General features: G+C 34.9%; 6 protein-coding genes across 8 annotated transcripts in view; 2 read left to right on the top strand and 4 right to left on the bottom strand.

Annotated features, from left to right (window-relative positions):
- Nucleotides 1-792: 792 nt before the first annotated feature.
- On the bottom strand, nt 793-17,074 carry LOC144433146 (DDB1- and CUL4-associated factor 6-like). The gene is made up of 17 exons (XM_078121456.1): nt 16,929-17,074; nt 14,739-14,800; nt 13,707-13,877; nt 12,745-12,849; nt 11,847-11,960; nt 11,332-11,467; nt 10,715-10,937; nt 9,593-9,672; nt 8,256-9,218; nt 6,481-7,589; nt 5,080-5,318; nt 4,783-4,914; nt 4,059-4,263; nt 3,231-3,387; nt 2,473-2,558; nt 1,667-1,772; nt 793-1,289 (listed from the first exon to the last, which is right to left on the bottom strand). Exons 1-17 carry the CDS (start codon nt 17,008-17,010, stop codon nt 1,228-1,230), a joined length of 4,032 nt encoding a protein of 1,343 aa, XP_077977582.1. The 5' UTR covers nt 17,011-17,074; the 3' UTR covers nt 793-1,227.
- A 446-nt stretch (nt 17,075-17,520) lies between these two features.
- On the top strand, nt 17,521-25,047 carry LOC144432623 (mitochondrial pyruvate carrier 2-like). The gene is made up of 5 exons (XM_078120885.1): nt 17,521-17,681; nt 19,961-20,001; nt 20,674-20,758; nt 21,704-21,815; nt 23,360-25,047. Exons 1-5 carry the CDS (start codon nt 17,591-17,593, stop codon nt 23,454-23,456), a joined length of 426 nt encoding a protein of 141 aa, XP_077977011.1. The 5' UTR covers nt 17,521-17,590; the 3' UTR covers nt 23,457-25,047.
- Nucleotides 25,048-26,277: 1,230 nt separating this feature from the next.
- On the bottom strand, nt 26,278-26,870 carry LOC144432822 (histone H2B-like). The gene has a single exon (XM_078121109.1). It carries the CDS (start codon nt 26,800-26,802, stop codon nt 26,425-26,427), a length of 378 nt encoding a protein of 125 aa, XP_077977235.1. The 5' UTR covers nt 26,803-26,870; the 3' UTR covers nt 26,278-26,424.
- Nucleotides 26,871-28,496: 1,626 nt separating this feature from the next.
- On the bottom strand, nt 28,497-38,348 carry LOC144454026 (ornithine transcarbamylase, mitochondrial-like). Its single transcript, XM_078145431.1, has 8 exons — nt 38,050-38,348; nt 37,201-37,412; nt 36,570-36,657; nt 34,172-34,325; nt 32,757-32,879; nt 31,989-32,192; nt 31,232-31,369; nt 28,497-30,932 (listed from the first exon to the last, which is right to left on the bottom strand). Exons 1-8 carry the CDS (start codon nt 38,166-38,168, stop codon nt 30,873-30,875), a joined length of 1,098 nt encoding a protein of 365 aa, XP_078001557.1. The 5' UTR covers nt 38,169-38,348; the 3' UTR covers nt 28,497-30,872.
- A 261-nt stretch (nt 38,349-38,609) lies between these two features.
- LOC144454024 (X-linked retinitis pigmentosa GTPase regulator-like) lies at nt 38,610-86,677 on the top strand. Of its 2 annotated transcripts, none has more exons than XM_078145430.1 (17): nt 38,610-38,670; nt 41,737-41,862; nt 44,674-44,766; nt 54,938-55,156; nt 55,591-55,740; nt 56,481-56,639; nt 57,451-57,609; nt 58,385-58,509; nt 58,927-59,184; nt 60,062-60,239; nt 60,621-60,664; nt 65,796-65,846; nt 77,400-77,477; nt 78,261-78,414; nt 81,815-82,294; nt 82,759-82,940; nt 85,712-86,677. In XM_078145430.1, exons 1-17 carry the CDS (start codon nt 38,640-38,642, stop codon nt 85,799-85,801), a joined length of 2,577 nt encoding a protein of 858 aa, XP_078001556.1. In that variant the 5' UTR covers nt 38,610-38,639; the 3' UTR covers nt 85,802-86,677. The 2 variants fall into 2 exon arrangements, with proteins under 2 accessions (XP_078001556.1, XP_078001555.1); XM_078145429.1 differs by having other exon boundaries at nt 85,694-86,677.
- A 2,385-nt stretch (nt 86,678-89,062) lies between these two features.
- The window catches only part of LOC144432802 (L-rhamnose-binding lectin CSL3-like), a 23,496-nt gene continuing 6,828 nt past the window's right edge, over nt 89,063-105,730 (bottom strand). Inside the window, exons 1-8 of one of the 2 annotated variants that reach the window (XM_078121082.1) lie at nt 100,213-100,264; nt 94,889-94,978; nt 94,268-94,546; nt 93,044-93,061; nt 91,826-92,095; nt 90,523-90,540; nt 89,465-89,738; nt 89,063-89,194 (exon numbers count right to left, since the gene is read on the bottom strand). In XM_078121082.1, the coding sequence (XP_077977208.1) occupies nt 89,191-89,194; nt 89,465-89,738; nt 90,523-90,540; nt 91,826-92,095; nt 93,044-93,061; nt 94,268-94,546; nt 94,889-94,978; nt 100,213-100,252 (993 nt within the window). In that variant the 5' untranslated portion in view covers nt 100,253-100,264 and the 3' untranslated portion in view covers nt 89,063-89,190. Of the gene's footprint in view, nt 89,195-89,464; nt 89,739-90,522; nt 90,541-91,825; nt 92,096-93,043; nt 93,062-94,267; nt 94,547-94,888; nt 94,979-100,212; nt 100,265-105,730 lie in introns of those variants that run through there. The other variant, XM_078121081.1, reaches the window with a different exon arrangement.

Below are 105,730 nucleotides of genomic sequence, written 5' to 3'. Positions count from 1 at the left end.
TAGTTTATAACGTCGTTGCCAATCTCAAATATTACCAAAAATGCATTTCGAATTTTGTGTAAAATTGATCTGCACAGGTCTTACATACATTCCATCAAATGTAAATTAAGATATGAACTTCACTTGAAAATTTAGAGTTTCATCTTTATTCTTTACTGTTTTAGAGTTGTTTCCTGGTGAGTCATGGAAATGGTGTGGATTTATTTATCCGTAATCAAGGAAAGCAAAATGCCAGAAATCACAACCACTCACATGTTTTCTAGGAGTGGGGAGGATGCACATATACTAGAATACTATTGTGAACTTTAAGTCTGCCCAGGGGGGATCATATTATTTGAAAGAACAGGTATTATTTACTTGCCCTCTGCTTCAGTTAGGATTCATGAATTCATGTGAATAATGCTATAGAGTAAGTTTGTAAAATCATATTATTTGAAATAAACCAGCATCTATTGCTTTAGACTGTCCAAAATTGTGGCACAGTAGCTTGAATTACCTGGGATTACACTCAATATCCCATTCTTAGCAGTGCACTTTATCATGATGTATTTGTCCTAATTAAAAACGGAAGTCATTAAATTTCATTTACTATTTCCCCAGAATCATGGTGGTGGTTGTGGGGTGGGGGGGGGGGTGGGGGGGGGGCAGTAAGCAGTAGAGAGAGCCCCTAATGATGAAAGTCTGGGTATCCAAGACTACTACTTCAGGGAATTCATTCCAGGAGAATCGGCACACATACCAGAATAGTATGAGAAATTCCAATATTTCTATAGCTACTTGGGATTAATTCTTCCAGTAAAACTCTAACCATCAACTCCATTTATGATTTAACTTTCTACTCCTGTCATATGTGCAGGACTTTAAAGATGATGCAAGAACAATTCATTCTATAAACTAACACACAAATTGAGTAGTTTTAGCTTTTCTTCATTTTTTAAAAGTCATAAAGATAAAATCCTGTAAAGCATCTAAATTCATAGTACCCTGGTCACTCCTAATTTTCTGTATATTTTGTACCATTCCTATTGTTCCCTGTCACACAGAGAGCACCATTATTGTTACATGGGGGATAGTAGCGTCTAAGTATACATGGATACTGAAAAGGGCAAGTTGAACGACTGATGGGTAGGCAAGAGACCAGCGGTACATTTTACTTTCAATCTCTGAAGTTGTGAACCCAATGATACAGTCTTGGAGATGACGCACTCAAAGATCTTGTTTGCCTTTTCAGGGGACTTCACTTTCACTGTCGCTGCTACTAGATGAGTTGTCTCGTGATCTCCTCCTCTCTGGAAAAAAAAGAAGAGAAACAAAAGAGAGAATAATACATTTATTAGCTAAATGTAATAAAAAAATACAGGATTTTTTAAACGTAAGTGTTTACATTTAGTCTTTCTGAAGTATACAGCAATAACAAATACCTTTTGATTTACACATTTCAAGTGAAATTTGGAAAGTTTAATTTTTGCTAATGATATGTGGAAGGGATTACTGTGTCACATGCTAACAGGTACCGTCTATATTATATGAATTCGGTTCCAATTAACAGCAGGAACAAAACCTGAATGTGTAGATTACAACTACTACAACTACTACAACTACTCTTGATAATTGATGTTCATATCTTCACAGACACTATGTTTTGATGAAAAAAAAACGTTCATACCTGCTCGGAGGTGGTTAAGAGATGCCAGCATTCTTAGCATAAATGATGGCGGTACTGTGATTGTATCCCTGGTTTCATCCAACATTAGTTCATTTATACGCATCACCTGAAATCAACAAGGAATTCGGAAGTCAATAATCATAGTATCAGTGTTGATAGTCAATAAATTCTCAAAAACTCTGAATTTTAATTTTTCTTCCTTCAATCAAATTCCTAGGCATCCAAATGCTTTCAACAAAATCAGTATTTTGTAATATGATGGAATGTATAGTAAAAAGTACTATCACATGAAAATTGTTTCTACAAGACGCTCACCCCTCCCCCTTCCCACCCTTTCCAGATAACTTGCTATGTTGAACATGAAGTACATGGACGTAGGGTTGTCGGTGGCTGATCAGTCACCTCACATACTTCTTACAACTGCAGTCTGGGTTCAAACCCACCCAGTGCTGACTCGATCTATAAGAAGCTTTCCCCAGATACTCTGGTTTCCTCCTGCTTTAACACTACAACACTTTCAACTGCACAAAAGATGATAAAATGTCTACAGAGCTTTCTAACTTTTTACATTGATCTACTATTGTTCCTGTTCAGTGCCATAGAACATTACGTCGTATGGCGCTATACAAATTCTTTGGATTGATTAATTAATTATATCAATTTACAAATTTAATTTGGATCAATAAGGTATACTTTTGTTATGGCAGTAGCATGTTATCTCTATTAATTGGACAACTTAACAATAGGTTTATTTTTCAAACTTCCCACACCTCTTGGCCAAAATATTAATTTAAAATTATGCTTACTTCTTCAGCATTGTCTGGATATTCTGGTTGTTGTCTGAGTGGTGACCATAGTTTGATATCATAATCTATACCACTAGTTGCAAGAACTGTAAAACAATGCTGATGTATTAACATATACAGTAACTTTCTTCTGGGAATTTTTTTTTAATAAATGCTTGTTTTATACCAGTCTGTAAGGATTATTGTAACAGGGCGCCCTCAAACTATTGGCCAACACTTAGGAGGAGGTCAATAAGGGTAGAGTGACAATGTACTTTACAGTCTTAGTTTTATCCTTGCATATTCTCAATTTGAACTCAAAGTTATAACTCATCAAGTCAATGCATAAAAGTGATAAAACATATACTTGTGACTACTAGCTAGAGTTGGACTGACATTGGTTTTGATTACAAACCCTGTAACTTTGTTGTCAGAATTACCATGTGACTGGGACAATGGAAATGGCAAAACGAAATCTTTACCAGATGTAAACTGAATGACTTCCGTAAGGGCAAACCTTTAGGTTCTTGTTCCTTCACGCCTTGTTGAAATTAGTTACAACATCAATAAATAAAACGTGGCTTCGGAACTCCGGCAAACACATTGTACATATCCGCTTCAGGAAAAGTTGAGTTTGGCATATTTTCAACGAGTCCTAACTTTCACTAGAGTCCACCATTTCAGATATTGCAATAAATAACCTTCCTTATACGGAAGGTAAAAATGCTCAAATTAGTTAATTACTAATATCCAAATGAGAAGTTGGCATGGTAACTTACTGGGATCAAATGGATGTGGTTGTACACAATTGACAACATGTTTGTCACCCTCTAATAACATGACTAACTTGGCAGTATACCGATCCCAGATAAAGATATGACCACAGTCTGAACCACTCAAAACAAAATTATTTCCCCAAAAGTTAGCTTCCTTGATCTGTGAAAAGCAAAATATTGAATACAGAGATAAGTTTAATTACAATGTAACTGACGACTTATTTTCTTGAAAGTTTCAATATTTCCTAAATTCTTTAGAAGAAATTTAAACTGAATTTTTTGGACTACAAATTTATTTGCAAAAGTGTCAAGAAAATATTTATTTTTTTGTTATACTGTTTCAAAGGAAATGAATGCCTCCAGTAACTTGTTTTTTTGAAATATTAGGAGATGTTGAAATCACAACATTTTATTGCTGAATCACATCACTGGATTGTGTTGTAGTAAATGGCTTCCATGGCAACAATAGTATTGACAAGAGGCAGCAATATGCTCATCACTGTACTGTGTTGAATGTTTGGGGTAAACTGGTCCCATAGTAACACTTATATTGCCCACAGGTTATAATATATACACATCACTAACTGTGTTTAGCGTATTGAGTAAACTGGTCCCATAGTAACATTCATATTGTCCACAGGTTACAATATACATTGTATGCACATCACAGTACTGTGTTTAATGTACGGAGTAAACTGGTCCCATACTAACACATATATTGCCCACATATTGCAATATAAACAAATCACTAGACATGCATGCTAGATTTTAAAATTTAGTTACAATCTTTACTTAAGGGTGTGTAATAAATTTATGATGTAAGCTACAAACCATAGTTCTAGAGTTCCTATGTCCTCTAAATATTCTCTTTATAGATGGCTGGTGTACATTCTTCATTTCTTGTTCTTCCTTCTCTTTCTGTTCCTTCTTGATTCGGAACAATTCCCTGATCCTTGATTCTGCCGAGTCAGCTGCCGGAGAGTGTAATCTCTCTTCATCAGTTGGTCTACGTTCATTTGCCTCAGTAGTACCAGATCTACAGTACAGACAATTGACATTTTATAAGAAATGCCTAGCTCTGTGTTAACACAGGGCCAGTGTTAAAATGGCACAAACTTTAGGACAAGAAGTTTAGGACGAAAAAAAAAAGAATTGTTTCTGGTCAGGACATTTTGTCTAAAGAGGTGCGATGACACAAATTTTTCTTTTTCAATTCTCAACAAACCTGTCACTAAATCTACTATACATGACAGGTACTATTCTTTTTATTTACTACTTTAGAGTAAGTTTGTATGTGGGGCAGATGTCGTTTGCTTGTTCATGATTGGCTCTGCAGTTGTCTTCACTGAAGTAAGGCAGGTTATTTTTGTGTTTTCCCCAGATCTGCAGACTGCATGGGCTGGACAAACACACAAAAAAACCGACGTGGGGGTATTTAAGTGAAGTGCGCGCTGACCAGAAACAATTCTTTTGTTTTTGGCCTTATACTGGTGTTAACTTTTTATATAGGTGAAAATACGGTACATGACCTTGAGATTCTTCTTTCCCTACATACCTGTTCTCTTGTTGCCTTTCTCTCTGTCTCTGTCTAGATCTTGGTGGTGCCAGAATAAGTTCATCACTGTCATCACTATCAGTGTCATTCTGATAGCTACTAGCTGCAACATCCATTACTATGGTAGGACTCCTAACAAGACATAAACAAAATCATTACATAATTATGTACCAGAGATTACTTGCACCGGTACGCAAGCATATTAGTAACCAGCAAATACCCTAGATTTATAGAGTATGCTACCCGTCACTTAAATCAATGATAACTGTAAAATAGAATCTTAATATTTAACTTTACCTGGGTTCCTGTATATCGGCTGATTCAGTCCTTGTTCTTTGATCTGCCAATATCTCAGCTCTGGTTAGTTGTGGCTGAGTGGTGGTAGTCCTACTGGTGGTGGTGGTTGTTGTTGCTGTGGTAGTCTTAGTGGTGGTACTTGGTTCCGTACTACTCTCTGTAGTGGATGTACTTGGTCCACTAAAACTAATCCGTCTACCTTTCTCAGGTGATGATGTATGTTGTCCTGTTTTTCTCTCCTGAATAAAGGAAAGTTGTCATATTTTTTTTTAACATCTCACACATGTATTGTAACAAATGACATTAATTTTATCTACATTTTATCTCACTTTGAAAACAAACAAACAATGTTCTGTGTTAGAATCTTCATTGTTTCATTTGACAGTGATTTTGATTTGTTCACAGTAAGATGAAATGTATCATTTATATTCTTGTGTGCTGTCAATGTCTGTACTTGGTTTTTCTGTGATGTGTTACTAAAGGCGCTGGGTGAGATGTAATAAACCCCATGCTGCCTATTTGAAACTCTATAGTCACTCTAGTTTGGTAGTAATTGAAACTGTATAGTCACTCTGGTTTGGTAGTAATTGAAACTCTATAGTCACTCTAGTTTGGTAGTAATTGAAACTCTATAGTCACTCTAGTTTGGTAGTAATTGAAACTATATAGTCACTCTGGTTTGGTAGTAATTGAAACTCTACAGTCACTCTAGTTTGGTAGTAATTGAAACTCTAGACATTCTAGTTTGGTAGTAATTGAAACTCTATAGTCACTCTAGTTTGGTAGTAATTGAAACTATATAGTCACTCTGGTTTGGTAGTAATTGAAACTCTACAGTCACTCTAGTTTGGTAGTAATTGAAACTCTATAGACATTCTAGTTTGGTAGTAATTGAAACTCTATAGTCACTCTAGTTTGGTAGTAATTGAAACTCTATAGTCACTGGTTTGGTAGTAATTGAAACTCTATAGTCACTCTGGTTGGTAGTAATTGAAACTCTATAGTCACTCTGGTTTGGTAGTAACTGAAACTCTAGTCACTCTGGTTTGGTAGTAACTGAAACTCTAGTCACTCTGGTTTGGTAGTAATTGAAACTCTATAGAGACTCTCGTTTGGTAGTACATGTAATTGAAACTCTATAGTCACTCTAGTTTGGTAGTAATTATTGATCACTATCTCACAAGTAAATGTCTCTTTCATCTGATTTCAATGGATAGAATATAAAACATTAATCAACTGTCTCCATATCTAATATTTCATTTTGAATGAATTTGAATAGATTTGCATATTGAGGTAGTCTGTAAGGTATGCCAGGTGAGGGCGCCCTCACACATCTGCCAAACCTGATTGAGGCCATTTACTCTAAACTTGCTCCCTCACAACAGTCTCTTGCACACTTACCATAGGATGAGAATCTTCAATTCTGTCTCTCAATGCAAATATCTCTCTTGATTCATCAGAGTGTAAATGTTTGTCCTCCTTCTCATCTTGCTTGTCTTCTTGTGTTGGTTTGGATGATGTAGCTTGCACACTATCACTATCAGCAGTCGTCGTGTCCACTTTAGTTTTTGACTGTTTGCTTTGTGTACTTACAGTTTCTCCTACATCCATGGACGAGTCACAGAGTTGTCTTTCTTTCTCAGCTGATTTTGTCTCAACTTGTTCTGAATCCGTATGTTCACTTTTACTTTTTAAATTCTCACTGTCAGTTCCCCTCTCTGTTGTTGTTTTCTTTGTGTACCAACCCCTACCATGTTTAGAATCAGATGAGGAATCACTCCCGACATCTGAATCTGAATCTGAATCTGAACCTGAACCCAAACCCCTGTCCTTTCGTTCACTTGTCGTTTCGTCCTCCTTTTGCTGATCGTTTTCATCTTTTGAACGTTGCTTTGGCAACCTTTGGGCTGAGGCCCTAGATTTCTGGTTCTCACTGTCACTAGAATCAGAACTAGAGGGATCATCATCATCATTGCCAGCAACACGTGGTGTTTTACTAGTACGTTTGCCAGACTGTTGCCTGGTCTTTCTAGGTTCTGTTTCAGTTGGTGGGTCATCCGACAAACTGTCTGAACTTTTATCCATACGCTTACGCTTCTTTTTAATTGTCGCAAGCTGAACATCGAGAGAGCTACCGCCAGGCTGTATTGACAACATTCTTAGTTCTATGTCATTTGTCGGCCTGTTTAAAAAAGTCAGTTCATCTTCGTCACTTTTACTTTTCTCCTGTTCTGTAGTCGTAGCAGTAGCAGCACTAGCTTCAGATTGAGATGCACTTGGTTGATTCACACCTGATGGGCCTGGTTTGGGTTCACTTTCTTGCGGTGTGGAGGCTGGCAAGGAAGTTGGTGTTGTAGCCTCCTCTTTCTTTTTAGTTGGTTTAGGTTGGTTAGGGAAAGCAAATTTAATTGTACTGTTTTCCATTCCCTCTGTTGTATAGTGTAGACTTATCACTGCCTGTGTAAGTGCTTTCTCTGACTTGCGAATACCTGGAATATCACTGCTGGAATCTGAAATAATTTGAATAAAACAAATGGATTCTTGATTCTTCCATTTCATTTCATTTAATGGGGTCTTTAGGATGTGGGTATTTTTACTTCTGGAATGACAGCTGTCTATCAAAACAATGCTACCTTGTAATCTTTTATGGCTCCAGTGATATGATAACACTAATTGGTGATATGGGATTTACATATAGCCCTTTAAGGATGGTAAGTAGGTGAATACCAACCAGTGTGCCCTCTAAGCCATTTGGTGTTCCCCTATCTCTTACTGTACATGTATGGTGACTCACAGGAAATGCCGGTTTCTATCATTTTCACTCACAACAACAAAATTTGGCTATCATTAGAGGGCTCACTGATACCAACTGAATTCCCAAAGTATTTTTTACCAGGTTTCAAACTAAATGTTCCCCAACTTAAGTGGTACATATTATGGAAATCTATGCAAGTTAACCAGATTTCCTCCTCTGTTACCGAGTCCCCAAACAAAATCATGGTATACGTTATGGAACCCTATTTAACATGTAACCAGATTTACCTCCTCTGTTATTGGGCTCACCCAACCAAAACAGCAGTATCATCGTGATATACATTATGAATGAACTGACCTTACATACAGCCTTTCCACATCACACAATGTATAGCACTACTGGTAACAAGACTGAACCTTACCATCATTAGTATTAATGGCACTACCAGCAGCACCTCCTGTACTTTGCTCCTCTCTACTCTCATCTGCATCAACTTGTCTGTCACTATCCATTGTATTTCCTTCCACTGTCTTACTTTGACTGGATTCTCCACTCTCAGTTGCTTGCTTTGTATCTTTAGCTGCTATCGTCTCCTTACTTGAGGCTTTCTTTTCAAGTGCTGCCGTATCGTCATCAGACGAAGACGACTCACATTCTTTAATCTCAATCTCACATTCCACTGTCCTGATTGGCACTGCTGCGAGGGGTCTCTCATCTTCTTCTTCTTCTTCACTTTCACTGGATTCAATGCTTATTATATCTCTTGAAATTTCCGTCACAGCACCTCTGTCCTCTCTCGGTCTATCTTGTGATGTTGTTGCGCTTTCTTCTGATTCCGTAGGCAGTGAAGTGTCTGATTTTGCTGATTTTTCTTCTGTTTTAGGTGCTGACACAGTTTTTGATTCCAATTCTGACATTTCTGTTGGTTTTGTGGGTGGCAATATCTTTGGTTTGTCTTTTTTAGGTGATGATGCAATCTCACCTGTTTCAGGGGAGGCTAGCACTACTGACTCCTCTTTTTGAGGAGCATCTTGAATTGAGTCTGTAGAAGTTGAAGGTTGTGGTTCTGATTCACTTTCTTTTGCAGCGCTTGTAGTCCCGCTTGCACCCGCAGAATCAGTTTTTGACTCCACACTGGCCTTGTTAGATTCATCAGTGGTTTCAGCAGAAGCAGCTGCTGCTTCTCCTTCTCTGTTTTCAGTTTCTGCTGCTGGTTGTGATGGACTTACAGCAGCACTGGCTTCATCTTCTCCTTCCTGGCTGTTTTGTGGCCGTCTTTCACCTGCTCTCCGACTGGCATGTGATGACGATGGATCTTCTAGCCATCTTGTAAACATGTCTGACATTCTCTGCATCAATGATACATGTGGTGGTCGCTCACCCTCTGTAACGAAATAGAAATGGTATCATCAGAAACTGACACTGACACTCCCACAATTTTTCATAAATTTAATGAAAATCTTTCTTTAATAGGGTCACAATCAAGAGAGAAGGGGAGAAGTCCTGTTTATTAATAACAGGGTTTGAGAGTGGACACAATATGATTTAAAAAAATTTCCCCTTTAAAAAATACATGTAACCTTTACTGGAAATGGTTCAATCTCTCTAATCATGTGCATTACCTGTTAACTTATTATTGATGGTACTGTGCACACTGAACCAGGGATTGAAACCAGGCCTGTAACTACCTGTACTTGAATGTGATAAATAACATTCAAATCTTTTCACTACCTGTAAGTTTTTAAATTTAAAACTCACCTTCTTGTCTTTCACTCTGTGGTCTAGCTTTAGGACCTGTATCCGACCAATCACCACGGAGACGCAATCTCTTAACAGGATGAATGGGTGGCTATAGAAGACAAATGATACCCAGTAATGAATGCACTGTTAACAGCTAAACAAACATGTAACTCGCAAAAAAACATTTGCTTGAATGAATTGAGCTGAGGAAAGACATAAGACAATGACAAAATTAGGTAAAAAACAATGATACAACTGACAGTGATACAAAAAGAACAGTGATGAGTGCCTGTGATGCAGGTTCAGATGAAACTTTTAGCAGTATCAGACACTAACAGTCGTACTCGTTGATTATAACATAACAAGTAGTATTCTATCAATTAACTGAGTTATGGCATCCTGGTCCATGTGGCGTGTATGCTTTGACAAGTTATCAACAGTAATTACATTGTAAGTCTTTGTATGAAGAATGACATATTCCAGTTTATCATGAGCAAGCAAATGCATCAGTGTTTTTTCACAGGCTGTATGTAATGGGGGGTTGAGAGGTATGTGCCTACTGTGAATCTCATGTATGTGCATGAAGCCCCATAGACATACACATGTATTAGCATCTACTATGGTGTTACATATAGAGGATATTAGACCTAATGCAAGCCAAGTTGAACATGTTCGAACAGAAAACATGGGAATTTATACCCTAGTCATTCTATGTTACAAAATTCACACATCTACATTATTGGTTGTGAACGTGAATGAGTCAGAATATGATGAATCTGAATATCGAAAATTGTCATTATTTTTCTCCAAATGTCATAAATTATGCTTTCAAGGCTATAATTATATGTAATCCTCAGTATTCTTCATTCAGCCAGAAAGTACTTGTGACCAAAGAGTTGTCAATACTCTTCTTTTGACTTGTAGTGACAAGGCCCCTTAGGTTACTGGTATTTTCCTTGGCTGAACAAAGAAAAATATTGGAGAATAGAGATCTTAGTGTACCAGACAACACTTACTGGCGCCTCTTCCGTTCTTGTTCGGCTACCACTGCTGGTAGAAGCAGATACAGATGCTGCTTGTGGTTTTGACTCTGTACTTCCTTTTTTAGACTTGGAAGATTTGGGAATAGCACCTGGTGAAGGTTCTGCTTCTGATTTCTGAGCTGGTGCAGTGGAAGTATTCAATTCTTTTGTTCCTCTGTCCTTGGTGTTGAATAAATAGATGTAGTCTGAAGAGTAACTGACGGCCACCTCTTCCCCATCAGGTGAATAGCTTAGTGATGTCGGTCTGCAGTATTTCCTGACAAGCTGAGGAGGACAGAACCTGGCAAACATTCCTTGAATACCCCTACCAGTATAGTGACCTGTTTGACAAGGACATTGAGGTGGGCAGTGGTCACCATTTTGACAAAATACAAAAGACCATGAGCTAAGAGATCGACTGTTTACAGAAGAGACTGAAGTGTGGCGAAACAATGAATTAACTAACACCTTATGTGTAAGCATAGACCCTCCACCCACATGGTGTAATCTGTGAAAATCAGCTGATAACAGCTACAAACATTGGGAATAAAATACACTCAACATTTATACTATCATCTTTATTGAACATAAAATTAATCTAAAACATGTTAAAATCTTCAGATATATGCCTCCTGCCCCCTGTGACCAAACATGATATTTTGTCTAATAGCAATGTTCATCATGTGGTGAATACCCTGTAAGGCTTTATCAAATATGTATGGAATGAAAACCTACCAGTTGCTCTAGTACCCAACATCCTCCTATCAAAGAGTCTGACAGAGCTGTCGGAACAGCCTACAGCTAATTGATATGGGATTATAGGATTAACGGCTAGTGATGTCACAGCACGACGACAGTTGATCAAAATATCCTGTTACCATGGAGACACGAAATCCCATGATCAGTACATTTCCTAGAACTTACAAGTTTCATCACACAACATACAATAAAATTATAATTACAGGTTTTTCTTTTTTTTCAATCTGTAAATGAGGAGCAAGTTAGAAGCAGTGAATTTATTTTATGGAAACATGGGAATTATAGGAGATTTCCTATTGTTTTGAACATGAAACTTGAATACATGAAACTTGTGTTATAACCTTTGTAAATCATTTGAATGTTGTGTTAATATCCCAAAGTAGTCACACACATGCATACTTGATACACCAGTAGAAAAACACAAAAACCTCTTAATCCATATTTTTAGTTACTGGTTAAACTAGTAGACATGACTATAATGCTATTTTTACCTCTCTACAGTCTTCACTGATACATCTTGTTTTCATTCTCAGATCAAACCATCTCACTGTGCCATCTTCACCGCAGGATAAGAAGGTATAGGAGTCATTGGGTACTGTCATTATCTGTGGAAATCATACAATTATAAATATACCCTATAGTGCTGGCAACAACACACAACCTTCACATATTTTGAACATGTGTAAAGCTTTTGTCAAGAATTCTTACACAAGAACGTCTAATTTTAACAGGTATTTGGTCTGTTAATTATAATATGGCGTACCATCCTATCAGAAACCTGATTTTGGCTGAAAAGCACTGCTTACATGTATCTTACAATCTAACAGCAAGGCATTGAGCCACATTATGGTCAAACATTTTGCAGCCATTTTTTTAAAGTAACTGTACCAATACATTGTATGTGATCAATGCTTATGGAATCATGATGGGCGAATAGTTAGCATAGCCAGCTTGGAAACTGCAGGTTGTAGGTTTGAACCCCATCAGTGCCAATTTTTCTTGAATGACTAAAGTCTTTGTCAAGACTTGAACCATGATTGTGCCTCAGTCAACCCAGCTGAGTGGTATGTAAGGATACCTAAAACATTAAACTGAGAGTCTCAGTTTGCAAAAAATAGTCTCTGGGAACAGTCTCAGAAGACAAAAAACGCCAGTTTGGCAAAAAATCACCATCTGAGACCAGTCTCAGTTTGCCAGTCTCAGATGGCCCCAAAAAAATCAACTTGAGAATGAACGACATATAAAAAAACAATCATGTTTTGCAAAGTACAATGAGTATATCAAAATTGAAAATAAAGTTACCATAAGATGAGATGACAACAAAATATACATTCCGAATTCATTGGAGTCTACAAATAAATCAAGATCATCCACAATACTGCTACTTACTTCATATGTACAGCCATAATGACAGTTAAACATTCTTGTACCATACAAGTCTTCTCTTTCCACTTCATTGTAAGATATCCGTCCATCTCCTGAACATGACACCGTCTACAACATTAATCAAATAAGATGATAACGTTTACAGTTTAGTGGGTTGCAATCAAATTTTCTTAGTAAGCACTATTGAACTAATTAAAGAACACAAAGTTCTTAAAATGGTCATTAGCTACAAACTTGCAAAATGTTTTCAGATTTAGAATAGCCAAACAAATATATTTATAAATATTTGTACATCAATTATTCAATACATGACATTATAAGTTATGAGCACAATAAATATAGCTAAAAATTATGTAGGCCCATGAGATATAACATTTTTGACACAAAGATAGACATATTTCAACTCTAGACTACCAATAACAGAGACACAACAAATGCAGCAGGATCCTTCCTTTGCCCAATCACATTGAACACTGGCTTCTAATGAAAACATTACACATGGACTTGATGATTTTAATGACTACAGTTGTTTATTTTCTAACTGATAATCAACATTTCAACTTGACTGTTTATACATCCCCATGTGTGGCACCTATGTAATTGATTCTTTTGCATTACAAGTTGTCTAAGGGTGTGTAATAAATGTCATGTTGCATGAGTGAAACACCAGGCCTACATCATTTTAGCCATAAATGCATAGATAGGTATATGCACATTTGTGCAATCTAGTTTACACATACGTATGTATACACATACACATGCATGCACACACATGCACACACATGCATACACACACGCACGCTCGCACGCACGCACGCACGCACACACACACGCACACACACACACACACAGTTTCATGACAAAAATTAAGATTTCAAATGAGATATCATGTCTCAATTGACTTGGGCTAAAAGTTAGCTTAGTAAAGAGTAAAGATAAACCAACATCACATTAAGTAACTGTACCTGCTTGTCTTTTGAGTTAGGGATGAATCTTGCACTGAAAATATTGGCATTATGACCTGAAGCTACAGTAGCAATGAGTTTACTGGTGTGTGGATTAGTAATACAGAGTTTCCTGTCATCTGAACCTGATAGCAAGGTTTGTCCACTGTCACTCCAACTTATTGTATTTACCTACAAATCACAAACAAAACAAAGTTTTAACATCCTGCCCTTCAACTGTACCAGATTAGCCTGTTTACAGTGATGATGTGTTACTCAAATAGCTCTCATATTTCTTAGCTTCTCTTACATGTACTTCGCATTCAAACTGATTCAGTTAGCCATAATAAGCCCAAAAGTCATTCTCAGAATACCCATAGTTTACAACTAAACATTCACACTTCATGTGTTGTGTATATGTAGCAGTTCACAGGGCTAAAAGGTAACTATTTTAACATAGACAACAGTGATTTCTGCACTAAGTGTTTATAGCAGTTGCACAGGTTAATTTACATAAATGACTTCATTTGAATAATCAAAGGGAGACTAATCAGTTTATAGGGATATTTTGAAAACGTAATATCCTTGTGATAAGGGAAGTTAAGACAAGCTGAGGAATATGAGAGCTATCGAAATAACATACATGTATCAGAGCTGTAAACAGGCTAGTACAAGGTCTTTCCTGAGCAGAAGTGAGTTATTGCCAACTAAGGTTGAACTAGACAAGAGTTACCCTGCCTGACATCATCTTTATACATGCATATTTGTATTAGGCATGTAACTAACAATGTATAATCAACATTGACATGGTTTGTAAACAATATAACTAAGGCCTGTAAACTCACACATCTCAGCCATACAGCTTGTACCATTCAACCATAAAGTAAATTGGGATAACAAAGAAAACATTTTCTTCTTTGAGAACTCTGGATGTTCAATGTATCATCAGTTGAAAATTATGACTATCCTGACAACAGATTTCAATTTTTATATATATGTCACATTTCAAACAGATTTGTCACATTCTCTTAACAGAATCCATATTTTACTTACACATCCACGGTGTACATTCAGGGTGTGATCAAGCTTCAAGCGTTGCATAAATCCCTTACTGCCTGAAATTTCACACAAAAGGAAAGAAAAGATTTGTCACATGACATATACTACAATTTATAAACCATAGAACTGTTTTTTAAAAAAAAGGTAATTTTATGACGAACATCACAAAATATAAGCAATGATTAGACAAAGTGTCATTTTTACTGGTAACTTATTTTCTGAGCAGTGAATAGGAAGAGGTCTAAATCAAACCTGCACTACATGTACCTCGGTTTCCTCTGGCTTTTTGAAAATTCTTAGTAAACTTACTAATTGGGTTCAAAAAGTTGTAGTAAATTTCAGAAATCATTAGTCAACTTAGGATCTATATTTAATATATATCAAAACCAGACCAAAATTACTTGACATTAAAAATACAGACTAGCTGCAACTGGGACATATTTTTTTCATCAAATATGTGTAACCAACGATATATTTGCTAAAAATTGGTCAATTACTTTTAAAAAGACATTGTATTTCCATCTCTATATAATTATGTTGATATGAAGTGGTCAATTTTAGGTAGTATAGTGTAGTGACAAGTTTAACCTTGTATGAAAGATTTGTTTTGAATCTGTCACCATGTTAAAACTATACTGGTGTAACGAGTAACATTTTTTGATCAGACACAACCACAATATATTCTCTGCAAAATTATTAAAAATACCAATAATTAACTGTACATGTTAATCAGTGGTCGGTATTATCCATATAAGCAGTACAGAAACACGTTGAAATCATGATCGCTGTTGAGGGTGCTGATGTTTGGGTGTGGATCCAAAAATCACATTTGATTTGATTTATCATGTGTATACATGTAGCCACAAAAAATATGTTTACTCACTAGTGATGCGATACTGGTGTACAATATTACGAGTAAGTTATTGTACATAACTAAACATTTTTAAAAAATATTCCAGTTGCTGCTAGTGCAGCTGTAATGTTGATGGGAAGTGTCAAATCATAATTGCAGATTTAAAATTATAGCAGTACATTGGTTTACAAAATGTTAGGATCCAAACATCTGTCTTTCTTACAATAACTATATTAATTTTCTACAGTATGCCCCTATATAAATTTGAGTGGATTTCATGAACAATTTATAACACTGACAAATAATTTGTCCACAGTTCATGAAAATTATGTGTGCTGTAGCTGTGAGAGAAAGGTTACTATAAAGCCATACATGTACTGACCAAAGGGATATCAAGTGTTATTAGGACACTGACCAGCTGTTTCTATTGTTTATAATCACTGACTTGTAAGGATTCAAACAAAACACAATAGCTGAACAAGCATATGTTTTGTCTTAGGAACTTGAAATATTTGTTATAGTCTTGTCAGCAGTAGATCTTACTGGTTAAACACTCAGGCCCATCTCTTGGAAGTTGGAGAGGAGGGGGAATGGGGATGGGGAGGAACCCTTCTCATTCATTCATAGTTTATTCGCTAATGTACAAATGTATATATATAAAAAATACATTAGAAATCTTCTACCCTAATTACTGATTTTTGAAGACTCCCCAAATTATCTAATTACATTATGTAACATAAGTTATATTAATTATTATGCTGTTATGTTACATATAATATTTATCAAATTAAATTAAATTAAATTAGATTATGTTATATTATATCTCAAATGTGACATCTTGATACTGTACATAAATCAGATCACACTGTCTTGAATTTGAATAAGATGCAATAAATTGATGGGTTGATGAAATTGTTAACAAATCCTTAAAAATATGTTTGGTTACAGACCCTGTGTATGGGATAGATGTTTGGTTACTAATGACAATGGCATACACGTGTTACAACACGTGAGACAGGGATTGCACCGTCTGTGTTTTCTGTTTATTTTTGTTTTCCTTTGGTGATTGTTTTTTATTCAATGAGATTGCACACTGGATACCAAATCTCTGCAACGTATTAGTAAATCGTTGTACAATCGTAGCGGAAAGCGCACACTTATTGTAAATATAGCGCATATCCTGATATCCATAAAAAATAAAATAGGGGTCTGTCTAAACTTGCGTTAGATCGTCAACCGTTTCAACTACTAATTGGACCGCTGACATGTCGACGCTTCGTCTACGATTCATTAATAAAATTTTATCAATTTATGGAATGTTTCATACTCACTTGTTACGCTGCGTCGAACTCCGGCTTCATCTTGAAGTCCAAGAGAACGCCAATTTATGTCCCAGACGATACTGCTATCCATGGTTTCATAAATGGGCTACCGTTTTACTCCTACAATTTTTAATTTGGGGAGAAACGAATAAGGAACTACCTGCAACAGTGGTGCGCCATCTTGTAACACGAAAATAGTAGACCATTCTGTCGAACAAGATATTAGATATTCATAAATTTTGCACATATTTATTGATATCACTAAACTTATTTGCATAGCTATATTCCAATTTATCATCATTTGATTATTTCATAGCAAAATAACATATTTGACAAATTCACGAACATACGATTTACGAATGTCAAAATTCGTTCGCTCTTTTTTTGACGAATTGTCAACAATCGAATTCGAAATAATGTCTCTTATGTTCTATATATACTTCTTATAATTTAATAATCTGAATCAAAATTTAAACAATTTATAATTATGGATATCACTTAGATACAATTCTTTGATAATAAAAAGTTATTATCACAATATATCACGTTTTTACTGCGACGAAAATATGTCCTAGAAATAACACAATAGTTACAACACAAACGTTCCAAATTCAGACGTCTAGACCCAACTTCATCCCGTTATATATAGGGAGATTTTTCTCCACAAGACAATGGCACTTGTAGCCGCTTACAGGGGACTTCTACTTCGTATTGAACGGAGATTACCTGAGAAGTTGTTACCGATATGGAACCACCCTGCAGGTGAGTCGTCAGTGTAGGAGGGACATTTACACCAATGCCACCATGTTGCATGTTGGTATGAGTGACAGGATCGGCCCACTCTACGCTTTCAACATATTATATAAAAAATAAGTTATACAGGCCTTTCAACAACAAAAATTATACATGTGCATTGTCCAGATTATAACAACTTTCCAATTCTGTACTATTTGGAGTCAGTATAATTACTCCAAGTTTGGAGCAAAGTCGACAACGAATATAGCGTGGATTTATTGGCCAATTCCATTTGGATATTGTGGTATGTGGCAAGTGATATATAAACTCTCATTGATATGTTAATACCAACAGAAATGGCATATCATTTTACCATGACGTTTCTTGTTAAGGGTCATAGAATAAGTCACCTTGATATGGTAACTAAAATTGTTACAAAAAGTTATGGACCCTAGACTAGAGTGAATTATCACGTATCATTGACATGTGATTGCAGAGGTACATGTAGATTTTAACTTGCTATGAAGTCAGATTTGGCAAATATTCTGTGGCGCCATTTTCACCCTCTACATTGATTTCCAATGGTCTGACAGGTGTTATCTCGTAAATATAATTGTCTAAATGCAATGTTGAAAAGCAGTTGATGAAATTGTAAGGGAAAATGAAAGTTGGACATGGTTAAGGGCCGACAACAAATACAAGATGTTGTTGGTCTTTATACTTATAGGGAAACTGCTGGGCCTTACTCAATGCAGTTAAGGACATGTATCTACAGTTATCCCCCTCTAAAGAAATTAGATCAAACAATTTTGAACATTAACATGATACAACATATTGTCTTTTGCTGTAATAAAATAAGAGAGTGCAATGAATAGTTTATATAATTTATTATATTATAGTGCTATATTGATGGTGCAAATCGAGAGAGCTGATTGGTCTCGACATCGAACTAGCGCATCTAAAATGAGCGATAATGCACAGTTGGCACGCATCCAAATTTTGATGTTCACTGTTCGTCTACAAACGTTGTAGTCCGTGCAGGGATGGGGGTGCAAATGAAACTAAAAAATGTTGCGTCTTATCTTGTTTCCGATATTTTCAATATACTGGTATAATATAATAGTGATAAACCACCCCTGGGAATGGGTAATTTTGATGATACAGTGTCCTCCCTGTGACTTTTTTTTTTACCCAAAGTGTGTGAAGTGTGGAGCCATAATTGGTACAATTATGTTGGTAAAATTATGTTACCAACTGTAACAATAATAATCAACTATAACAATTATTATTAATTATTAATTGTTAATTATTATTATTAACCAATTATGTTACCAACTATAACAATTATTATTAATAATAATTTTATAACAATAGTTTTGTTCACTGGTCAAAACCTCTTGGTATACAAGAATGTACCATTCCCAGGGGGTGGTTTATTGCTTAATTTTATTATCATATATATGTAATCTCTTCTGTTATTCACAATGCGTTTTTTCAGTGCTTTACCATGCTTGCTATGGCATGTTGTTATGTAATAAAGATTGATTGATTGATTGATTGATTGATTGATTGTATTAAACTATTATATACAAATACAGACACAAAGATTTCACATCCACATTATCTGCAATCTCAAAGAGATCACACTCCACTCCCTCACTGTCTCATTGTATAATAGTACTGGTAATTGTTGTCCGCTACATCACTGTAAACTTGGTATCTGATTATCAATAATTCTCTGATTCATGATGGGTCAATCAAGGGCTTGAGGCAACAATTCTGGTGTCTATAACAATATTGAATAATGCCGTGAATATAGACAACATCAACAAGTTCCGGCAAGTTCTTGTTTATCATTATATTCAGTATCTTGAATCGCTAATTAATATATAATTATAATACGCAGAGAAATACATATATTTAACTCGATCGAAACATGCTGAAATACAAATAGAATATACGGGACACTGCTGTGGAGTGTACGATTGAATAGCGCCCCCAATGGTCGAAGAATTTACGTCTCTGTCTTGTCACGCGATCGCGAAATCGAATGATTCGAATCTTGGAATTTGAATTTTAACAATTATGGCTCCACACTTTGAGTAATAAAAAAAAAGTCCCCGGGGAGGACACTGTACCATCAAAAGTACAGTCTACAATATGGAGTAATGTTTATTGAAAGTAACAAGGAGTCTCTAGTTGGTGAAATTGTCAAACATCACTGCATACAAATTACAATTACAGAAAATATGAGAGAAGAAGAAAGGTTAACAGCTACTTCATTTATTGTAATTTCTTTATTACAGGTTTAAAAACTATTCATTTTTGGGCACCAGGATTTAAATGGGTAAGTGTAGAAATTGTAATAATGCGATCTAACAATAAGTAACATGTAAACACAAACAAACATAACATGTATTTGTCAAAGATAAGAAGTGAAAGGCATCCTCCTCACACCATACACTCTACATGGAATCCTGTACAGACAAGAAAATTTACATCATACCATCAAATTTAATAATCCTTTCTTGCATTAGATTTCATGTATAATTGCTGGTATTAATTTGCTGTTATGTGCATAATTAATCATTAATTTACTGATAATGAATATCATGTTGTGCTTACATTTGTATAATTCATATATTGATATTCATATTATACTACACTACACTACACTACACTACACTACACTACACTATACTATACTATACTATTCTATTACTATACTATTACTATACTATACTATACTACACTACACTATACTATACTACACTATACTACACTACACTATACTATACTACACTACACTATACTATACTATACTATACTACACTACACTATACTATACTATACTATACTATACTATCCTATCCTATCCTACACTACACTACACTGATATGATGCAATTCAATTTCAAAAATCAATTTCTGTGTGAAGCCATGATGATATAACTTTTGCTAACTGTCTGTCTATCTTACCAAGTGTGTTGATGATATTGATGTTTTCCTTCATTATACAGGGTCTTGTCATTGCTGGTATAGCAGATACTGTCCGTCCTCCAGAGAAACTTAGTCCAAAACAATCTGGTGCATTGGCAGCAACTGGTAAGTGTCTTTAAATGAAGGCACTCAGTAGGAGATAGTTAACAATATATATGTCATAATGTCGTGATACATGTATATATATATATGTAAGTGCATTCAAATGAAGAATTTGTTCTCCCAAAATAGATTTCACATTGACATAATCCCTGTTATCTGAAATAGAATTGTACTCTCTAGACATGTCAGAGAAATACTGAAATAGCAATCTTTCAATTTCTTGGTAAACACCTTACTCCATGCTTTACAGATTCATTCCTATATTGGCATGTGTGAGAATGATGACTCGACCCTCTACTATGACATTGTATGCTATATATTGACCATCTAGCCTGAGGTAAAATGTTATTGCAGGTATAGAAAATTGATCATGTTGTCAACTGTTATCAACTGTATTGCAATGCATTGTGTGTATGCCGCTGTAAAGGTAAATTACAAGATTCAAAATAGGGAACTTGCAAACCCACCATGTTGAATGTTGCATCATGGGAAATGTGACAATAAATGCTAATCAAATAGTATTGTAAACAATAATGTTACATTGTTTTTAACCACAAATGATCAATTCATAGTCGCCCTGACCACTGTGGGAGGTTTATTTTTTCGGTAGCTCCTGATTAGGTATTACGATAACCACAGATAACCCCATTGTCCTTTGCGTCTGAATATGCTCAGCTTGGATTGCAAGTTCCCTGTTGATTTGTTTTGGTGAAGTTATTTATAGACATTGACTATACACATTGACTGACAATAACTTGTATTGGGACTCAACTGGACCACAGGCATATCTAAGATAACTTTTATATCAGCTTACCAGCATTGATTGTGGAGTCAATTATTATTTCCCTTGAATGCATATTAATTTATTATTAAGTACTGGGTATACTGTAACTTGTAAGATATGTCATATCACTCGGCCCTGTATTGTCAACTATTCGCTCCCAACAGGATGTATCTGGGCCAGGTATTCCATGGTTATCATCCCTAAAAACTGGAATCTCTTCAGCGTAAATCTGTTTGTTGGTCTAACTGGAATGATGCAGCTCACTAGGATTTACATGTACGTATACTCTAATCACAGTCTGTATACGTAATCACATTCATGTATACCATAATCACATTCATGTATACCATAATCACAGTCATGTATACCATAATCACAGTCGTGTATACCATAATCACAGTCATGTATACCATAATCACAGTCATGTATACCATAATCACAGTCGTGTATACCATAATCACAGTCGTGTATACCATAATCACAGTCATGTATACCATAATCACAGTCATGTATACCATAATCACAGTCGTGTATACCATAATCACAGTCATGTATACCATAATCACAGTCATGTATACCATAATCACAGTCGTGTATACCATAATCACAGTCATGTATACCATAATCACAGTCATGTATACCATAATCACAGTCTGTATACCATAATCACAGTCGTGTATACCATAATCACAGTCGTGTATACCATAATCACAGTCATGTATACCATAATCACAGTCATGTATACCATAATCACAGTCAGAGTCTATCGTCTATCATTGTTATGTCTTTTGTGTACATGTATGTGAGTCAAAAGTTAAGAAAATTTCAGTCATCCATGAGTTCTATTATCCGCAGCTCGGCAGTGTTTGTTGTACTACAAAGCAATACAGCTTAGGAAGACTTAGACTGAAGTTTGTTAACATGAATAGATTACATGTATGTTGCTTGCAAGTTAGTCAATATAATATATAAATGCAAGCTTTGTAACTGTACTAAACAGTAGTGAGTCACGTATAGGGTGCTGTGATGAGTATAGGTTCTAGGGTACATGTGATACATTTTTAATAGTGACCAATGTGATGCCCTTAAGAACTGCTATTATGTGCACCTGTGAGTATTAATATGCTAATTAGATATACATATTACTATATAAAGTAAAGAACCATCAATATGTAATGCACAGCTCATAGAGTAGCCTCTACACTTTCAATGTTAGTTTAGAAACATTTGTTACAAAGATGGAACACGAAAGTAGTTCAGTAGGGCTATAGGCATCACAAAATGTGTGTGTGTGGTTGTGTGTGTGTGAATGACTTAAAGTCAAAAACGACCTAACTGTTGCCTTGAGATTTGGTGGCAACATTATTCTGGGTGTCTAGGTGAAAATCATTCAAATAAAAGTGATCCAATCAGTGGTTTTCAAGTTAGGTTCAAAAGGGTGATTTTCAATCAAAATAGTCTATTCTTAACAGTGGAAGTTTATGAAGTATGGTTATATAAATTATAATGTTGCATAATCATTTAGCCAAAATTCATGGGATGTTCCATTATCCTGTAGGGGTGTGTAGGGGTGTGTTCATGTTTCTCTCACTTCATGTGTGTGTCAGACATTGGATTTCAGTTGTGCACATTGCCATTGGCAGTATTTTTGGAAATATTTGTTATAAGAGATGGAACTTTTTTCCTGTAACAAACTATTGTTTGTCAAAGCATCTGGTTAGGTACCAAACAGTAAAAATTGAGGCGTGTGTACAATGTATTAATCCCAACCCAGTAGAAATTGAATTGTTCTAAAATAATATGCATGTGTACTTTTCTAGGTATCGGCAATCTCTGAAGGAAAAGGAAAAGGAATTACAAGCAACATCAGAGACACCGCAACCACAAATAGAAGCATCAGCTGCTCCAAGCAAATAGATGTTGCTAAAGCAACTAGTCTGTGTGATGGAACTCTTGACCTCTGATAGGCTGAACTGCAATGTCAAACAGGAAATAATGATTGACTGGAAGAATTGATCAGGGACTTTGATTGGGTAGTCAGGTCAAACCCGGGACTACAATGTCACTCATAATCAGATACGTGAATAAAATAATATGGATTGTGATTTTTTTGGAGAAAAATTATGATATTGCAGTGAAAAGAGATATTTTGATTGGAATATAGATTTCATGGTGTGCTTGTAATTTGAGATATATAACTATATACTACTGTATAGCCTGTTTACTCCGGTGCTGGATATGTGTCTATGCTACCCCTTGTCTGCTGTCACCTTGTTATAGTAGCCATTCAAACTGATTAAGTTAAACACACCCAAAAAAAGCTGTTATCATATGTATGTTAGATAACATGTAAATTATCACAATTCATTTGTTACATACTGTAGTGGGGTCAAAGTGCAAATGTACATTTACATAATGACTTCATTTGAATAATAAAACAGTCTGACATAGGTAATAACTCCACACTTTGACCAATTAGCATATGAGAATGATTTTCAAACCATAGGATTCTATAACAAGTCAATAGTCGACAAGCTATCATAGTCACAGATTTAGAGATGAAGACAGGCTGTATATACAAGGTATACTGAAGGTTTCGGCTACTGTTTTGTCTTTTTGAACTATCAGGGTATGAAGTAAAAATAGATCCTAATGGACCAAACCATTTTGATGCTGGGGAGAGCAGCCTAAACTGTAACAAGTTTGCAATTGATAAAGTCAGAAATGTTCATGCCCCTAGGCTGGTATATCATGGTCTTTGACTTGACTTGAATGTTGAAACAGACATGGATAATCATATACATGTAATATACATTGGCCGAGTATCGCGGTCAAGCATACTCCGTATTGTTCAGTCAATACACACTAGAATAGGTCAGTGCAACAGTTGAAAACTGTTTGATAACTGTGAAAACAACCAGTTGTAGTTTATACCCTCAAAAAATAAATCAAAATATCCATGTACCAGGTACAACGTGCATGAATTTGAAAATGAGTATTTTGAGTTACTCTGGTATTTTAATTTGGTGTTTGGTGTTGTATTTTCTAATCTGGTGTACTGTGACATACAGTAATGTGATAGACTGTGGTATAAATGAATGGTATATGTATGCTTGAGTCATATAATAGCTATTCTTAATTATGAATAGCTTGACAATTGTGCATTTTGTAATGAACATATGCAGTTTCTGAGGCAAGTGAAGATCCGTGGAGACACACATAATCAGCACAGACACTAGCTGGCCCAGAACATATGTAATATCATGGTATCTGTTGTGTAATAAAAAACAGCTTAATTTTTCAAAGACTATATATTTTGAAACTATGTTTACTTGATTCATTGTGTTCTATGCTGCAGGTTGTTGTGTCCACTAATCATGTCAACATCCCCAATAATACAATTTGCTTATATAGTAAATTTTGCCAACGTTCAAATTCAGTGTGCATGTACGTTTCGACACACGACTCTAGAGGGCGCTATACATTGAAGCCTGTTTTAGGCTTGGTTTACTAACTGTGCACTTTGTCGTTTTGCATATAACAGTCTGACCAGCCTTTGTACTGCGATCTGTAAGTTTATAATCTACTATATATCATTTGTAAATGTCTCTCTTACATCAAGAGGTTGTCAATAAAATAAACTTGCAAATCTTTAGGCTCCTGAAAGCATTGGTTAAAAAATTCTTACTGTATAGTAACTATTTCCCATTGCATGCATTGCGTTGCATTGCGTAGCCTTCTCATTGAACAAACCAAACCAGTGTCTGTTCTGTATAAATGAAATGTTGTGAATATACCACATTGTACTGTACATTGCATTTCAGCTACCAGAGATTTAGAGTATGCCAAGTAGCACTAGGGTAGTTAATGAAAATTGTGAAAAAATGCTTAAAACCTCCGAATATATAAATCTAAAAAGCATAAAATATATCTAAAAACTTATCAGTTACTAGACCAGGAAAAATATTTTGGACAGACTGTACACTGTCCTAAAACAAATATGTAATCCATTGCATACAGTCTAAGATGTTATTACTGGCATCAAATCTCAATCTCCTTATATATTCCTATTAATTAAACCAAAGCCGTCATTAACATTCTGACCAATGTTAGTTTTTATTGAGAGGTAACATCCAAATATGGTATAATATTTGTCAGCTCAGGATGCTATACCCTATTTACATCATATCATTCCAACAGGCGGGGTTTACTTATTTGCATGAACAACTTTTGGTTTATATCTCATTGCGCTAGACGGTGGGAAAGAGAGGATTCGACATCACACGTAGCGGCATCTATGCATTTACTTTATTTGCCCGACAAGACTGTTCACAGCAGGGGATAGACGAAAGTCGCCCGAGAACCTGCTGGCCTAGTGTATGAGTATACGCTTTCATAATTATTTTGTCGCTGACAATGACTAAATGCACGTATTGGCGATAAAATGCATGCTATGACATCTTTTTATTGAACATACAAGTAATCAAAAAAGGCAAATCTTTGCATATATGATATGACTTCTGTGGAATCACAATAAAGAAGATAGCCAACAAAACGCGTACGGCTCTTGCAAATTACATGATTCGCATAAAAAACAACAAATACACATTGTCATGTTAGGTTTAAAACTTCTAATTTTAATAAAACAAATATGTTATATCTAACTTGAACACTGTACATAATTACATGTAATATTTGTTGAATTCACTGTTAACGTTTCTTGTCTACTTTCGATCGATCGAGTCGAGTCCAAACATAAAATACATCCGTATTGCATCATCAGTTCGAAATTATGCAAGTCCAGTAAAGACGGAAAATCGAATAACAAAATTGTTCTTGTCCATATGCGCGCTTCAAAGGACACAAGCAGCAAACACGGGGAAAACTACTTCGAACTCGTATACTTGGTGACGGCTTTGGTGCCTTCACTGACGGCATGTTTGGCAAGTTCTCCGGGCAGCAAGAGACGTACGGCTGTCTGGATCTCTCTGCTTGTTATGGTGGCTCTCTTGTTGTAATGCGCAAGTCGAGAGGCCTCAGCTGCAATTCGTTCGAATATGTCGTTCACAAAACTGTTCATAATCGACATGGCTTTGGACGAGATGCCCGTATCAGGATGAACCTGTTTCATGACTTTGTAAATATAGATAGCGTAGCTTTCCTTCCTTCGCTTTCTTTTCTTCTTGTCCCCAACACTGCGCACACCGCTTGCTCTGTCCGCCTTCTTCGAAGCCTTACCACCCTTTCCTTTCATAGGAGGCATCTTCGTTCGTTCTCTCTCTTGAGCAGTACGTATACACGTTGTTATTCAGATCTGACACAGCAGTTTTATCCACACAGTAGGCGAGATGTTGTATATGTACAACAACAATCCAGGTCATGTCACTCGGGCGACCATCGACTGTGAGGAGTTCGCATTATATATAGACAGATATGCAAATATTGGATCCTGGGTGAAAATAGGCGACGCCAATCAAAAGCGAGTTGTTTTCATATTTAACCCATAGGCAAATATATGTATTACGAACGTAAAAGGAATACGACAACAAACCAAAACAACACGTTTATCGCATCGTAGAGGGCACTATTTGATGTGCGCATTCGTCAGTGTCCTCACGTCGCAGCATTGCACATTGGCAGAATTTCTAGAAGTATCTTCTAAAAATCCCTGCCTGTAGAAAATTACTGACTTAATTTAGAATTTCTGATAATATTAAATTGTGTTGGGTAGACCATCTACTTCTAAGATTTCTGCAGATAAAGTTCTGTAAATTTTCGGTAGAAGACCGAATTTTATCATCTAATAGATTCATTGTTCTTATACGGTGAAAGGCGGCATGTTTTCATCTTTGTCGACATATCACCTCATTAGATCACTCAAATTTTCTTTCCTTAAATAACAAAGTAATTTTGTTCATTTTTGCACCCTCAGATGATAAAACGTGATTGATTGATTGATTGACTGTATTTAAGAAAGCAATTTTCACAATCAGATTAATCAAGAGATACACATGTTTGAGTCTCTCCCAAGGTATTGGTGTCAGTCTACGATATTACCTAACCTCGGATGATCGGCAGGGTTTCCCTCCTGCACAGGTCTTTGAAACGACGACTAGATCATTCGTGGCTGCAAACTATATAACGTAATGTGTAATTATAACATATGTCTGAATAAAGAGACATATGTCACATAATTTACTTCTGAAGGTGAAATCTAGTTTGATGAGATTGCTGTGACTATAGTTCTGTCCTCCGTATATATCACTGATCATACAGGTAAGTCACATACAGCGCTGTTCTTCAGCTACTAGCAATATTGTTTTGGTTTCCTAGTTTCTTCTTGAATGTTATAAGGATTATCACAGGAACATAATAATCTTTATTTATACTGGGTTAATCTTTAAGCATATAAACATTTGTCTCCCAAGAAGTCCAGTGAGGGCCATCCCTCATGGGTTCAATGTTAATGTAATTTTTAAAAGGGGAACACAATCCAGAGAAATGGAGACATTTTCATAAACTATGGGTTATGGAGAGTCATTTCATGATTTTACATCACCTACAATTACTTGCGATTTCAGAGAAACTTCAACTTGAACTTGTGCCTCTATAGGGTATCTTTGCTGTGGGGCACTGTATAATGGGAGTCAGCAGGAATAATATATTCATGGTTGCACAATGAATATTCATGAGATATTTTACACTGAAAGGAAAATGTCAGGAATCATGAATATTCATTGTGCAACCATGAATATATTATTTCTGCTGACTCCCATGATGCAATAGTCCACAACAAATAAACATTATAATACCACAATATCAACTTACTATTTCTTTGAAATCACAGGTAATTGTAGGTGATGTAAAATCATGAAATGAATCTCCAGAGCCCAATGTTTATGGAAAAGGTCTTTATTTCCTAGTGAGGTTAATCAATATCCTGTATCAGTCATCACAAAAAATCATGTCTATAATGGTCTAAGACATATATCACATGTAATATTGCATCCCAAATTTTTAAAATAACTACAGACACCTGTTGTAGCAACTACATATTTATTAGTCTCATAAAGTTTACAATTCCTAAGTGTCACTCACACTCATCAGTCTGTTTTCTCTTTCATCTGCCATCATATGTAATTATTCCCATTTCACTGTTTTGGGGAATTTCATCTGACTATATTCTCAAAAATACAACATAACCCTGTTAGGATGGCTTTCTAGATTTCTCTATCTTCAGTTTGGCAGTTTCTGTCATTTTAAAATGTGAAACATAAAAGAAAAAGCCTCAATGTCATATCAATTAAAATCAAGGACATTGCATAATACACTTTTGAATGAATACCAAAGCTGTCATCAAATATTGAATCAAGAAATATTAGATGGTGTACTTTTAACTTTGTAACTAGATTTTCTTTCACTAAAAATTGAAAAAACAACATTTTGTTGTCAGGTTTTTTTGTGCTTCGTGTAAAACTTTAAAAATAGGTACAAGCTGAGTTTATACATTTTAATACCGTGGCCCAACACGACAAAATCGCTCTTCTGATTGAAAAAGTGGTCTTCTAATTCAAACAGTGCTCTTCTGATTGAAAAAGTGCTCTTCTAATTCAAAGAGTACTCTTCTGATTGAAAAAAGTGCTCTATCTTCTAATTCAGACAGTGCTCTTCAGATTGAAACAGTGATTTCACGTTTTCGGCCACGGTACTTTAGGGCATCTTTTGCTTTATAATTAAAAGATACTTGCAGTATTCTACTTACTGAAGTATACTTAACCTTCAATTGCACTTGATTGAACTCAAACCTGATAGATATAACTTATAAACGATCCCATGACATAATTATTATATGTATAAAGAATGGCGACGAAATCCCTACTAGGCAATCAACTGTTCTGACAATGCCAGATGACAATTGTAATATTATAGAAGACATGAATCAATATTAACATTATATTAGAATAATGAGTTCAATCAAGGTTTCTTCTGTAAGTATTTTCACTCAAGTAAAAAGACTATAAACTCATCTTGATCCTCTTTAATGGTAAATTGTCATCCTTATATCCTATAGAACTTAAAACAGATGAAGGTAACTTGAAACTTAAAACAATTTGATAAGACCTTTGGTTTATCACATCCTCAAGTCAAACTTGTTAAACAAATAAAGGGTTTATAACCAAAACAATACAAATATTACATAATAAACATTCAATTTTTGATGTTTAAAATCATTGGTCATGGCAAATGATGAAGATGGTCTGAAATGTTGTGATTTATTCATCACTACTATGCTTTCCAAGCATTGATTCTTTCTGTAACCATCTCACTGGAACAAGACAAATCATACTATTACATAACATTTGTAAGTACTGTACTATTATTCTACACTTCCTTAGGGGGTTCATTGAGCAGTAGTACTTCCAACTCTACTGATTCTCGGTATCAGCAGTAGAATTTATACCACCTAGGTATGGCACAAAAATACGACTACTCAAATTTCCAACTTCTGCTCCAAGTGCTACACATGCATGAGAATAAGTCAACCTCTTGTTCTATTTTAACCCTCTAGTATGAGGTAACATCTAAACTAAAATCTGAATAAATATGTTAGAAAATTACTTTCACAGAGACTACATTTAACATTTGAAAATAGTGTGTATGGACAGGACATACTAATCACTGCAACACAATGGACAGTTTTATTCCTTTTACATCGAGTATTTAGGTATGTTATAACATGTACTTATACACCATATTCCTGTTACCAGAAAGACAAAAGATTGTACAGTCTGGTTACTAGAGGGCGCTATGCAGAAGTAGATAATTCTGATAAGAAGCGACATGTTTGCTATAAACACTGATGACATACTTGGATGGTGCAAATGATTAAGCCATTTTTTGTTTTTCAGTACTGTAATATTTAGCCATTCTCAACACACTTTCACATGACATTGTATTTAACTGACTGCTTCTCAAGTTGTATTGCCTTATGATTGGCATCCATGACAAAAAAAATTTCAGTTCTCATTTTCATCTCTGATCAATTCTCATAACCTTTTCTGGAAAAATGGCTGTGATGAAAAAATGGTTGTAAAACTGGTAACCAGAATATGACCTAATTTGTGATGAGTTGAGAATGCTTTTTTATTATTTCACATTTTATGCGATACAAACAAATATTAACACATAACAACTAAAAATGTTAATCTCTTTTAAACTTCTATCTGTCACTTTCTTTTTTCCTATACCTATTCCAAAAATAATTTTATACTAGATTCCAAATCACTAGTGCTGAAGAAGTCAAACCAGTGTATGCTAAAAACGCCATTAACCTCAAAATTTGGGTCTGGGTGTTGTTGGTACATGCTTTGCTAGCAATGACAGCATAACAGCCTGTGAAAAAAAACACAGAAAAATTGGTGAGAAAACTTTTATACGGGGTGTAGTAGATTTATATTCATTTCAGTCATTGTTAGGCCTAAAAAAAAATTATTATTTGGTTATGCTTACCCAGCCCCACCTGATTTTTCACTGCCAAGGCTAAGCTTTTCTTTACATATTTGAGGAATTAAAATAAAATCGCATAATTTGACTGATAATTTGCATATATTTTATATATTGGTAATTTGCCTATATTTACATATTAATAATTTGCATACATTTACAAATTACCATATTCAAGTACTGCTTACCATAACTGTCCACTTCCTGTTCTCAGCTTCCTGCCATACTAGAGATCTATCACTATAAAACACTTCATCATCAACCTCTTCCTGTTTCCTAGGCAAACAGTGTAAGAAACACCAGTCTGGATTGGCTACAGCACCCATCTACATCAATAGCAATATCACATGACAGAAAATTAGTAAATTTAGTAATATATTCGAATGCATTCAATTTGGCTTGCATGTGGTAGAATAGTATTTGTAGTCACAAATGCTTACATTAACATCTCCACTCGATACAATCACCAACCATGAGTTATTGATGGTTTGTTCCTCAGAACAAAAACATCATTAAGCGAAATTGCACACAGGAAGTGTTTAATTGAATAGCATCATCCTAATCTATTAGCCAATCACCAGCCGATTATCTACCTGCCATATGCCAATCTATCTATTAGCCAATCAGCAGCTGGTTTGTCTTACAGTCACCTGCCAATCTGTCTATTAGCCAATCAGTAGCTGGTTTGTCTTACAGTCACTTGCAAATCTGTCTATTAGCCAATCAGTAGCTGGTTTGTCTTACAGTCACTTGCCAATCTGTCTATTAGCCAATCAACAGCTGGTTTGTCTTGCGGTCATCTGCCAATCTACCTATTAATCAGCAGCTGGTTTGTCTTCCTGTTACCTGCCAATCTACCTAATAACCAATCAGTAAGCTGTTCATCTTACTTTCACTTGCCTATCTTTAATAACCAATCAGGTGGCTTGTCTGATAGTCACCTACCTTTTTATTAACTTGATACCCTGCAAATGCTTTCAGTCTGGCTGCTGCCTCCTCTTCCTGACCCATACTGACCCATGTATCTGTTACTATGACGTCTACCTTCTCACATGCATCCATAGGGTCATGGGTCATGTAAAGCTGAGTTCCATGTTTCTCAGTCAGTTCTTTAGCATCTCTTATTACATTTGGGTCTGCTTCATAACCCTAGATGTCAGAATTAAATAAGATTTAATTATTTCACTTCAATCAATGTGGTTACACTGTAAGATATGCCATCACTGCACCCTCAATGGACAGCTCGAAAAGGGGTTGACCAATGAGTGAGGGCGTCCCATTATGGCGCACCTTACAGACTATCAATGTCGTATGGGTTTTATATGCCTTTCATGACATGCTGAAAATATTCTACCTTGAATATATTAACATATGAATTATGAATGGTGTGTCAGTATACATACATGTTAAAACTAGTACGGTAACAAAATACTGAACAACAACACACTAGATGCTTTAGTCCTTTAATGTCTTCTGTACAAACCTGTCAAAATTTCAATTTTTCAATAATTTGTTGACACTATACTAATAAATTTTAGACTGGATACAGAGAAATGATGTTAATTAATCCATAAAAATATGAATTTGGGTGTAAAAATCATAGCATTTACAAAACATCTGTGAAAATTAAACTTTTAGATTCATTCATGAACTATGTATAGAACAGAACAGTTGAACTATGTATGGAAGAGAACAGTGGTTATAATCATTTACCTTAGGAGTTGCTACTTTTACATGCATCCCTAGTTTTGGTGCTCCCATCAATATTGAGTGTAATACGTTGTTACCATCACCAACCCAAGCAATGGTTCGGCCATTCAGACTCTGAAAATGCTCCTGATATAAAAAACAAAACCTCAAAAATTAAATACAATTTTTGTATCATCTGTAATTTCTTTAAATGCAAGTTCATCAACCACAAATATTTTATCAATCTTTTGTGATTTAGGATCTGAACTTTGACAATATTCTGAGAAAATATAAGATTACTGTCAAAAATTTGCGACTGTGACTATCAATATTTTACATTAATCTTGTTTACTGTTCAATTTTTAATTATGCATCTATTTATTTCATTTCTGCTGACTGAAAACATCTGAAACTTTCACTTGTGGATGATGTAGTGAGAGTTCATACATCTCTTTTCTAATTTTGAATAGACAGTAATTTTGCTATAAAACTCAACTAATACTTTACCCACAGTTTGAGTATGTACACTACTCTGTATGAAAGTTGAAATATTATTTTTTTGAGATGTGTATACAGTGTAAGAACAGTAAATGCAAAGTCAATGTATGTTGGTCAAACCTATATTTCCTTTCCCAAAAATAATAAATCTTCTATGTTCCAAGACATATATTTCCCAACATTAAATAAATGTCATTATTAAGACTCAGTTCTGGTAAGGATTTAAAAAAAAAACTGAAACAAAATGTCATCTAGCTAAACAAAAATCTTACCAACATTACTACAAATATCGGCTAGCCAGACAAATATGTCAGAGACGTTGCTACATCTTACTGCCTGGCTCGACAAAAATTTCATGATATTTCCACGTTTATATTGCTACCATCTGGCATGACAAGAATTGAAGTACAATTTTAGAATACTGACTGTCTCTCAAATATCAGAATATATTAGAATGAACACGCCAACTTTGATTTACCTTTAAATTTTGCCCTTGTACATTTTACTGATAATTGTTGCTGAATACTGGTGCAAAGAAAGTATAGTAAAAGGGGAAGTGTACCTGGTTCTTCTTTCATGTCGATCATCGCTAAGAAAAACTGTTACAAATATTCACTTATCCCTAGGACAATTCCAGAATGGAATCTCTTACCATTATCCATTCAACAAGCAGTTTCAAATCTGCCCTCTCCAGCATTGATATCACCGATCTCATAGATCGTGCTCACTGGAACACGGGGTGAGATCTAAAGGACGCCGCCAGCGTTATGCCTGTGTGATGATAATCCTTTCGGATGTTTACACAGTATAGAAGTAGTAGAAGTAGAAGTAGAAGTATATGTCAAGCCAGATGATTGCAGAAGCAATGTTGGTCAAGATTTTTTCGTGCCAGACGTTTTGTTTCAGGTTTCATGATTTTGGTTGTAATACTTGTACTTTACCTGTAGAGTCTGAAAATCAGCCAAAATTTGTAATGGATGGTATTGGTCAGATAAGCCACTGACTATAGGTACAGAGGCAAACTCAGCTAGTGTATCTAAATCAGACTGGCCATATACCCTGGCTAATATCAAGTCAGTAAACTTGGAGAGTACTCTGAAATTGATCAAGAAAATCATATTGGTATGTTTCATATGGGAAGAGCATCAGTACTAGAATTCATAAATTTTGACATTTTAAGCAAGATCCCTAGACATCACAATGTAAACAGGTAACAGTACTCTTAAATGGTTGTAAAACTACAGGCGTTTCTATGGCTCCACATCATATTACTTTTCATTGCATCATTGGAAATACATGTTCTGGATGGTAAGAAATGCTAAATAAAATTATGGTAAAAATGATACATTTGAAAAAAAGGCAGAACACAAACGACCACAGTAGAATTGATTATCTTGGACATATGCAGTACTCTGAAATCAATCAACAGTATGCATTTACCAAATAGTACCTCCCATGTGAGGTCCACTTGAAGACCTCCTGTATAAGGTCAAGGTTTTAACATAGACAAGTTGACTTTTTATCAATCGTAATTATACAAATACCAATGAAAAGGCAATGTAGACTTTCTCAAGTCAATGGGATTCCTCTCTGTATCCAATAAACTGATTTAGTATAACTTGGTATGTGTTTTCTTTCATTTGTCTTACATGATAGAGGCAAGTTTGTGGAGTTGTTGCTGAAATGTACAACTTCTGGTAAAAGTAACTAACTAAAATAAATCTGAGAAGAAGGAAATACTTAGGAGATGAGTGATAGTCTAGTACTCAGGCTAAAATTAACTTTTAGTTCTTGTACTGGTGCTATTTGAAACTGATAACTTGCAAAGTATGTGAAATTTTAATGGTGAAAGTAGCCACGTAACTTGCTTGGCACAAAAAGAAAGCTTTTCTTTTTGTTGCAAATGGCTATATAGGTGTCAAATTATGTTGCTGGATCTAGGTCAGAAAGCAAAAATAATAGAAGAAAGTTGCCATGACAATACCTTGCTGAATCTCCAATGCTTTTATTGGTACTAAGAAATCAAAGTTGTCATGACAATACCTTGCTGAATCTCCAATGCTTTCATTGGTACTAAGAAATCAAAGTTGTCATGACAATACCTTGCTGAATCTCCAATGCTTTCATTGGTACTATGAAATCAAAGTTGTCATGACAATACCTTGCTGAATCTCCAGTGCTTTCATTGGTACTAAGAAATCAAAGTTGTCATGACAATACCTTGCTGAATCTCCAATGCTTTCATTGGTACTATGAAATCAAAGTTGTCATGACAATACCTTGCTGAATCTCCAATGCTTTCATTGGTACTAAGAAATCAAAGTTGTCATGACAATACCTTGCTGAATCTCCAATGCTTTCATTGGTACTAAGAAATCAAAGTTGTCATGACAACACCTTGCTGAATCTCCAATGCTTTCATTGGTACTAAGAAATCAAAGTTGTCATGACAATACCTTGCTGAATCTCCAATGCTTTCATTGGTAATAAGAAATCAAAGTTGTCATGACAATACCTTGCTGAATCTCCAATGCTTTCATTGGTACTAAGAAATCAAAGTTGTCATGACAATACCTTGCTGAATCTCCAATGCTTTCATTGGTACTAAGAAATCAAAGTTGTCATGACAATACCTTGCTGAATCTCCAATGCTTTCATTGGTAATAAGAAATCAAAGTTGTCATGACAATACTTTGCTGAATCTCCAATGCTTTCATTGGTACTAAGAAATCAAAGTTGTCATGACAACACCTTGCTGAATCTCCAGTGCTTTCATTGGTACTAAGAAATCAAGTTGTCATGACAATGCCTTGCTGAATTTCCAATGCTTTCATTGGTACTATGAAATCACAGTTGCCATGACAATACCTTGCTGAATCTCCAGTGCTTTCATTGGTACTAAGAAATCAAGTTGTCATGACAATGCCTTGCTGAATTTCCAATGCTTTCATTGGTACTATGAAATCAAAGTTGCCATGACAATACCTTGCTGAATCTCCAATGCTTTCATTGGTACTAAGAAATCAAAGTTGTCATGACAATACCTTGCTGAATCTCCAATGCTTTCATTGGTACTAAGAAATCAAAGTTGTCATGACAATACCTTGCTGAATCTCCAATGCTTTCATTGGTACTAAGAAATCAAAGTTGTCATGACAATACCTTGCTGAATCTCCAATGCTTTCATTGGTACTAAGAAATCAAAGTTGCCATGACAATACCTTGCTGAATCTCCAATGCTTTCATTGGTACTAAGAAATCAAAGTTGTCATGACAATACCTTGCTGAATCTCCAATGCTTTCATTGGTACTAAGAAATCACAGTTGTCATGACAATACCTTGCTGAATCTCCAATGCTTTCATTGGTACCAAGATGTATATCATCAGTGGATAGGAAACAACCATGGCCTCCTAGTGTATGTATACCTGAAATATAATGTAACATACTTTAATGTAATATGATATATGATATGATATGATATGATATGATATGATAAATTGATATATGATGACATTATGATACGATATACAATACAATACAATACAATACAGTACAGTACAGTACAGTACGATAATATATGGTGGTGTGGTGTGGTTTGGTGTGTGATATGATGTGATGCAATGTGACGTGGTGTGGTGTGGTGTGGTGTGAAGTAATTTGATGAATATAATGCATTCTTTTTTGAAATATAATATAATATAATATAATATAATATAATATAATATATATATATATATATATATATATATATATATATATATAACATATAATATAATGTAATTTAATATGACATATGATATAATATCATATATCTTAGAAAATTATGTTTTGTCTGTAGAAAACTCATTGTAATGCAATGTACAATCTCCAAAGTCATGCAACAAAATGTTAAACTAACAAAAAATAATGTTCCAGTGAATAGCTGCCAATATATTTTTTGCTCTGTACATATTACCAACTAACCCTACCTGTTTCAGTTGATAGCCTTGTTCTAGTACTTCTTTTCTGAAATATCATTGCTATAGATTTTCCTAGAAGAGGTTGGTAGATTTCTTTTTCTTCTTTAATTCTCTGTTTTAAATCAGCTGCTACCCATAGTAGATGCTGTACTTCATTAGCAGTGAAATCTTTTAATGTTAAAAAGTTTCTTCCAACCATAGATGGCATATCAGGTATGCTCCTAAAAATTATCAGAAATTTTCAACAAAAGTTAGAATATTCAAAAGAAAAATGATTTTTTTTTTGAAAATCACAAAAACCAACAGAGAGAGAGAGAGAGAGAGAGAGAGAGAGAGAGAGAGAGAGAGAGAGAGAGAGAGAGAGAGAGAGAGAGAGAGAGAGAGAGAGAGAGAGAGAGAGAGAGATTGTGCTACAAATGTTGCATACAAAAACCTTTCAAATTTGTCAGTAATATCTAAAATTCCTAACGTCATTTCATTGCAATACACTATGAAAACTGTCTAAAAAAAATAAAAAATAAATAAAACACACACAAAAAAAAGAATTTAATATACCATATGTTATATTTTATTGAGATTTTAACTATCATTAGACCTTCACTGTCAAACATTGATAAGAACTACATATCTGAAATTCGACTGATATCATGTCCACTGTAAATAGACGTCTTTTCAAACAAGATGCACAAGAAACGAGGTCACTTTCTGATCGACCTTCAGATCAAACAACCTTAAAACTCTTCGAATTCAGCATTAAGTTCTAGGGTTACCCAGTGTAAGACAGTATGGCACTAGGTTGTTCTGTATGGGGTGACCTCATTTCACCCCAAATGAATGAAATTTCATCATCTCACTTACTGTCCGCTCAAGTCACCGTGGTAGTACAAACATCCCACATGTTTCTGAAGACCAGTCTTGGATGACAGCAAACGAGCTCCACTGCACAAAACCCTCAGAGGTGAAATCACTTTTGCCATTTTCCCCTAAATCTTATGTTTGTAGTATTTTAGAAATGTCAACTTTTTTCACTTTGCAGTTTGAGAGAGATGCTAATTTATCGACGTTGTTTACCGAGTAATCAAAGTTGGTTAACGATTAACTGCGCCAAGGTACGTGTTGTCAAACTATCACTGTTATGATGATTATATATCGATCGAAAGACCGAGGCACAGGACATGTGAAGGTCAAAGTTCAACTATTACTGGAATTTCTCCCTGCGCGCTGCACATTTTAGAGATAAAAAAAAATTGTTTACATTATATATATTTTCTAACAAAAAATAGTATTACTGAATCACAATTTTGTAAAATAGAGCTATTTATACGTAAGTACAGTTTAAACTCACGTCTCTCGTGAGTTGTCGTTATATCGCGTAAGGAAAGCATGTGACCAAAAGGGGAATTGCATCCGGGTACTTCACATGTTTCAGGTGTTGTATACATACGAACATGGCGACAGACGACGACGCTGATATACCAGGTAAGAAATTATATTATAGAGGAAAAAGTTTCAGTAATTTGGTAAAATTAAATGGTCGCATAGATCTAGAAGAAAGGTGAATGACAACAATCTGCGTTTTTCGATCACTGAAGGTCAGCATTCAGAGCAAACCAAAACTCCCGTTCTCTGGGGTCAATCTCCCAGATAGCGTCCCTTGCAACAAGACGTGAATTCCCTTGTCAGTGACATTTCGGATATCGCAGACGAGTCGTAATACTCTGAAATAAACCGTGCGTGCAATTTCAGAGTTCAATTTGTGTTGTAGGTGCAGAGTTGAACAACTTTGTTACCTCCATGTACACTTTAGAATGGAAATTCCCCTAAATAGAGCGAAACATAGTAAAGTAAGTAATAATAAACTTGACGCGAAGTTCAGAGTAGAGTTCCTTCCTACCTCCATGGTCCGCCGACAGATCATATTATACGATACTGACAAGATGGGATGGGTCGCACTGGGTCGACGGCTATCTTAACATTTATCATCACCTACACACAAATAAACAAGCCGCACCCACTCACTATTTTCAAGTTTCGGCCTGGTTTGTCCGACGTAGTAGATATACATGCAGATTGATCGAACATGAAAAATAATACACTTCAACTTCTCAGTTGGGTAGATGACATTGGATGTGTGTTGATGAAATGTAGATCTCCCTTTGTGCTTTTTCCCTGTTTATTTGAATGGGGACTTTTTACAGAGGAATTCAGTATCACTTATGTTACAAATGCTACTGCTCTATAAAGTATAACAATAAATTGAATATAATATACTGTTAGTCTGTTATAAACAATATCAAACAGAAGTTAACTGTGAAATGGTTTCTAACTGTCCTGTATTCCAGGGTCACCTAATTTGCATACTGAGTCAAGTCTGAAGACTCTGGTATGATTAGTAATACTGCTACCAATAATTTAGGGCCATACACTGAGATATTATATATGTGGCACCAGGCAGTGTCAGTTGCCTGTAGGAATTTCTGTGGAATTTTGAAATTGTCACCATGTTTGTAATTAATTTCATGCCCTGGGGAAATTGACATTTTCTTGAAAAAATAGTTCATTGCCCTTAAAAGGCCTTCTACTGCTAGCTAGGGTTGCCATATATTACAATGCATTTATGATTTAGTATCAAACAGAAACCTCTATAGTTAGCAGGAATGGGCAAATGACCGCAATGCCAGCCGTAGGGAAAATACACTATACAAGCAAGTACTGAAGTAGTTCAGTTAATTGTAAATAGCTGTGGTGGTTCTCACTTTGAAAGAAACAATAAGATCAATGCATTTGAGCTGACCTTCAATGTTTTTGGCAAAAGTGTATATTATCACTTTATTATGATGACGGTCCAAAGGTCTTCATTTACTATAGTTTTGCATTGCCATCCTCTTCTATCAATAAAATGACCTACAAAAGGGCAGTCTGAACTGACTGCATGAACACATAGCAAGCCAAAATCTCCCTGCCAGGCAACAATAAGGCAATTCAATCCACACAACAAGAAAGAAAGGCTTAGGCCTTAACCCACAGAATGGTGTCAGTCTACCATGGGTCATGTCAGGCTTGTCATTTAAATTAAGGAGGGTATTATTTATTGAAGCAATGTAGTTCTGTTGATTGAGTAGTCATAACATATTCAGAACTGTTGGTTTTGTTTTGGTTTTATTTGTGTTTGTGGGTTGTTGTTTTTTGGGGTTTTTTTTGGGGGGGAGGGGGTTGAGAGGATAATATTGCTCATGAGTATTTCGTAAGATAACATACATGTACAAGTGTACTTCCTAATGGAATTGGGACCCATTATTGAAAGTAGAAGAAAATATAAGGCTTTAGGGCTGCTAATTAAATGATCAGAACTTCTTTGTTTTCATAATTTTCCCCTGTACATACATTTGTATGTCAGTTGTCATGATACACATGTACCTGTGTGTGTCTGGTAAAAGGGAACAGTTCAAGAAAAAGCAAAAATACATGTACCTGTACATACCTATTTTTAAAAATTTACATTTGTGACAAAGTTGTCGTTTCCCAGTCCTGAACTATTGAACATATAGGAATACTTTGTACTCTTTTATCATGGTACACAGACTTTGGTTGGGCCAAAACTTACACATATGTGTACATTTTACTCATACTGAATTTGATTACCTTTTCATTTTTCTATCATAATCGTACATGACTACTTAATAAATTATTGTACATGTATGTTATGAGCACTCCTCAAATTGTTTAGATAATAATATTTATTATGTTAAAAAGAACAATTGCCATGTAAAGTAAACACCTCAAAGCACTGAATAAAATGTAAACAGAAATTAAGGTACAATAATCAAGTGACTAGAACTCAATCAAGTTGGATTGGACTTTAAAATGTTTTGGACAGTGTTAGTGATGTGTCTCAGTCTATATCACCTGGTGTTAGACCCTTCTGACTATTGTTTTGTAACCCTACATGTCCATGTACATCTACTACTTCCCACCCAGCACCCCCACACCAGCCCTACTATTTCAGAAAACTTGAAAACTGATACATTATGGATATTGTCTAAAGAGAGAACACTGTTGTCTAAGGTCATACTGGTCACAAATGGTGGTTTATGGTTCATTTAGTAACTACAAATGTAACTTGTTGTAGACAAATCCTTGCTTTATACATGTACATGTATCTCCGTGCAATCATGTCTTTTTTTTCTCAAGCAAAGTCAATAATGAACAAACTTCTGTGATAAAGAACACAATACAAATATGCTTATAATAAATAAACCATTAATTTCAGATCTTATGTGCTGGGTTAAATTATGCATTTGTATGGGGGGGGGGGGGTTGCTAAGCATGGTAACACAATATTTTCTTTTAATTCAGCACACTACCTCATTTCTACCCTTTCTCTACATTTGTATGAATTTTTTTTTTCATGGTTGTGTTTTCTTTTCTTCAAGACACTACTAGTGTGAGTGGGTTTTATGATGAATAAAGGAAAGGTATGCAGTTATTGAATCAAACTCATGTTTATCTAATGCTCACCAGTTCTATTCTAATTTTCTGTTACAGAAACTGGTGCCATATTCACTTATGGCAAGAGCAGGTTTGCAGACAACTTACCGAGTAAGTTTTGGATAAGAAAGGATAAAGCCGTCCACATAGCGTGCGGTGATGAACATTCAGCCATCGTTACAGGTACAGTCCCAATACATGTGTGTTATATGAAAACACTGCTAGAACTATGATTGGAGTAGTGTTGTTTGTTAACTAATAACTATTAGTATTATTTGCTTTTCCCTTTAAAGTGGTCATATGGATGAGGATTGGGTATTTATTTTGGATTGTTAATTTATAAAGCAATTGCATTATGGCGTCCTAAATGAAATATCAATGTGAAAAAACATAGACCAAGTCTGTGTTTGTAACTCAATACACTGCAAAAAGCTAAACAATATGTTTGAAAGTTTATTATTGTATGTGCAATAACAAACAGTTGACACATTTATCAGTCTTTCCAGGATATTGATACAATTGTTAATTAGCCTCAACTGCCTAAGGTCATGATCTTTCCAGACACGTCATTCCATAAAACCCGGAAAGTATGGATTCCAGGATATTGCTATCTTCCACTGTCTAAATCCATGATCTTTCCAAGACACATTATGTGTTAGGACAGGAAAACATGAATTCCAATCTGTCTTGAGAATAATGTCACGAATCATCTAGTTGAAAGTACATGTATAAGTAATTGTTAAGATACATGTAAAGGTTCCTCGGTTCAATAATGTTGAAAGTACATACAATATATAACTGACCATCCAAGAATAACACTTTCAAGAGCTGAACGCCTACACTACTAAAAGAGTTGGTACAATACATAGTATGTAAGGTATTATGATTTATAATAATTAGTGTATGATCAGAGGCCAATTACATGTATACTCTTGACATTATTAATCAGAAGTTAGTAGCAATGATTCTGGTTTCCAATTTTGTGGCTTTAATAAGTATTTATTATGGTGATTTCAATCAATGATCTTGTCCTGAATCACAAAAATGCAAATAGTTGTCATATGGTATCAATGAATTTAAGGCCTCATATTTTGTGTGCTGATGAGAACAAAGTATGTATTCAGCTGTTTTCAATTTTGAAAAATGTAGTTTCTATCCATTTGTAATCCAAAATGTTATATGTATATACATGCATGCACTTATTAACTGACTGTTAAATTGTCCATCACAAACAACAGCTTATTCTGTGAATCCATTAAAATCAGTTTTATGTTTAACCCTTTCACCACCAACGGCCTCATGGGATTGTGTGTTGTCCACCAGCCCCCTCACTAACATAATGTGAGAGTGAGTGTGGTGTAATCAAACTGATATAAAAAATACTTAGAGTTGCTTATTTTTAAAAAATAAGGTATCATTTGAATGGAAAATAAATTTTCTAAATCATAGTAGCAAATACATACATTCAAATATCACACACATAACCGAAATATGGATTAATGTAATAAAATATTAATAAAACAAACAAAGGTTGTTTATTTATTGACATATCACAAATAAACAAAATATTTATATTACAAACAAAATTCAAAATACCAACATTTATGTTCCTACAAAACTTCTGTATACTGGTTAAATGGTCAAAATCGGCGAAAATTTGTCAGAAAATGTTATTTTTAGTCGTAATAAATTTGAACGAAAATAATTAACGGCTCACTAATCCGATTACAACGCAATAGTCAGCCCCGCACCGGCAATCAAAGGGACAAAAATATCTGAAGTCGTCGCCCCAATACCTTCTGAAAAATCAGTTTGTGTAATTATATATCATTATTTGACAGAACAACAAAACATTATCACCAAATTTATCCTCAAAATCAGTAAAAAATGCCCCCAAGTTGGTAGTTTACGAGTCCAAATCGGGACGCCAAAGTGACGCTTTTCGCCGACATGCTTACCCACGAAAGCAAATATGCAGTCGGGACTTTGAAGTTACGTTGCGATAATCTGATCCTTCCATATACTGTATCGAGTTCACTCAGCCATCTCCTTGTACAAAACATCGTATTCATAGTCAAAATTGAGTGGAAATTTCTACGAACAGCACCTTTATTTACATTGCAAACGATGTTAGGGGAGACATATTTTGCTTCGGCGTTGTTGAAATTTGAATTTTACATTGAAAAACTCGCGTAAAAAATCCGATCGGAAAATCGCCCATATCACGAGTAAGTTTCCCTCCACTGACCTCTACCATGGATGTACATCCATGCCTCTACACACTGAGCTAATACAAATACAAGTCATTATTGAGCCGTAACAAAAAGAAATAAAACCAAAATAATCCACGATATAGCCCAAAATTACCCCCAGAACGTTAGCATGGGCGTCGGCACGGTCACAAGATTGCGTAAATTTGAACGACATTCAAAAATTCAACCGTAAACTGCCGTCGGCAGCTCACACGGCCTTAGCGGGAATTTGATGCTTACATACAAGTACAACGTGTTCCCATAGCTAAATACTTGTATTCAACGATGTATTTCAAGTCAAATTCTGTCGAAATATCCAAAGATAGTGACATAATTTATATCGTAGGCCATGTTATGAGAGCCGTTAATTACTTCCGCCATGTTGAAATTCGATTTCGTGAGCGAAAAACGCACAAAAAATTACGATCGCTCGTCATTTTGATCGTACTCCAGATACCGTTCACTGTCATGCTTTCAAAATGGCTGTGTAGATAAACAAGGCTAATACGCATGTGTGGAACTAGTTATGGCATCAAATTTTGCAGCAATAGCTGCCGTTAAACGGCTTAACGGCGAGGTAGGTGAATGAACTTTGGCGTTCCCGCAATAGCGGGAATTGGTGGGCGCCCTAGCGCGTTCCCGCAATAGCGGGAATTGGTGGTGAAAGGGTTAAACAATATATTTGACGTCACTCATTTACCCAAACTGATGACTAATGGTTGAATTATCTCCTGTTTTGCAGATTCTGGTCGTTTATATACATTTGGTGCCAATGATTGGGGACAGTTAGGTCTGGGTCATATGAAACCCACCAATAAGCCACAATGTGTCAAATGTAAGTACATGTAAATTGAAGCCATCTTTGTAGTTTTGATTACCCCAGTAGGTTGTATGTGTCTGACAAGTGACCACCCAACTTACTTAAAGTTGAGTAAATAAACTTAAAAGAAATCCCCAATTTTTTCAAATTGATATCATCTTTCTGGTTTTGATAACCCCAGAAGGTTGTTTGTGTCTGACAAGTGAGCACCCAACTTAAAGTTGAGTAAATAAACTGAAAAGAAATCACATAATGTTATGTTAGTATCATCTGGGATGTACTGCAGTGTAGTACAATATAGATTTCATTTCCAAAAAAAAGGAATTACTTGGTGAGTAGAAAGTTTCATTTGTAACTATGAACACAGAGTATATGAAAAGTAATTCTCACTTTACAATGCGTTATGTCTGTAATTTTTGGTGGAAACCCATAAATTTAAGAAGGTCAAATGAACCCGTGTCCTAGGAAGGATTTTAGGATTCTTATGGCGTTAATGAATTGGAGAGTGTGTTTTTAAAAACATGAATAGATTATAAAACAGATTACAGTACGTGTATGCTTCATTGTTATTGTAATAAATTCATAGTTCTCGTAACTTAAGATAGTAATAATTCAAACCCCTGTTAACTGCATGTAACTGTTGAACTATGTTTTCACAACATATCGCTGTACTTACTGAAGCATAGTATGATTGCATAGAGACAAAATATTGTATAGTCTAGACATTTGTTGGGAGTGTAAACATATGTCAACCAATGTACACATACAGGATTAGTTCACAAGTTGTTCAGAAGTGAATCATTTACAATAAAGGCTTTGCGTTTTTTCCAAGAGCAAAAATTGAATAAAAATAGTAAATGTTAAGTTTACAGGGATTTTCACAACTTTTCTGCTAAGGACTTTGGGTGGAGATGATTAGATTATTTTTACATAATTTAAACTTTATTAAAAGTGGTTCCATTTTCAATTTCCAAGTCATCAAAACCGACCTTGGAGAGATCTTGCAGAATACCAGTAACCCTGCAAACATTTTTGGGAATTGTAATTTTTGTACTTTCACTTTCCTGTAAGGATTTTAAGCAATTGATGCACTTTCAGTTTATACCTGGGAGGATAACATTCCAGAAATTCTTAGGAATTTAGGTAACTTTGGTGTACAACCCTTAAAAAGTTCACTATTATAGTACATGTACATGTAGTTCATATCATGTAATAATGGATAATACTCAAACATTCATTCATTTGCAGAGGATCTAATAACACTTTATCACTTTGAACTGTTTGTGTGTGATAATTAATATGCAATTCATGTAATTCATTAAGTGAAGCACAGGTATTAATCAGTGGATCTATTCACCAACCTGTCAGTCAGTGAAGAACCAATTAGTTAATGTACATCGTGTACAGTCTACCATATATCAGCTACATTGTTCCTTATTCAGTTTTTGACTGTCAGTGTTTTGCCAAGGTCTGGTAACCCCAGTAACACACACAGGAAAATCTTCAAAACTTGCATATAGCTTTCATATCACATACCATAATTTTGGTGGGGAATCTTACAATTTATCTGGGGAACTCAGGTACATTGTACAAATACTCATTATTACCACCAGTGTGTGAACTTAAGGGAAAATGACTACTGGTCATAAGGACCGACATGTAGCAAATACTGCTGGTCCTTAAGGAAAACTGCTGGTCCATACTCAATGCAGTTCACGTTCACGACCTATATATATATACCCTCCATTTACAGATTAAATTATTTTGAACTTTAATATGATACAACATATCTTTAGATATACTAAAGCAAAAGAGAGTACAACGAATTGTTCACTATCCACTATTATTTCATAAAAGTTCCACTCACAGAGTCAACAAATAACTTGGAAGTAAATTTTGATTCACTACCAAGAAATATTTGACTCTATGAGTAGAGATTTTCATTTGTAACTATGAACCCAGAGACTATGAATATTCATTCTTGCATAATCTGTTCCTATAGACTATAGTGGTCTGAGACTGAATGTATTCATTACACCATAGAAATACATGAATGAATCAATAAATCTACATTATCTGCAATCTCTAAGAGATCACAGTCATCTCCTTCCTCTCTGTACGAGTCACTAAATTCTGAATCACATATCCAAAGTCAGATCCATCGTCTGTGGCAACAGCTGATGTAGCTTTCCAACTCTTAGCGAACGTAGACCCACAAATTCACCATGGCAGAAAGTTTTGTCGCATAACTATCCCTCTTGAAAACTGTGTATTCACTTTATTTCAATTTCCATCCACAAAAGTGACACGGAGCGGTTTCGTCTTCCTTCAAATATGTACTGAAGCCCCCCTCCCATAAAGCCGTACCCGTCTACCATACAGTGGTGTATTGAGTATCGTCTCTGACTCGACTGTTTGTGTAAGAAATCTGACCATGATGAAGAGAACTATGGATAAACATGTCTTACAATGCAAGTTTTTTTGACGTGGGAGCGTGATATGGTAACTGTACTGTAATGTGTCATCCACTATATGTACCCGTGTTTGGCATGATGCAGTAATTTTCCAGATACAACAATTGCAACAAAAATGCAACATTTCTAAGTTTATACGTTGATTACAACATGACAGGCATACATTATCACATGAACCAAATTGAAAGCAATCAGACTACGCATTTTTTTTACTGTTTTACAAAAAAAATATCGTACTGAAGATATTTTACGAAGTGTACCTGCCTTCTTTATTAGTTAAACCACCCTTTTCAGAGTAGTTTATATGTTTTCCGTCAGTTTGTTTTGATCATGGCCACATACATGGGAACTCCGGTAAATTGATCGGGAAACCCGCTAACATTTACCGGCTTTAATACCAGCCTTTAAAAAACAGTGTCTGTTTAAATTCGTCTTCTTCTTCGGAAGTTCATTGCTGCCTTCTAAATATCGCCACATACTTTATAAATACAACGTGGAACTGTCTCAAACACATTAAAAGTTTCATACACTTAGAACAGTAAACTTTACAACAATTACTATATCATGGCGGGAAAAGACGCATGCGCTGAATGCGTAAAATGGGTCTGAATGTCTAAGACGTTCTGATTAGTCAAGACACAAATAATTGGAGAAATTCGGTCAATCATGTGTTTGCTAACATAATTTCATAAAGTAAATGCTGTATGCTACGTCATATGTAGACATGATATCAACATTGACAACAACACGTAGCGAGCTAGCTCTGTGTCGCTTGACTTGAACGAGATGATGTCGAGAGTAAAATAGGTAACACAAGATCAGATTCGTGTAGGTGAAATTGGATATATCTTTGAATAAATGTTATTATTTACTCCAAATTTCAGTCGGTCATAAGGACCGATACGTTGTTGTAATTCTGAAAAACTGTCGGTCCGAACGGAAATCTGTTGGTCTCGGGCCGAAGGACCGGCGTTAATTTCGCACGCTGATTACCACCCTTAATAAAAACACTTTTTCATGAAAATCATTTCTCAAGTGTCAATGACAAGGTACATGTACAATGTATATGCAGAAGATGGTACTAATAAAATAAATGGAAGGTTTTGAAACGATAAACTTTCTCAGAAAGTTTCTGGTTGTCCTTAGTTAGATTTCTTTAAGTGCAAGGAAGAACAAGTAAAAAGGCGTTGAGTTTTGGATGTAGGAAGAGAATGTCAAGATTCAGACCACATGAGTACATATACACCTGACAGTGACAATACAATATGTGACCTCACTATGTACATAGCAGTCATGAACATTCAGGTAAATGTAGGACACTGGAGAAAGCGAAACACACCAACTGAAAGGACAAATTGTGTAGGTCGAGTTGTGTATGAACAAACTACTTGAGATCATCAAATGTATGTAAATCACTACCTATTACCTGTAACATCTCAATAACAACACAAAGTTAACCCTGTTTTTGATTGTATAGCAGAAGTTTATAACTTTTGATCAAAGGTCCCTACATGTATATTGAAGGTAACTAAATTAACTTTCTTCCAGGGGTGGAAGAATTTGAGTACTAAAAAATCTTGGAACATTCATTTTTTAAAATAAAAAGAATATTTTGAACTTTCCTTGAATTGTCCTAGTGAAATCAGTGCATCCATGATGTACATGTACATGTAAGTTGTAGAACTAAGAAATATGGTTACTTTGACATCAGGAATCAGTCATAACTAAGGCTGACAATAACAATCCAACAATTCAAAACAAGTGAATAAAATTGAATATCACAGTATTTGAAGAAAGTTGTTTCTCAACTTAGAGAAAAAAATATGGGGCATTGAAATACAATATATAAATATAACACTGTTGTCAAGTGTTGACAAGACAAGTTATAAGATTGTCTCTTACTGAGTCATAGAAGGAAAAGTGCTGCAGGATATTTGTGAAAAGGAAATTAGACACTATTCCTAGAAAGGCATCGCAACCATGCAGTTTACAAACCAAACACCTTACTGATGTGTGTAGCAGTGTATCTAGTATTTTGTGTAACTATATATGCAATTCTAGAGGAAATGGGAGGAAATTGTTTCCAGCAGTATGCAGCAAAAAAGGAAAGCAAAGCAAAGCATCTCATGAACTGTTAGACTGTAAGATACGTCATGTTGTTCAGCCTATCAGGCTTCTTAACCACTGGCTGATAGCTAATGTGACACGAATGGTCTATCTTACAGACCAATATGAACTGTGTTATTCTGAACTGTACATACAAATGTATGTAGGTTCTTGTTGGATTAATTGTTCCATAATACCAAGTAGGATATCAGCAACAATAACTTGTAATACAGTAAACAGAATATAGTTAGGGGTGAGATCAATAGTTCAATGTAGGATACAAACACATAATTCTGTGGGCAGGATTAGGGGTGGGTGTTTTGCACCATTTTGGTTCTCATCTGACCAAAATGATTTTGCTTTTAATGGAATCTGTTTTGTACCCTTAAATGCATACTTTTCTCTAAAACATGTGATAAAAGTGAGAAATGGAAGAATTGTTGCTATAGTAAATGCATGGCACTAAATAAGAAAAGAATAAGTCTGTACTGTTCATATAAATCATGTACATGTAAAGTATATACTATTACAATGACTAAAACATAAGTCATTTTTACCTTCATATTAGAAGTTGCATATGTATAATGCTGTCTCATTGGCACAATATGAAATAACCTTTACTCTTGCAAAATGACGTACATGTACTACATTCATCATACAATGTATAGCAGATTGTTTACAGATATATAACTCATCTACCATTCTCAAAAACTTTTATACTCAAATGATAAGTTCATGATGGAAATGTCATATTGAATATTACAGTATTATATGTACATGTGCATGTATGTTGCTACCAGCCTCTGTCAATTGTCCTTTCATATTGTTTTGAAATTCTAACATACAATGTAGCTCCAATACATTATGTTAAAAAGACAAAGATCCCCAAATTTTTAAAATATACTAATTTTGAAAAGTAAAACATTGTGTGTTTGTATTTGAAGTTTTAATGAGGTATCATTGACAGTGTCAATATAATTTATAAACAGCTTTATCTGCAAACTAACCTAACTGGGATTACCACACAGTAGATCATTTACAGATATGAAATATATCAACTATTCTCAGAAACTTAGTATTCTATTCATATTCTAATAACAATCATAATAATCAGCTCAAAGACATATTCAATTCTAATAATATCAACTATTCTCAAAAAACATTCAATTCTAATAATATCAACTATTCTCAAAAAACATTCAATTCTAATAATATCAACTATTCTCAAAAAAAATATTCAGTTTTTATTAATTTCATGGTGGAAAATGTAAAATATTGTAGCATCATTGGCACTATAGCCTGTATTTCATGTGATTCAAAATTCAACCCTTGCTTTAAATAAACATTGTATACATTGTGTATTGATAAAGAGTCTAAGATTATGAATTTCAATAGACAAATGTACATTTGTGCTGGCAGTGGCATGTATTGAAACATTCATATGAGAATCCCATTCACTGAGATTGTATGATAGACGTAATATTCAGTTACATTGCAATTTATTTCAATGTATTTCCCCAGAGCCTTGACAGGGCATACATGTACATGTACCTTAGAAGTAATACATGAACCATGATGAACATAATAAAATGATACGAGATGCGTACATTTTGTGTTATAATGATAAAGATATCTACATGTATGACTACAAACCAATACAGCATGACTAAAATTTCTAAAATTCAAAATCAGTAGTCACTCAGTGCAGTTATTGAAATACATATAATAAAATATATGTAATGTTTACTTCAAAAAAGATCTTTTAGCATTGTAATACCACAAGGTTCATTCAAACAACCATTTGTATTCATCTCGTTGTCATGACATTTAGTAAACATTAGTGCAGTAATGTCAATTTGCTTTCAAATTGTATAGCTTCAGGCAAGCAAATATATACTTGGTGAATTGCTGGTTATATGATAAACAAAATTCAATTTCATTGGACTGAACTGAAGCTTAAGCTACGTACATTACATGTACATGTATTATATACATGGATTGGCTCAGATTGTATACAGGGATTGGCTCAGATTTGCATTTGTGTATCATCCCATTGCTTATCCTGTAGAATGCAAACAATGGGGAGGGGGGAAATTTGGTAAAACCAACAGGTGGCTGTTGTGTTGTTTTGTCTATATTGTACCCATGTTTTGATTTGCAACCTGGTAAAAATACCCAGGGAAGTCAGATATGTACTGTCATATATGATATTACAAAACTACTGAGAATGATGGGGGGGGGAGGGGGGGTGTTACTTATAGTTTACAGTAAAAATTGTATTTGTAAGATTGGATTTCTCTGCATAAATTACAGGATATATTAGTACATGTATGTTGGATAATTTTCTCTCTAATTTAAGCAGGCTCTAAAGTTACTCGACAAAGGAATTCACTATTATGTATCATGCTTGGTATAATTCTTTGAACTTACATTGTATTCTATTCTGTATGTCTTAAATGGATGTACGTGTGTAAGTACACATATGATTCATTCTCAATGATGTGCACTGGCTGAATAGAGTAACGAACATGTAGACTACATTTTCAGAGAGAACTATAAATAAAATGGCCTAGCGGCTCTAACACTATTGTATGCATCCATTCAAGTACATGTATGTACTTATATCAAATGTCACGGTGTTCTACAGAACTGTGATTTTTGTAGAAGTTACCAATATATGTAATAATGAAAATGTACTAATGATAGATAACACAACAACAAGAAAATCATTATCAATATTCAACTTTTTCAGCTCGTTTGTGAAATGATAACATTGTGAGTCTGGATCCTGCAAATATCACAGTATGCAATAATTTTATTTGGCATCTTTACTGACTGTACATGCTGTGCTTTGAGTAGTCTGTTTCCTGTAGAAACTCATGGTATAACACTCAAATACATGTAGTACATATACACAGTATAACACACTCAAATACATGCAGTACATATACACAGTATAACACACTCAAATACATGTAGTACATATACATAGTATAACACACTCAAATACATGTAGTACATATACATAGTATAACACACTCAAATACATGCAGTACATATACATACATGTACATGTAGTATAACACACTCAAATACATGTAGTACATATACATAGTATAACACACTCAAATACATGTAGTACATATACATAGTATAACACACTCAAATACATGCAGTACATATACATACATGTACATGTAGTATAACACACTCAAATACATGTAGTACATATACATAGTATATTACTCAAATACATACATAATACAAATTACAAAGTCTGACCATTACCCTCAAACTACATTTATTTATCAATTTTACATATTTAAAGTTAAAAATACTGTATAAATGTGGAGTACTGTTTCTGACATTTATGCCAGGTTTGGTTGAAATTGGCCTTAGAGGCAAGTGAAAATGTACAGCCAAGTACATCTTTGTTGTGTAAAGAAAAACCTGTCCCTAGGAATTGGTTTGATTAATTAAGTCACTTGAATCAATTTATTAAAAAAATAATTAGTATAAGGGTTACATTGTATTTAACCCCATACTGTTTTCCAGAAATCATAAAAGAAACGTGCTCATAAATTATCTCTTTATTTCTCCCCAAATTAAAAATTAAATATTTACAATATGCATAAATGTATACCCAGGGAATAAAATATACTATGTACATTGTATAAACAAAATGTAATCATGTAAGGTGAAATATTATAATGATAGATAGAAAATGTAGATCATTAATAATAAAAATTAATATAATAAGGATAATTTAATTTGATAATTTGATAATTTCATTATGTTTTGTGTCAGTCCTAAACTTTACTAAATTAGATGTTGTCATATTCGAATAAGTGAAGCATGTCTGCTTATTAGTTTGTCTGAGACAGACAGAACAAATATAGACAGTTGATACTGTGCAGTGTTATATCATGCTGTTATTGTAGAAGTAGGCTTTTGATGCTCTCAGTAGTAGAGGCACTTACTATAACAGTTGATTGCCATGGTACATGTTGATGTCACTCTAATCATTGAAGTGTGGTTAGAACGTTATATTAAGAAAATTACATGTAACATTACATCATAGTTTTCGGAAGTGAAGTTAGAGTAGAAAATGATGTGTAATGGAGTGTGGTGATTTGAATGTAATTGTAACAACAGCAAATTCTGAGAAAAAAATGTATGATGTAAGGACGTAAAACTTTCTTTTTTTTTTGCATTCTGTAAATGTTTGAAGGAGAAATCTTTAATAAATACAAAGTACATGTGAAGTTTATTTTAAACAGATGGGGTTTAGAAAATTATTCCATTATTTGTTACGCATGTTACTTGAAATTGAATTCCTCTAGGCCACCAGTTAAATTGCCCTTTTAATTAAAACATGATTGTGAAAGTTAAAATTACATGTGAAAATGTCATTATCAGAGTTTAGATATTTAACAAACAAGACAAAAAGACTAAAAAGGTCAACCAACAAAGTATTATTCAGTATAAACTATATGTATGTATTAAGACAGACAGACAGGCAAAGAGAGAAGGAGAGAGAGTTATCATGAGTCAGGTATAAATGTACACAGTGACGAACTAACCAACAGACAGGAAAAAAGAAAGATGAAAAGAAAGATAACACGGGTTCATACATGTATATGAATATGTATATACTTGTATATACATGTAGAATAACCTGATTGATTGCTTGATTGATTACTTGACTATAGCTGTTACCATGAGTCCAGGTATACAATGTACATAATTGAGATAGAGCTTAGGGTGAACCTTGATAGAAAAGATACTGATCTGAACTCTTTCATTGATTGTTTGAAGGGAATCAAATATCAAAATGTTACAGAGTGCATATGGTGTAATCATTTTGATTTCTTTGACATTTAAAAAAAAAACTGTCAGAGAAATTTGAATATTTTAGATTTAAAAACAAAATGTTAAAACTGTATACAGTTTAAATACGTGTACAGTGTACATGCAACATGGAATAAATGCATTTGTGTACAAACAGAGTCAGCTCCATTGATCATATTTTACAACTTTACTTCCCTCTACAGTTTCTTTTATCACGGATGAACCATTCTTCGGCTGTATAGGTTGACCTCTGACTATGAAATTCCATTAGCATCAGTGCATGAAGACTACATGTATTATGTACACACACACACACACACACACATACACACACACACACACACACACATATATATATATATATATATATAAGTATAAGAGTTGTACATTTATCATTTATGTCTCCTAAGAATAGACAATATTTCACTCAGAAACATAGAACTTAGACTTGCTCTTGAAAGTCAATGGGATTCTTTTGAATTTTGTGTATAGAGTTGTCAAGGCACCAGCTGTCATGTCAGGAGAATACTAAACAACCATTGCACACATATACATGTACAGAAATAACAGAGAAAAAAGGAAGCAAAAGAAAAAAAAATGTGTCTATGTGTACATTTGTACAATGTATACAAGTAATACAAATTCATAACTTATGATAAAGTTATTTATGGAAAAACATCGTCCAGTATTTCAAAACAGACAATCTACATAATTAGTATTATCCATAATGGTTTATCTTCTGTTTGTACTTTCAGCTTTGAAACAGGAGGGTGTTCACCTAGTGGCAAATGGCAGGTCACATACAATTGTTAGTACTAAAGCAGGTAAACTGTACGCCTTTGGTGCTGGCTCTGATGGACAGCTGGGAACAGGAGATGCCCAGGGGTCTACCTCACCACAACTCATAGGTTCATTACCAGAACAAGATTACAAACATTTATCAGCTGGTACTGACCACTCTGCGGCACTTACATGTAAGTTAAATTATACACTCATACAGTAATTGCTGACTAACAAACTCTAGACAATTAGAACTGACCACTTCATGACACTTACTTTTGTACATGTACTTAAGTTTATACAATCCATGTATGTTTATTTATTTCTCGTGAACTTCAAAACAATTAATAGTAATGAGCACTGTGTGGGTTTACACATACTTTGTAATATCAAGCAACCAGAAACAAACTGGTGATTCATGGATTTGAGATTCATAACCAACACAGACGTGAACACCTCTGACACTTTTTTTTCTTTTTTATTGTATTTTTTTGCTTGATTTTCTGAATATGTTAGTGTTAGCAAAATATGGCACCAGAAACTTAAGTTTGCTTCGTTCAAAATATCTGTACAGTTATATACAAAAAATCATCAAAAAATTAAAGTGTATTGTTTGTTTTTCTTTCAGCTGATGGCAAATTGTACATATGGGGTAGTGGTAGTGAAGGTCAATTAGGTTTAGGTCATACAGACAGTGTAGAGACACCAACAGAACTCATATTAAATTCTCCAGTAAAATGGGTGTCTTGTGGCTATTACCATACAGCAGTAGTTACAGGTAAGTCACAGATGGGGTGGTTACATAATGTTGCATACATGTACGTATTACTGACTACTTGCACCATTCTCTTGGTATTGGAATTGCAGTGCAATACTGAAAACATTATTGATAAATGATATGCAAATGAAGGCAAGATTGTTCATTGTACATGAAAGGGCATGATCACACACTATCATTTAAATGGAAATTTGCTGTTATCGATAAACACATGTACTAATGATAGCAGAACCCCATGCTATGTGAGTTCCAGTGTGGGTACTCAAGGGTATTTGCACTCGTGCTGGCAGGGATTTCTGCTACACTTTCACTCGTTATACTTGTGAAAATATGGGAGCACTTGTGTAAATACCCCAAGTATGCCACACTTGCACTCACATGTCATGGAGTTCTGTCATACCATTCAACCTGATAATGGACAATTGTCACCTGTTGTCACAGTAGTTAAGTCAGCTCTGATACTATGTCAGAAAATTGTGGCTTTAATTCATTTTAATTCATTTGTTCAGGCTACAACTGTAGTATTATGTGACACACAAATATACACCCACCCACAAGCACACACGCATGCGCACGCACACTCACACACACAGACACACACACACACACACACACACACACACACACACACATACACACACACAGACAGACAGACAGTATGAACAAACACACAGAGATGGACTAGCAAACCTGTACAACATAAAGCTTAAAGATGTTCTCTTTCCTCTCCTACCTTACAGAGGACGGTAAACTTTATACATTTGGAGAAAAAGAATTTGGTAAATTAGGTTTGCAAGGAGACAGATTAAATGATACCACAAAACCAGTACATGTAGATATTATAAAAGAACCAGTTAAGATGGTTGCCTGTGGTGGTGGCCATACAGCTGTAGTCACAGGTAAGTCACAATAACATTATCATTATCGTATACCCAGTATCTCTTCCTACATAATTCAATGGAGAGCACATGCATCAAACCCTTGCAGTAATTTTCTGTATCATGCCTTTGCACACTTTGCCCAAATCTGGTGAGTGGCGTGCCTATCGATATCTGTTCGCTCAGTGATTCGATTTTGATTTAAAACGTTTTTGAGCATAAAGTAACGTTTCACTATCAATTTATGGGGTTATGTGATTCAAATGATGCTTCTGTGCCACTGCATAGGATATATAAGAAAACTTTTACAGCCTGGATATGAATTTTGAGGTCCTCGGTAGTTTGGCCTCCTAAGGTCAGACCCTTTCACCATACAACCTCGGTCCACAAAACCCATATCCGGGCTGTGAGGATTAATAACTCGTATAGCATTATCATTGATTGTGAATCTTTTCTCTAAAAAGTGTTCTGGATCATAACCTGTTTATTTCTACAGTTTTTTGTGATTTTGTTGTTGTTGTTCTATGTTTTGTTTTTTATTTCTCATTCCTTTCCATACGTAGCTATATTTTTCTCAAACTATACAAACAACTTTTATGGCAAAAGGGGAAAAACTTGTTAGTATTGTGCAACTGAAACTCTCCCATTACATATGTATTTGGCCTTATTGCATGTGCAGTCAGGAACTGTGCAAGAATGATCATCAGTTCTAAATTTTGACAGAATGGTATTGAATTGAATTTATTCAGAACGTGAAGCACTCTAAAATGGTATGTATAAAAGTTTGTAACTGTATGCTTTAAATTTCCTCTGATGTTTTTATCGATTACAGAAAATGGTAATTTATATACATTTGGTGATGGAAACCATGGACAACTTGGTCATGGTCCCTCACAATTGCAGCTGAACACCCCACAAAAAGTGGTGCGACTCAGTGAACATAAGTGTAGATTTGTCTCCTGTGGTGACAACCACACATCTGTAATTACAGGTAGGTTACAAGTGGGGATTAGAATGTTGCTGTTGTCTGTGTAATTTATGTCGCAATATTGTTAGTTGGGTGGAAATTAGTTTCTGTGGTGTGTAGACATGTACTTGTGTATGTTCTTTGTTCTAGAGTTTATGTCTCCAAGATGACTACCATTGTACATCATTTCATGTAAGGTGCTGTATCTATTCCTGATGGAGTCATTAACTTCCATCACCTGACGAAAGAGAAGCCCACTGGCTCCTACCTTCAACTAGTGCATGTTTGGAGACTGACCTTTGTTGTTTTAACGATAACTGCTTGTTAGCAGTGATTGAAGAACATTCATAGCGCTCTGAACACTTCCTGTAATGTAAACACACACACACACACACACACATACATATATACCTTAAGTAGAATTTTCATGCATCCTCAATTCAACCAGACAGGAGTCACTTCTTAGAGGTCTCTGATACCATGGTGATTACTAGCGCCCTCTATTGAAACTCTTTCTGTTATAACATGTGTCTTTCAAGTGTTGTGTGTCATTTCTACACCGGAGGATAAATGAAGTAGAGAAAGTATAAGATTATTTTTCTGAAAAATTCGATTTGACAATTTTTGATCTTCATATACTTAATACTTATTTGTCTATCTATACAAAAGTCATTGGTCTGCTCATGTAACCACTCACAATGGTGAGGATATTTCATAGCAGAAACAACGATTGGATTGTTCAGGTTAATCATGACATTGATAATTTGACATTCCTCTCTTGATTTATTTCATTGTGTAGAAAAAGGTGCTATGTACTCATTTGGTGATGGCAGACATGGAAAACTAGCTCTTAGTGAAGAAGATTTTTGTAATATATTTAAACCTTGTAGAGTTTCAAGATTTAACCAATTTGAAGTGCAACAGGTAAGTAATGCCAATCTGTCAGACCGTGTTTAAGATCCTTACCTGTGAAAAGGACTATGTACAATATGCGACAATAGTGGGAATTTTGAAGCCATGATTACAAGTACACTAGGATACATGTACTTGCCAGTGATCTTTATGCTTGAAGAAAACTTGAGGTTGTCTGCTGCATAGCCAAGTCATGATATGCGCTATGTTTGTGAAAGACTGTTTTCATGTAGTTATGTTAAAGGTGACATTGCATTTATTTGTAACAAAGCCCAATAGAAAGGTTATCAAATACAAAATATTGATCGTAATATGGTTTGTCTGTTTCATAATCTAAGGTCAAGTTGCCGTGTAAAGTGAAAGAAAAGACCAAAGTAATGAGGAATAATGGTCAAGTGATTCAGAATTGAATTATGGTTTGTCCCTTAGGTTTCATGTGGAGGTTGCCATACATTAGTCATGTCAATAAAAAAAGACCAAAGTAATGGGGAATGGTCAAGTGAAGCCGACAGTGAAGAAGAAGACCCATTAAGGAAGTCTCACAAACTGATAGCTAACGGTGGTAGAATGGAATCAGCTGTAACAGAAGAATCATTTGATGATTCCAGTCTCAAAATTAATCATGAAAAAGAAAGGTTGTCACAAACATTTGATGGAACAGCAAGGGGAAGACGGAGACAAAAAGATGTAAGTAGTAAATACAGTCCAAGTTTAAGCCTTTTTTCATACACTGGCAGGAAAAAGCTGCCTAATTACCATTGGAAGTCATTAAAACAGTCGCTGGTGTCAAAGTTTAAACTTACATTTCAAGCTCGGGCTCATTGTCATTATTTATATAGTTGTTCCACAGGCAACAGCTTTGTGGTGTGTTCACTTTCTTTGTATTGTATGTCTCATTGCATTTGTCATAGGTTTCAAGGGTATGCCTTTTGATGTTGCATAATTTTACTTTCGAATACTTGGACGAATGTGAATGGCCAACCTGACTAAATTGTTTCAAATAAAAATAAAGTGAATATAGCAATATCAGCGAAAATAGATCAAACATACCATGTCCAACCATCAAGAACTCACTCACAAGTGTGCATGATAAATTATGGAATAGGGACTGATGTAGATTGTTTATTCATTCTGTATAGTTCCAGTTTTCTGAAGTGGAAAATTATTTCTTCCTCTTTCAATTTAAGCCTGTCTTCATAACTGCTTATTCTGCAAATGCCTAAAATAGACATATCAGAGACAATATGGTCAATAAAATTGAAATGCACAGATGCTGGGTCATAACGATTCCCTTGTCTTGTATATATATCCTACCTCAGGTACTTTCTGTTGTAGGATGTACTCGTTTGAATGTGTTTTTATATGCATTTTGTTAGTTTTGTTTGTTTGACATGTTTGTGTGTTTTGTAAACTTGTTTTTTTCATGAATTTTTCATTTTTTAGGAGCCTGTAAATGGGTTCTTGCTCCCACTGGTCTTCCATTCCATAAGTAAATAACGTAAAAAATGAAAATGACCTCCTGTGACATAATTAATTTAATTGATGTTTTCATTTGTTTTTGTAGGCTGACCTACCGCCTCCCTTGGCTAGAACCTTACCCCCTCTCAGTACTCCTATCTCTGCTTCTAGCAGTCCCAAACCAGCTCCTCGAGCCTTACCTAGATTGAATGCTGCAAACACAGGTGCCAACAAACTAGATCAAGGAAAATTACCAGAAATCAAAGCAGAAGAAACACGTAAAGGTATAGTACAATGCTGAGTTATACCGTAATACACATTACAAGCAGTTCACTTTTATATACCACCATGAAAGTGGCAACATGGGTTAGGAAATGGGTATTTAGTTTGGATTTTTAATAATATTACAACTGTACTGTGTTTTTCTACTGGGAAAAAGAATGTGAAGCAATTAATATAGATCAAGTCCATATTTGAAATCTGTTGCAAAAAACTAAGAAGACGCATAAAAAGTTTGTCATTGTACATACCTGAAGTGATTTGTAAACAAACTTGGTATACATGTACACAGTCAAGTAGTTACTTGTAATCAAAAGTAAAGACTAGTTTGTATGTTTTGGGCTGATATTTTTATTCAAATGTAATTTCTTTTTATTTCATTTTAGGAAGTGATGATGAGCCAAATCAGACAATACATCCACTAGACAAGGTATGGAATTCAATAATATCAATTTACCAATGTCATACCTTTTAACCCATTCATATTAACCCTTGTCTCGCTGTACCCAGAATATTTTGGGCATTGAGGGCATGACTCTTGAACTGAACCCAGAACGTTCTGGATGGAGCATTACTTTGGTATTAAAAACATTGTGAAGTATTGTGTGGTCATTAATTTGTTTCCACCACTGCTAGTAAAAGAAATTCCATACTACTAATTATGTTTTTCAAAGCATTGGCAACTTTTCTAGAAAAGTATGATTTGTCTATAATGTACTAAATGTTGATCTATTTTGAGCACGTGCTCATACCACAAAATACAGACAAAGTGACTCACTGTGGGTCATTTAACTGAGAGAAAAGTGTTAACAGCTACTTCAATTTGTGCATTTGTCATATATTTTAATCTACCTCACAGAATACACCAGGCAAATTGTGTGGTTTTGTGTCTGTGTGTTTGTGTGTCTGGGTCTGTGTCTCTGTGTGTGTGTGTGTGTGTGTGTGTTAAAAAAAACAATACTTTAGTACATGATTTTTCATCAGAAAAGCAATCTTTCTTGTGAAAGAACTATGAATAAAGATGATGTGCTTCTCATCCACATTGCCTCTTTAATTTAAAATATGTTGTCATTGCAGTGAAAAAATGTACATTTTATGGTGTGATGCACTTACTTTGTAAAAGAATTGTTGAGTTGAGTTAAAGAACCTGACATCATCTGTTTTGCTTTATACTTATATTAGGCTATTTTAGGTGCGTTGTTGTTTTGTTAATATGGCAAGGGTGCTTTTCTTTTTATCACATGTTGGTCACAGGTTGCTAAAAGCTTATGGCAAATAACACACCTAGCAGAAATGAGATACAGTATTAATGTAGCGTATCAGAAATGAAAATCTTAAACATTTGCTGTATAACAGAAAATTGCTGGGAGCAATTCCCAGCACAAAAATTCATTTAAAAAAAAAAATAAACTTTTGCTGTTACCTTGTTCAAGAGAAGACAAACCCATTGTCAGTTTAAATCTAGAAACAAAATTAGGGGTCACCATGCAAAGTTTTGAAGTAGAGCACAAAATGAACTTTGAATAAAACTATTTTAGAATCCAAAATGGCTGCCAAATACTATGTTAACTCAAAAACCTTACAAGACGTAGGATTTCTGGTTAACTCTACTGGAAAATAAATGATTGTTGATTCACCAGAAAACCCCAAAGTTCTTTTCTTATTACAATAGAACCAGGAACAATCTTTCATATGGTAAAGCTCTGGAAGATTTGATATATAATATTTGGGCACATTGGCTGCTGAGTTGCATTCTACCCTAAAGACAATGACAGTGAAACAAATAGACTGTAAATAGAAAAAGATATTGAAATATGTGGAAGATAAAATAGATATCTACTAAAGAAAAAGAATCATTAAAGATTAGGAAGTAACGAATAAGTATATGAATGCATTCAAAACTAAACAATGGAATTTGTCTACTAGAATCATGAAGTGGATAACACAGTAAATTTTAGTTTCCAGAATTATTTAACTCTTTGAGAAGAAACAATATTATCCAATAGTTGTACCTTGTGCAAGCAAAAATTAAGATATCCAAAAAAAAAGTGTTAGATAACTACATGTAATACATATGTGTGATATGTTGTTAACAAACTAATATTATGATAACTTAACATCCAAGTAACTAAAAAATTAACCTTTTAATACATATCCAACAGTTTGAGCCGTGACATCCCAAATGTGGTTTACACTGAGTGTACATGTATTGTGCTATACTCAGTCTCAGGAGTATATGTCTTCTCTTTTCTGTAGACTCATTACTCTAAAAGTGGTAATACGGACGACATAAAACCCATGGTGTCTGCTTATAAAAGACACTTGAGAAGGGAAAGACAGGTAGTAGATAGCCTATCTTGCACGTTGTTGGCATTTATCATGTAATATGCTTGTTAACTATGCTTATGGAACTTGATATGAGAAATGATTTCTTTGCTGTGTGGCAGAGCAACGGCATAATAGAGTCTCATTACAGTTAACTACAATAAAACCAAATTTAATAAATTAAATGCAAAGAGAGAACAGAACTGGCTATTAGAGATTGTCCCTTAAGAGTTTGTCAGACCTCCACTCCAAACAGTCTGTAAGATAGGAAAACCTTGCTAAAGTATTTTAATTGTACATATGAGTGAAGCTGGCGCACAGAAGCAATTTCTGTCAAGCATTTTCAACCAAAGCATGTATTCTTAACATAGTTGAAAACACATGTCTTTCACAAAGCAGCAATGGGGGAGTAGCTTCTATCAGCAATTTTATATGTTTCAGATGGCGAAATAATGGCATTGCAAAAATTCAACAATACGTAAATAGTAATCATTTAAATTCTTTCACAGTTTTCAGTGTACAAATGTACAACTACTAACCGTATTTTCATATCAAAATTCATCTGTGATGGTGTAAAGCTATGCAAAAAATGGGAGCTTTTGTTCCATCTACTCACAAGAAAATTCAGGACCCCAGCAATAACAGTATTTGAAACTCAGAATTCATCACTATGATTGTACATGTACTTGTGGTCAGTTTCATAAGCATAGTGGAGAAGAATATGTAATAAACCTTCACCAAGTGTAGGGTTTGCTGTGCGATCTTGAATGTTGTCTGGGATATGCTGCTGTATCAGAACACACCACTACATCTATACCCCCACCCACCACCCACATGTAATGTTGATTTGGTTCAAAAATTGAATTGAAGTCGGTTCTCCTATCCCTCACCTGCACTAAAATTAGTTTGAACCAATTTAGTTGAATCAGTTCAAAACCACCTCAAAGGAGTATTTCAAACTGATTCAAAGTAAATTGGTTTAATTCAAAACATTGCATAAGCAAATACAGATCAATTCAAATCCATGACTCAGTTTTCTCGTGGGAACGGAAACTAGTTTCAAACCAATTTAACAGAGTCGATTCAGTTTGTTTTCAAATCAAGTAAGGTGGGGACAAGGCTTATAACTAACAGTAGCATTTTACCATTTCAATATCATATCATGGGCAATATATATTCATTAGAAGATTAATTTAACATATCCAGTAATTATTTCAAAATGCTTGCAACTGTCAACATTTACTATTATTTACCTCATATTGAAATAATTGCATGGCTTAAGAATAATGTTTGAAAATTTTTTGCTGAAGACATCAATCAATTGAATGCTGGCTTTCTAATAATATAACTTAATTTAAGCAATCTGTGATTTTAAAAAAAGGACTGTTCAATATTTATATTTAAAAATATATCACTTCTAGAAAACTTCCCTACTATGAAAAGTGTGGAATCCAGCATCTACCATATGCATCAAAGTTTGAATGAACATTGATAACAAAACTATGAAATGTTATGAAATATGAAATAGACACAGACAGCTTCATATACATGTAGAGAGTAGTTGAAAAAAAAAACGAACGATGGATTACATGTACTAATGTTCCCAAATGGTTTTGAATGCACTCAAATATCGTTGATGCACACTTGACTGTAAGATACGTTGTGTTGTTCAATTCTAATCAGTCTTCTCTGTATAGAGTGGTGCAACACATATCTTACAGACTAGTAGACTATACACAGTGTTATAGAATGGCACATACCTGTAGTTGGCAATGTGTTTGTTTGATTATATCCAGTCACAAATGGGTTGATGGTAGGGTTGTATATTGTAGTAAGTGCGTGTATGGGTAATTTACACCCTAAGCATAAAGTGTTACCCTTTAATGCATTAGTTTCAGGGTGAATTTACTAGTATTTGTACATGTATAATCACAATCACAATATTATGGTTTTGTCATGTGCAAGCTATTAACAAACTAAAGATAGACACAAAATATATTTATGTTGTTGATTATGGTAGATTACACAAGTAGGCGATAGTTGTGCCTTGGTTATGGCCATATACCCAGTAATCACGCTGTAATCAAGATAGTGTAAACACTGAATGAGATATCGATTGAATGTATAGTGACTTGTGAAAAAATTGTTATCAGAGACACCACCCTACTGTGAGTGTAATGACATCAATGTCTATTGATAACTTATGTCAACATATTGCAACAATAGTTTTAGTTTGTGTTTATCTTAGTTTGCCAATAGCTTGATTTCCATAGCAGCATTGCCATTTTACTGTGTTATGCAAAGTATAAACATCAATGGTATGGTGCGCTTATAAAATCAATACTTATACGCGTGTCAAAGATGGGAAACTGTAATGTATGGGTGGGTTGGTGTGAAGATAACGTACACAGCCTAATTTGCTGTCAGTGTCAGTTGCTATATAAAAATATGTCAAACTGAAATTATCAAAGGTATATTGTTAACTGAAGTGTCAAAGACGGTATTATTTAAGTATTGTATAAACCTGATGTCATGTCTTATCTAAGTTATAGACTCACTTTGAAAAAAATATTAGAATTTAGGTGTGAGTACTAGTTGTCTGAGAGAACTATACTAAAGAAAAAGTTGGTCCAGAACAAATGAATTATCATATTTTATCTGAATGGCTCCAGTGGTGAGATAACACTAATGTGATGACCCAGGATTGAAACCCTGCCCTTTTAACTTTAAGCTTATATCATGCATTGGTTTGTAGTAACAGAGCTGATATTGAGGTGTACTGTAGAGCAAACAAAGTGTGTGTACATATGTGTGTGTGTGTGTGTACTCATGTACTCACAAACGCATGCACACTTACATGCAGACATGTGTCCTTTCAAATTTGACAAGTACATCCCTATTACACCCATAAATGGGAACTTATTTTTGAGGTTGAATTCATGTGCTTGCTGTGATTTGATATGAACAGCGTGATAAGAAATACTGTCTGCTCCTAAATGTTATACATTTGGTTAATAATATTCACAATGACTTGACTGAAAAACTTTTGTGTTGCTAAAATTGGAGTTAGTTATATATTTAATAGCATACACTTGTATACACAATGTTAATCATTTAATGGAAGGCTTTAACAAGTCTCTCTACATGTATGCATGATTTTGAATTTGAGTAGATATTGATTTCATGAGTTTATAGATCTTTACAACTTACATGCTATTCTTTACTATTCTCATCAGAAACAGGAAAAGGAACAAGTACTGAAAAGACAGAAATTGGAATCTCAAAGGGTAAGTTACACTTTAAACACGAAATTCAAATATAATAAGTTACAGTTAATGTCCTTCAGACTAATCAGCAATTTCAGTTATATATAGGTATCATCAGCTTTAATATCTAAAATGATGTCCAGCTGATTGTGTACAGGAAACTTGATGGTGATTGGAAGAATGAATAGTCGATAAAAGAAGTTGTCGATTTCCAACTTCAAGCCCTGAGATTTTGTGAATTTGTTTATAGCTGAGTTGACCTTCTGTTTACACTGGAATGGTTTCATAAGGGAGTAGTATTGTAGTCATCACTTGAAGGCTAAGAGAGCCTGGTGTGTAATCTTGAAAATGGTCCAGGAGGTTTTGATATATATATGATTTAAACTAGGTCAAATGAAGTCTTGTGACTGTTTGATATCATTCAGTGAAGCTACCATTTTTGTAATACATTTCATGCTTGAGGTACTCAAATTAAAATATAAATAGGGCTGAGTACCCCTGTCAACTTGACATGAGAGATTGCAAGATGACTCAAGAGAACACAGATTCAAGAGGGCTCTGTGCCCCCTTGTAGCTTGTTCAGGGAGAACATAGATGTAAGCAGACTCAACATCCCCAGTTTAGTTAGCTTGCTAAGGGAGATCACACAACTTACAAAAGGACTCAGCACCCTGTTAACTTGTGCAAGGAGAATACAGAAATTGCAAGAGGACTTAGTACCTTCTCTTAGTTTGGTTGTGCATGAAGAATTTACAGAAGTGCAAGTGGGCTTAGTTCAAGTTTATAGGTCTTTGATGATTGACACACATTTATGTGACAGTTTTTACAGTGCATCTGATTCAATGAATTGGGACACTTTCTCATGAAGAGTTCTTATTGTGTATATTGGTCTAAGTCTTTCCATGAAGTCTTGGCATACTGTTGCAGATTTTTTTGTGTGTGTGCATATTTAGTACATTTTATTCATTATTTATTATTTGATTATTCTTCCTGCATACAACTCTTAAAGGATGATGTCTCCATTGAGGATGGATTACTTCTTATTGAGAATGATAAAAATCAGAACATAGTGTCTGATTCAAATCAGAAGGAAGTTTCTGATATAACAGACTCTAAAGTCCAGGAAAACCCCACACGCGAGGTACTTTGTTACTTGTGAAGTGAATTAACTCATTTCACCTGCACTGTACCATAGTTGTACAAGTCTATGTCTCTATTCCGTATAATCCGTCAGGATTGTCCCGAGCGTTGTAATTCAACACAACAAATATTCCATGTACAAGATTTGTATTTTTTTAGTTCTACCTCATCCCTCATCATACAAGAATTCTGTCAAACATATCATTTTGGATTATACAAAGAGATTTTCACTCAGATAAGTTTGTTGGCTAGCTCAACTTCAAGGACCTTAAAACAGGGCATCTTAATACTCCATTCTACAACATACATGGTACATGTAATACAAAATTTGCAACACTGAGTCAGTGACTGAAAATCATTTCAATATTCATACTACGACTACTACTACACTGTTGTACACATGTATGTATACTCCTTCTTTGATTGAATACTGAGTAAGGTTGAATTTATGCAGGGCTTATATTCAAGCATTGTAAACTAAATTACACACATTTGAACTTGAAGAGTACAAATTACTAAGACTAGTAGCAGGATATGGCTCTTACTTTCGTGGGGACTGGCTCCTACCCATTCAAATGTTACACTTACTATGGTTTCCATCACTTTTAACAGAAATGCTAACCACATGCAGTTTGATCACTCGTATGATGTTTGCTTATTTGACACCTATGAAGTGGAGTAACAAATAATGTTCAATCTTAACATGTTGCAAAGAAATCTAAATATTTGTCGCTATCACTGCACAGGGTGTTGGTATCTACTAATTCAGTCAAACAAAGACACTGCACTTGAGTGAACAAAAGATGAATTAACCCACAGATATTGCTGTATGTTATTAAACTCACAAATACAAAGCTGTCAGAGCTTTTAATAGTAAAAACTAAAAGTCAGAGTGGAGTGATTGCATGAGTAAATTATTCCCTAGGCTAATAGATTGTTGTTTGTTGTTAAACTCATGAATGTACATCTAAGAACTTTGTAAGATCAAAGTGTAAACTATAGGGAATGTAATGTGTGCACCTGTTACTGAAATTTGTTTTAACCGCGTTCAGGCAATTCTTTCACCAACAGTGTAACTAACTAACTCTATGACATGGTGGTGCATGCCCTTTCTATCCTCTTCCCCGCGGAGCACCATATACATGTATTTGGCAGTTGAATTAACCTTTGCGTTTGCTTGTGGAACAAAATTGTCAGAAAATTATTGAATGGTGACAGTATCATCATCAGTTGTTGTTGTTGTTGTTGTTGTTGTTGTTGTTGTTGTTGTTGTTGTTGTTGTTGTTGTGAGAAAGAATTTTGATGAGAACACACAAGATCTACATGTTTGAAATTCATGACTTCATGGTCCATACATCTCGTAAATACTTGGGAGAGACAGAACAGGGACAGAAGAACTCAGCAAGCATAACATCATATGTAATCGCGCTGAAACTTGCATGCACTGACTATGTGATACCACTAGCCTCGTACTTGGGGATAAATTCAAATAAAAAACTGTCATTATAAATATAATTTTGCTCAATTGAATAATAGTTCAAGGACCAAGTTTTGAAATTGAAGAAATGGTGAAATGATCAACGTCTAACAGATATGCATGCCTGTGTATAAGTCTACTGACATCATGCAGTCACTGTATGTAATTCTCAGTCAGTAATATGTATTATGTGCAAACGTTAGTTGAGTATTCTACTTTTTAACTTGGCCATGTTTCAGTGTATTTTCATGGAAGAGTGCCACCAGTGGTTTGAGTGGAACACTGTGTTGCACACACTGATATACACATTTTATTTTATGCACACTTGTACAACAACATACATTGAGTATGTAATACTAATAATGTAATGAGAAAATACTGAGACTTCAAGTACAAAGGATTGGGTGTTTTGGTTTCATTGACATGGGTTCTGATTTGTCCTTCCATGCAAACATAAGGTAACTAAGAATGAGTTACTTGAGAGTTGGGACTCTAGTGATGATGATGAGGAGAAGGGGCATAGTGAGGAAGAAGATGAGGGAAATATGAAATCCAAAGAGGAGGAGGAAGAGGTAGAATAGATTGTGAAGTTTATGTTGGTTTGTCTGAACAGTGCTGTGGACAACAGGCTATCACCTTGATATCTTTACCAGTATGACATATCACCTTGATATCTTTACCATTATGACATATCACCTTGATATCTTTACTATTATGACATATCACCTTGATTTCTAAAATATCATGACATCATATCACCTTGATTTCGTAAACCTTATGACATCATATCACCTTGATTTCTTAAACCTTCTGACATCATATCACCTCGATTTCTAAAATATCATGACATCATATCACCTTGATTTCGTAAACCTTATGACTTCATATCACCTTGATTTCTTAAGCCTTATGACATCATATCACCTCGATTTCTAAAATATCATGACATCATATCACCTTGATTTCGTAAACCTTATGACATCATATCACCTCGATTTCTAAAATATCATGACATCATATCACCTTGATTTCGTAAACCTTATGACATCATATCACCTTGATTTCTTAAGCCTTATGACATCATATCACCTCGATTTCTAAAATATCATGACATCATATCACCTTGATTTCGTAAACCTTATGACATCATATCACCTTGATTTCTTAAGCCTTATGACATCATATCACCTCGATTTCTACAATATCATGACATCATATCACCTTGATTTCGTAAACCTTATGACATCATATCACCTTGATTTCTTAAACCTTATGACATCATATCACCTTGATTTCTTAAACATATGACATCATGTCACTGTTCTATGCTCCTATTTAAATTTTGATTACCTCTGTTTATTCTCCTCCCGTTCCTGGTTTGCTGTTGATGTTATTTGGTATTTTCACTTCTGTGACGAGTACCATATCAGTATATTTGCATTTTCCCTCTCGTCTAAGTGTATGATGTTTATTTGTTGTAACAGTTATTGATACCCTCTACATTGGAATGTCAGTCTGTTCAATTGTTTGTGTGTTTGACATCTTAACTGGCATGTGTTACAATTATATCCAGAACCTCAAAAAGATCAATATTTTTTACTAGCAGTAAGAAATTTGCAGTGCTTTTTTTGAAATCCATTTCTCTTAGAAACCAAACTCTCATGCTTACTTCTATTAAACTATCGTCATGTACTACATTGTATCTTGTAAAAATTTCTCCATTATCTTTTACATAATTGTAATATTCTTTATATAATATAGACATCACAGTTCTTTTATATAACATTACCATTTACATCTCTTTTCTCTGCCTGCCATCGCTGTGCATATAAAGGTGAAACAATTACAAGAGGAATTAAAGATGAAACATGAGTGGGCTAAAGCTGAACTTAATGAATCTCTGGGCAATGAGGTACTATTTGCACGCTAAATTTAGTTTGCTATCTATTTTGGGTGCTTTCTTGCCTCTTTCTTCCCTTGCTGTGTCTCTCTGTACCTTTTAATGTATATAATATTCTATAACCATAGACATTCCAACACCATGTTTGACTAAGTTTTGAGTGTTTTCTAACTGATTTTTTGGCACAGTGACAACAACATTGGGCAGTACAATATAGTTACTTTGGACGGTATTAAAATTGGAAACGAATGTGACGTTTTGATCTGTCTACTACAGACCATGATGACACAAATATCTAATTATTCAGGGTTGATGTCTTCCTCTGGACTGGCGGAATAATATGATGATAGTTGGTATCCTTGGTCTCTGTTCATGATGGGTCAACAACATTTTCTGCTGTTTAGTTATTTGAGTCCATATTTTGACTACAAACCTGCAGAAGTACATAACTGCTTTTCAGAAGACATTTTCACATATGTTTCTATCTGCATGTTTTGTTAAGTGAGTCAAACCTAACTAAGATGATGATGTTTGATGACTAGTTAGGGGGTTGGACGATGTTGCGATCACAGTACATCATAATTACTTGTCCTAACTAGTGAGGACTCGTGACTACTAGTGATGACTATTCGTACATATATGTATAGTTTTTGTGATCTTGCCCTTGAATACGAATCTATCACGTTCTTCTATCACATACATCATTTGAAGGTAGCAGAAGATAGCACATCTTCAGATGAGTCTTCCCCATCCTCAGATGACAGAAAAGAGATAGCTAGCTATCCTTTCAAAGTACAGCAACTGCAAACTACTAGACCTCCACAAAGGAAACAACGATTGAGAGAGGTATCACTGATTGAACTATTATGATCATTCGCTGTCAAGGGTGACTGTTTCCATGGAAAAATAGGTTGCCATGCTTATGTTGCCTGTAATTACCATACGTACTGCAGCAAACCTGGAAATGTTTGCTAAAAGATTTATTTTCATTCATTTTGCTGGAAAACACAAATATTAATTAAAAATAACTAGTGACTAAAATGCTTTCTTGATGTACACGAATGAGCACAATATACTAATCTGGTAATTAATTAAAAAAATAGGCTTTGAGAACTAGCAGAAGGCTGTAAAATCGCAAAATTTGGTAGTGGCAAAAAATATAGGTTTGCAGTAATTGGCCTTCATAGAAAGAGAAGCATATAAAAATTGTCATGTGGTATAAATGCAAAACAATTGTTTATACCTTAGAATGGGAATTTAGATGGAGCATCATATATCATTTGTTGTTTCCATGGAAATGTTTGTTGGAAATATACAAATAGTTTATGGTCATCATAAAATGGGCTTTTGAATTGCACATTATACATCATTGGAACTTTGTAGACACAGGAATTGTTTGTGGTTACCATAAAAGTTGGCTTGTCAGTGATTGGGCAGCATGCATTACTGATTGTAACTATGGGAATATTGTGGCAGCTGTGGAAACTTGTATGTGGTTATCATAGAAATCATACATAAATATTTTTTATAGCAACTAGGTTTCATATCTTCAGCCCTTCCTTAATTAATGTAATAGTTACTAACAGCATCATTATATAATGTTGGCAAATTTACTCACTTTGATGGGAAATCCTATAACTTTGCAGTCATGTATATTCAATGTCAGCTTTCTTCCATAAATTTGTTATTCTGTTCATCAAGAATCACCTTTATATAGTATTATACCAATAATGTTAGTTTTACAGTGTAATACACAACATCAAATGATAAGATTGTGGAATAAACCTTAAAATCTTGACAAGTCATGCTTCATCATGGATTACGTATGCCAATTGTACTTATGAGCTTATCACTATGGCATTCTCCAATTAAAATGTACACAGCCAACACCAACGCATTTAAGCATTTCCACTGTTTACCATTATACTAATTTACAGCAATCAAATCAAGTATAAAACTAAAACAATCTGATTCAATTGCTTTCAGTTCAGAACAAAGTATTGGCTCTTTTTTCAGGACTACTTTATTAAGGATCAAGTATTTGGTGGTATAACTACATTTAAATGCATACATAATAATAACAATTTGAAAATGTTAATACAGTGGAAATCGAGGTTTTGATTTACTAAGACAGACACAAACTAAAACTATTGTTGTTTGATGTGGTAGATTTAAACAAATAGTTGATAGCTGTGCCTCTTGTGTGGATATGATTACTCTGTGATGAGGATAGTGTAAACACTAAAAGTCCTCAAAATGTACACTGCAAGATTACAAATGTCATCAGGAGCCCTATTAAACCAAAGTCCATATTATAGCTTACAAATTAGACTGTCAGATAAATCATGTCGCTCCACCCTCACCGTGAGGTATGCTCTAGGGTTGACCATGTGTGTGTGTGTGAGGGCACCCAGTCACGGCGTACCTTACAGATTACTTTAATATGTCAACATGCAACAATAGTTTTAGTTTTTGTCTTAGTAAGCCATAAGCTCAATTACTGCAGTTGTTAAGGAACAGTGTGCCCACTACTGATAGCCAAATTTTGTTTTTGTGAGTCAAAATGAGAAAAATGACAAAAACTGGAATTTCTTGTGACTCACCATAAAGTAAGAGATATGGGAACACCAAATTTTGGTGCGTCACTAGAAAATGTGTGCATCAGTGGCTGTGGCGTGTCAAATTGGCTTAGAGGGCGCACCTTAATCATAATCGAACAGAATTCTATGTTTGTTTTCCCAACCAGTGATTTGCATGTTATTGTAGGACAGTGTTCAATACTGACATGTGGAGGTAACATGATGTGTTCACTACAAACAGAAATAAATAAACCTTGCACATTAAACTTACACATGTACTTATGCACTAACCCTAATCTTACACTCTTCTTTCCCACTCTTTCACTTTGCACATTAAAATTTGATGCAGAAATTTAACAGTTCGTCTGATGGGGCAGATTCCCCATCATCATCATCTGATGATGAGACGGATTCTCCACCATTGTCATCAGAGGATGAGATTAAAGATAGAGCACACTTTAAGAAACAAAGATTGACGGAGCAAACAATAAAGACAACACAAGACAAGAGAGCTCCTTCCCCCGATAAAAAGTCAAAGGAGATAAAAAGTGATGAAAAGACAAAGGGAGTTACTACAATTGTAGTTCAACAGGTAGTGTCACTATATGTGTCTACTGCTGTTGGTGGTGGAGGTTTGCGATATAGATGTCCAGGTGTTTCATGCTGATTATATGCAGATTAATGCATTGTATGCAGATGTGTTATAAGTAAATGCCTAAGGAGTGGCCTTTGGGAGTTTGCTAGCCAGGGGTTTGCATACTTTATGCAAAGTAATGCATAATCAGTGGCTTTTCCACTGTATTGCTTTAATTAACACGCTTTGCATTTTCAGTGAATTTATTGTTGTTTTGTTTGACTTCTTACTTTTAAATGATGTGACTCTCTTACTTGTATGCATGTTGCTGTCAATCTTAGTTGACATTAAACTTTCACCCAACTATTTTATAGATGTAAGAAGAGTTTATTTCAAGAACTCTAGCTCATAGGAATACACTGCACAAATTTACAAATCTAAAATAAACTAAAAACTAGCTAAAAGGAGATAGGAACATACTTCAGAATAGTGTAATCAAACTTTGTTTAAGGCGAGATTACAAAAAACAGGGAAGTAATGGGAAATATATAGTTGTGTATTGATTCAATGATTGTGTAGTTATGCACTTAATACTTTATCGACCCTCAATCATAACAAGAGAGAATAGTCTGGACAGGACTGTCATATTCTCTGTATGAATCTCATATAGAAGATCCTGTGTAGTTTGTCTACTTGCTGCCTGATCTGTGACTACACTATGCTCATTCTCTATCAATCTTGTTTGGTAGCAATTTCAATCCATTTGCTTATTTTAGCCAAACCCCAAAACCGTTATTAGAATGCTCATAGAAATTTACATGATATTAGCATTTCAAGTAAATTATTACACTTGTGATGTTAACTCGTGTTCATTGGAGTTATATGTGTACATTTACCTAATGACTTCATTTGAATAATAGAACAGTCTGACATAATGTAACCACTCGCCATTGCAACCACTCTCAATGAGGTTATGTGGACATTTTAAAATGTAATAACAGATTGAATTGCTACCAGGAAAAGCTGGATAATGAACAAAAGTATTATAATAGTCGAGTCTCAGTTCAAGCAAGTACACAGGTTAGATCCTGTGTAATGAAATATACACAGTGCAACAGAAAGAAATACCATCTTCACCATTAGAAGTATACTTTTTCCTGCAATTCACATCTGTATTTATAGGCAACTGTATTGGTAACAATACAACATTAAATCTAATCAAATTAGTTTCAGTGAAAACCTATCCATGATACAGCCAGATCATTACTAACCCACTAACAAACCAATCACTTGCCAATTTGCTTACTTTTACCACTCACATGTTTTGTAATAGGTTGAAGAAACAGAGATAGTACCTGTTGCTGCAGCTAGTGTTGCTGCTGCTCACCCTCCTGCAACAACAACTACAGTTGTTTCAAATGATGCAGTTACTAGCTTATCATCTGCTGGAGCTACTGAAAAATTACCAGAGGTATTCATTGAGAAATAGTGGCGCTTCACTTCAGGCACTTTTATATGTTGTTTGTCATAATATTTAATGTGAAACTCTTCCTTCTCAACCTTTACCTGTCAATATGATATTCGTAAGCACATTAGACATTCTGAAGTAAAGCAGCTAATGCTATTTCATTGTGTTCAGATATGGAAGACAGGCAGGGAGAGATGGGCAATGAGAGACAGGGGAAGGAAGATACAGAAAGAGACACACACACACACACACACACACACACACAGATGGGCAATGAGAGACAGGAAGGGAGAGATAGACAGACAGACACACACACACACACACACACACACACACACACAGATGGGCAATTAGAGATGGGAAGGGAGTGAGAAAAAGACAGACAGACAGACAGACAGTGACAGACAGACAGACATAAATGGGCAATGAGAGACAAGGAAGAGACAGAAAGACACAGACATACAGATGGGCAATGGGAGACAAGGGAAGGGAGGGACAGAGATGGACAATGAGAGAGACAGAAAAAGACAGACAGGCAGCGAATGTGCAATGGAGATGGGCCACATATGTCAGGCTATCAGCAGCTATATATAATTATGTATATCAGTGTAATTTTCCCCTGCCAATTCTTAATTTTCCATTGCAAACTTTTCTATGGCAATGTTAATATACATGTAGTTTTATAACTTTGAAAATGTAGGCTACAATATAATCCCTTGCACCATTTAACTCTTCCTAGCTATGTAACACTCCATAATGTTAACTTAATGACTGCCTAGTTCATAAAACATGTGAGGTAAAGCTTGAGAGATGCTCTTGGCAATACATTTGTATTTGTTTCATTGCATTATTATCAGTGTATCCTCTAATAAAAGACAGCATTTTTTATTATAAGGGTCAAAATGTCAAAAGGGGGTTTTCTTGTGAGTCACCACAAAGTAAGGGATGGGAATACCAAATGTTGGTGTGTCACAAAAAAATTGCTGTTAGTCCATGTCATATCAAACTTGTTTAGAGGGTGCACTGATGATATTATGCTTCATCATTACAGCTGTCATATCCTGGTTTCATTCTATTTCAGATGTTAAAAATGCAAAGTCATAACTTACCTTGTCTTTGTTAGCTTCCATTGTCATCCACACTGTTTGTGTCGTACATTTATAAAAAGGGAACTGTGTCTGAAGATTGTATTCACCCTTCACTCTACTAGTCCTTGTAACAAGAGTATAACCGTAGCTTTCTTTGTACTTTCAGTGGTCTTCATGTCATTTCTCCTAGCAGTTTCATGGTGTATACTTGACATATTGTATTTTCATGTACAAAATAATAAATCTCTGACATGCTGTTTTCTATTGAAGTGTGACCACATTGCCTTACATCTCTACCATAATGCATGTGAATGTATAATGAATTCAAGATCTGCCTCGCCTGTCTACTCAATAGTGTGAAGAGTGTGATTGCTATGTTGTGCGCAGTTTTCAAAAGGGAATGCCACTCTTGAAAATAAACAATTGCATTATAAGTCTTAGCAGACATGACTATCAATTGGATGCACACTGAATCAATAGTCATGTTTATTTATCTGAAAGAAATATGCAAAAAAAGGAGCCATGAATATTCAGTGTGTTGGCAATTGAGTGAAATTCGTGTGATGTGAAATCATTAAAATGACTCCAGAACCCAAAGTATATGAAAATACCTTAAGTTCACAGAGTGGCTTTCCCCTTCAAGAGCTTTGACTACATATATGCTTTATATTCCATTGACTAGTATTCATATTGTTCTTTTAATTCATGTCCATATCTGCATGCACACGTTATATTCTATTGTCAATTCTTTTTTATAAAAATAGGACTTTTGAAGTAGCATTGCAGGAGTTGATGATAGAAAGATATTATAGAGTCACACTTGTCTTGTCACGCCACAAGACAGGCAAGAATTTGTCAAACTCAATTCACAGTTTCTTAGGAGCAAGCAAACTCATTGAACTATAAAACTGTTTACCATGTTGTCTACTAATTGGTACTTTCGTAGACCTGTCAGATTGAGTGAAATTACATACTGTAATTATTGAAATGCATGTATGCTGAAATATGATTTCTTCAAGAAAAGTTACACACTTAAATTTCACATAATTACTCTGAAGACATTTTCATTATTTTATCCTTATTGATTGCCTATGCAACCCCAATGAGTTTACAAATGGTCATTTAAAAGATTGAAAAGTTTCAATAATTTAGTATTTTTGTACCCTTCATTTTGACACTCATTTCTAAGAAACTTGACAGAAAATTCTGTAAATTGTCTCCTGAAAGAAATTCATATTAGAACCTTACAATCCATTTTGTTTCACATTCAGGTATACATAGTACACAGTTTGTCTCTGCTGACTTATTGTTCATTTCATATATGTGGTTTCTGTCACTTTTTCTGTAGAAAAAAATAGAAGAATCAGAGTCATCAGAGGAAGAAGATAGTGATGATGAAGATGATGGGGAGGAGACTCTTAAAAAGGTATTATTCACAGTATAATAATAATAAAGTTCACCTTTATGTGAATTGCACCATACAATTATTACACCTGCCATAAATCCATGCCATCACAACTGACCTGTATAGCTTCGTTAACTTACTGTGAAGCTTGCAATCCATTGCAGCCTTTGTAAGCATGTAGGATTAAAGCATTCACATAGCAATCACTGTCCTACCAAGTCCCAGTTATACAGCAGGGTTGACTGGGCACCAATCATGGTTCAAATCTTGCGTACAGACTTTAGCCATTAGGGAAAACAAATGACAATGGCAAGGCTTGAACCACTAACTTGCAGATTTCAATCCAGTCGCCTTAACTGTTCACCCATTATGATTCCAAATTCATAGAATATGTTTTGTTATTACATTTAGTTATCTCACATCTCTGTGAGTGATTGTCCTAATTTACAGTACTTTATATTATGTATATTACTATATTGTCAGGCTTATCCACATTCATGTCTACAAAGCTAGTATTCATAGAACAACACTTTATAGTCCGTTGGTAAGGTTTGAGAACTTGAGTGACAGTGCAGGTGATCAAAAAGTTTAAAATCTGAAAAAAAATTGCTTCTTCCCAATAATTGTATCTGAATTTAGCTAGAGGGTAACAGTAATAAACTTGGAACTATTTCTCATCTCAATCAAAAACTCAGAAACACACTGTGCAAAAAGTCAAAGATACTGACAACATTCCATACTATGTACACACAATCTTCTGTAATTGAAAAAAGAAGGAACATCATTTCTACGTGTCTTTCATAGCAAAAGACAAAAGATAAGGAAGATGATGAGGAAGACAAAGATGGTGATGATGAGGATGAAGAGGAGGAAAGTGATGGAACTGATCTTGAAGACTTGGATCCTAAAGAGAGGAAGAAACGTGAGAAAGAGAAAGCCAAGAAAGAAAAAGAGAAACGTATGTATATGAATATATAACCATGTTACTTACATTGTACAGTAGCAAAATATACTGTTCATAGGTTCAAAGTCAATGGGACAGTAAAATATATAGTTACAGTACTTTTGAATGTTCAATTAGAAATGAACACAACATTTTGGTCCTTCTATTAGTACTATGGGCCTTAATCTTTCAATGGTTTAATTAGTCAGTTTTAATATCTCTAAAATTGGCACAATAATGTGTCTGTAAATTGATGGTAGTTTTTACCCTTGGCCCAGTTATAACTGTAGGTGATAGTGAATTAGAACAGACTGACCTATGGAAAAGTTATAACTGTAGGTGATAGTGAATTAGAATAGGCTGACCTATGGAAAAGTTACAACTGTAGGTGATAGTGAATTAGAACAGACTGACCTATGGAAGAGTTACAACTGTAGATGGTAGTGAGTTAGAACAGATGACAATGGAAGAGTTACAACTGTATATGATAGTGAGTTAGAACAGACTGACCGATGGAAGAGTTACAACTGTAGATGATAGTGAGTTAGAACAGACTGACCAATCTAAGAGTTACAACTGTAGATGATAGTGAGTTAGAATAGACTGACCAATCTAAGAGTTACAACTGTAGATGATAGTGAGTTAGCACAGACTGACCAATGGAAGAGTTATAACTGTAGGTGATAGTGAATTAGAACAGATTGACCAATGGAAGAGTTCAACTGTAGATGATAGTGAGTTAGAACAGACTGACCAATGGAAGAGTTATAACTGTAGGTGATAGTGAATTAGAACAGATTGACCAATCTAAGAGTTACAACTGTAGGTGATAGTGAGTTAGAACAGACTGACTTATGGAAGAGTTATAACTGTAGGTGATAGTGAGTTAGAACAGACTGACTTATGGAAGAGTTACAACTGTAGGTGATAGTGAGTTAGAACAGACTGACTTATGGAAGAGTTATAACTGTAGGTGATAGTGAATTAGAACAGATTGACCAATGGAAGAGTTCAACTGTAGATGATAGTGAGTTAGAACAGACTGACCAATGGAAGAGTTACAACTGTAGATGGTAGTGAATTAGAACAGATTGACCAATCTAAGAGTTACAACTGTAGGTGATAGTGAATTAGAACAGACTGACTTATGGAAGAGTTATAACTGTAGGTGATAGTGAATTAGAACAGACTGACCTATGGAAAGGTTACAACTGTAGGTGATAGTGAGTAAGAACAGACTGACCAATCTAAGAGTTACAACTGTAGATGATAGTGAGTTAGAACAGACTGACCAATCTAAGAGTTACAACTGTAGATGATAGTGAGTTAGAACAGACTGGCCAATCTAAGAGTTACAACTGTAGATGATAGTGAGTTAGAACAGACTGACCTATGGAAGAGTTATAACTGTAGGTGATAGTGAATTAGAACAGACTGGCCAATCTAAGAGTTACAACTGTAGATGATAGTGAGTTAGAACAGACTGACCAATGGAAGAGTTACAACTGTAGGTGATAGTGAATTAGAACAGACTGACCTATGGAAAAGTTACAACTGTAGGTGATAGTGAGTTAGAACAGACTGACCAATGGAAGAGTTACAACTGTAGATAATAGTGAGTTAGAACAGATGACAATGGAAGAGTTACAACTGTAGATGATAGTGAGTTAGAACAGATGACAATGGAAGAGTTACAACTGTAGATGATAGTGGGTTAGAACAGATGACAGTGGAAGAGTTACAACTGTAGATGATAGTGAGTTAGAACAGACTGACCTATGGAAGAGTTACAACTGTAGATGATAGTGAGTTAGAACAGACTGACCTATGGAAGAGTTACAACTGTAGATGATAGTGAGTTAGAACAGATGACAATGGAAGAGTTACAACTGTAGATGGTAGTGAGTTAGAACAGATGATAATGGAAGAGTTACAACTGTAGATGATAGTGAGTTAGAACAGATGACAATGGAAGAGTTACAACTGTAGATGATAGTGAGTTAGAACAGATGACAATGGAAGAGTTACAACTGTAGATGATAGTGAGTTAGAACAGACTGACCTATGGAAGAGTTACAACTGTAGATGATAGTGAGTTAGAATAGACTGACCAATGGAAGAGTTACAACTGTATATGATAGTGAGTTAGAACAGACTGACCTATGGAAGAGTTACAACTGTAGATGATAGTGAGTTAGAACAGATGACAATGGAAGAGTTACAACTGTATATGATAGTGAGTTAGAATAGACTGACCAATGGAAGAGTTACAACTGTAGATGATAGTGAGTTAGAACAGACTGACCTATGGAAGAGTTACATGTAGATGATAGTGAGTTAGAACAGACTGACCAATGGAAGAGTTACAACTGTAGATGATAGTGAGTTAGAACAGACTGACCAATCTAAGAGTTACAACTGTAGATGATAGTGAGTTAGAACAGATGACAATGGAAGAGTTACAACTGTAGATGATAGTGAGTTAGAACAGATGACAATGGAAAAGTTACAACTGTAGATGATAGTGAGTTAGAATAGACTGACCAATGGAAGAGTTACAACTGTAGATGATAGTGAGTGAGAACAGACTGACCAATCTAAGAGTTACAACTGTAGATGATAGTGAGTTAGAACAGATGACAATGGAAGAGTTACAACTGTAGATGATAGTGAGTTAGAACAGATGACAATGGAAAAGTTACAACTGTAGATGATAGTGAGTTAGAATAGACTGACCAATGGAAGAGTTACAACTGTAGATGATAGTGAGTGAGAACAGACTGACCAATCTAAGAGTTACAACTGTAGATGATAGTGAGTTAGAACAGACTGACCAATCTAAGAGTTACAACTGTAGATAATGGTGAGTTAGAACAGATGACCAATGGAAGAGTTACAACTGTAGATGATAGTGAGTTAGAACAGACAGACCAATCTAAGAGTTACAACTGTAGATAATGGTGAGTTAGAACAGATGACCAATGGAAGAGTTACAACTGTAGATGATAGTGAGTTAGAACAGACAGACCAATCTAAGAGTTACAACTGTAGATGATGGCGAGTTAGAACAGACAGACCAATCTAAGAGTTACAACTGTAGATGATAGTGAGTTAGAACAGACTGACCAATGGAAGAGTTACAACTGTAGATGATGGCGAGTTAGAACAGACAGACCAATCTAAGAGTTACAACTGTAGATGATAGTGAGTTAGAACAGACTGACCAATGGAAGAGTTACAACTGTAGATGATAGTGAGTTAGAACAGACTGACCAATGGAAGAGTTACAACTAGATGTTAGTGAGTTAGAACAGATGATCAATTTCATTGATCAGAAGAAGATACAGGTAAAGGTTAGTGGCTCTCAGTTACTCACTGCAGTTAGTAATTAATATACATTATTATCAATACCCAGAGAAACAGCTTGAAAAAGAACGAAAGGAAAAAGAAAAGGCCGAGAAAGAAAGATTAAAGAAAGAAAAGGAAGAGGAAAAAAAGAGGAAAAAGGAGGAAGAACTGAAAAAGAAAGAGGAGGAAAAGAAGAAAAAGGAGGAGGAAAAAAGGAAGAAAGAGGAAGAAAAGAAAAAAGCTGCAGCAAAGAAGAAGAAAGTGGAGTCTGAAGATGAGGATGATGATGATGATGATGATGATGATGAAGATGAAGATGATGAGGATGATGATGATGATGATGATGATGAAGATGAAGAAGAGTCAGAGGAGGAGGAATTGCCAAAAAGCAAGTCAAAAGAAAGGGAAAAGAAAGCGAAAGAAGAGGCTAAAAAAGCAAAGGCTAGAGAAGAAGCTAAGAAGAAAGAAGCTGCTGCCAAAAAGAAGAAGAAGAAGATGGTAGATTATGATGATAGTGATGAGGATGATGAGGAGAGTGAGGAAGAAGGTAGACAAATCACCATGGCAACTTAACTTCATCATTTATCATCTTTTGATTAGCTGTTTGTCATGATTGTATTTTTGTACTTTACTGTTATTTCCACACTACTTTTCAAAAGCTATACATGGTTATATTTGTACATATACCTAGACACTTTGTCACTAGTTTGCTCTAATTAATTTACAATTCGGCAAATATACAAAAGGATTGCAAATTATTCATCAGACAGTATTATCTCTAGTAGTGTTGTTCTACCAAGAAATTATTTTATCTAATATGTATTTCCATCTTTGAAGTAATTATAAAACATTTATCTTAGAGATATTACCCAAAATACTCAATCTTCACAATGGGATACTGTTCTTACGATATCTGCCTATGATTTCAAGAATCAAGAGCTAATGTTTATGTGTCCATCATGAAACATTCAAACTTAACACAAACACAAGACATACCCTTGCTTTCTGTAGATCCAAGCGCGAAAGCCAAACAGAAGAACAAAGTTGACATATTTGGTAAAAGTCAATCTAAGAAGTCTTCCAAGAAAATTGAAGATGATGATGATGATGAGGATGATTCAGAAGATGAAGATGAAATAAAAAATAAACAGAAAGACAAAGAAAAGGCCAAAGCAGCAGAATCACCAGCAAAGGTAATACTTGAATTCTCAGTATTCCATTTGATTACTGTACCACTGGCATTAGTACCCTCATTCAGTCAAGGACCCAGTGACTTTGTGTTAAAAGTTTTTACCAGACTGAGTGGTATTTGTCACTGTGATGTCGTTTTGCCCAAACTTTTACCACAAAATCGTACTCATGAACAATAGAAATCATACACATAAAGTTAATGCACTCATAGAAAGTCAATGACAGTTCTGGAATGTCACACCACTCCTGTGAAGTCCTTGAGCAATTCAATGTTTACACCTTAAAATGCCAAGAAAGTTGAATTCATAAGTTGCTCAGCCATATTATACAACTTGCATCATACACACATGCATGCTATGTTGGGAACATGGTAGAGGTAGCAATAGTTATCAAGAGACCTTGCTGGTTCTAAGTTACACTGTGAATGATCCACCAAGTTCAGTTATTAAAGGCTGCACATTCTGTGTGTGTGTGTGGAGGGGGGGGGGGGGGCTGTAGCATGGGCATGTGGTGGGTTGTCATCTGTAACTATACCTTCAAACTGTATGTTTTGTTCCTTTCTCGATTTAAATATACATATCAAATGTTTGTCCATAGTTCAGTAGTAGAAATTTTATTTTAAATGTAATAAACTTCAATCAACATTGACTACACACAGTTTAAAAATTGTTATGAAAGCAAAACTGAAGCCTTTTTATCAATAAAATCATGTGCCAAAAGAATGGAATCTGAAAGTTGAAAATTTGACCAGATAAAATATTAATATCAGAGGTAACATTTCTGCATGCAGTAAAGCTTGGGACCAGAAAGGCCACTATAATGATACTCATAATGGTAGCTTACATTTGCATTCATAACAGTTACTACAGTGTATTTTAATTTTTATAATGCATACATAATAACCAATATGTTGTCTATATTTTTTTTTTCTTTTTGTTCATATCATTTTCATCCTCATTCTGTTCTATTTCTGATGTCAACCAATGAGTAAGTATATCATATTGTGATTTGTCTTCTTTGTGTGATGCACCATAATGTTCTCTCACAGTTTGCACACCTACAATTCGCTCGCACAATATCTTTTAGTATTGATGATTGCCTTATTCTCCTCTTTGAAATCTGCTTGCTAAAGCCCCATTAGTTATAACATTTCATTATTTTTTGTTAATTTTTGTGGATTGCAAAAAAAACAACCTTTACTTACAACAGTTCAATCCTTTTGATCACTGAATTACATCAGGTTTTGTACTCAATGGTACTTGTGAACAGCGGCTTGATGTCTGTATGTAAATAGTAATCGGGTATGAACCTGATTTCTTGAGAGTTCCAACAAATTGTAAATTGTGCCCACTATAAAGCCAATTTGACACAACACTGACACACAGCAAAATTTAGGTTTTATGATTGCTATGCACTCTGACCAACTTCACTAAGTGTGACAACATAATGACTATAAACTACTACAGTGGCAATTGAGGTCTTGACACAGTTAGATGTAAACTAAAGCTCCTGCTTTTCAATATGGATACATGTCAAGTTGGTGAGGAAAAACTACTTATCAGAAACTCCTAAGGTGGTGAGCATAATTATGCCAAATCCATTCAGTGGCTTAGAGCAACATGTGGAAACAATAGTTTTAGTTTATGTCTGCCTTAGTAATCTGAAACTGTCATTGTCACTATTGAGAGAACAAAAATTACAAAAAATGTTGTTCCAGTTGTACCTAGTGGGGCTTTATTTTAATGTCAAATGTTTGCTGAGTTTGATGCTTTGCAGTTTTTTGTATCATTCATGTATTTTGAACACACTATGTCACCCAACTACAAATTTAACAGACACAGTTGTCAGTGAAGGTTTCAATTTTGACGGGTATCACTTGATAAAACTGCTAATTGTTGTACATTGTTGTACAAATTACAACCCACACTTCAGATGGTCATATTAGATGACACTTTCACAAAGTACAAATGCTTGACTTGGAATAGCTATGGAGTACTTGCATATTCTGTTCATAATGCATTTCTGTACAAGAGCTGCAAGATCTTCAGCTTAAAGGAATTTACTGGCAAATATCTATGTATGTACATGTATGTCTTCACAGCATGGAATCATTGTCAGCCCACACATAAATGTTGTAACTTATGTACTGTTCAGCCTGCACAGTCTGCTCCTACAAATTCTCTTCCATCTCACCATTCTTCAAACTATACAGTATTAATCGACTCACCCTTGTTAAAGCTCTGTGTCCAGTAAGATCCCTGTAAATGTATTTGTGTAGTCGTCCATACCCTAATTGTGACCATGGGTATATAGGGGACAGGCTTTAACTCTGACCATGGGTACATAGGAAAGTCTGGACAGGAGCTCTACCCCTAGCAATGGGTACAGAGGAGTCTGGACAGGGGCTAACCCTGACCATGGGTACAGAGTAGAGTCTGGGCAGGAGTTCTACCCCTAGCCATGGGTACAGAGGAGTCTGGACAGGAACTTTAATCCTGACCATGGGTACATAGTAGAGTCTGGACAGGGGCTTTAACTAGGCATAATGATGTACAAATATTGTAACATATAGGTTTTCCAGCATTTCTGAAATTACCCATACATTGAGATCCAATGAAATGGACCATGTGATGTGTCATCTGCACTGCATCTTTTTTCTTACACACATTTACTGTAAACATTTTTCCTCAAACTGTGTAATCATTCTTATTTGAGTTTTAATAATGAATTGTTTGTCATCTTTTAAATCCCACAGTGGAAATTTTGGCAAAAGAGCAAAGCGGCCGAAGACATGAAAAAACAAGAGGAGCAAGCCAAACAACAGCAGGGCGAGAAGACTAGTCGAACGTGTACCATACTTTAACTGTCTATCACTAGATATTTCATTGGTTATGACATGATATGCAAATGAGTTAGAACTGTGTTCCAACTGTCAATCATGTCACCCCTGACCAATCAGAACATTCAGCACATCAAAGTGTGGCAAGATTCTTTGCCACAACAAATCAGATATTAGAAAGCAGTAAAAAGATGTGTCAATCATAATTCTAGCAAATTATGAAGATTATATGTTGCATTTTGATGTGAATTGATTTTGTAATTTATGTATATTCCATCCATTGGCATGAGCTGTGCTCATACAAATATTTTTGTTCTCAATTTTTAGAGTTCTTAAATATGAAAATCACTCAAATTTTTCATGAAATAATGCATTAGAATCTATTTCTTCCGTAAAACTACTTAAATTAATTGTCCTTTTGGGAGAAAATTATCAGTTTTAACAATATTTTTTGCAAAAGAAAAATGTATGTTATGAAAAATAGTCTCATACTGGAAAATTTAAATTATATGTTTACTTCAACTTTATAAGTAAAAAAAACAACTCTGATGATTGAGAACATTATTCTAAAATTTGCGTCAAGCTCTCTTACAGTAGGAACTATATTTAAGTTGAACTCTGTGTGTTCAATACTGTATGTCCCCAATACATGTATTTTTTTTAGTACACACAGGTAGTTGAAATACAGTAGCCAGAATGATTAACTCATAAGCATAGATAAATCAATAATTTTTTTTCTTCATTTTACAACAAATATGACATCTATTCAATCTCTCTTTCCACAGTTTAATAAAAATATGTTTATTTTATTTAGTAATGAATTTCTACTCGCAGAGTCAAAATAATTCTTAAAAGCAAGTCCCAAATTTTCACCGACATCTTGTCAGCATCGTCGGTGGTGGTGGGTGGGTGGGTAGGTGGGTGGGGGTGTAGAGGTGTATCACTTCATTCTCACATGTTATTTTATTTTACATCACAGTATGGCAAAAAGTAATCTCAAAACCAATGCCCATCATCACCTCACAAATGTACTTTGGAAATTGTTAACTTCTTGGCTTTAGTAAACCCCTGCTACATATAAATAGTACAGTTGACTTTTTTACATGTTATCTGCTGAGAGTTGTAACTCAGAATATAGTTCAAATATCAAATTCTCTCTTCAAATTGCTCAACAAAGTTTTCAGAAAATAATCTCCCTACTAATACTATTCCTTCCTAGTTTGCAACCTTGTGGAAGTGTCCTGCTCTCTGAATTCATTAGGTTCTACATATTGAGCTGAACTGAAATTACGAACACTATGAGAGAAATTTATTTGTAGGTGTAACTGCTTCCTTTTCTACTGGTTTTTAAACAAACAATTTTGTACAACCTTTTATACAGCCATCTTAGATTTCCCACAATCCCTTGCTATGTCAAAGGTTATGAAACTGGAACTACTTTTCAAAGTCAAAGCCACATTTTTAGTTTCTTTGCAGTCTCAATAATCTGTAAAACTTGCTGGTCTTATTGTCATGAGAATGTTCTTGCTTCATTATTCTGTTTTCTGTTAATTACTGGGTAAAACCCAAGTGTGTACAAAGTCAAAAGGTTAAACTCCCTTTTATAAATGTGTTTAAATTTTCCAGTATGGAACCATCAATGTGTAGGGACTCAGGTGGACCACATAGCATTAATTCTGCAGGATTTAATTTCTAATGCCTTAAAATGCTATTCAACAGGTGGAGAATGCGATCATGTCTCCAACCTTCATCTGTAAATGTTGATAATTTCTCTTTCTAATTTGACTACTTCCATTTGTAATAGCCAACATCTGAAAGAGAACTTGTAAGTTTTGTATAAAATGAAATACTTTTATGTATATGTATTTGATAATTGTACAGATGAGTTAAAAATTAATGAACATTGTATATATGACTTTCATTTTTCCAATCGCTTGTATAGTGAAGATAACTTGTCAAAAAGAACAAGATTACTCTTTGGAGCCTTGATGTAGTGTGAGCTATGGAACTAAGTTTTTAAGTAAAAATTCCTTGTTAACAAAATGTTGGTGGTGTATTATATATTTCATATAAATGTTAAGCTTGTAATTATTGTCTCACGTCCTACTGTACCTTCAAATCTCTTCAAGTCTCATGGTATACCAATGGGCTACATTCGTCTTTGAGTGAGCGAGTGTGTATGTGTGTGTGTGTCTGTACATGTCCAACCGTGCACAGGTCAATTTCATTCAAACTTGGCAGAAAGATAAACATACCATATTGGATATGTGTGTGTATGTGTCATTCACATACTTTTGCATCCTAATATCAAATTTGACCAAGTGGTGGCCATATATATCATTAAATTCACAATACAGTACGGCATAGTCATATGTGTACTTGTAAACAATTGTTTTTTTTGTGTCTATACAGCAATGTCACCGCATGATCATTTATCACAACAAACACATGGCATGCTCTGGCTTGCAAGAAAGATTAATGATGGACTGAACAATCTGCAGGTACCTTTTACGCAGATACTAGTATACTAAACAACCTCCTTGAGAATATATATTACATAAATATTGGTGAATATAAAGCAGCTCCCTGTGGTGCAGTGGTTAAAACACAGGATTAGTAGTTGGAAGGTCATGGATTTATATCACTGAAGACTGGATTTTTCTGTGACCCACCCAAACACCTGGTGAGAGTTCTACATTCGATGGGTAGGCTGTATTATTCAGTCTTGTCTCAATCACAAGATGAGTATGTTGTATTTGTGGGACTCCTGGTGTAATGACTCGAGCAATCGAGGATGAGTACTCACACGGCCCAGAGATGCTGTGTTTTCCAGGCCTGGATAACTCTGAGTGGAATGACTGGGAAAGCCTTGACAGTTTTGCAGCAACATGATACAGAGCATGCAACTTAGCCCTGTCACATAGTCCCAAAACCTGAATGGATTTCTCCAGAAAGTATGTGATTGTGTTTATGTTATAGCACACTTTTAATTTTATAATAGAGGAGCAATAAATTGAATGGCCTCCAAACTGGCTTAATTCATAGTCATCTCAATGGCCAATCAGAATTCATTTTCTCCACATTTTGAAATTCGGTGAAGATATTTATTTATGAGAGTGACAGTTGAGATAAGAAAGATTTATAAGCTTATAATTCTCAATGAAAATTCTTGAAATATGAGAGACACTTAAGTCATATTTACATTTTAATGAAATCAGATGTAAAAATGATAGAAAGGGTAGTATGCACATAAACACAATAAAGATACAGCGTTATATCATTGCATCAAGTTATGCTAAGATATTTTTATTACTTTATCATCATTTCTCATGAAAAGTACAGTATCAGCAATTTGAGCAGGAATATGCTTCTCGATTGCCAACTGTTAGGATAGTGTTGGCTCCCTCTATGTTCTACCTGTGGAGTAAGGAAGTAGATGTATGGTGTTTTTGTCAAAGCAAGAAGAACCTAATTTAGGATGTAATGGTTGATTTATACCCTTGTCCCTCCCAAACTGGGAAACATGCAATGGGTTCCGTCCATGATACATCATTTCTCCAACATTGACACATGCAATATATAATTTCATTCAAACCTGGCGCAAGGGTGACTTGGACTGGATTTCCCCAAAAGACAAAGTAGTGTTCCAATGCCTTGTGCAAACATAAACAATATGACCATACTTACAAACATTCATATTCAACACTCAAGTACTTGTATGTCAAAATACACGGATCTCCAAAGACAGAGTTTGAAGCTTTAACACTGCAGGAAGACTTCCCATTGCATGCCTGTTGGACAACAGTGAGACTGTTGGTTGCTTCACAGGTTGTAGTCAGCATGAATGGGCTAGGACAGGTCACACCATCATGACGTCCATAACTTGCAGTAAGAACAGACAATAAACCACCATTGTCACAGGACAGAGAAATTGTGTCGTGTTCACACACAACAACAGGACCTATATGTAGAAATTATGAGATTTTAGGTTTCAGTAAGTTTTGTCTAGATGTAAATAGTTGTGATTAGCACAAATCTATGTGTACTGATTATCAATTTTTTTAGACTTCTTTCATGTAATGTAAACAAAGTGTTTATAGAGCTGGGAAATGTTGCACCAAAAAGGATATTGGAGTCTTAAACATAAGACAATATAAGGATACAAGATATTGTTCAAACATTGTTGTTGTTGTTGTTGTTGTTGTTGTTGTTGTTGTTGTTGTTGTTGTTGTTGTTGTTGTTGATGATGATGATGATGATGATGATGATGATGATGATGATGATGTTATTGTTTTTAACTTTTGATTATCTCCAAAGTGAACTACCTGTTTACAATGTCAAACACAAATGAATTAAAACTTTATACTGCATCACAATACTTGGATGAATCCTAGCTTTCAACCCGAGTCCCCAAGTCTTCAGGGTATATGGAGTCACGTGTTGTTTACGCATGCGTGACTTAATAATGCATACATAATCAATGTCTGACTTCACAAACCTGAAGAAGACCTGAGGAGTCGGACTGAAAGCTAGGGCGTATCCAAGTACGTTTGAACAGTACAAAGTTTTAATTTATTTGTAACTATTAATATGCATAGATGAGTTTCCATCATAATAACAATGGCAAATTGATAAATATGACAACATTACAGTGCATTGCATTTATAGGTAGTTGACCTAATCAATAACTGACTCTGACATACGCTGTATACTGTATTTCTTGTCAATATAATTATCATACATACCTTGCACTTTGTCAACGCCTGGTGTTCATTTTGAGAATTAGAAAAAAAGAGGAATGTATATTTTAATAGGAAATTTGAATTTGAGTACATACAAAATGGTTTTACACACAAATACGCTTGAGCTTTACCTAATTCTTGAAAATCATTGCTTATGCAAAGTAAATATTTATTTTCTGATAAAATATTTGATTTTATTAACTATCTGTATCAATGTAACAGAGAAACAGAGTGAGAGACAGACAGACTGACTGACTGACTGACTGACTCACTGACTGACACTCTTGAAACGTATGTCATGGATATCAGAATATATCCACCATGTTATATGACAACCTTATCAATAATTAATGGTAAGTGACCTACTTGGTAAATACCAGTAATTATGCAAATGATCTATTTAATATGCAAGTGACAGTCATGGATATCATATTAATAACTTGTGCTATGATATCATCAATACAGCCGAATAGATGGAATTGTGAACAAAAGTATAGCCATTTTACCCGATTTGCCAAGTCATTAGCTATGTAATAATGCTAATCCTATTGATTGATTTTGATGGAAAAAACTAATAATTTATCGCCATTTCTGTCAAAAATACACATGTTGGATATCTTTCAAATTATTAATTAGTGATGAAAGAGACAGACAGACTGACAGTCAGTCAGAGAGATAACGCTGTCCCAACACTGCCCAATAGAGGGCATGAAATTAACTTGTACTTTTGGTGTAAATTCACAATAAGCTTTGAAATATACAATGCCAAATAAAAAATATGGTGTGTTTCCGGTACCCGACCTACCCTAGTTTAAGCCACCGACCCTAAACATTTATTTAATATTCGAACAAAAGGAAAAATGGTGAGAATTTATTTTTTATTTCCGTGGAAATTTTCTTGTCAAAGTATATATGGTCAAATCTTTTTTGAAAACCCCATTCCAGAAAAATCAAGTCTTTCAAAAATGTAAGTTGAAGTCATAATACAATCTACATACTGTGTTTGTCTGCTTTACATATAACTGTCTCTATTTACATTTTGTACACGTCATCAACCTGTCACAGAAGTATTATGGCAAACGAGTATCTCGTTTTTGGGTCAAGTACTATTAATTTCTCAGAAGCAAATTTTAAAACAAAAACAAAACAACAAACAAACAAACAAACCAAAAACTCCGACCTACATACCCTATTTTCTGAAGTCATGTTATCGGAAACAAATATTTTAAAAAGAAAAGAAAAACGATTAAGAACAATTTCTATTCAGGCGATGAAGTATTTCAGGCAAAGTATTGTGTATACGTACAGTCATAGCCAACACTCAAGTACTTGTATGTAAAAATACACGGATCTCCAAAGACAGTGTTTGAAGCTTTAACACTGCAGGAAGACTTCCCATTGCATGCCTGTTGGACAAGAGTGAGACTGTTGGTTGCTTCACAGGTTGTAGTCAGCATGAATGGGCTAGGACAGGTCGTCGCATCGTGGCGTCCATAACTTGCACTACGAATAGACAATACATCCCCACCGTCACAGGACATAGAAATTGTGTCGTGTTCACACACAAGATCCGTTTCTACAGGATGAATATTTAGAAATACGATCAGCCTCATACATACTTACTAGGATCTTAAGTATCTGCCTTTTGATGATGTACGCAGACTATTTAATCTGGACGATTCGATTTCCTTCTAAACGAAAATTCAGAGACAACGGTTGTTGTTTAAACAGACAAGTCAATATCCGTAACATCTAGTGGTCAGGTTATTTTCTAAATATAAACTTCAATAAAGGAATTAGAATGTAAAAAAAAAATTCCAGAAAAAAATCACTGACATGCTAAAAATGACAGTTGCAGTGACAGGAGAAATAAAGTAGAAAACAAAAATAATACAAAAATACAGATTTTTAATTGAACAATGGAAATAAAATTTGGAAATTACCCTTATTTGCAATTTCTACATTGAATTGAAGTTTATATTGGAAAATAATTTGGCCACTAGATGTACCAGATTAGTCAAACAGATAAAGCAAATACGCTATCAAGCAATTCAATATTTGCAATACAATTATCGTTGCTGGTAAATTGGCCAGTGGTATATGGATGGGCGTGAGCTTTGCTGTGAAATTCGGAGATTCTGAATTGATCGCTTCCTTCATCAAAAACTTCGAAGAATATAGATTTTAACATGTCCGTACGGAAATGCTCGTCTCTACGCACTATTAGGCGCACATCTTATTGCATATGATTTTATTTTCGGGTGGTGGTATTTTATTGGGTGACAAGACAGAGGGGTAGTTATTGGTTCCAAGAATATCTGGTACGCCCGTCTTTCACAAGATGGAACCTAAGGGAGCCTTCAGTAATTACAAAGGGGAGGGCCGGGGAATTAGGGAATGGGTAACTTTTTATGCCACTCGATTTCCCTCGGCCCTCTCCCCTTGTAATTTACTGAAGTCTCCCTAAATAAGAATGTTTCTTCAGTTTCTAGATAGCTCAATGCACTTGTTAATATGTACATACCTTCAACTAATGGCAGGCCTGTTAAAAAGAAATGACGAATTCGTATGAGTACATCGAATACAAGTCAAGTGAACAGTGAATCCAACAACCAAAACTTGTTCATGGAAAATTGTACCTATATACTATACGATCATATAGAATCACCGGGGGGGGGGGAGGTGTTAACAAGAACAGCATCATCAAGGATTGTAGTTACACTTGTTTTTATTTAAAATGCAGCATACGGCTAGGAACACATACTGTTTTCAAATTTTGAGACGTGTCGTTGTCGTCGTCGTCGTCGTCGTTGTTGTCGTTGTTGTTGTTGTTGTTGTTGTTGTTGTTGTTGTTGTTGTTGTTGTTTTAAAAATAATAAAAAATTGGCAGTTCATTCTCGTGACAAAAATGTTAGCAAAGCTATTTTGGGGGAGAGGAGGGTATATTAATGGCAAGCCGTTAAGGCCAAAAGTATTCTTATTTTAACTGTAATATTTTGAATTTTTAGGAGTTACAAATTAATTTTAACCATTTAAGTGTAGTTTCTCGATGGATTCCATTTTGGTTTTCACATGAAGGAGGTCAGATGCCACAGCTTTTTGCTGGTTCGATGGAAAAATTCAACCCCCCCCCCCCCAGAGAATTTCCCCAAGCCGTGACTTCCGCCATTTTCCCTCAGTTGACTTGGGGAGAATAAGACCAATAGCAGATTGAACGTATATCGCATTGAGCTGAATGGTTGAACAAGACAATAGAACAGAGAAAAGGCTATCATCATCTGCCAGTAGGAGTGTCATTGTATGTATTCGTATGTATGTCCGTGCAAGTGCGAAGTACAGTGACCACCATGTTAGGTCTACCGGAAGTCAGTCATTTGAGTTACTCCACACCCTTGCTATGGAAATCGAGTGATCCGAAGAACTACACTTTTTTTCGGACCACGATCCGATATTAATTATTTTCGAAACATTTCCAATTTTTTGAACATTTTGAATTTCAATAATATGCATAATCCTTTTAAAAAATTCTGGTTTGACGAAAAATAAATCAAAATACTGTAAAACAACAACATTCTCAACTAAATGAAAACTTGTTTGAATTAAATAAAGTTAAAGTTTGGATTCATTGGAAAAACTACATATAAACGGTTAAAATTAGTGTGTAACTCCGAAAAATATAATTTACTATAGATAAAATAAGAATAATACTTTTGGCCTCAATGGCTAGCTATACATTGTATACACTTACAGACATATGTAACAGTCAAGTATTTGAATGTTCCAGAACACGGATCTCCAAAGACAGAGTTTGAAGCGTCGAAGCTGCATTCAGATTCCCCGTTACATTTCTGTTTAAGAACCTCTAGGCTTTTTGAGGCTTCACAGTTTGTCGTCAAAACAGCTTTGCCGCTAGCACATGTCGTGCTATCATGACGTCCATAACTTGCATGGATTATGGATAACACGTAATTGTCATCACAACAGGATATGGACATTGTCTCGTGTTCACATACAGTGTGAACATCTCCTGAAATTTAAATTTAGAATAGACCCGTTTAGGCACATCAAAACGTACAAAATAATGTATCCCATACTGAACATGGGAAACACAAATATCTATCAAATTGTGTGTATGTATGTATGTATGTATGTATGTATGTATGTATGTATGTATGTATGTATGTATGTATGTATGTATGCATGCATGCATGCATACATGCATGTAGGTGTGTGTGTGTGTGTGTGTGTGCGTGCGTGCGTGCATATGTGTGTAGATCTGCATATGCCTTGTCCAAATATATGTTTACTATGTATGTGTCGTAATTACGTGTTAAAACGTCCATAGTCTACCAACAAATTATACACATACCATCAAAGCTACTTCCAAGCCTTATCACAATACAGATGATAGAGAACGTTATCGATAAATGCATTTTCCTCAGAAGGAATCTCACGTTATCTGTAAAGATAATTTTTGTTAAAGTTATTAAATTTGGAGAAACCATTTAGAATATCAAACTAAAGTTTGAAATGGATTACGTAAAGCAAACAGCCACTAGACTGACCACTTTCTTTTTCACGATAATGCTTCAACCCAACTCTATTTCTAATACGGTTATTGCCCCTTCATTTTACGATTCAAATTCCACCTTCAGTCATTTTGTGAGTAAACAGACTGTAATAGAAGCCTTGATGGGCCGGTAAGAAGAGTGCAATTTGCCATATCTTCATAGAAAACAGAACCCTCAAGTACAAGCTTTTTACTTCTTTTCTGTGTTAGTCATGATTTGTTACATTTTGACTCAGAAGGTAAAGTTCAGAGTCAAAATACTAACAGAAATTAAAGGTTATATCATCAGAAAGGTAAGATCTTATAGTATAGTAGTAGACACTTGAATGGAATCTTATATTATAGTAGTAGACACTTGAATGAAATCGCTGTCTCATGATTCTAGAGCTGTTAAACAAATTGTTGATTTTTTACACCAAATATGGCTGTTTTTCAGTAAAAAAAAGGTTATTTGAACACCAAATTTAGTGTGTGTCTTCCTTGTTCCTTGTAACCTTATTAGAAGATCTTATAAAATATTGATCACACCCTAAAGTGTCTGCAATATGATGTAGATAATTGATCCGGAAGGGCTAGGTTAAGGTTATCCGTCAATGTCTTACAAGAAAGCTTACACCTTAGGATATGGAGTTAGACACTTGAATGTGGCGTCTATGTGTAGTACAGTTTTTGAGGTATTCTGTAAGTCATGATTTTTTACTACAAATATGGCTAACATTCATTAAACACTGTTATATGAACACTAAAAGTAATGCATGGCATCTTCTTCTATATAACCTGTGTACATAATTTAAAAGAAATTGATATCATTTCAATACTACAAAGTGTCTGTGACACATATGCAAGAAATAGCTCAAGGGCCAATGTCTTAAAAGAAAGCTTGTACCTGATAATATGTGGTAGACACTTGAATTGAGTCTATGTGTTCAATATTTCTTTGAGTTGGGCAGTAAAAATATGTTTATCTAACAAATATACATATGCTGCGAAAGAAAGTGATGTTCATATGTCTCACAAGATATGTCACATTTGACCCAGGTTTGAATGAAATTAAATATGTGTATATCTGAAAAATGATGGATTGCAGACGCACAGATCGAACGGAACCCATTCTACTAGCCCCCCCCCCCCCCCTTCGTTGGGACTAAAAAACCACTGTTGTTACATTAGCTTCTTTCAGTATATATACGATGCATACATTCAACAACTTATGTTAATAAATAATAGCCATAAAGCAGACATTAACTGTACACTGTGTGCAGTCCTGTACATTTATCATTTAGTAGATATACTAGTAACCCACTTCGACAGGTAACAAATATCAATCAACTGTAAAGAGATGTTTTATGAGGTATCACAAGAGAATTGTCGTTGACATTCTGGCCATTTCTGCTATATTCCTACCATTGTTGCACAACCTTAGACTCAAAATTTGATATTTAAATGTTTTGAGAATAAGCAATATAAATATAACGTTCAAAACAATTATGTTAGCCCTTGAGGTTTGGGCGGATATTTCTCTATGGCCCTAGGGTGTACAAATATAGGAATTACCAGCCTAGGGTATCATACAGTACACTATGTGCGCACATTTACATTAATACAACATCGACAAAAACAGGTTTACTAAGCAACTGACGATTGAAATGCGGGTAGTGAGTGAAAATATCACATGGGGCATTGCTGTCTATGCTCCATATTTATTGTTTGACTACCCTGAAATGTTACAATGTCACTAAAATAGACTTGGGAAAAAAATTCACTAAAATAGAAAACCCATCCACTGCCTAACCAGTTGTCAACTGAATGTAATCTGTTCGATAAAATATTGGAACAAGCTGACTTCATACGTTTTAGGTGTACTTTGTGCGATAGACTTAAAAGGCACTCACCGTATTTACTTTAATACTGAAGTATAATCACTTGCATTCACCTGAACTCAGACCGGGTATTGAGATATCACATATGAACTAGCGGATGACGTAATTTACTATACGTATTAAAACATGGCGAGGAAATATATGTTTTAAAAATGCTACTAGAAGACAATTGTAATGTTATAGAAGGAATGCATCCACATTAACGTTGATACACCAGTCTAGTTTTAATCAAGTAAGTTAGTAAAAAGCCCATAAACACAACCCATTGCTACTTGACTTCTTTACCTGTGAGAAGTAAATTAAATAGCCAATGCAGGCATGTATAAAGCTCCAACTCTTGACGTACCAAGGAGCTATCTCTCACAATGAAAAGAGCGTTGCTAAATACCAGGACCAAGATTTGAAATAGGTATGTTAGCATGAATATGCATTAATTAAACCTACACTAACTGCAACTGGGACATTTATTTTTCATCAAGTAACGAACGACATATTCACTAAAATAATAATTAATTACTTACAAAAAAATTGTATCTGTTAATTAATAGTCAATAGTATCCATAGGTAGTGCAGTGACAAGTCTAAATCTTGTAAAAAAGTAAAAGCTTGGTTTTGAATCTGTATCATTTCTAGATCATCGATCAGGCAACAATATATTCACTTTTTAAAAAATCAATAATTAGGCATCGTACATCTTAATCAATGATCAATCTTATCCATAAGTAGTACAGTAACAGGTTGAAATCGTAACCACCATTTTAGATGCACATCCAAAATTCAATTTAATTTCATTAGTTGTACATTATGTATAGAGCTACACAGACTACATTTACCCTCAGGTGATACAATACTGTGATCAGGGAGTACAATATTACAAGTAAGTAATTTTATCTAGCGAAACTTTAAAAAAACACACCCAAAGCTAATGCAGCTTCAATGACACATGTTTTAATGGACATTACATTAACTTGCACAAACAGTCAACACGTTTAATGTATATATACTCTTAGTTCGCTATCTGTGTTAAGTATACATGCAAGTGAATCGATATAAACTGTGGGCTATTTTTTTTTTGCAATAACAATTAATAATATGTATAGTATTATGATGAAAACTCATCTGTGCAGGTGAATAGCTACAAGTTTGCCATGTACACCAGAACAACTCAATGTGGAGCTTTCAATAATCCACCAATATGAGATAATGACAACAAGAATGATGTAATTATGTTGACTCTTATTAGTCAATATGAAATTGTTTCTTAATCAGACGAGTGGAGTGGAGTGTAACATGTTGACGTACTTTTGATATTACTAGTAGTACATGTCTGATAGACAGTGTCCACACCATTCTATTTCAGAACCATCTAAAATGAAAAATGAATTTCTATTTTAACATTGTTTTTGAATTATTACTGTCGTGTGTATTGGTATACTTGATTCGATAGAACTGTTGATGTTTAGCAAGATGCATCGTGTGTCTCCCCATACAGCGATATGTTTTCTGTACACGTATGACGGTATGGGGAGTGGGAAGGGGGGGGGGATGCACGCGCTACTCAGGTGGATGGTTATCACCTGACTGTTCAATTGGTTTACCAGTTGAATTCATATTTATCATTGATGGCTTTGTTTAATGAAATCACTCACAGTTAAATATGCTTGTCAATGAACATGCCTATCAATCACTTCATGGTGAAAATGTTATTTCAAATCAAATCAAATCAGAAGGGAAAAAATTACATCAGAAGAGAAACGACCCGACACATAACAACATCAGCGACGTCGTCTCACTCAATGCGTGGAACCGGAAAATCGACTATAGTGAAAATATTGCTTCCTTCTGTCATTCAGAAATTCTTTCCAAGAAATTTGTATAATTGTCGACCAAATCTAATTTTTCTAGACCCTAACTATTTAGTACCTGGTACATTGTATTGTTCATCAGTAGTAGACATAATAAAACAAACCATAGATCCAACCCGTGAAGAACAATCAGACTAAGTCGCCTTTTTCCGAAAGAGCGACGTCGCCGAAATGTTCCTGATAGTTTTTCGTTGCTAAAAATGCTACTAGATATTTTGAGTTGAATTTGTATTTGTTTTGATGTACTCGATGTCTGAATCAATAGTGTTTAGGTATTTGCCAAAATAAACCTGATACTTTTAAAATTATTTCTCGAATTCCAATATTTTTTTTAAAAAGTATATATATCAAAATCAAATTCAGTTTTTTGTCAATCGTCAGTGAGTCTGTTCTGCACATGGGATTGGTTGAAAGGATCCCAGTAGTTAGATGTGAAATTTTGGTTTGTAGAGATGTAATTCTACAAACATAACATGAATAACATTTCTGTCCTGACCCTCTCTAGCTGGTTAGTTTCGGGGGAAGTCCGGGGGAGGAGCATTCATTATAAAGGACGTTATATGCTTTTGGGGTGTCGTCGAAGATAGAGTATAGGTTTTCACGAGGGCTCATCAATTAAATTCTTTGTTTGCCGTCCGCGTGTAGGTAGGTTTGTCGGTAAACTTAGAGGAAAAAACAAATTTCGTTTTTCTCAAAATTTCCGCGGACGGTGGTATTTTATACTATTGTATATGGAAAGACCGCACAAATATCTTGAGAATAACTACACATATTTCTAAATAGTTGTTTAAGACAATACAACTTTTGACTTTGACATCTATATTTCACCAGTGTAGTTGATTTAGGTGAAAACAAAAACCGAATCAACAGAAAAGTGAGTCTTACATGTCTTGCTAGCATTGCGTTTCTTTCTGTGTGTTTTTCCCTGTCTGCTAGCTAGTTTTTTGGGAAATTCAAGGACTGCAAACAAAGCATTAAATTGATGGAACCTTAGGACACTAGTACTGTACCTTTATAAAGTGTGTATATCCAGCAGATGTCGTGGTATGAACTAGAACAAAATCTATCGAACTTCAAGTTGATCTAGAATAGGGTTATTTTAGCCTCGTTTACTTTTTCGTTTTTAACAACGTAAATTCTTAATTGTTGTCATTTTATCCATTTTTCTTCCTTTTTGAGTATTATTAAGAGCACTGAGACGCAGTGTAGTGGGCTTTATTATTATTATTTTATAGATATGTTAGTCTAAAATGGAATAAATGGGGTCTTGTGCACAACATCAGCGCCACACAGCTAGCTGTACCGAAGTGTTTCGTCACATGGCCTAATGAATGACAAGAAATTAACTCAAACATGAATATGGAACAGAAGTACTTACTTGTCGTCGAAACAGCTTTTAACACAACCTTGTCACACATGAAAGTGTTCGCGATGGCTTAAACTTTCGAAATTGAGTGATCTTTTTAACATATTAAAGTACCCGGAAATTTTAGAATTCTTTCCCTAAATAGAATTGACGTGACATGTATGGGAAGCCGTTCAGGCCAAAAGTTTTTTTTTATTTTTGCTATAGTATTTTATATTTTTCGTACTTACAAACTAATTTTAACAGTTTATGTACTTTTATTCCATGTTCACATTATTTTAATTGAAATAAGTTTGCATTTATTTGAGAATATTGTTTTACTTTTCGTCAAACCAGTATTTTTTAAGGATTATATATAATTGAAAGTCAAAATATTTTTTTTAAAAAGTTTTTTATTTATTTTTTTAAATTATTAAAAAAAAATATTTTTCAACTTTTTTTTTTTCCTTCCCAACTTTTTTTTTTTGCCGAGTCTGCTGACAGGCGCCGGTGCAGAGCACGTCGTGCTCGTACCCGGCGCCTGTCACGAGTACGAGGCGTGACCTTTGACATCCATTACGACGTGTTTCGGCGACGAGTGTGAAGATACCATCATATTCATCTTCACGTTCAAAAGTTGACCTCTACGCTCAATGTGAATATGATGATAGCTTCACATGTTCATCATCAGATTCGAAGTCTCCCAAATGGGTACGAACACGCATTCGGCAAATCACATATCCTTCATTGACAGGTTGAAATCATGTGATTGTAATTAATTTTCATTAGACTTGCGTGGATTTGCATGCTCTCTTTTTATTTTTGTCAGAGTATCCAATTTGCTCCATGAACTATTGTTGTCATGGACCATATTTTTTACAATCAATTGCGTTGCTCCTCCCCTATCAAGGGAACTACATACATTGTGATAATTGTGGTCTCACTATTTTGACAATTTGTGTAAATTTCACCAGTGTAAGTGTTAAGTGTTAATAAGTAGGGTTTCAAAGATAGTGGCACTGCAGGAAATCAAAAAAATCCATGACACTAAGTGGCCAAGTGATACCACCTTGTCACTTGATGTCACGGATTCAAAATACACCCATCCAGGCCGTATTTTATTACATTACTCATATAGGTGTTTTGTACACCCATATGATATACTGATATTTCATTTTCAAAGATATGGGAAAGGCATAAACATCCAAATTAGTTTTTTATATGACAATACTTTGATACTCTGGCAAAAATAAAAAGAGAGCATGAAAATCCACGCAAATCAAGGGAAAGTAATTACAATCACATGATTTCAACATGTCAATTAAGGATATGTGATTTGCCGAACGCGTGCTCGTACCCATTCGGAAGACTTCGAATCTTACTGATGATGAACGTGTGACGCTATCATCATATATTCACATTGAGCGTGGAGGTCAACTTTTGAAAGTGAAGATGAATATGAATATGATGATAGCTTCACACTCGTGTTTTGGCGTCAAATACACGTTCTTATTACCTTCGAAATTGATCGCTCAAACATTATATCAGATCTCAAAACTGTTAATTGACGTGTGATAGTATCTGTTTTTTACGGAAGCGTATTAGTGCCAAGTTGTAAGGAAAAAATAAAATTTAAAATCTCGTAATTACGAGATTTCAATTCTCGTAATTACGACTTTTTTCTCGTAATTACGAGATTTCAATTCTCGTAATTACGACTTTTTTCTCGTAATTACGACTTTTTTCTCGTAATTACGAGTTTTCAATTCTCGTAATTACGACTTTTCAATTCTCGTAATTACGACTTTTTTCTCGTAATTACGACTTTTCAATTCTCGTAATTACGACTTTTCGATTCTCGTAATTACGACTTTTTGAATCTCGTAATTACGAGAATCGTAAAGACATTTCTATTCTCGTAATTACGTCACAATTCTCCGGTAAGTTGATATCTAACTGGAAAAATCACACTGCCATTTTAAGTTCATGTTATAAGCAACAGCTGAGTTCTCAACAACACCCGATCATCGGGTAGTAAGTACTTTATGGTGAACTGAACACTCTAATGTAAGTCCAGCAGTGAAATTACATAACACCTATAGGTTAAAAAAAGAAATGGCAATGAAATAACGTGTTCACATATGTACACACATATACTGGATGCAACAAGAAGTTAGTAGGTTCACTGCAATGTTTAAACAGGCAATCTGTCAATGAACTTAGCCAAATAATAAACACAAAACAAGAATTCCAGAACAACAAGAATTCTTCATCATGAGCAAAGAATTTGTTCAAATAATGGAGTCCAATATTAAACATATAGATATTCTTCTGAAATTCGGACACAACTCCAACTTATATCCAATGATGAAGATGTAGGGAAACTGTCCAATACAAGACAGGATTACGACTGATGAAGGACCTAACGGCCGGTCCGAAACGTCTTAAAAGAAGGATCAATAAAGTTTCTATCTGGGGACGTCTCGCCAATGCCTTCCTACTAACACCCTGATATACCAGGGTCAATAACCTCGACAAACCGGTCACTTGGCTAACTGACCCTCAAACCAATATTATTATACCATACCAAATACATATATTCAAGTATTTATCAACCGTGGAAAAGGTCTCCACACATTTTCAAACTTGATCGAACGACCTACGGTGCCACGTTATTGAATTTTAAATTTCAAAACCGTATAAATCTGATTTACCTTAATGAAGAAAATTCTAAACTAAAGTTGTGAATTTTACCAAATATCAGATGGTAAATACTATTTTCTTCAATTTCAAATCCATTATTGATTCATTTTGCCGACATGTAATGAAAGAATATTCTTCGCTGTTTTAATGCACTCGAGTTTTTTTTAAAGAAACGAAAAACGCAATCAAATCATACAAACCGGTTACCGTGTCAAACACTCTATAGTACATCTGCTTAGTACATCAAAATCATAAGATTCGTGTCTGAACAATTCAAAAATTGAAAAATAACAAACAATAAAAAAATCATAATTTCATAATTACGACAATCAAAAAGTCGTAATTACGAGAATCGTAAAGTCGTAAATATGAGAATGGAAAAGTCGTAATTACGAGAATCAAAAAGTCGTAATTACGAGAATCGAAAAGTCGTAAATACGAGAATAGAAAAGTCGTAATTACGAGAATCAAAAAGTCGTAATTACGAGAATCGAAAAGTCGTAATTACGAGAATCGAAAAGTCGTAATTACGAGAATCGAAAAGTCGTAATTACGAGAATCAAAAAGTCGTAATTACGAGAATCTTTTAGAACGATTTAAATTAAACCTGTGATTATTATGAAAATCTAAAACATACGGAAGCGTATTAGTGCCAAGTTGTAAGGAAAAAAATAAAATTTAAAATCTCGTAATTACGAGATTTCAATTCTCGTAATTACGACTTTTTTCTCGTAATTACGACTTTTTCTCGTAATTACGAGTTTTCAATTCTCGTAATTACGACTTTTTTTCTCGTAATTACGAGTTTTCAATTCTCGTAATTACGACTTTTCGATTCTCGTAATTACGACTTTTCGATTCTCGTAATTACGACTTTTCAATTCTCGTAATTACGACTTTTTGATTCTCGTAATTACGACTTTTTGATTCTCGTAATTACGACTTTTTGATGATACATGTGGTAAGCCAACAACAGTTAGTAGCAAGTCAGTTATCACACTGAGCGCGGAATTTAGGAGTGAACCATTTGAGTTTTGGGATTCCCAAGGTCCATATTTAGAAGGGGGCCCTCTCATTATCAAATATGTAGTATTGTTTTGTTTTTGGTTTGCTGCGGAGGAATGGAGTTAGAGGTAACATGGAAAATATAAGCAATCACATCAAAATAGTCACAGCCTTAAAATTCGGAAAGTAACTTGTTTTATGCCATTTTCTTTGCCCCCCCCCCCTCCATCAAGTAACTTTACCCTTATATAGTACTACATTCTAAGCGCTTTCAACGAAGTGCATAACACGTATTTGGAGCTTGCGCCTTGCTGATCAAAAATAGGTCACATGCTGCCATTCATGGTGATAAAACATCGTTAGACGCCACATGTTTTATACGAACATGAACTTTACTAATATATACATGTTTTAGATTTTCATAATAATCACAGGTTTAATTCTCCGAGTCGTAATTACGAGAATCGTTCTAAACTTTTTGATTCTCGTAATTACGACTTTTCGATTCTCGTAATTACGACTTTTCGATTCTCGTAATTACGACTTTTCGATTCTCGTTATTACGACTTTCTGATTCTCGTAATTACGACTTTTCGATTCTCGTAATTACGACTTTTTGATTCTCGTAATTACGACTTTTCGATTCTCGTAATTACGACTTTTTGATTCTCGTAATTACGACTTTTCGATTCTCGTAATTACGACTTTTCGATTCTCGTAATTACAACTTTTTGATTCTCGTAATTACGACTTTTCGATTCTCGTAATTACGACTTTTTGATTCTCGTAATTACGACTTTTTGATTCTCGTAATTACGACTTTTCGATTCTCGTAATTACGACTTTTCGATTCTCGTAATTACGACTATTTGATTGTCGTAATGACGACTTTTTGATTGTCGTAATTATGAAATTATGATTTTTTATTGTTTGTTATTTTTCAATTTTTGAATTGTTCAGACACGAATCTTATAATTTTGATGTACTAAGCAAATGTACTATAGAGTGTTTGACACGGTAACCGGTTTGTATGATTTGATTGCGTTTTTCGTTTCTTTTAAAAAAACTCGAGTGCATTAAAACAGCGAAGAATATTCTTTCATTATATATCGGCAAAATGAATCAATAATGGATTTGAAATTGAAGAAAATAGTATTTACCATCTGATATTTGGTAAAATTCACAACTTTAGTTTAGAATTTTCTTCATTAAGGGTAAATCAGATTTATACGGTTTTGAAATTTAAAATTCAATAACGTGGCACCGTAGGTCGTTCGATCAATTTTGAAAATGTGTGGAGACCTTTTCCACGGTTGATAAATACTTGAATATATGTATTTGGTATGGTATAATAATATTGGTTTGAGGGTCAGTTAGCCAAATGACCGGTTTGTCGAGGTTATTGACCCTGGTATATCAGGGTGTTTATAGTAGGAAGGCATTGGCGAGACGTCCCCAGATAGAAACTTTATTGATCCTTCTTTTAAGACGTTTCGGACCGGCCGTTAGGTCCTTCATCAGTCGTAATCCTGTCTTGTATTGGACAGTTTCCCTACATCTTCATCATTGGATATAAGTTGGAGTTGTGTCCGAAATTCAGCAGAATATCTATATGTTTAATATTGGACTCCAATTATTTGAACAAATTCTTTGCTGATGAAGAATTCTTGTTGTTCTGGAATTCTTGTTTTGTGTTTATTATTTGGCTAAGTTCATTGACAGATTGCCTGTTTAAACATTGCAGTGAACCTACTAACTTCTTGTTGCATCCAGTATATGTGTGTACATATGTGCACACGTTATTTCATTGCCATTTCTTTTTTTAACCTATAGGTGTTATGTA

This window comes from Glandiceps talaboti, chromosome 3, assembly GCF_964340395.1.
Source record: "Glandiceps talaboti chromosome 3, keGlaTala1.1, whole genome shotgun sequence".
Classification (NCBI taxonomy): domain Eukaryota; kingdom Metazoa; phylum Hemichordata; class Enteropneusta; family Spengelidae; genus Glandiceps; species Glandiceps talaboti.
The sequence above is the reverse complement of the archived record's forward strand: the minus strand, read 5'-3'. Positions and strand labels throughout refer to the sequence as shown.

Coding starts and splice junctions, on each gene's coding strand:
- LOC144454024 (XM_078145429.1), top strand. CDS start 38,640: ATGGCGACAGACGACGACGCTGATATACCAG. Junction 65,847..77,399: donor AGAAATTGGAATCTCAAAGG/GTAAGTTACACT, acceptor CTTTTTCTGTAG/AAAAAAATAGAAGAATCAGA. Junction 82,295..82,758: donor TGAGGAGAGTGAGGAAGAAG/GTAGACAAATCA, acceptor TGCTTTCTGTAG/ATCCAAGCGCGAAAGCCAAA.
- LOC144432822 (XM_078121109.1), bottom strand. CDS start 26,802: ATGCCTCCTATGAAAGGAAAGGGTGGTAAGGCTTCGAAGAAGGCGGAC.
- LOC144433146 (XM_078121456.1), bottom strand. CDS start 17,010: ATGGATAGCAGTATCGTCTGGGACATAAATTGGCGTTCTCTTGGACTT. Junction 4,264..4,782: donor GAAAGGCAACAAGAGAACAG/GTATGTAGGGAA, acceptor TCTGTACTGTAG/ATCTGGTACTACTGAGGCAA. Junction 1,773..2,472: donor ATCCAGACAATGCTGAAGAA/GTAAGCATAATT, acceptor TGTTGATTTCAG/GTGATGCGTATAAATGAACT.
- LOC144454026 (XM_078145431.1), bottom strand. CDS start 38,168: ATGGCAAAAGTGATTTCACCTCTGAGGGTTTTGTGCAGTGGAGCTCGT. Junction 32,193..32,756: donor TAAAAGTAGCAACTCCTAAG/GTAAATGATTAT, acceptor TCTGACATCTAG/GGTTATGAAGCAGACCCAAA. Junction 30,933..31,231: donor ACAGGAAGTGGACAGTTATG/GTAAGCAGTACT, acceptor TTTTTTTCACAG/GCTGTTATGCTGTCATTGCT.
- LOC144432623 (XM_078120885.1), top strand. CDS start 17,591: ATGGCACTTGTAGCCGCTTACAGGGGACTTCTACTTCGTATTGAACGG. Junction 17,682..19,960: donor GATATGGAACCACCCTGCAG/GTGAGTCGTCAG, acceptor TCTTTATTACAG/GTTTAAAAACTATTCATTTT. Junction 20,759..21,703: donor TGGTGCATTGGCAGCAACTG/GTAAGTGTCTTT, acceptor CGCTCCCAACAG/GATGTATCTGGGCCAGGTAT.